We start from the raw sequence: 144,179 nt of genomic DNA on the forward strand, positions 1-144,179 counted from the left end.
AACGTGGTGGAAGTAAATAAGTTACAATTATGCCAAGACTAAAAATTAAACTGTGCTTGAACAACCAGAAACAGATCTTTTGAAAACATGTGTCTCTATGGTCACACAGCAAAAGTGTCCATTTTCAGTGATAATATCCGACACAGGAAGATCGACATTGTGATACATGACTGCACCATAGGCCTTTTTCACAGCAGACATTTTTAATGAGGGCTGAATTGCATTTAACAGGGTTCCCATGGCCAAGAAACTCCTGGAAAAGTTAATGAAATTAGAAAAAACTGTTCTTGAGGCCTGGAAATGGTTTGGAATTCACAAAATGTTTTGGAAAGGCTTCAAATTACAAGATATGCATAGACCAGACCAGCATCTCTTCAATGTCGAGGCCACGCCCACTTTTGGGGGGAAGAAACACGCTGTCACAGCAGCAGAAAAACAGGAAAATACAGAAAAGCTGTTGCATAGTAGGTTAACCAAGGTTTTCACATCAACATATAAAGCACATTAGATATGTGAAAAGTGTGCAATAAATCCTGCAATGATGCTAGTAATAGTTGCTACTGATAGATAGCCAACGTTAGCTTGCGTGGGAAGCTAGCTCAGTACAGTCATACTGTAGAGCAGCATCGTACTGTCGTCTCCGACTAAATGTCAGCCTCGATCCTGGAAATCCATCGGTAAAAAAAAAAAAAAAAAAATTTTTTTCGCAGAATCTGTCTTGAGAGATTAGCCTCGATCAAACAGTTGGCTAATAATAGGTTGGTTATTTACAGACAACACTTAACGATACCTCAGCTAACTGACGGCGAGAATGTCTAATTAGCGAGTAAAGTAAGCAAGCACTAGCAGTTTGCTTTTTCGCAAATGCCTGGGAAGTGCGTGCGTAATAGTGTATGGCTGTGCCATTATATAGGTCTACCCATTTTAAACTACATAAATAAAGTCATGGAAATGGGGTAACATATTATCGAAGAGTTTAGAAAATTCTGTGGTTAAAATGTGTGGGAACCCTGATTGGTTTCAGGCTCACTGTCACAAACTCATGGCGTACTGGGACACTTGAATACAACAGAGCCATCATCAATGTTATTAGTGACACCTAAGCTTCTCCCACTATGACAAGTCAACATGTTTATTGAGAAAAAGGCCTGTTGTCATACACTGGATTTGAGCACTGAAGAAGGACCGCCTATGAATATACTTGTGATTTAAGATAAACAATACATGGCTGATCCTGAGATGACATCAATGCAGTCAAGTGTCTGAGAGCAGAGGACACAGTGTTAATGAACTGTATATTTCAGTGACATGGAGGTGAGTGGGAGATGTTGCTAATAAAACAGCATGGTAATAATAAAGATACACTTATTTTGTAAGAGGTAGGTTTAAAGAAATAACACATGAGAAAACATGGATATTTATGACTTTTATCTGCTGCCTGACTCAGAAAGTGTTCTCCAGAAATGGTGTAACCTTATCAGCTTCGTCACAGCATAAACACTCAGAGGGAGATGAAAAATTATGAAAACATGATGAACAAGAATGTGATTTTTTGTCCTGGAAGGACAACTCCCTAAAAGTCACAGTGAAACATGTATATTAAAGGTTTAGTTTGCAGTTTTGGAGAAAGATAGTTGATTGTTGAGTTTCATTCCCAGCTCATCAAATACCAATGACCTTGAACTGGCTTGTCAGCAAAAAAGTTTGCACGTTTCCAATCTAGCGTAGTTAGCTTATTTTCAATATTACATAACGTCCCACTGAGCCCTGCTAAAACTTTAAGATTTCATATGGGAAAAAAGAAACATTGAATATTCGTATTAAATGGCTGAATCTGAATCTGATTTGACTGACATACAGTAATTCTGAGTCGGTAATAAATGAGGACCTGCTTCCTGTGTAGATATAAACAGCTCATTCTAAGGTAAGGAAAATACAACAGTTCTTAAACTGAAAAGATCTGTACTTCCTCCACCTTTAAATTAGCTTAAACTCGTGTGAAGAGTCCCTAATTAAACTTGGGGCCTGTCCCATTTCTACCCCTTAAATCTTCCACTTGGTAATGAGTGCCCTTGTTTGCGAGATAACCCTTGATCAGAGAAGTGAGAAATATTAGGGTAGAGATCTTTCCCTAAGAAATGGGACACCACTTCATGCAAATTGGAGTGGCCGACGTGCAGGCATACGTCAAGCATAGTAGCCATGCAAGACACTGGTAGTCATTCAGGTTTGAAAATGCCGGCTCCAGCGCTTGTGTTGTGTTGTGTTGTATGCAATGTTTATTCTTCTCTGTCTTCTAGTTCTGATCGATTTTGTTCGGGTAAGTCCATTTGTTTAAATATTTTGATGCTGTGTTCAACCGAGTTGCTGATGAGTTTACATTAGTCCAACCATCTGTTGTTTGTAAAGCCTACATTATGATCGTACAGTAACAAATTATTTTCCAAAACTTGCCAAAGTTGCTGACTTCGCAAGGTGTTCTGGGAAATTTCATCTTCCACTTAGGTGAAAGTGTGGGTCAGGGCTCCCTTGGAATCTAGGGCAGGTTTTAAGTGTTGGAAACCACTTCCACTACCTCAATTCTGTTTTGGGACACCACTAGCCTAAACGTGAATGCGCACAACCAAGTGCAAGTGGGTGTTTCTAGGGGAAATGTGGGTATTGGGACAGGCCCTTGGTTCCTTACCTGAAGAGCCACGACTTGCTAGGCAACATCTGTTTGGCCATTGTCTTCATAATGACGGGATTGTGGGTCATTTAGCTCGGGATGTTTGTCAACCTCAACAACGAGTCTCTCATCATCCCTCCTTCATCACACACGAGACACAGCAACAGTTACAGAGATCTCTTTTTATAGTAATGGTGAGGAGAGGAGTCGAGCTGGCATAGGAGCTGAGAAAAAGAGCTACTACGGGAGCCGATATGGACAAGCAGAGAGTGATTGGGGGAAAAATACATTTAATTTGGGGGCGACGAGGCCGGAGAAAAGACAGTGGCATGAAGTGCGGTGGGGTGGCACATCCAAGAGCACTGACTCACATCTAGCCGCTGCCAGTTGGGGGTTGTACATTAAAAATGATAATGGAGGGTGTATTTTTTGACACGCAACGCTTTATTATCCGGTGGTTACAGACTAAAGAAAACATACCTATTATATTTTACTTAAGTTCTGCTAATACATCCTTCTAAATCCTGCACACTGGACCTTTAAAGAAGCAGAAATAGCATTGTGCCAAGGTGCCAACCAGCCCCGGTCTCCCCTATGCTGATGTATCCTGAATTTGGCTCAGCACATCTTTCTAATCACAGATTTGCATTAGCTTAAAAATCATGTGTGGAGAGCTCCTGATAAAACTTGATTTCTTACCTGAAGAGCCGATCTCCACGCTGTGACTCACCTGGCATAACTGTTTGGCCATTGTCTTCACAATGACGGGATTGTGGGTCATTTAGCTCAGGATTTTTGTCACCCTCAACAACGAGTCTCTCATGATCCATCCTTCATCACACGAGACACAGCAACAGCTGCCGAGTTCTCTTTATACATCCATGGTGAGGAGAGGAGTCGAGCTGCCATAGGAGCTGAGAAAAAGAGCTGCTGCAAGAGCTGATACGTACAAGCTGAGAGCATCTAGCCGCTGCCAATGTGGGGGTGTGCATTAAAAATGTTAATGGGGGTGTCTTTTTTGACACCCAGCGCTTTATTTTCAGGTGGTTATCAATCTGGAAATCCATCAGTAAAAAAAACAAAACAAAAGAAAACAAAACAAAAAAAAATTTCTTCTTTCTTCAAGCCAGAAATCTTGGTATAGTTCTGGACTCAGACCTAAATTTCAATAGTCAAATTAAGACAATTACTAAATCAGCCTACTACCACCTTAAAAACATAGCAAGAATAAAAGAATTTCTGTCTAAACAAGATACAGAAAAACTTGTTCATGCTTTCATTTTCAGCAGGCTGGACTATTGTAACGGTGTCTTCACAGGCCTGAATAAAAAATCAATCAGACAACTGCAGCTCGTCCAGAACGCTGCTGCCAGAGTCCTCACCAACACCAAGAGAGTGGAGCACATCACACCAGTGTTTAAATCACTGCACTGGCTTCCTGTGTGTCAAAGGATAGACTTTAAAATCTTGTTACTTGTCTATAAAGCACTAAATGGTCTCGGGCCTAAATACATCTCAGGTATACTTGTACGTTATGAAGCATCCAGACCCCTTAGATCATCTGGAACAGGTTTACTCAGTGTTCCCAGGATCAAAACCAAACAAGGTGAAGCAGCCTTTAGTTTCTATGCTCCCCGCCTGTGGAACAAACTTCCAGAATATCTGAGGTCGGCTGAAACTGTCAACTCATTTAAATCAGGGCTTAAAACATTACTATTTACTGCAGCTTACCAGTGAACTAGATATGTAACTTATTGTTAGGATAATCTGTAGCTATTGTTTTTATATTTGTCTGCTGTTGCTTTTGCTTTATGTTTGCTTTTTAAATGCATTTTCTGCACTGTTTTTCTTGCTTTTAGCTTTTGTTTTTAATGATCTATTGTTCCTTTAATGTTTTATCTTAACGTATTTCTCTTGTAAAGCACATTGAATTGCCTTGTGTATGAATGGTGCTATATAAATAAAATTGCCTTGCCTTGCCTTGCCTTCCTTTACCTCTGGAGGCAACTGGCGACTAACGGAAGTGCAGGGGTCTCGGGGATCGCTTACCCCCTTCACTTCCAGCGGTGCCCCCAAAGTTACACTCCTACCTGCAACTCGAACCAAACGGCGGTAAACAACATGGATCTTTCAGAAGAGCAGTTCGACAACATTTTCGCGGAAGTTGCAGCTCTACATAAAGTTGCAAATTTAAAACCTCTGCAGCGCCTTTGTTTAAGGTATTTATTAGAGGAACGCAATGTTTTGGCATGTCTGCCAACTGGCTTTGGGAAAAGCTTGATTTATCAATCTTGGCCAACTGCATGCTCGCTGTTAGCAAATATTTACCCTGAAAAATGGCCCGAGAACGCTATTGTTTTGGTCAACATAACGTTAAATTTAATGTTAACGGGATAACGTTAGAGTTGGGTAACGTTATAACATGAATTACCACTAACCAACGATGAAGTTAACTTAAGTGTTAAGACTAAACCTTACCATTTCGAACTGCAGACATGTCTTGACAGGACTTCTTTCAGAGTATAAAAACGTTGCCGCTAATGCCCTTTTTTTCCTGTCATGAGGAGTGGAAGGTGTGCTGGTGGATACACAACGCTTGTATTATTGTGCTGTTGTCCATGTTTTTCACGTTGACGAGACGGCGTTTTGGGTGGAGCAGTCGCCATGGACGCGGAGCTTGCTCTGTCTATAGGTACACATTTCCTGGGGACACCGGCACGTCTCAGCCCCGCCCCCGCCATTGTGATTGGCTAAAGCGCAGCATGTTCAACCCCAAAGCCCCCCCCCCTTTTGTAGTTGTCTTTCACACAGGGCTGCCACAGATTCTACAATGTAAATTGCAGAATCTGTCTTGAGAGATAAGGTGGTTATAGACAAAAGATTTATTGAATCTCTGCTAATATACCCCCCTAAATCCTGCACTTGTAACCTTTAAAGAAGCAGAAATAGCAGTGTGACAAGGTGCCAACCAGCCCCGGTCTCCCCTATGCTGATGTGTCCTGAATTTGGCTCTGCACATGTCTATCTAATCACAGCTGAAGCCTCCCTGTTGGACACTCACACATGCTGATGACGACCACCACGATGATAACACTGTTGATTTTGACGGCCTTGATAGTTTCAAACTCTCCTCTAGTGCTCTCCCCAATAAGGCGGCAGCCAATAGGTGCGAGGGGCGGACAGCACCCACTAGGGGAGTTGTCTACCTCCAAGTCATCCGATTGGGCTGCCTTCAAAAAGGGCAAACACACTCCTTCTCTTCTACTTTGAACCTCCGCCTCCCTCCTCCACCAGAAATAGAAAGCTTTGGCAGAGAGGGCGCTTCTAGTAGTGAGCGTGAGGACACATCAGCAAAATACATCTGTCACAGTCTCAGCCAGGCTCCACGCTCCGTGTCTGAGTGGTTATCATTAGCCGCAGCAAATCTTCGTTGGCTCAGCATCAGCAGCGTCTGAAACCCTCAAAGAGGATATCGCTTAGAGATAACCAGCTTGGCTCGACACCAAGCCGGAGTTTGTAAATTGCCAAGTTCAGGGAAAACTCCGGAACATCTCTAACAAAGTACCCAACTAAAAGGGCTTGTGACGTTCAATTTAGCCACCGAGCTAGCTTGACAAATTTCAACCGTTAGAGTCGCGAGGGAATGGCATTGGACTTCGCCGCGGGCTGCGTAGGAGGTAAGTCGTTAGCCGGGATTGATATTAGCTAGCAGCAGCGTTGGCCAGGTTAACAAGTTGGAGCTAGCATTAGCATTAGCCAGCTTTCCGTTTTTTTCCCCATCGTCTGGCAGCGCGTGGACAGCTATGGCTGTAAAGGTAGTGATTTGTCCACAGCTGCCACGTCTGAGAAACATGTAAACAAACTGCAACGACAAATCAGAGACTTAAAATCACAACTTTACTTTATATTAAGGTTAGTTTTTGGCTAAATGTATGGGGAAATCCCGGATGTACGTTGGTGAAGCTGCATTCCATACCTGTCTGACGCATAGGGAGTGGTAATTATATTCTGTGCATTATGGAGCATCATCACCATTTAAAAACACTTTAATGTGATTTAAACTTGCCCAGCTAAACCTAAAATGATAAAGGGGAAGGTTTTATCTATAGTGGCATCATATTTCCTCATGATTCTTTATCATCAGATATGAATCATCGTGAGTTAACCCCTATCATTCCTCCTGAGGGAGTAACCTTAAGTTAAGGGAGTTCATGCCCTCCTGTCTGGAGATAGCTCACAATCGCCTCAACCCAAACCCTTGGGAATCTGTCAGCTGTTTTGTCTCAGCTCAAGGCCAGATCTTACCAAACTTTAACACATCAAGGACTCCAGATAGTTCCAGAGGTCCCTGGGGGTGATTAAACATGCCCAGAGAGCCTGCTGCAAGAGTTTTAGTATATATGTCCACATAATAGTCAGTCATATTTGCCTAAAGCTACTCTGGATTCAACACTATACTATTTAGTTATCCCTTTGCTGATTCATGCATAGCAAAGTCTGTCCCAATGCAAGCTACCACACGATATGTTTAACCAGAGGTTATGCAACCATAAGCTCAAAACAAGTGCATTAGAATTGCAACACACTTTTATAAACATCCATGCAGTAATGCCACACCACAACACTTAATAAATAATCAACATTGCTGTATCAGTAATGATGTGTGCGTAAGTTGCAAGGTCATGGACAATGAGGTGTCAGTGTGTTACATTTGACGATTAGATGCTTTTGATGATGGATTGGCTCACAGGTCCTAATATGACACGGTCAGAAGTTAACCGTTGTATAATGGATTTTTGGCTCGGTCAAGGACAGGACATGACAAGGCACTGTCAAGCTTTCGTCACAGGGTACAGTGCAGTGACCAGCTGATTATTTTACTCCATCTCAGGGGGGGCGGGCTGTTTGATATGGAGAGATCGCCGCTTGATTATAAGCAAATGATTTGTTTTATCATCATAAATCGTATGTGATTTTAAGTCCTGTCTCTTGTTTTTCAGGTGCTGCTGGTGTTTTGGTCGGACATCCATTCGACACCGTGAAGGTGGGTGCATCTGTTCCATCCTCCTCACTGTTTACTCACGTTAGGCAATGGCATGATCCAGGACGTTGTGCTTTAGCGAGTCAGACCACTCTGTTGAATTTGAACCCAGGTAATCTAAAGTTGCACAGTCAGCCTACACTAGGAATGAGGTAACTGAGCAAGAGGAATGGGATATTGATTACTGTAGGGATATTACTGTATTGAAGACATGTGAATTTGTTTTGACTTGTTTTACATGTGTATTTCTCTAATTCTAAACAGCTCACTTACTCACATGCCATTCCTATAAATGTCAGTATTCATCAGCAACCAAGTACTAAATATAAGCTGCTGTTCTTAACTTCAGTAAAGTTACTTCCCTTTGGATTTAAATAAAATTGTCATTTTATTTTAGGCTATTGCTACTGCCATTTTCCTGAATAACTCTTGCACTCCCTAATAGAAATAGCAGAAGTATCGTGGGCACTAAAGTTAGTAGACGTGTTTATGTAGTAGTCCTTTGGCTTGTAGCTTCTTGTTAGTTAAAGTAAAACAAAGATTTTCCTCAATACGTGTTTGATTATCTGACGTCGCATTTTATGATTTCTGTGAATTAATTAACCATAGTTTGCTGTCATTAATCATTCACTTGATTTATTTGAAAAGACGAGGCAAGGAAGTTTTAGCTATAGCACAAAACTGTTTAAAACTGCAGCATCCACTTAGGAGGCGCGCAGAGATGATGAGTGGTTTGGTTGTAGCTCTTTTATACCCTGCTTTTATTGTCATGTCTCCCTGAGCTGAGGGGGAGGCTGTCTTTTTAACAGCAACAGTGTCACTGTGTTGTAGATGAGAGGGAGAAATAAACAACCTCTCCATGGGAATGTGACCTAGTAAGTATGGTCAAGGTCTTTATTTTTTTTCCTCCTCTCACCCAATGTCTTGTCTTGAGTTATAGAAATATAAAGCACAGAAGACATTTTGTTTTTTATACATTCTCGGTAAATCTTTTTTCTCCCTCATGTTGCACCCCTTAGCATTTTTGTTTTTACCCCTGAAAGAACCATTTCAAAGCTCTGTTGCCTGCTTGTTCCCCCTTCAACCTGTATATAATACAATATGTGGTTTGTATTATCTGTGGTCCTGTTGTTGATCACATGACTTAAACATGAGGGCTGTCATCCACAGGTGAGGCTTCAAGTTCAAAATGTGGACAAACCTCTGTACCGTGGGACGTTTCACTGCTTCCAGTCAATCATACGCCAGGAGTCGGTGAGTTTGTGACCAGTGCCTCTTAATGTTTTACTTGTTTATTGTCTTTCGAAGGCTGCAGCTTAACATATCATGGCTGTGAAGTAGCATGCGTAACTGTCACCATGTGCGACTATGCCAAAGTTGAGAATGCTCACCGCGCTGATTAAAGTGTCCGATTACAGTCCCATCTCTAAACGCAGGCATCAGCCATGTTCCTAACATGGGGTGTTGGGGGTGAAAGGGGGCGGAGGTGTGTCTCTTAGCCAGGGTCAGTGAGTACCTTATTCCTGCATGCGCTAAATTAAGCTGCAGACGTGGTGCCATTTGAGCGGAGTATGCTTGGTCTCAGTCAATTCCTCGTGGCTGTTTCACATGGAGGTATTGGATTGTGTTCCTCACGCTGTACAATATGAAAATGTTAAGTAGTTTTCAGCTTGATTTAGACGTTTAAATCCTGCTGTTTTTATTTAGCCGTTACATGACGGGTGTCAGTATTGCCACATTTTATTTGTAAGGGCTGAAAGGAATCAGCAGGCTTGAAGAATATTTGATTCTGCAATAGGGGTGCAAATTACAAGTTTAAACACAATACAATGTCATATAGATTATTTGGACAACAGTACAATATTTGCTGATATCACAAAATCTGCCACAGTATGATTTGGAATTGATTGATGTGAGTTGATGTCAGTGAATATCCTCATTGTCTTTTTCTTGGCTGCTAAACGTTATCTGCCTGGCACAAGGCTGTTTGTGCTGTATGAATGTTTAGGAAGGAGGTGTGCTTGGCTTGGACATGATGACACAGACATGCCATGGGACTTTCAAAATAAAAGCTTGTCTGTCTTAAAAATGACAATATGTATTGATGTTTTGATTGAGCCAAACCAGTGTATTGGTCTGGATTAATTCCTGGGAATTGATAACTAAATTGTGCGCACAAATGAATGTAGATGCCCTTTAACATCTGCACATCTTCGTTATCGTCAGATAAAGGCTTTAAAATGAAATATTAGCATCAGCCAGAAATCCACTTTTTTTTTTGTCTACATTTGCCGGTGGGCCATTACAAAAGGAGCAGGCATAATAATATGTTTATTCAACCACAGGAGAGGCTTAAATGTCTCTGCATTAGGTGGAAAGAAATATGTGCAGATTTCAGAATCGGCAATTGGCCTAAATGAGCTGGAAAATATCTGCAAATCAGCAAAAGTCCAGTCTCGTGCATCCCTGCAAATGATCTAAAAGTTTTCTACCTGCTGGGCTCTGTAAAGTTCTTAATGCATCACAATGGTGTTCCCTCACTGGTCCCAGTAATCTGTCTTTGTGTCTGCAGATGCTCGGTCTGTACAAAGGCATCGGCTCTCCAATGATGGGCCTGACCTTCATCAATGCCATAGTTTTTGGCGTCCAAGGCAACGCCATGCGCAAGCTTGGCCGCGACACACCTCTCAACCAGTTCCTGGCTGGGGCCTCTGCCGGAGCCATCCAGTGTGTGATTTGCTGCCCAATGGAGCTGGCCAAGACACGCATGCAGATGCAGGGGACTGGAGAGAAGAAGTCAAAGAGGAAGCTGTATAAGAACTCCCTGGACTGCCTGGTGAGAATCTACAAAAAGGAGGGAATCCGAGGTATCAATCGTGGCATGGTGACCACTCTGGTGCGCGAGACACCTGGTTTCGGTGTGTACTTTCTCGCTTACGACATGTGGACACGTTCCCTTGGCTGCGAGCCAGAGGATCCTTACATGATCCCCAAGCTGTTGTTTGCTGGTGGAATGTCTGGCATTGCTTCTTGGATCTCCACTTATCCTGTGGATGTGATCAAATCGCGTCTCCAGGCGGACGGGGTGGGCGGTGTGAACCAGTACAGCGGCATCATGGACTGTGTCAGACAGAGTCTAAAGAAAGAGGGGTGGCGGGTGTTCACACGTGGACTCACGTCCACTCTGCTCCGCGCATTTCCAGTGAACGCCACCACGTTCGCCACAGTGACTCTATTTTTAATGTACATGCGTGAAGGAGAAGAGTGCAGCATTCAGGACTCTGAGCCGCAGTCTGTGCAGCTGCAGCCGCTGCAGCCACAGACGCAGCCAACCAGCATGTGAGCCATCATGCAGCGGAGTGAGCATTACTACAGTCATCAGCAAATCTATATACAGTAGTATAGATGAAATTTGCAGCTTCATGCAGGTCTATGATCTGTTAACAGGTGTCCATAATCAGAGAGGTAAGCCCTTGGAGCTTCAGCCAAGTGACCACATGTATTATTTAAATAATATATATTTTAAGATAAAGGCTGCACTTGTAAATATTATGGTTTTTAAAAGTCCTTGGGTTTTTTTGTACACACTTTCTTGACTTTTAAGTAATTAAGGAAACTTACTGTAATGTGCAGTGACAGTTACAGATGTCCCTACAACTTATAGTAAAAGAAACACTTAATATTTAATGCTGCGTTCGGGTCATCATGGAGTATACATGGAATTCATGTTGACAGCCATTGGAGTATTCAAACCTTGGCATGTTAATGAATATGAATGCATTTTTTTTACTGTCCCTTTTCGCAAACGTCAATCACTGAAGTACATGTGAGGATTTTATTAATTTTATATATTATATTCTCTCTGTGGTGCCAGGTCAAATCATCCCCTCATTATTTACCTCCACATAGTGTGAACACAGCACTTCAGCATCTTATCGCAACAGTTACAAACACAAAGAAAGCCTTACATGTGTACATTGATGTAGATATTGTTTGATTCTTTTCCTGAGGTTGAAACTGTTTATGTACCTTAACGTTCCTATGAGAAGTCATGGGGATTTGACTCAAGGTGTGGATGCTGTCTTCCGTTTTAATTGGTGAAAAATGTTACAGGCCCATTGCAGTATGACATAAACATGGTTTTGATACAGTCGGACACGAGATAATCGCGTGAAACAATTTAATTTAAAATATTTAATTATACGACACAATCATCATCTAAAACCAAATCTGATACTGTTTTTGATCTTCTTGTCCTGGATATCGTACGGTGTCCAAAGAAAGCACCTTATAGTATACTAATGAGCACATGTACGGTTAAAAAAATGTCCCACTAACGCGAGATTCTGTCTCGGTGTCAAACGAAACTGATGGCATGTTTAAGATGAGCTTTTTAAAATCCAAAATGTGTTTTTAAACCTCGCACTTCTTGTCAATAGATAGGAGCATAATATTTAGCGGGCTTCACAGCCTCTAAAGGAGTTGTGTCATTGTCAGACCAGTTCTGTACACTAACGTGAGCCGCCTAGAGGCAGAGGAAGGAATAGCTCCTGTTACGTTAACACTTCGAGCTGCAGATTTCGTCTGTGTTTGATAAAGCTGCTATTTGTGTGTTTACAAAAGCGCATTTCTACATTTCTTTATGTTTACGCACCTGTAACAATGCTTACCATCACACAAATGTTGAAATACAAGCCACTGATTCAGTTGTCTTTAAATCTGACCCTCAAGGTTTTGTCACTAATCTCTAGACAAACAAAATCTGCATAGGACCCCTCTGTTTCTCTTTCAGTGTCAACCCGGCCAGTCATTATTTGACAGAGGGCACACGCTGTGTCACCTGAAGCAACATGACCTCTGTGAACTTGAACAGCTGTTAACTGGTGCTTTCAAATCTGCAGGTTTAAACCACAAACTGTGCCACGTCAAACACTGAAGCTGCAGTCACGCACTAAAATGCCTTTGTCAACCCACCTCCAGGAGACACAAAGTTTAAACATTGCTGGAGCTGTTACTTCCCTTGCGTGTAGACGGCACACATGTCCACGTCTCTAAACTGCTGCTGCTGTTTTTCTCTTTAATGAGTGGCAGATGTTAAACTGGTCTGAAACAGCTTTGGGGTTGTCCAAAGATGTAATGTACATACTGTGAATTTTTTGTTTTTCATGTCCTCCTTTATAAGTTTAAAGGTGTGAAATCTCTCTAGGGGTTAGATTTTCCTTAATTACAATCCAGTATTTTTCTGTTTCAAGACTTAAGTTGTGTATTTCGTCGAGGTTTGTGTGGTGGAGGATGCATGATTGTTGATATCTTTGTAGAGAGGCTGCTTTAAGTGATGTTGCCTTCGTGTTCTGTGCTCGTTTCTGTACATTATATTGCACCAAAGCAGCATGCACGCTATGTAGTGATTTGAGAGAATGGTGGAATAAAAATCTTTTTTTCCCCTCAAGTTTTCTGGAAGAGACAGTTCTTGGTAAACTAATGAGAATGGATGAATGGGTGAGTTCTGTTAAATGAAAGACTGACCTCCAGTGGTCAAAGATGGGTATCGCAGGTTATACTTATATTGGGGCTTGAAGCAGAATCATTCGAATCTCTCAGGGAACACACACATACTTTGTGACACTCATGTATAAAAATAGCAGTTTATTAAAGAAATATTGTCCATATTTACGTCTTTGACAGTAGCTTTGTAAACAAGTGTTCATTATTTCAACAAAAAATAAGTTATTCAAGTGTCAAGTTCTTATGATCCCAGTGTTGCCTTCACATCGTCTGACAGGATTCGTGCCTATACATGAGTCCTAAGGAAACAGCTGTGGTATTATATAACATAAATTGAATTTAGTGATGTTCCCCTTCAAATATTGTGCAAGAAGGTTGAACCACGATCCTCGCATTGAGATACAACTTAAGAAAGAGCAGTTACTATACATAGCATAGTAACTGTAGTCCTCTGGTCCCTGGTGAGACTGAAATGAAGCAAAGAAAGTAGTGGAGACATAAAGGAGGAGTAGATTTCAGTTTGTGGTTTTCCTACAGTGTTTCTCTCCCACGCTGCTAGCTAGTGTTTCCTGCTTTTGATGTGTTCACAAAGAAGGAGTCACACGAGTAGCGCAGGAAGCGGTAGATCTCCTCTGCTCTGGATCGGCTCATGCAGCCTCCCTTCTGTATGGCTTCAATGGGGCTGCAGGAGGAACAAAAGAAGATGAGAGTAGGGGGAATAAGGCTCGTCTGTTCTTGTTGTGCCACAACATACACACACACTCTTGCCTTACCTGTTTATGAGTTGGGCGATTGACCTGAAGTTGTGGCTCATGCTGAGGGCATGGACGTAGTTGATCGAAGGCAGGCTCAAGTAGAGCTGCAGGGCCTGCTCCCTGTGCTGCCCTTTGACCTCCAGCGGTACACTGATGCCCTGACCTTTACGCTGCTCCAGCTGTGCCAGGTCTGCCAGCAAGCCAGCACTCTCCTCAGCACCTTTGCTCCACAGCAGGCGCACCCCGGTACGCACCAGTGCAGTCAGAGTGCTGTCAAAGTAACGTGTTCGCTGAAACGGACGCGACACCTCACCTGTGATGGTTGTCATAAAAAACAGATTAAAAATTTGCTGTGAACAAAATAAACAGTACAAGACCCATATTTAACATAAGTTGGCTCAATGTGAGGTCATCAAATCAACCTCACCTGGCTTGGTTCGGTCCTTCTCCACTATCAGACAAACACGCTCAAACAACCCCTGCAAGCTGTTCACTCTCTCAACCAATCGTTTCCGGTTCTGCATTGCGGCTAAATCCGATTGGCTGTGCCTCTCCACAGCCGTACGGTTGCTGACAATGAAGTAGCTGCCGTCTAATGAGCAGACGTGGATGGTGACTGCGTGGCGCTGACGGAGGCTGGTCATCAGCTCCACTCCACTACTGATGCAACGACTGTCCACCAAGATGCAAACAGGCCCTGATGGTGCAGGGGGCTCATTGACTGGTGGATCCTGTGCTGTGGACGTCTGTGGAACTGAGGAGGTGGCGGGAGGTGTCTGGACCTGGAGGAAAACCTCAGTGTAGTTAATTTAAAGTCTTAGTGGATTAAATGCATGTTTAGGTGATCATGTGTTTGGTTTAAAGGGTATTTTTGAGTGTAGATCCCCTTTTGTTTTTCTGTCTAAGTGACTAATGGAGACAACAATTCTCAAAAGTGGTCCAGTGTTGAGTGAGACGGCTGCGGTCTCCAGCATGTCCACTACAGGTGTTTGTTTTTAAGCACTAAGTGTCTGACATTATAGAAAGGATTCCTACAGAGATAGACCTTTTTGTAAGAGTAAGACTTTTTGTTTAACCTGAAACGTCCCCATAATGTCTATCGTCTATATGTCTGTATGATATCAAAAATTGGATGTTGCTAAATTTTCCACAGCTCAATTCTAATAAAACAGAAACCTTGTAATCAGGTCACAACATATCACGAAACAAATACTGCCATCTACTGGTCACACATAAAACCTGTTGCAAGAACTCTTGGTGTCATGTTTTGAACAACTGTTGTACATGCTTTTATCTCTTTGCACCTTGATTATTGCAATAGTCTTTACTCCTGTCTTAATCAAAAAACCTAGCAACGACTTCAGACTGTTCAGAACTCAGCCGCAAGACTTAACCAAAAACACCAGTTCTAGCCTCTTTGCATGGCTCCCTGTTTGTTTTAGGATTGACTTTAAAATCGCATTGGTTACTTTTCAGTCTCTTCATGGCTCCAGACTACATTTCAGACCTGTTAGTCCCTTATGAACCTTTACGTAGTTTGAAATCCTCGGGCAGAGGTCTTCTGCTTGTCCTAGAGTCCAGGCTGAAGACCAAAGGGGACAGAGCTTTTGCCACCAGGGCCCCGAACTCTGGAATGACCTGCCCAAGGATATAAGGCTGTCTGAGTCACTGGCTATAAGTCTCTACTAAAAACGTATTTCTATAGGAAAGCATATATAGGACCACTGATTTAATGCCCATTTATTATCTTGATTTTGACTCATTTTATCTTTTAATTAGAGGACATGTTAGCGGCTGCCTGCTGCGGTCCCCTCACTCTACACTGGACAAATTTCAAAAGCAGTTGTCCACGTTAGTCACTTAGGCACAAAAAAAACACGGGAAGAGGGTCCATGAACATCTCAGTGTCTTACTCTGACTGTATAGGTGTGTGTATGTGTGTTGTCTTTGCTTGTACCTGTGGTTGTTTCTTGGAGCATGAAGGCAACTCAGACTCTACAAAGTCTAGTTCATCAGAAAGCAGGTGCTGAATCTCTAACCTCTGGCGGCACCTGCGGGAGAGAGAAAATGATGCTCTATTGGCAGATGGATGTTTGTGTGTGTGTGTGTGTGTGTGTGTGTGTGTGTGTGTGTGTGTGTGTGTGTGTGTGCTACCATATGAGAAATTCTTTACCTCTCCTTTTGCTGATTCTCTGTCACTGAGCCCCTCTGTGCCTTGCTCAGCAATGAGACCTTGGAGGCTATAGTTGAAGATGAGGAGGAGATAGGTTTCTGCTGCTGCTGAGGCCTGCTGGGCTCCTGCTGTACCGCCTTTGGCCACAAGGTGTCAGCAACACCCCTTTCTGTTGTGAGACTTCTTTTCTCACCAGCCTCCTCTGTCTCCTCCTCACTAGAATCATTGATGCATATGACACGGGTGCGCTTGGTTTTCACCCCGGCTCTCTGCACTGGTGGAGATCCAGCTGTCCTCTTAGCGCCGGCCCCGGCTCGGGCTTTGTGCAGGAAAACACGCCGTCTGGTGGCATACTGCCGCCGCCCCTCCACGTACGAGTCCTCGGGCATAAGTTCAATGTCTTCATCCTCCTCCTCGCTGCTCTCCACCTCCTCCACCTCACTTCCCACCACAAAGCTGTCCTCTGCGTACGTTTCATCCATTTCAGGCACCTGAGAACCAACATTAGGAACATGGACTGGGGTCAATAATTCGACTAAATGTTAATTAAACTACTTTGTATTTGGTTTCTTTTTAATGAGTTTTTTTATTTAAATTAAATAAAGAAAAGCCTGAGTATACCTGAGAAAATATGTCCATGTTGTGGTGATTTCTATAAGACATCTTGAACTTTCCCTGGACTGCAGGGCTTCTCACCGACTTCAAATAAACACAGTGCATCTCTGAGTCTGTCATTGAGGGGAACAAACAGGAAGTAAAGTTGTACATGTACATGTTCAGTAAATTCAATTTGAAATAAAACCCACTAAAGGTTAATTTCTTGTAATAACCATGTTGTTGTACCATTCAGTCCCTGTGAGACGTGCATGTTATCAACTACAAAGCCTTCAAGGTCCTGGTCTGCTTCATCCTCTTCATCAGACGACACATCTGCCCCCTCCTCCGACAGCTCTGCCTCTTCATCCAGGAACTGACGCCCTTTTCGGCGTGTGGGATGCTGAGGAAGAAGACATGGAAAATGTCAGGGCTGACAGATGCTGAAGGTGTCTGTGACAGATATTTATAGACTTGACATTTTTGTTTCGGGAGGAGGGTGTCGTTTTTTGGGCAAAAACTGGTCTGAGACACGTTGTGATTGATTTTTTTTAATGCAGCTACATAATTGATATTTTTAATATAACTGTATCAAATTGAGATGTGACAGTGTGAAAGGGGTTGTTTGGTAGAGCTGTTTTCAGAGAAAAAGCTCTTAAAACCCTCTGTACACTCACTACCTGCTGAGTACCAAATGGCAGACAGACACAGTAACTACCTGGTGAACAAAGTGAAGCATTTTACAGCTAAAGGGTCAGATTTTGCACTCAGATGTTGGTAGAGACCAAAACCAGAGCTAAAGCAGAGTGATTATTGTACTTAACGTTCATCAGGTGGACACAAATATCCAAATGAATGACACCAGATGAATGATATGTTGGTTCGTAACTGCTGTATGTGTAAATAAGTTCGCCATATCCATTTTAAAGGTGATAATATGTCAATGTTATAAGGTATGTGGTTGTAACTTGTTTCCGCTTCCCCCGCATGGCCAAAAAACAAACTAGACATACAGGCATAGAGATCTGTTAACATCGCTCTAGTTCCCTTGACAATTGGATTTGGATCGAGTGGAAAAACAGTGTTTATGATACTTTTGTTCAGCAGGATAATCTTCACAAATAAACACTACTTCTATGATTTTTGAAGCGTATATGTAATTGCCAGAAGTAAAACGCTAACGTTAGGCTATTAACAAACTACACTCTGGTCACATGGCTTCAACGTCACCTCCGAAATGAGGCTGTAAAGCTGTGATCATCGTGATAATGTTCTGTAGTCTCATTTAGCCACGTTAGCTTAAGCAGAGTAAATATTGGACTGCTTAAGCTAACGTGGCTAAATGAGACTACAGAACATTATCATGTTAGCCATGTTAGCTTAAGCAGTCCAATATTTGCTCTGCTTAAGCTAACGTGGCTAAATGAGACTACACTACAATGAGAATACATTTAGCCACTGTAAAGCTGTGATCATCGTGATAATGTTCTGTAGTCTCATTTAGCCACGTTAGCTTAAGCAGAGCAAATATTGGACTTACATTCATCAGGTGGACACAAACATCCAAATGAATATGTTGCTCCATAGCTGCTGTGTATGTAAATAAGTTCGCCATATCAATTTTAAAGGTGATAATATGTCAATGTTGTAACAAATGTTGTTCGTAACTTGTTTCCGCTGCCCCCAAGTGGCCAAAAAACAAACAAGGCAGTGCTGGAGGAATGGAATTTACCTAACGTTGCTCTGGTTCCCTTGACAATTGGATATGGATGAAGTGGCAGAATGACGTAAATGACGTATTTGAAGCATAAATGCAATCGCCAGAAGTAAAACGCTAATGTTAGGCTATGAATAAACTACACTGTGGTCACATGACTTTGACGTCACCTCCAAAACGAGGCTGTAAAGTCACATTCGCGTGAATGGTTTTCGCAATCGACACCTCCTCCAGAAAGCTGCAACTATTTTAGCTTCTTCTGGACGTGTTCTTGCAGGCGAATGTTCTCTGTTGCCGTCAGGGCGTCGTTACGCCTTACCTGCATGTAACACTAACCTGTATTTAAAATATTTTATTCCCTCTGCTATTCGTCTTTTAAATTCTCTGTAATTTTTGTTTTAATTGTTTTCTTTTTTATTTAATCTCTTTCATAGTGTCATATAGTGTCTACAAGCTATTGTATGATATGTTATGTAGTATGTGTGCAAGGCAAGCTGTTGAAACAAATTGCCCGTGGTGGGATTAATAAAGTTGTCTGAATCTCAATCTGAATTCATTGTGATGACGAGCTGTAGTCTCATTTAGCCACGTTCGCAACTGCCTTTTTTAAGACACATAAAAACTACAAAATTCACGAGTGGGGTATTTACTGATGTACTTGTGTCGTATAAATGACAGCTTGAGTTAACCACAAACCAAAAACCAATTTAAAAAAACCATTGACTTTGAACGAGGTATTTTAGGACTCATTCTTGCATGACTCAATAAAGATCGAATGTAGAATAGAGCTTACATTTACAAATTACACCCATACACTTAAATATATATACAGAGCATTCAAGGTTCCACACTAGCAGCTCTGTAGTGATGACAAAAAGTAACACACATCCTCATCACTCCAACCAACAACACCTGGAGCTGTGTTTGTATCGACACAGGTGCCAGGTGCCACATGAGACATAAATGCTATGATTCAGATCAGAGCGTTCTGCAGAGCCACCTGCTGTCACACACACCTTGGCTTTGCCCTGTTGGACTCGTTCCCTCTCTGCTCCAGGTGCTGTGGGTCTGCGTGTGAACACGGACTCATTCTGGAAATCATCATCAGAGACAGCTTCGCCCTCCGTGACATCAGACTGGAGACCAATGAGGAGAAATTAGTCAGATACTGTGCACTGTTAATAGTTTATGAAGCTGCATATTATCAAACCATTAGGACTGGAGGAAATCAGTATCAGTAATGTGTGGAGCCAGAGTATTCTAATCAAACAGGCTGTGTGGAGCAGGCTGATCCAAGTGGTGTCATTTACCACTAATGAAGGAAATCTTACAGTATTAAGTGCAGTCGTGCGTTTCCTCCTCACAACCAGCGGGGAGTCCACATCACTGGAGATCTTTGACTGGCAGACACAACACACGTCACAGTTAACATACACACATGTGCATTCTGTATCTGTGCACAGTTTGGCAGTGTGATGTGGTTTTCACATATATGATCAGGATTTTTTTTTTGTGTTGGAGCCACAAATGCTTCTTCACTGCATGCAAGCCGGTTGCCATGACAACTGCAGGTACCTTGGCGGTGATGGACAGAGGCAGCCTGAGCCGTCTGAATCAGATATCTCCTGTCTCGGTTGTTGTTTTTGAACCACAGCACAGAGGTTAACTCGTGATTTCTATCTACTCCGTGTTTGTGATGTAAACACAATGATTATCATTTGAATTAGCATCTTTTTGTTTCCATCTCATTCGTCGTATGACAGGAAAAAAGGGAAAATGTATGTAAACAGGAGGTACAATGATTAGAGATCAACTGGCAGCAGTTTTGAGAACTAATTGACTGTGTATGTATTTATTTTTTGCATACATGGGTTGCAGGTTTTTAAAGGTGGAATCTGTGATTTGAACTAAACACCAAAACAAATACACCCGTCCTGTCAGTGCTCCTTCAGAGGCTCCGCTATTATTTCCTGTTTTATTTATGTTATATTACCATTTAAGCCCCGTTTCCATCAAACACTTTCAGTATGGTACCTTTGGAAGCAAAAGTAACCCTTCAGACGTCTTACCTAGACTTTAGCGTTTCCACTGCAGTACTCTTAAATGTGGGTGGGGTTGTTGTCACCCACTGCTCCGTCAAGCACTCACTGTATTTCCTCAATACTGGTGACACAGATAGTAGTCTGCGCCTTGTTCATCGTCAACAGAACGAGGTTGCACACTGACATTTTCAGAAAAAAATAAACCAGGCTGCAGTGAGAGTCTCTCTCCATGGGATATTTAAAAATGGCGGGTTTGTGCATTTAGTCCTTCTCAGGCAACCTCGGGGGTTTAGTGCTGCCGGAGCCCACAGGAAGACAGTGTTTGCATGCTCTGGACTCTGTGTACCATGGTGCATTGAGATTTATTACCAACTATGAGCCACTTACTCATCACTGTATCCTGTATGTTCAGGGTGGCTGCCTCTCTTTACAATTTCATGGACTTTTCATTGGCATTCTCTTGTTTGCAAAGCTATTCTTAGCCTACTTCCAGCATACTTAGATGAAAATGGCTATGCTCTCCGTTCTCAGAACATGTTTTATTGTCTGTACCGAGGGTACGTACAGAGTTTGGCAAGCGAGCATTTATGTATGCAGCTCCTTGTATGTGGACTCTTCTGCAAAAGGACTTAAAGTTGCACTTTGGTTCCTCTCAGGTGTTTTGAAGCACTGTTGCAGGATTTTTGTACACAATCTTCTATATGCTGATGTCACGGTGTGTCTTAGCTGGTCTTTGTAATCATGTGTAGTTGCCCTTGTTCACTTCTAATATACATTGACATACTTTGTGGCTTTTCTTTGTAGTAATCTTATTTTGTGTTTTATATTGCGTGTTTTAGAGCTGTTTTGTTCTATGTTGTCTGTCTGTAACTCATGCTACTGCCTGTCTTGGCCAGGATACTCTTGAAAAAGAGATTTTTTAATCTCAAGAGGTTTTTCTGGTAAAATAAAGGTTAAATAAAAATAAATAAATAAAAGCACAAGCTATTTGGTGACATGCGTGGCTTGTGTTGCATTTCAAATTACGTATTTTCACCATCTTATCCTTCAACAGTTCTAGGACAAACTGTGAATTCTTTGACTAGCAACATTATCTTTTAATCTGACAAATATATCTGTAATTTATGACACAATTCAAACAGGATCAAAAAATGATTTGTCTCGTGTGTGAATATTTTCATCTGTGATAGTAAACTGATAATCTTTGGGTTTTGGACTGTAAGCGACATTTAAAAACCTCACCATAGCCTCTGGTGAGAGGCTTCTTTCACATTTTTTCTTTCAACCAAATGATTAAGAGAGAGAAACAATCAGCAGAGTAATAAAATAATAAAAATAGTCAATCATTAGACATTAGTTGCGGCTCTGACATCGACAGGCCTTGCTCACCATTTCTGGGGATGACAAGGGATTGACCTTGTTCTGAGGTCTTCTTTTATGAACCACAATGTCATCGTCACTGTCGTTGTTGCACTCTAAGAAAGAAAGTGAGTCAGACAGAAAAATGCTTTAGCAGGTTCAAAATGGAGCAGAGTATATGATTAAAAGTAAACACACCTGCATGAGGGAGAGAGTCCTCCTCCAGCTGTCTCCGTTTTAAGCTGGTGACTAAAGACAGGCTGTGAGGCCTGCTGCGGTCAGGTATGAGCATCCGCCTTGCCCCTGGTGATGCGATTGGAGATGGGAGTGCCCCACCTTTAGACACCAAAGGCGAAGCCAGAAGAGAGGGCATTTCTCTCTTTCTATGCTCTGACAGCATTTGTGGTGTAGACATCTTGGACTCACTGGACTGCAGAGGCATTCTCTGTACATGGGAGCTGTTGTAGGGGGTGGAAGAGTTAGAGACGGCCGGCAGAGATGCTGCGGAGTCTGCCTGCTTTGGAGAGGTCGGCATACAGGGAGCAGGTGCGACCTCTTCTTCTGCTTCGTCGGAGTCCTCAAATGAATAGCCGAGGTCAAAGTTGACAGAGAAGTAGTCATGGGAGCTTTCGAAAGACTTGGAATCTTGTGGGATTGTAGATTTACAATGAGCTGAGTCTGTCATTGAACTGTCTGTTACAGGTTTACTTGGTGCTGCTGTGTGTTTTGTCTCTGTAGTGCTATAGGTTATCAGCTCTCTATGTGTGCTTTCAGCTGTGGGTGTATGTGTGTGTGAAGACATGTTCTCAGCACTAGGGGATGTCCTGGGTGTGACACCAGGAGTGGAGATGTCCGGGATGGTCATCTGCAGGAAGGCCTCGTCATCCCCAAACAGATCAATGCTCTCATCTATCCGACAGTCCCCGTCATCTCTCACACCGCCATGTGTCAAGTCTGACAGTTCCTCGTTCGTCACATCATCCCAAAGACCCTCCTCCTCCTCTCTTATGCCGTCATTCTTACTTTTTACTTCATTGTACTTCTCAGTTTCCTCACCAACCTGTTCCACCTTGCTGTCATCTTTTACATCATGATCATCATCCACTTCTTCTTCTTCTTCTTCTTCTTCTTCCTCTTCCCCGAAAACCTCATCCCAGGTTGGACTGTTTGCTGCCACGCTCTGCTGCTCCTCGCCAGGCCAATCATGATGCATTTCACCGTCCTCTTCATCAACGGGAAGCTTGTATGAGTCCACCCTCAGGGGGGCAACGTCTGCATCACTCATCATCACCTCATCGTCGTCGTCGTCGTCGTCGTCGTCGTCCACATCCAGGGTAAAGCTGACCTTAAATGGCTGAGGAGGCGGCTGAGGAGAGGGAGGAAGTGACGGAGCAGCCATGTCGATGTCTAAATCTTCACTCGGCGGTGGCGGCGGAGATCGGGACAGGAGCCCCGCCACGTTGGCTAGGATGACCTTCAGACTCTGATCCCTCTTTGGGAGGAGTTTACCAATGGAGGGAGGAGGTGATGAATCCCATTTGGGGAGGTAGAACATGGCCTGAAGTTCAACATCTTCGTCTTCGTCAACTTTTGTAATCAATTGTGGAATTCTGTCAAAATTTACAGGCTCACCACCTGTGCGCTCTGAGTTTATGACATCATTATTGACAATGGCACAGTCATCGTCCAGGTCAGATTCTGGACAGCTGTTTTTTGTGGGGGGAGGACAAATTGCCTCAGGTCCTGGGTAATCTGTGATGTCATCACAAGGCACCTCAGTATCATGTTCAACGGGAAGTTTTGTCACAGCGAATGTGGAAATTAAACTCTTTCCTCGAATATTCCCACTCTCCTCGTCATCGTCGGACAACGTCAAGTGAGACCGTTTGGCTTTGTTGTTGGCGATTTTAGTGCGGGTCTTTGAAGTCTTCGGTTTCTTTTGTCCTTTCTTTACGTGTCCAACAGCATCCCTTTCTTGGAGGTAAGGAAGAAGCTCCTGTTCGTAACGACACTCCCCCTGGACACAAACACACATGGAAGAGTTGTGTAAGAAACATCTCTCTGCAGGAGGGCCAAGGTCAGGAAGCTGTAATCAGCCTCTGGACTCGCCAACCATTTTACAACACTCAGGGCAGCGAGTTCACCAATCAAAGAGCTTCTCAGGTCATGCTCATACAGTCATACAGTAATCTAATCAGGAAGTGTCCTATGAAGAGTTGTCACATGGAGCACATACAGACATCTGATATAACATCTGTTTTTTGTTTGTTTTTCTATAACACCAAGACAGACAACATCTTCCTCGATGTCAATGTCCTTCCTGTCACAATTAGACGTTATTCACCGGCTCAATACAAAATCTGCCCAGAATAAAAACACGTTCCCATCTCCACCATCTCTTTCTTGTTTTATCTTATGCACAAGCATGCACACACATCCTAATCATCCAGCACCTGTCATCTGTGCGAGCCATATGACCTGGAAGTGATTCATCTAGAGTGGTATCCTGCTTGGGCTGACGGGGTGCCATCGAACCTGTGACCAGCAGGAGGAAGATGCTCAATGAAGAGAAAAGAACAAAATGTCTTATGTGGAGGGAGAAAAGGAGCATGAGCGGAAACTGAAATACTGGTTTTGCCTATAAAGGAGGCGATAAAACTGGATGAGTGGAGACCTTATGTATCTGTATTAAATAAAGCTTCACTCAATAGAGGGGAAACGACTGAGGAACAAATGGCGTTATGCGTTGTTAAAGATGGGAAACTGTGTTTAAAAGACCATCCTATGGTGGGGAAATTGGTTTCAGAGAACATAAATGGTTCCTCCTTTATTCTGTTATGAAACTGCATTAGTGCAGGTGACTAAGCTTTATGAATGCCCCTCAGACAGGTAGCAGTTTAGATCCAGATTGAGTAAGACCCTGCTGTGTCGTTACACCAACAGGTCACTAAAGTGCAGAAGTACTGTATTGTGTCACCTGCACAACGTGATTTTGCCAAGTAGGACAGACTCCTGGATCAACATCCCACATCACGTTCCAGAACAAACATTGCAACAACGAATCAGAGCCGTCTAACATCATCAATGTGCTGCTCCTACGCATCTTTCAAAATCAACCTTAGGCTAAGCACCGCCCCTTTGTTATGGTCCGACAAGCTGTCGCAGTAAGCATGGAGCCCACACTGTGACTAACTGCACTCCCTGAAGAAATATTATATTTTTGGAAAACTGAAAGAGTGATTCCAGAGAGAAGCAGACAGAGGGGTCTACAGTCTGTGTTTGAAGGATATATCCAGGATGTCAAACTGACTCAGCATCAACAACAGGTTAAAAAGACAAAGAGAGTTAGAAGCTAAAGCCGAACTATAGGCCACAGATCACAGTGTAAAAGTGAACCACCACATCACTGCTGATCGCCACACAAGACAATGAATATAAAGGGAAACTTTGCTGATATTGAACCAGCTGTGTGGCATCGTAGTGTGTGCAGATGAACAGTGTTTGGCTTCCCTGCTTCCCTTCACTGGTTCCTGTACAGCAGGGTTGGTCTTTATTTCACTGTTATAATTAGGGCTGGGTGATATGACCAAAATGTCATATCACGATATAGGTAATTTCATATCCCGATAACGATACATATCACGATATAGCACATTTTAATCCAATGAATAAAAAGTCCCCCCCACCCCTCGCTGCTTGTCTGCACTTTCTCAGCGCTTTGGGGCTGAGCCAGCGCAGCAGAGACAGACAGCGGTGGAGTTATATAAACTTGTTATGTTACTGTAAGTGCCGTAAAAGCTTTGCGAATTAAAAAGTCAAGAAGAGTAATTTATCAACGTGATCCGTGCAAAAGATGGACGGACTCCAAATGATGAAAAATATTGCCGTAAAAAGTGTAATTTGCGTCACAACGATATAAACGATAGAGCAAAATATGAAACGATAGACATTTTCTCTCGTCACACGATATATATCGTCATATCGCACAGCCCTAGTTATAATCATTAAAAAGCAAAAGCAGCATGTGTATACATTCAGTAGGCTATATCTTCAGTAGCTAGCTAGCTAACCCTACACTTTTCAGGGTTTGATTTTGGTTTTGGAACAGGGAAGAAACATATATCTTTTTCCAACCTCCCCAGGTAACGAGTATCATTAATACACGACGTGCCCCAGGCACAACAACATTTAGCTCCAAATCCACAAAACCAGCCTGAAAATGAAGGAAATCTGAAACGATTGCATTAGAGCACAATGGAGCACAGTTGTGTTGCTGTCGGACCCTGGTCTGAGCCGGCCCAGTGCTACACTATGATTGGCCAGTCTGCATCTGGGGCCGGGACTTAGCGAAGGGTCAATTCCTTTGTGCTTCTTCAGAACTAAGATAACTTTCCAAATTGAAGTTCGCACAATAAAACAAAATCCTCAGTAACGCTGAACAAAAACCGTATAAGCTACTGCAGGGTTAGCAAGTTAGCTTGCTAACTAGGTAGGCTATGCTAACAAGTAAGCTAGCCAATAGCCTAAAATATTGTTCATTAACATTAACTTAATTCTGCTGTCTAATCCTAAAGTTGTCCTTTTATACTATGATGATAGAATAAAGTTGTTGTTGTTGTTTTTTATTGGGAGCAGCTACAGTGCTGCGAGTCTTTTTCTTTCTTCCTGAACAACACTGGTGACCACATAAAGAATTGTTTTGGGAAAGCTGTCCATGTACCAACTTTACAAATAGGAATTATGCTGGATGCGCATCGAACAGAGCACGCCAAACAATCTGACTCGGCTGTTGGTTGTGGGCCTGATACAGAGGAAGAGTCACCGCACATGAGGGAGAACGCTCGAAATTCTGCCAGCAGCAATTTTTGTTGCAGTGCCAGTATGCCATTATACAGAGGGGTTTGTATTGGCACTGACTTGGCAGTAACTCAGTTACTGTAGTCATTGCAATGTTTACTGTGAAAACCAAATAAAAAAGAACAATGAACAATTATTTCCTCATATTTGTTCTACCTCCCATAACCCTTTATTTAGACAAACAAGCCTGGAGGCAAACACTGGGCAGCTTGCAGGTGTCACACGCTGTATAGCCGAAGCATGAGGGCTGTAATTAACACATCAACACTCAGCAGTTTTCAATGAGGACTGAACATGTTCAACAGGCGAGGCTTGTCACTGGAAAAATGTCACCTATGTCTGAACTGAACAATATGTAAGTATTTATCGATGGTGTTTCCCTGCTGAAAATAAATCAACAGGAGCTGACAGGGCTGTGGTAAAGGTAAAAACTGACACACGCTATAGGAAATTTGAGATTGAAAAATGAGATTTCTAACTGACATTTTCATATAATAATAATATCTCTGTACATGAAGGGACAGAGAGATAGCAATAGTAAAAATTTAGTAAAAAAAAAAAGAAAAAGAAAATATATATTAAAAAAAATATAATAATTATAATAAATACAAATAGAAAAATTAAAAAGAGAAATTATAGAAAATAAAGTAAAATAAGAATACAATTTACAGTAAAAAAATAAAAATAAATATTAAAAAATTAACAATTTTATACTTTTTCTAAATGGAAGGGTATAGATTTGTAAATATATACCAGAATCTGTAAATTATAAAGCTGGAGACAAACTATGTCTCACTTACAATATTTTATATTTTGTTCTTTGTTTTTACATTTTTAGTTTTTGAGGGGAAAAATTAATGATTGTATGGAATTTATTTATTTTTATTTGTTTTACAAATTAATAAAATTATATACATTTTTAAAGTCCCAGTCTGTATATTTTGATACTTTTGTTACTTATTGAGACACATATCAAACAGAAAAGTTAGAATTTAAAAGAAAATAAAAGAATTCTCCGTTGTTGTTTTTGTATGCTAGTTCACACCTGTGTTTAAATTTTACTAAGCCATTAAAAATGTACATTTTTACTAATAATTTAATTTTTTTCTTTACAATATTATGTCACAATCTTTATTTTCTGACCATATAAACTGACACATTCAAACCGCACATTAAAGCAGGATATTGAATTTTCCTGAGATGATCATTATTATTATATTGACATTATATGCATATAACTTAGTGGTTATCAAGAATCAGTTAGTGTAATATAACACCTGTGAATCAGTTTGAAGAGATAGAAATTTCAGCATTTTATGTATTTATAGACAGTGATGGTGGAGAGAGTAAGGAAATGTGGGGAAATAGAGTAGGCCAGCTAGGAATCAAACTAAGGACTTGCTGCTTCAGGCATTTGCGCCCATGTGGTATGCATCCTAGATATTTTTCTACCAGGTCGCCCAGGTATTCTGAATTTTTCAGGTGGGGCTGCCCTTTTGATCAACTTTACATCACAAATTGCACCTTCAAAACAGAATTTATTTGTCCATTTAATGATCATTTATTGTTTTCTAATAGTTATTAATTACTTTTTTAGAGAAAAATAAATAAATTATTGATTTTAATTCAACAACTGACATGCCACAGCAGAAAAACAGGTGTAAATAATATAATCAATGATGGCTGAATTCTGTTTAGCTGCTTCCGTTTCAGGGTCCTGGTACTGTGCATGCTGCCTCACTGTCACGACTTACTGGGACACTTCAATACAGCACAGCCATCGTTAATGTTACAAGTAACACCTGTGTTTTTTCACCTGTGTATCGAGCCAAAATGTCAATCAGACAAATTGCTCTTAATTGGCAACAGAACGGTTGAAACACCCTGCTGTCAATCTGTCCACAGATCATCAAACTGAACGAGGAGAGTTTTGAAGGCTCGGAAAGTTTCCACCGCAGGCTATTTTGTATGTTCTCATAGGATGTTTGTGTTGGTCCTTTCATCCTGCGTGTTTCTGATTAGTTTTGGTTAGTTAGATATTTTGACAAAAACATCTACACAGAACATCTTTCATGGAGCTGCACAAATCATCGTTATGATAAGCAGAACAGGTCTCTACAGTATTACCCTGAAACTGAGAAATAAATCACAGTTTTTAAGGGTAATCCATCTTATACAAATCCTCAAAACTCCCTCAGACACAGCTTTGCTCATACACAGCCGCAGGACGTCCTTTAAACATCACAAACCTCATGAAAAATGGAGCAAAGGGCTTTTCGGTATTCAAGGATTTAGCCACACTGGACACTGAGGGAATAAATTATCACGTTCCTCCCTTGAAGATGCATCTTAATATCTTATTTCTAGTGAGTTTTGACACCCCTTCTCGACACTTTTTCAGGGAAAATAATGACCAGAACTGGATTCACACGGGATTAACCTTAACCCCTGACACACAATTAATTAACGATCAGATTAAGTCTCTGGATGGAGAGATGTTGCAGACCAAAATAAACTTGATGACGAGGACAGCGAGGCTCAGATCAGAGGGTTCATGTTGTTTCGAACTGAATGATGAAGGAAGCAGCAAAGTGGAAACTCCTCTCTGTTGATTATCTCATTGCACAACAATAATCATACAAATGTGATGCTCATGAACACGCACAAAGAATGCATCGTGCGTATTAATCAGTCTGCATGACTTTATTTCCCAAACTTGCTACGGCTCAGAACGAGAGTTCCTGGAGTTTCTCTGTCCTGAAGTTAATAGATGCTCATTGACCGACAACGCGAGCTGCCCTAATTCAAATGACGCTCTACTGTAATACTGAATACAGAACAAATCCAGGGTAAAAGGATGATGTAGAGGCAAAGGAAGACTTTTAAAAAACTACTTCTGATGTCAGCTGGTGAAATTCGATGTATGGCAATGTCGAGCTCAAACTAGGGCTGAGTGGCATATCAGCTTTTTAAGGTAGATCGAGATATGTTCAAACAAGATATAGGATAAGACAATACCGCACATATTGATATTGTTTGATGTTGCGTTAAATAATCAGTTTCCTCCATTAAGTGGTGCCACACAAGTTCTCCTGCAACATGGAGGGAGATACAGCACTGGTACACCATTTTAATCAGTCTGTAATTGCAATTGAAAACAACCAAAGGAGTATTCTCAGAGACAGGCTTTTTAAAAAATTAAATATATGTATTACAATAAAGCCAAAGCTTCTGTCTTTATAACATTAAAAGTTCTGTATACTACATCAAGAGCATTAATATAGCAGCGGAGTCATGGCAGCATGAGCAGAAAATGAGGTCACACTCCCCCTGTGTGTGTGTGTGTGTGTGTGTGTGTGTGTGTGTGTGTGTGTTGTAACCTGAGCTTCTCTGTGGTTTGTTGTGGTAAGCCAGACCAGCTGTGTGTGAATCCTAAAGCTGGGTGATACGGAGAAAATGAAATATGAACAACTATGAACCAACTATTAGCTAATTAACTACTAGCTAACTATTAACAAACGGATAACTAGTTATGAACTATTACTAAATTTTTTAAATAACTATGAATTAATTAACTTTTTGAAATTGGTTGGGGCTCCCCAAATAAGAAACTATGGACTAACTTTTGACCAACTGTTAACTATATGCTAACGATTAACTATAAAATACGTAACTATCAACTAACCAGCTATGGACTAATTACCTATTGACTACCTCTGAACCAACTATTAACTGATTAACAACTAAGTAACTATTAACTAACTGTTAACTATTAACTACAAACCAAAATATTAAATAACTAACTATAAACTAATTAAATCACTTTTGACTATTAACTAACTGTTAATTCTGAACTAACCATAAACTAATTAACTAACTTTTAATTATTGACTATGAACAAATCAACTTTAAACTTACTGTTAACTACCTGTTAATTATTGAAAAGTGCTATACAAATAAACTTATTATTACTATTATGACCTAATTAACTTTGAACTATCAACTATGAGCTATCAGCTATTACCTAACTAATAACTATTCTACATGTTTTAGCTTTCTGTAATATGTACGTACATGTGTCATGGTAGTTTCTCTTTCCTGTGCAACAAAGATACAAACATTGCATCCAAAAAACTGCTTAAACGTTAAAGAAAGGTACAAATGACTGAGCAAATGGATTCAGAAGAAACTGAAGTCAATTAGGTTTTTGTAGGCTGCCAGAAAAATACAAAAACCACAGCTGCCTCTGAATGCATCACATGTGAAACGTTCAAAAATTATTTCACATGATCATTTCATATGATTTACATGTGAAATGCTGTTTGCAAGTGATAAGTCACATGTGCTGTTTTGTAAGCAACAGAGTTTTCTTTACATGTCGAGGAGAAAATCAAATACCGTGATATTTTTGACCAAATACCTTGATATCAATGTTGTAGAGTTGACTATTGGTGCTCTCACAAAATATTTACACGAGATTTTTGATAAATAATCATCAGTAGTGTAGATATAATGAGTAAGTAGGTGACGATATCAAAACAATATCAATATATCTCCAAGCCCTAGCGTATCCCACTGGCTAGCTCATCGCAGCCACTTTGTACTGCACTCATATTACTGTTGATACTGGGACAGTGTTGTTGAAGAAGCTAGCACCCACCCCCGGTTAACACCGTTAGCTCAGTCAGCACTGTTGCCATTGTTTAGCACTGTTTATGGAGTTAGTACTATTAGCTGTTAGCAGCTAGCTCAGCCATCTCCATGGTGAGAACTGTGTCCACATATCAAATATGCGCTGAATTTCCCAGAGAGACCCCAAACACTGTTTTGTTTTACCTGCATTACCATTGTATGTTTAGTGAGATGATATTTAAAGCCTGATTTGATTTGATGCAAAATGGTTAATTAAATGTTGTATAAAAGCAAACAAGTACTTAAAGCCATGGTATGTTGTGAGATATTGGAAGTGTCTTGCACTTTAAACAACTCAAGCACAGTCAAACTTTACCTACATGAAATATCTACCATATGTGCTAATAATCAATAATACGTGAATAATACATTTGTAAATGTAAAGTCTATAATTTCGTGTCACTGTTTTCTATTTGTCTCCTTTTATCTTGTTTTGGCATCCTTTTTTCCATCTCCCGCTCTCCCCTCCTCAGCCCAGTGCGCTATACATGTAGGTCACAACTGCCCGACCTACTTCCAGCTTCCTGGCTTTATGTAACAGTTCAGAGAAGCGTTACATAATCACAGGAGAAGAGGCCTGCCTGCCTGCCTGCCTGTCCCATGTCTCCTCATCATAGGGAAAAAGAGGCAGCACAGTGAAAAACACAGCCTGGTTTTGAACTCACCCAGACAGAAAATGGCCTCAAATTAGATTAATGGCTTCTGGTGTGCGAGGCTGTTAAGAGGAGGAGGATGTGTGTGGGCAAGATTTGTAAGAAAAACATAAAGTTTGGACTTTCATTTAGGTGCTATATTTTTTCTGTGGAAGGGTCAGAAGGCCTTTCTGCAAATTCAGGCCGAGCAAGTAAGCCGTGGCAAATGTCATGGAGTAAAAAGGAACATAGCTGGAGGAGAGGCAGCTTCATTGAGTTTTATTAAGGACAAGTCCATCTGCAAAAAGTCTGGATGTCTACTGTGGGACTTCTGTACTATTTGGGACTAGAAAAAAGTATTACTCTATACATTACAATAGAGTAATACTTTTTTCTAGTCCCTCTTTTGGACACACAGAAGACACACTTAAATCTGGTGTATTCGTCATCACTAAATGGAGGGTAAATGATTATCAAACCATGTGAAAAAATTAGTAAAACTGTCACATTAGAGGAAGACAAACCCATTTCAAGTAATAAAAAGCGCATTTGTGGGTTGAGAAAGAATGAAACAAACAAAATGACACAGAAAGAACCAGACTTGCTTGTGTAACATGGCACAAAAAGAAAGACCATCTTTCCCTGGAACTTCTTTCGAGGAAGTTTTGTTTTCTGTCCCATTTTTATCTCAGAAAACAGATTTTAATTTAATGTAATGGAAAGTTATGCTGTGGAGTCTTTTTGCAGCACTCGCTTGAATGAAAGGTATCCAATGATTATTTATGCATAACTTGATGCAGATCCAGATTACACATTTCTAAACATTTACTATGATTAAAAAAACAGATTTAGACGATGTGCAGCTTTAGTGGATGTGACCAAGTACACTGTACTTAAGTACTTGTACTCAACTGTGTTTTATATTTGTATTTTTGACTTTTCTGCTGCTTTGTATTTCTGTCACTACATCTCAGATGCAAATATTGTACTTTTTACTGCACTGTATTAATTTGACAGCTGTAGTTACTTTTCAGATTATGATTTCCACATAAAAATACTGATTAATTTATAAAGGATTAAACTACCTGACAGTATAAAAGTAACAATTAACCTACTCTGAACTGGCCATTAACTATGAACTATTTACAAGCTTTGAAATATTTACTAACTCTGAACTAGCTTTTACATACCTACCTGTCTACCTAACTAACAAACTAACGAACTAACTAACTAACTGTTGTTTTGTTCGTTAACTGTTAATGAACTAAATAGCTATTAATTAGCTTTTAACTTGCTATTAACTAAAAATTAACACCTAACGAGCCAATTATTAACTTCCTTTCCACTACCATTAAGTTACTATTAACTAACATTGAACTGCCCATTAACTATAAACTAACTATTTACATTTAACTAACTAACTAACTAACTAACTAACTAACTCACTCACTGTTAACTAACTCTGAACTAGGTTTTATTACTTACTAACTAACTAGCTAACTAACAACCATTTTGTTAAGTTACTGTTAATGAACTAAATAGCTATTAATTAGCTCCTTACTTGCTATTAACTAAGATTTAACAACTAACTAACCAATGATAACTATTAACTCACTGTTAACTAACTCTGAATTAGCCTTTATTACTAACTAACTAACTGACTGACTGACTGACTGACTGACTGTTACAAACTAAATAACTATTAACTAGCTCTTCATTTACTATTACCTAACATTTAACCACTTGCTAACTAATCATTAACTTCTGTTTAACTACTATTAAGTTACTGTTAATTAACTATTAACTATGATTAAACCATCAACTAGCTATGAACTGATTAACTATGAACCAACTATTAGCTGATTAACTACCAGGTAACTATTAACTATCAGTCAGCTATTTACTAAAAATAACCAAACTTTTAAATAACTATGAACTAAATAACTTTTTAAATATCACTATTTTTTGGCTTTTTGCCTTTATTTTGATAGGACAGCTTCAGAGTGAAAGGGAAAGCGGTGATATGCAGCAAAGCACTGCAGGTTGGAATCGAACTCACAGCCAGAGCAGCAAGGGCACAGCATTAGTACATGGGACACCCATTCTACCAGGTGAGCAAGTGGGTGCCCTAAGTAATTAACTATGAACTAATTTTTGACTAAGTATGACATAATTAACTATCAACTAACCAGCTATATAATAATCAACTATTAACAAACTATTAAGCAACTATTAACTGTTAACTATTAACTATCTACAAACTAAAATATTACAGAACTATGAACTAATTAACTATTAACTTGCTAACTATAAACTAATGAATTAACTCTTGACTATTTTCTAACTGGTAACTTTGAACTAATCATGAACTACTTGTTTAACTTTTAGCTATTAATTATGAACAAATGAACTATAAACTTACTGTTAAACAACTGTTAACTATGAACTATAAACTAATTAACTAACTAATAACGAACTATTTTGCATGTTTTAGCTTACTGTATTATGCATTAACAGGTGTCATGGTAGTTTATTTTTCCTGTGCAACAAAGACACAAACATTCAGTATCTGCCAGTGCATTTCAAAAACTGCTCAAAGGTTAAAGCCGTGGCCAACTGACTGAAGAAATGGATTTAGAGGGATTTGAGTCTAATAAATTTTCTCACAGACTGCCAGTAACATACGAAAACCACAGATGCCTCTGAATGCATCACATGTTTAACATCCAAAAACCACATTATTTCCCATGATTATTTCATATGTTTTATCACATGTGAAATGCTGTTTCACAAATGATATGTCACATGTGACTTTTTGCACAGTAACAGAGTATTCTTACATTTCAGAATTGCTACTTCTACTTAAGTAAGACCTGAATACTTCCTCAATCACTGCTTAGTGAGGGTACAGCTTGTCCTTTCTCAGTGCTGCTGGTGCTTTAACGGCTGTAATCAAATTGAATGCCATGAGAAAAAAAAAACAGTTTAGATGTGAGGCATGATTTATGATGGAGCACACCTCGCCAAACAGAGAATACAAACCAATCAGACCTGCTTACTGAACAGTTCACTGGATATTTTATGACCTGAAATCATCCACTGAGGCATGTTAGCTGCCATCTCACCCTGTAATCCAGTTTAGTTTGTACAGGTGGGCTAATTCTCTCCTTCCCAAGTATGGTGAAAATCCCCGGTGGGAAAAAAAGGTAATAAGAGCTCACTTGTTAGTTCAGCCAACTCAGTTTTACCATAATCCCTGACCTAATTTCAAGGATTTGGATAAATTCAGGGGTGTTATCGATGGCACAATTTTGTGAAATAGCAGATGGTGAGACGAGGAGGACTGGAGCATTCTTAAACTCGATAGAGGTGATGAGGTGCGTAATGGGAAGACATTGGTACACGAGGTCTGGGAGAGCATAATGGCGGCTAGATTACCAAATGATACTGGCATTGCTTACAAAACCAAACAATAACACAGTGAACTTTTTGATTTTGCCAAACATGTTTCCTGTTTATTTGTAGATCCAGCATGGTAACAACTGCTGTGTGACTACTTCTAGTAGATCTGATGATATAACTGATCCATTCAAACTACTGGAGAAACAACATTTCTTTCAACCGGCAGCCAAGACCATGAACCGAGCTACCATTAGGTCAGCAGATGAGGTGAAATAAACACCCAGCGTTGCTCTTTTAGCAGCTTTAACAGGGAGAAAAACTTGTTGACATGTATATAATAATGCTTTTGGCACTCCCTAGCATTTCCTAGTATTATTTCAAAATGGGCATGTCATTTCTTTGAACTGTTTTTTGGTTAAATCTAATTCAAGAGAAGGAGGACAAGAGGAGGAGCAGCTCGGGAACACCCGGATGAATATAAATGTTTGTTTTTAAAAAAAAGAAAACTACAATTACACCATGGATCTTATTTATCATGCCAGGAATTTGCCCTCCAGCTCAAAACGATAAATGTAGTGACGCAACACAAACCACAATAACATGCTCTCATGAAACTCAGCTGACTCCTTTCAGCCTGGTGAGTTTATGAAGTTTGGTCTCCCTTTCATAATCGCAGACTGCTGTCTTTTTTTTTTATTAAACTAAGCAAAATGTTTGCAAGATGTTTAAGGAAGTTGTTGGCTAACACCAGGACCTTCGCTTGAGCTGTTGACACCCAAGTTTAGTTATGTCCCTTCATGCCACTGGGTAGAATTGCATTTGCTCCCATCAGAATATCAATACACAGCCATATTATCATACATTAACTTGTTCCTGTTCTTACCTCATTCTCCTCTCTCATGCTGTCTATGAGCTCCATCACCTTTGTGAAGTGGTGGCAGCGAAGGGAATGATCAACGACATGGGTAGGGAGCGCTTTGTGCTGCCAGTGCCTCCACTCCCACAGAGACAATTCTCTGGACTGTGGTCCGCTTTTGGAAACTTCCTCCTTTGGGACATGAAATGACATCATAAAGGTCTTAGTAAAATATTAGTTATTAGTAATATATTCAAGCCCTTAATAAAAGACGGGAAGAACACCACTAAGTTCTGGCACATATTACATTTCAAAATCAATGCCTTTGATACACATACCCTTCCAACATGAGGTTATGATTTATCCACCTGAAAATCACAGCAAATAAGGTAGCTGCCACCGTGCACTGCCAAAAATTGGAACCAATTCAAATTTGCACACAGATGCAGCACCGTTAATGGCTCCAAACAAAATAAAAATCTCTACAGATCCATTTAAAATATCTAAATTTGAGTCTCTTTTTTCTATGACATGTCACGGTCTCTATTCAATGTCACTACTTCCAGTGTGTTTTAATGGCTATATGAAAGGAATTACAATTTATATACTTGACTGACAGAAGTACCAGTCAATCACTCCAGTAAATTCAAAGATGGCAGCAAGCTTTAACATCACATCTAGGCCAAACATCCCTTGAGTTTTGTGTGTTTTGTACAGGGGTCGGCAACCTTTACTATCAAAAGAGACATTTTTTTAACCAAAAAAATCTGTCTGGTGGGCTATTTATGAACAATTGGTAAGGGTTGGCGGTGAAAGCAAATGAATCTGTCCACCCATTATTAATGTCTCTATTTTACTTCGAGACTTTTACAGTTTTGGATTTAGAGTCCATAGCTAGCCTCACTAGAGATTCAAGGCTAGTCACTAATACTGAGGTTCATTTAGACATGACCCGAGTAACATTTAGTGTTCATTCATTCATCCATTTTCCAGAACCGCTTATCCTGTTAGGGGTAGCGGAGGGCTGGCGCCTATCCCAGCTGACACTGGGTGAGAGGCGGGGTACACCCTGGACAGGTCACCAGACTATCACAGGGCTGACACATAGAGACAGACAACCATTCACACTCACATTCACACCTACGGACAATTTAGAGTCACCAACTAAGCTGCATGTCTTTGGACTGTGGGAGGAAGCTGAAGTACCCGGAGAAAACCCACGCTGACACGGGGAGAACATGCAAACTCCGCACAGAAGGGCTCCCCCACCCTGGGTTCGAACCAGGAGCCCTCTTGTTGTGAGGTGACAATGCTAACTACTGTACCACCACGCCACCGTCGATTCATTTTCATATGATTTTATTTTTTAAAGCCACAGGCAGCCACTGGAGAGGGGCTAAAGAGCCACAAGTTGCCTTCCCTGGTTTTGTATGTAGAGTACACTGTGAAGACACTGTCTTTGTAAACTACACCCAAAAGCTTTGTTTTTGTCATTTTTCAGTTGATTGTTTCATTTTTAAAGAGTCTTACAAAAAGCACATATAGCCCTTTTCCATACACGTGCTGGCTTTGCTTGACTCGGCACATCAGCCAAGTGCAGCACAGATTTGCATCTCCAAACAACAGTGCAACCCTTAAACTTAAACTTGTCTTAAACTGAAGCAGCAGCCTCTTTAGCACCACTACTGCACTGTGTAACTGTTGTTGGTATCCAGCTATATGGATTGTCAGGCTTTCGTCTGGATTTTGCTTGGCATCTATTGCTTATTGCAGAGATTCTCAAAGTTTTGATGAGTGAGTGACAATTTAGGGAGTCAGCATATGATTGACAGCCACACAGGAAGTTGTAGGATTTGTGACTGGTCTCATAATGGCGTTTAACATTAAATTCCTTGAGCACTGAATTCATTTGTTTGCAAATCACTTTATCCATCCCCCAAGATGTGAGGAATGAATCCATTTTTCCTGGAACCTCTTTTTCTCCTCAACCAAAAAGCTTGTTTCTGTGGTGGCTATTCATTAAACTGCCAAGTTGTCTACCATAATCGCTAACTTTAGCTGGCAGTGCTAATCCCAGCGAGGTGCCACTAGTTGTCATGACACCAGTAGCTCTTTAAAATTTTGATAACAGTTGAGTTTTGTGTTAAAAGTGAGCTATTAAGGGTTTAAGTGCTGAAATGGACTGCAGATGATTGAAATACAATGCAGGCTTTTCATGTCATGTTCAGGGGATGCACAAAGTGTCTCTGAGGGCTGCCACTGGCCTGTGGGCTGCACTTTGAGCAACTATTAATCATTGCTTGATAAATGGAGACAGGGTGATGAAATGGATTGTAAATTGTCCCTGTATGATTGCAAAGCCAATCTGATGTCAGCTTGAAGGCGGTGGGGGCGCAGTTTCTCCTGACTGCTGAGATAGTCCATTTTGGATGCAACTTTAAACTGCATTTAAACTGGAATAAAAGCATGGTTTGACTCCTGGCCAGTGGAAAAGTCCTAATACTGTATGTAGGTTTCAGGGCATGGATGGGTTAATTATCAGTCTTTATTGTCTAGTACTTTTCAGACATGAACAAGAAAGACAGACACAAATAAAGTGAAAAGAAAGAAACAAACCTGAGGAGGTACATCACTGGGTAGGGACACGAAATGTGATTGTTTCAGGGTTGGATGAGCTTCATCTTCCTCCAGCCTCATGGTGGACGCCCAGAGGGAATATTCAGCGCTGCTCAGAAACCCATCTGACGTCGCACTGCCCTGCCGAACTACCACATTAGACACACACAAACTCAGAAACAGTCCAGTGTTCCTCCATCTCAATTTTATATGACCTAATTTCCCATCCACTTTATCACTCACTCAGGTTTTGAGGGTGGATGAGTGAGGCCCGCCCCTCAGAGTGGGACCGCCGACCCCTGACCGACCGCCTGCTGTTCTCCCGATGGTCAAACTGGCCACAGGTAATGTGCATCTTGTGCAGGGTGGGGTTGACCCCCTCAGGCAGCATGCGGGGACTGCTGGGGTACATGTGGAACCCGTTTTTGTTGCCGATAATGGACTTGTCCACGCTGCGCTTGTTGCTCTGGCTCTGGTTGTACGTCTGAGTAAAAAGGGTTAAAAGTTTGATGAAGCTGCTGTGTGGGGTTATGTGTATTTGGTTTTAATTTGAGGGCCCACAGCTCATTTTGTCTTGCTTTGTAGATGCAACTCAAACACTCACCTTCTCCTCGCGTCCCTCAGCCAGGATGACGACAATTCGTCCCTGCCGCTTACGTCCAGTGCGTCCCATTCGCTGCACCAGGCGGATGGGATTCTTCTGAGCATCGAAGCAAACAATGAGGTCCACCTCTCCGATATCCAGCCCCTCCTCCCCAACGCAGGTCGACACCAGTGTGTTGAAGCCTCCCTGGCGGAACCTGCACACCACCTACAACACATGTGGACGAAGCTTTGCTATTTTTATCTTTCCACTGTGTTGTCATCCTACACTCATGTGTCTACCCATTGGTGTGGTCACGTAGTAATGTTTTCTGTCAGATTATATGTATACTATAAAGCAACTGTCAGTGACTCTTCTCTCCTCCTCTCCTTTAGTGCTCGCCAGTGAAAGAGAAAGCCGACACAAATGAATGTCGGAGTAATCAAGCATCAAGATCTGTCCTTTAGTGTGCGGATGACTTTGTTATTGTAAGCCGTCTTCATGGATCAGAATATGATCATAGCCCAGTACTGGATGAATTTTTCTATTGGTGTGACCTGTCTTTTCTCCACATTAATGTGTCTAAGACCAGTGAGATGTTTATTGATTTTCGGAGGAGGCCCTGCCTTCCTGCTTCTTGTGTGATCAATGGGGAGCCGGTGGCAGCATTGCAGGAGCACAAGTATCAGGGCACTGTCGTAGATGACAAGTTGAATTTTGATGTGAACACTGACGGCATCTGTAAGAAGGCAAACCAATGTCTATTCCTAGGAAGCTGAGGAGTTTCGATGTAGACAGGGCTATCATGAAATTGTTCTATTCCGCCTTTATTGAGTCTGTCGTCTGTTGGTTTGGTAATCTGAGCCTTAAAAACAAGAGCAAGTTGGAAAAAGTGGTCAGGTTGTGCTGTAAGATAACCGGTGTCTCAGTTATCATCCCCTCCATGTTGAGTTTCAGATGCTTCCATCAGGGCGGAGAATTGGCCTCCCTAAATGTAGCACTAAGTGTTACAGATCGTCCTTTGTCCCGTTGCTTATCTTAACCAGCAGTGACCACTAACTGTCCATGACTTACCCCTGACAGTGTGTGATACTGGACTCTGTGTGTTATGTACTTATCTATTTTGTTGAACTCATGACTACTGTCTGTATCTCAAATTACCCCTCTGGGACATTTAAGTTTAACCTTACCTCACCTTACCAGATTCACTCTTGTTTCTAAACAAGCTTTGTCGGCTTGGCATTTCGCCTCGCTATATTTGCATTTTTTGTACACTGTGCCTGTGTTTTTCATAGCTTGCATTTGGATGTGTGCTGCTACTACCTGGTTGCTACCTTTTCAAAAAGTCCCAACTAGAGGTCGACCAATTTAGTGGTTTGGCTGATTAATCAGTGCTCACAGGATGTTTTGGAAACTTTCGTTATCGGCAGAACTACACCAGTCACACCCTGACGTAGCCTACGTCAATGACTGATGCTGAAAGGGGAGGGCTGTGGTAAATGGAGCAAAAAGGAGCTTGATCAGTAGGCAACCAGCAGTGAAGTTAATGCAACAGCAGTCATGTTTGTTTTGCCACAGATGTTCACAGCCACATATTTAGCTTGGTGTAGGATTTAATAAGTTTTAAATTTTACCACCATATCATGTTTTTATGTTTCTTAATTTACTATATATGCCACTCCTTACTGTAAATCTGCCCCTGATTTAAAAAAAGAAAAGTCACTCTACCTCCAGTTGTTCCTTTTGAGTGAAGCCTTTGACTCCCTTCCCTGCTGACGCTTGCCCCATGAAGGTCATGACCCTTATCAGCGGAGCATGGCGGTTCAACATTGCTGCGATCTCCTGTACGCTTTCACGGAACGATGAAAAGATCATCACGCGCGTGTTTACTTCCTCAGGACCTGGGCGTCAGTGAGACAGAAGAGAAACAAGCCGATTAAAAATTCCTTCAGTAACCATGAGCCAATTTCATACGCCTGTTTGATTCAGATGCTGGAATGCTTTGTTCTGTGATCCTCTCCATGTTTAATATGCCAAGTGCAAACATTCGCTCTTCTAAAATTATTTGGGTTGAATTAAGCTGCAGTAAATATTATCTTACTATGTAATGACGAAAACTCTGTCTGTGGGTGTGTCTGTGTGTCTGTTCCACGTTTATCTCCTCACTGACTCGGTCAATCCATGTGAAATTTGGCACAGTGGTAGAGGGTCATGGGAGGATGCGAATTAAACAATATTACATCAATTGGCCAAAGGGGGGCGCTATAGCAACCAACTGCAAACTTTGAATGGGCATATCTCATGCCCCGTAAGTCTTAGAGACATGAAACTTTGCACAGAGATGCCTCTCCTCAGGAGGAACAAATTTGCCTCAAGAACCCATAACTTCCGGTTATATACATTTTCCGCCATTGTGAATTTTGAACACTTAAAATCGATCTCTTCCTAGGAAGTTTGACTGATCTGCATGAAACTCGGTGAACATAATCTAGGGACCAATATCTAAAGTTCCCTCTTGGCAAAAGTTGGAAAACTTACTAAAACTGAGCTTCTATAAGGCAATGAATATTGCGGAGGGCGTGGCTCATCACANACTATCAAATTCACAAAAACTCTGTCTGAATACATTGCTCTTCTTAATGGGTTCAGTTGATTATTTAATCTGCAATTTCCTATGACCTGTATCCCAAACACACACCATGTGAAACTGTACATGGGTAACTGTGCACTCAATGGGTATGGACTAGTACTATTAATTTACTGTAAACATCACACTGTTGCATCTTTAAAGTGGGAACAGACTACTTTTTTAACTCCCACCTGGGTTTCAATTTCTGTTGCGCCACTGTCACAAAGACAATAGATTGCATTCCATTTACCTCAGAGCCTTGCAGCTACCAACAACACAGGACACGCAGCATGTTCACAGTTACCCTGGTTGTTCCATCGTCCACCATTTCCACTACTGCGCATAGTGATTGTGAACGGCAGCATGTAGCTTCACTCCTTCCCATCTTACCTTTCACAATAAAAGTCGTAGACATAGACCTCAAAGACGAGACTTAATATGAGACGTGTTTAACTTGAATATTATCATTTACTCCAGTTCTTCCGTACTGTGCATAGTTGTGTTTGGTACCAGCAATTGATGCCTTTGAAATATGGCCAATGGCGAAGGAACTCGATAAACTTTTCATGTGGAAATTTTACTATGTTTTCCTATGTTTGCGAACAATATAAAATGTAACAAGTAGAAGTGTAATTTTTCATAGTTCCGCTGTTATTATTTTGTTTCTTTCTTTCTTTCTTTTGTCCTTATTTGTGATCCAACTTATGAAAGAGTGACTTTGAGACTGTAAAAGACAAGTAAAGACAAAAAGATTGCCTCAAATAATAGAGATGTCTGTCTTGATGATGAATCTAATAGCAATTGACTTGAGCCTGTTTTTTTTTTTTGTTGGCCTGTTCCCCTTCAGCACTTGCATTTATTATGATATATGTGTCAAAACAGGTGTAAAGTATCTGTTGTAGTCTTTTGTAAATTCTCTGGCTGCCAATTGAAGGCATAACAATAAATAATAAAATCCATAAACATGTACACAGAATCACTGCTTACCAGAGAGAACAAAAACTACTCAGAGCATTTTGCTAAGAGGTAACTCAACAAAAGCCTTAACCCTTCATTTTCCCAGGAGGTATTAACCAGTGGCAGAGAAATTGCCAGTGAAAGCAAGGCTATAAGGAACCAATCTAAACACTGACGGTGTCATTATTCTATAACCATTACACTGTGCAATCATTTACTTCATATCCTCACGATTTAAGCATGGCAACAAAATTCAACAGCTTTAACCTTGAGCTAGCTGCTCTCTCTTTGCTGTAGTTAGGATGACAAGAGAATTATAGATTTCAGCTCAGAACAGTTATTGCACGTATGAGTCACAGTATAAGTCACCCTTATTTTCCGCTGAGCTCTCAGCCCATCGTCTGAAGTGCTGCAGCACCACCTCCTCCAGTTTCTCCAGTTTGGGGTGACTGTAAACAAACGGCTCATCTGGACCTAGAGGTGTTAATCATAGCGGATGTTAGTCAGATAGACACTGTGTGTTTCTTGCTATATTTAAAGTACCTGCTGCACAAACCATATCAAGAACATTCAAATGAATCATGGAACCACATAATATTAAACTGCATTGAACTGTAATTACCATGCTAAAAGATGTGCAATTGATTGACTGATTGATAAGAAAAGCTCATAAATATGACAGTTATGGTATGTATGAGTGCCCAGGTACCAGCAGACGGCTTCACAAACATTGCCTCCATCTCATGGTAAAGGTCCATCAAAGTAGGAGTCCTCTGCAGCTCACTTTTGGCCCTGGACATCTCTAAAGCAAACAAAACACGGACACACACAGGGGCACGGATCAAACCGGGGTATGAACTCTTGTTGTGTCTGTGGATAAAGTGCCTGGAGGTAAGGTGACTGACCTCTGGATCCGTCCATGATCCCCTGGATGTAGAAGAAAAGCGACCGGAGCCCCATCTGCATCAGCAGCTCGTAGCCGTGGTACAGGCTGATGCAAAGGGCAAAGATGCCCTCCAGCATTCCCTGCTGAGGTCCCTGCAGAGAGCAGGAGTGAGTGCATGAAATCATTGTGAGACACTGGTTAGAGTGTGATTTAAAAAGCCTTGAAAATGATTACATTGCTTTTATTTTATTTTTTTCAAAATGATTGTAATTTGCAGTGTAGACCCTGTATTTATCTTGATTCTAAAACATGCTCTAACACTTTGATGCTTATCCCGAATATCTAAACTTGGACAGAAAATCCATCGATTTCATTCAAGTACATAAAGTACAGCACAAATCTAATATTTATAAACCGTCTAGACCTCATTGTGTGATTGATTTCCTACAGTCTTGGGCACATAATGACTAAATTTTATCAATAAATTATATTAGCTAGTGCGTACAGAAACCACATACCATTTTCAGTTTTCTTCCCTACATTGCAGTTTTCCTCATGCTTATTTGATAACGAGATATGTGTGTTGGACTAGTTGAAAAGCCTATTCCCCTGATTAAACATTGCACTCCTGAAACATTATTATCTCTTGTTTTCATCAAGGACCATGACTTTTTTCTACAAACTGATTGGAGGTTAAAGGCACACTATCTGGGATTTATCTGCACAGACTCTGCACTCTGCCTGTATTTTCTTATTTTATGTTGTGTTCTGGACGTTCCTAAGCACAGCACACAGTTAAGGTCAAAAATTGCGGACACAGTGCCAAAAAACCCCAACACAAATACCTTTAAGGAAAAGTATAAAGCATTAAGTTTTTTCACACCTTTTTAATTACTTAACTAACAATATTATTTACTGATATTTGCATTAAATCTGGAACTCTCTCCCCCACGACATTCGCAATATTGGCTCCCTTTCCACTTTTAAATCCCGCCTGAAAACACACCTTTTCAAGCTGGCATATTTGGTCGGATTTAAAGGTGACACACATATATTGAGCACCGATGATGATTTCATACCTAATATTTCTAATTATGATTTTTGTCTAGTCATTTTATTAACTTTTATTGTATACTATGGAATATTTATTTTTTATTTTATGATCTATGGATACATTGCTGCTTGTTTTTCTTGTGTCAAGGTGTCCTTGAGCGTTTTGAAAGGCGCCTATAAATAAAATGCATTATTATTATCATTCATTATTATTATTGACTTGTCTGACAACCTCTTTAGAGCTGCAACAGTTATTAATTACTCAATATGTCAATCAATAGAAAATTAATTGACAACTATTTTGATTATTTGACTATTCTTGGCCTGGGCTGGAATTGAACCAGGGTCACTGTGGCAAGGACTCAGCCCTAAAACATGGAGCACCCACTCTACCAGGTGAGCTACAGGGGTGCCCCATTTTTGTGATTTGTTAATAGAGAAAAACATTTGCTGGTTTTATGCTTCTTAAATGTGAGAAATTGATGCTTTTCTTTGTCATAATGAAAATAAACTGACTAGCTTTGATTTTTCTACTGTTGATCACATGAAACATACCGTTTAAAGAAGCCACCTTGAGCTCTAGGAAATTACATGACATGTTTCACTATTTTCTGACATTTAAATTACTAAAGGGATAATCCATAATAAAAAAAATCGTCAGTTGCAGCCCAAAACCTCTTATTACATTTTGTCAGTTTCAGGGCTCCATGCATCTTACAAAGTTGTACCTGTAATTCTGAAAGACTGCGTATCATTTCATGTAAAACTGTATCCTATAGCACACAGTATATGATGTAATAGCACTAAAAGATTCATAGAGCAGAGTACGTGCCGTGATGCACGGTGGTGGGTTCTTGCGGAACTGATCCCTGGCGAGGATAATCTGGTATTTGCTGAGAGTCCGCAAGTCTTTGTGTGCCATCACCCGATTCTGGACCAGACGAGACATGAATTTCTCCAGCACCTGGCAGGGAGAATAACATATGTCGTTCATGGATAATAGACCATTTTCTGTGTTCAGGGGTAACGCATCAGACTGACTAGCAAGCACCCCGCTGACACACAGCTGAAAAGTGCATAGACACACAAATGCCCTCTATGACCACTTTGAGACATACAGGTGTGACCTCTATGGGTAAACAGACTTCCTACTTCAACAAGAAACACATAATAACACTAAAATGTTTTGGATTCATTCTTCCTCCTGCCCTCATTTTTTTATAATGGGAGGGGAGATGGAAGCAGTTTGTCAGACAGACAGTTTTAACAATATCCATTCATCCTCACGGCTGCAGATAATGGGAGGCTGGGTCATTACAATTTCAATTTCAGCTTTGTGGAACGGCTGCTCTAGAAACCGAACAGGATAAAAGGTTTCTCTGAAAGGAGGAGTGGGCTGCCCTTCAGAATCAATTGGTAAAAAAAGAGAGATTTTGTAACAGATGACAAGCAATTTAGTTGTTTTGATTAGTAAATGGTACTTGTGTTGTGAAGGGGAAACAAAGCTTAATTACAACATGAGCATATATAACACGTGTAGGTAGGCCAGATGATGTAAGGAAGCCTGCATTCATAGAAATGAATGAAAAATTACCGATAGTTTTGTAATAATATAGGTTATATTTTAAAAGTACCATATATATTATGTGTACTAAACTGTATATTTTAGTACATGTGGGGCCCTGTATTGCATCCGACACAAGGTGGCATACGACCCAGGAGAAGTGTCATTGCTAGTTTCTGATGCAGTTGTCATTTTCATAGCCAGTGCCCATGTCCGGTGAGTCACAAATGTAATTGCGCCCATCTGTGCCCCCATGGGTGTGTAGGTCTTGAAATAAGGTGTAGTCAGGTGCATTGTGGGCGTATTGCTATTTTGAGGCAGCAGAAAGCAATTGCGCCATTTACCAACGAAAATGAATTATTCAGGTAGTAAATTGCACCTACGTAAGCAGGTTCACAACATACATACACTCTTCTTGTTACACACACAGGGGTGTTATGGGTGGGTGAAACAATTCATCATTAATGAGGAAAATATTAATTACATTTTCTAAAATGTGAACGTAGCAGAGAGCAGAGCAGAGCTGCTGTACGATAGACTATTAATAGAGACCTGTGCATTTACACACGAGGAGCAGCGTAACTTCATTGATATTTCAGAGGCTAAAAGTTGAGCTCTGTTTTCTTTGTCAAGTTTAGAACTACAGTTTCTAATTTGCTGCTTAAATGTCCCAAGATATTTGCTGCTCTTAGTGTGTTACTCTCAGCTTCTTCGGTTTGCCAATGCACCAGGTGCAGGCCCACGTGGCTTTCAAAGGCAATGAGAGATGACTCACCTATGATTAACAACGGGATTGAATACAATCTCTTTGCCCCATGCACCTGACTCTGCGGCCAGATTATACGCCATTTAACTCGCAGAACTGGAGTTGGACAAGCACTAAATGCATTTGCACCATGCACTATAGATTGTTGAAATAGGGCTCATTGACTCATATATTCTATACGTCATATGATATTTAAAAACACCTTGACAGTCACCACTTGGACAACAAAGGATCATAATTTAACATAATAGAACAGAGAGCACAGTATACTTTAACATGCACAAATATATTACATATTAAATTATTAAAAAACAACAACAACCTTGACATATATTTTTTCTTATTAAATGGTTGATTCATTTTGTTGGGCAATCATTGCAATCCACAAAATAGAAACAACCCAAAACCTTCACAACTGCATGTGACGTAAAAAGTAAGAAATAAACTAAGAAAATCAAAGTAATAAAAAGCCAGTCACTCTGGTCCGTAAGAGGTTTAAGAGAGCGGAATGTGATTCCAGCTTATATCAGAGAACGAAACACTTAGGGCGCATCACACCAGGATGGTCCAGGGGACTCGGTTTGGGCCGGGGAATGCCCAAAAAATTCCACACCTTCATTTGGTTCGATTCACTTTCACACTGCACTTTTTAAAGCGGACCAAACTGCCTGGACAACGTCACGCAGTTACAACAGCTGCTCGTTTGGGGGCAATATTGCCCGAAATGACCACTGACCAGGAAGAAAAAAAGCACAAGGAAGAAGAAAACCCTGCTCATTGATTGGCCAGGACCGAAAACAGAAATCCATCTCCTTCAGCCGGCTTGGTCACCAAGCGAACCGCACCAGGGTTCACTTGCAAGTGAGCCGAGACCCCCAGTTTTCAAGGGGACCAGAGTCGGAATGATCGTTCACACCACTCTTAACGAACCAAACTAACCATGGAAGCGGACCAGGGTTCGTTTGAAACGGACCGAATAGCGCCAGTGTGAATGCGCCCTTACAGATCTTTCAGTAATCAATTAAAACAATTGATGAATTACACATACACGTGTAGGCGCTAAACTCTTTTCTCCTGCTGCTAATAATAATATGTCCTGATAGTGTTGCAATGTTGCTCTATAAGGAAATATGTCACTGCTGCCTCTAGTGGTTTTAAAAGTTGTATGTCCCTTTATATTGCATCAACTTCGCCTCATGTTTTAGCACTGAATCACACTTTTGATGATCATTGTTGATGTGTTCAAAGAAGTCTTTTAAACTGTATGGTAAATGGTAAATGGATCTGCACTTGTATAGCGCCTTCTAGTCATCTGACCACTCACTCATTCACACAAACATTCACACTCACACACCGATGTAACAGCCATCGGGAGCAATCTGGGGTTCAAGGATACTTCGACATGCAGACTAAACTAAACTAAACTAAACTAAACTAGAAATAAATGGATTACTCGCGGAAAAAGTCTTTTATGGTTACTATTCCATCTCCCCATGAGCCAGCAGTGGTAGAAGTAGCTGCATTTACGCTAACAACATATTCTATTATATGTTCATACCCCCAGAGTCACACAGAAAAACCAAGTAACACAGTAAACATCAAACAGAGCAGAATAGACAACCTACTTTCCCTGTTATGTGAAAACATTCTTAAATTAAGCTTTCCTTTTGAAGTGGAAACGGAGCCATTCACCATTTCTGCTGAACCTCAACCGGCTTCTCTAAGGTGAAACAGGAGTGTGCACTACGGAGCTTATATGAAGACAAAAGCAAAGGGTTAAATAACAACCCTTAATTCCCCTGACCTTTCAGAAAACATCAACAGCTATATCACCTAGACCTAAACAAGAAAGCATAAGGAGGTCGGCCCATCTGGTCAGGATTGTGCTTCATCACATATGATATGGTCCAAACTTGAAAACAGATCACATAACGGGCGATCGCTAAAGACTTTTTGTTAAGAGAATGAAGAACCAACTAAAGCCTGGTCAAAAAACAAACCCAAATTACCTATAATGATACAATGTCAGTAAGTAATACGAAGATTTTATGGATGTACTGTAAGTTTCTTTATCGGTGAAGCTGTTTGTTTACAAGATGATTCAATCATAGTTGCATAGTTGACGAGATGAAGGAAGTCTGATTGCACAATTCAGGTCTAATGTAGCAGCGGGTATAGGAAAAAGATAGACCAGATGGGATGGGAAATACTGTAGGCTTTTCTATGGATGGTGACGTAAGAGGATCAGAAAAAGGAGAGAAACTCCAGTTAAATCAGACCATAGGTAATAAGGCTAGCAGCCTACCCCAAACTTATCTGTAACCATCAACAACAGATGCTGCTAGCGAGGAATGACCAGATTTTAAGATTGTGGCAACATAGCTTTGTAAGATTCTGCCATGACCTAAAAGTCTGCACGGAAGGGTTTACATGTCATGTGAACTGAGAAATGCCTTCTTCTTTACGTCGACTATTTTAGTGTCTTGAAAGTGTCTGAAATAAAATCTGCGTTCAAATGGAATGTGTGAGCTTGTGTTTATGACATGGGAAGTTGTGAACACAAACTCATGAACTCAAAGCCCTCAGACAGTTTCAACTTTCGAGGTCATGAATACCACAGCAGGGTGGTATTCATATGGACTCTACTCGTGAACTGGGTAAACACAACCCCATTTGAATGCAACAAAGATGTGTTAAGGCCGTTACCTACGCCGCAAGAACAGAGAAGTTTGTTCTCTCTCACAGGGCTGCAAGAAAACAATGACGTCATTCTTTTCTTGCAGCCCTGGTTTGGGAGTTCTTGCAGCTTGTTCTCAACACATCATTTGGGCAGAACTTTTTTCTTGTGTGGTGTCTGAGAACAATTGTGTGATTGGTCAGACATTTGAAGTGGGCGTGGTTAATTCAGAAAAGCGCCTGTGAGGTATGTGGCAGTGGGAGGGGCCTATGAGGACTTCCCAAGAGTTCTGCACTTGAGTTTCTTATGAAGTATGAAATGTCCTGGCCAGAGAGAACTTTGTGCTTGTTCTTGCCACCTCGAGAAAAAGAACAAATGGGGCGTCGGTAGCGAAGTGGATGGTGCCGGCGCCCCACGTGTAGAGGTGATGCCTCGCTGCAGCGGTTGCGAGTTAGCATGTTATCATCTTGACGAAATATAGCTTAGACTGATGGCTGTACTCAAAACTGCCTACATATTATTATCATTATATATTTTAAAGGGACCATGCGCAGTTCAAAACACAAATGTTACCATTGATGCACCATATCAAATTATAGCTTTGAGCTAATTTGCATCTGCGGTCCCTCGGCAGGTCAGAAAAATTCGAAAAATGTGTATTCTAAAGCCTGACCAGGGACAAAGACTGCAAATTAGCTGAAGCTAGACGTCTTATATGCATCACATTTTCCCATGTTTTTGTGGCAATGTTGTATGTATCGTCCCTGTTAAATAAACATTAAAATAAAAATAAATACACCATCAATATATGCAGTATGCAGTACCAACTACATAATGCGTTCATCTGTAATATGCAGTATAAAGCTGTTAAATTGATTTCTTTTGGCTAGGGCTGAGCCAAACACTCAGGTGAAACGAGTATCCGGTACAATCCTAATTTGAGTAGCTGTGTTTGATCCCTCACTCTTGTGATCAAAACTGCTCAATCCTGAGATTGTTCTGTAAATAGTTTTCTCTATATAAATATAGCAACTTCTAAAGAATTTCGGGCTTAAAATACTTAAAACAACTTCTGGTCCGGTCCCACCCATTTCCAGTTTAAGCCACACCCATTTCTGTCTAAAACCCCACCTATTCTGAGTACAGATACTGATAACGATAATTTGGTTGGTTGAACAGACACAGATACAGATACAGATAATGGTGTACACTCTCATCCCTACCTTTTGCAGTATGCTAGGCTCAGCCTGCTTCTGGTTTTGGAAAGCGGAAGTAAACAACAGCACAGCTAAAAGCAAACCATTGCTACTGTAAAGCGTAAGTTTGTAAGTGTGCCAGCTGTGTCTTGCCCCTGCTCCGTCCTTAATAACAAAAAATATAGCTTAATGTTAGATTTATATTCTATCATGTGGTTTTCTTGGTGACAGCTCACTATGGTTGCTGATATTTAACATTAGCTTAGCAAGCTCCATCCAACACTTTTATTTTCTGTTGTACTGTATAATAATTAGTCTTTAGTCGTCCTGTTAATGTATCTATGAGTTAAAGAAACTGACTTTAATTTTGAATCAATGAGTAGTATGAGGTCTTCTGCAGTGTCTACTGTATATGTACGTATGTGTGTGGTGTTGCTTGTCAGAGAGAGGCAGACAGCTTTGAGAAACAAGCCCACAAGCTGTTTACAATCCCCAACTCTCCCCGTCTCACTCTCTCTCTAGTTAATTGACAGGTGGAGCTCAATGAGGCAATGTGTACGCAGCGGTCAGGTCCAGATTATGAGATTACTCAGCACCAGATTAGTGAGGTCGCTGTGTTTGTCTGGGTGGAATGTGGAGTGAAATGACAGAAAGTGCACAAAGAAAAATTGTTCAGCTGCAACGTCACTGTAACTGGAGCTTGTTGCCTGCACTCTGATACTTTAAGATAAAGCTGCAACTAAGGATTAAATTATTATTATATTCTCCATTATATGACATGACTGTTTTGTCTATAAAATATCAGATAATAGTGATAAAATGTGCTCATCACACTATCGTAAAGCAGTGGTTCCTAGCTGGTCCAGCCACGGGGTCCAGATTTCACCTTAGACGTTAGTTGGAGGTCCCACAGTTTAATATATTCAGCATCACGCTAGTTTGCTGTCTCTGTCAAGTAGCTGTCTGTTATTCTAGTTTGCTGTCTCTGTCAAGTAGCTGTCTGTTATTCACTCACTCTACAGCAGGAAACAGCACTAAACTAATGTGTCATGTTTTTTACAAACATGACACATTAGTCACTTGCAGTCCATTCAGAATTGACCCCATAAAGTTAGAAACATCTGAAAAGCTTGAATCATTAAGTGTTTGGCATTTTTGCTTGAAAATGTACTTAAATTATTAATCTATCATCAAAATAGATGCTAATTATTTTTCTCCGCTATCCTTCACCTTGCATGATGTTGGGGCTTACCCCAATTTGCTTATATACTCATCAACATAAACCACCGCACACTGAACTGAATTACTGGGATTTTATTAAGAGCGAACAACGCGTTTCGCTCGTGGCTTCTTCAGGTTCGCTCAACAGAATCACATGAGCACTCACATGTCTGCTAAATAAAATCAAAAATAAAATAAAACCACAGTAATTCAGTTCAGTGTGCGGTAGTTTATATTGATGATTTTAAAGATTTTTTTTTTTTTGGGCATGTTTTGCCTTTAATCGATAGGACAGTTGAGCGTGAAAGCGGGAGAGAGAGAGGGAGTGACATGCAGCAAAGGGCCACAGGCTGGAGTCGAACCTGGGCTGCTGCGCCAACAGCCTTGTATATGGGGCGCCTGCTCTACCTCTAAGCCACCGACGCCCCTATATTGATGATTTTATCTGAGATGTTCCCGCGACTGAGTTATGGATCAGCTTTGCAAACTATTAAAGTTCTCTATTAAAGTTTACATCTCATTTAGTGTTGGATGGGAGTGAATCTGCCTGAGTGACATGACAAACAAGATATTTGGATAAAAAAAACGTGGATAAATAATTCATAATGGGAGAGGAAAGTCAGAGAGAGGAAACAGAAGAGGAATGAGATTATTCTTTAAATGAAAATGACTCAATTACCACCTTCTTGCTAGGTCTTGTATGTAATTGGGACGAAAGGATAATTGGTGACAAAACTATGTATTTTAAACTTACTTTTATCTTCCCATCATACCTGGCATTGTACTGTATATAGTATAGAAGTCAGATTTAGTGAAAAATGGATGAATGAATGACTGAAAGACTTAATTTTGAACCAAAAATAGAGAAAAACATAATAAAAAAACAAACAAGACAAAGATTACAGAATCCGAAAAGGGGTAGGTAGAAGTAAAACTTATATGTCCCTACCCCTTTCTTACATTTATTCTTTTAACTCATATTATTTCAACACATTCCCACAATTATTTTCAACTAATACACAACTATCCCCAGTCTGTTTACCACCCAACACCCAGATAGATTGATAGGAAGCAGAGAAGAGTGTTGCTTTAATGAACAAACCAGGAAAACCATCACTGCTGTTTTCCTGGAGATAAAGAGAAAGAGTTTAGGTAGGTGAAAGGAGGAGGTGAAGGAAATGAAAGGCAAAAGAAAACCACCAACAAAACCACAAAATGAGGGTCTGACATTTCATTTTGGCCGTGATCACGTGCTAATACTAACAACAGTGGTGTTTTACAATTGAAAAGATGAACATACATTACATTTTAAATAGCTTAATGTCACATTGATGAGGTCAGGCAGGCTGGAATAAATGAATCCAGTGTAAAGGTCTCGTAGAAATAGTAAAACAAACATGAGGTCAATGTTAGATTTGGATTATTCCCAAGGCCAGTAAGATTATTAAAAAGAGAAGAGGAGAGGATGGAGAGGAGAGGACGTGTGCCAAATGACAACATCGTTGATAGCAGCCTCACGGAGCATGCTCAGCAGGGGCCAACAGATGATTGGTTCAAGGACATGGAGCTAAGTGACGTGGTGAATCGCTGAAAAAGCCAGTCTGTAGGCAGCTATTAATAACAAAACCTACACTAAGCTGAATTTTCACCCCCGCATGTCAGCAATGGGAGGGACTTAATGGAATGTATGTGTGTGTGTGTGTGTGTGTTTGTGTAGGAGGGTGTGTGTCTGGTGTACATGGTAGTCTTCAGTTAGTCAGGACCAATTAGTAGAGCACTGTAGGGTGTGTGTGTGTGTGTGTGTGTCTGCATGCGTGTGTTTACATGGAGACTCCCCCACAGACTATGGAGGAGAGGATTACATAATGTGCTCTCTACGTGCCTGTCGAAGGGTGCAACATGGTGGTTGGCTGTTGCAGCGACACAGATCAGAGGAAATCCCGCTTAGTCTGTCCCCGAGTTCAAGTTTGTTTATTAACCCCACAGGAGGACGTTTTTGTTTACCATCTGCCACAATAAAAGACACATTATTTAAATAATGCAACATGAAAAAAAAGATTTAAAATGCTTTATCAACCATCTTTTTCTGCCGCCTGATGCTTGTATCCACCACAGCGTGTTGTATATGTTGCCATGGTTCTGCATTTCCTCTCCTGTCACATTTAAGAGGACAATCAAGGCTGTCAGGCGGCCACGTGTGTACACGCACACACACACTCTCACTCTCTGCTGCCCTCTCCCACCAGGTGTCCCGCTGTTAAGACGTTCATCAATTTCTTAAAGGGTCAGGATGCAAATAATCACGTGTGCGTGCAAGCAGGTGTCACTGCTACAAACAGGATGTTACATATAAATGAGCTAAAGCTGCCACTGTGACCCAAACAGGGCCAAACACCTTTCATTGAGTACACAGTGGCAAGTAGCAGTTAATTACTTTTATTAAGTGTGTAGTCATAGATTTATGTCATATATTGATGTAATGCAACATAAAGTTTAAATAAATTTTTGTTTTATAAAAAGCCCTACTTCAAAATGTTATATACGCTACTATATATCACACTAGAAAAGGCAATGCAGCTTTCTTTGTATAGCACATTTCATACACCAAGGCCACTCAAAGTGCTTTACATTGCAATAAAATATATAACATAATATATATGACATATATAACATAATAATACAGATACAGATTTACAATAAAAGAGAAGATATCAAAGGTAAAATCAATTACTAAATTGGTTTTTTTTTTAATTAAAAATCACCAAAAAAATAGCAAATATGCAGACAAGAGGTGCAAATATAAAAAATATATTTAAAATTATTTAAAATCGAGTGCAAAAATGAGCTTGTGGTCCCATAAAAATCCATCCAATACCATACTAGATCAGAGACACAGCCTCCAGTACTAAAACAAGAACTGTATTTTGATTTGTCTTATTTGTCAAGAACAAATGCAAATCATACTCTGAGGTCCTCAGGCAGACGTCTTTTGTCTGTTTCAGAGCAGGTCAGGTCAGGGCCCCGAGGCTCTGGAACAATCTGCCCAAGGAAATCAGGTCAGTCGAGGAAGTGATCTCTTTTAAGTCCCTTCTTTAAACATACTTTGATCTGATATTATTTGAGTTTTAATTTCATTTAAACTGTCTTTTATTTCCTCTGTTTTATACACTAAAGTGTAACATGTAAAGCACTTTGTGACTCTTTGGCGAGACAAAAAAAAAAGTCTTTTAAAGTTGCTACCTTGCGTTCAGAGGGAAGTGATAGACATTTTGACTTATTTTTAATATTTTATAATTTTTTTGATTAATCAATTAATCAAGAAAATAATCTTAAACCAAAACTGAATGAAGATGTGTTGGTATATAACAATAAATTAGAAAACAATGGTCACATAAATTATAATGTAGATGACTGAATAATTAAAAAATAAATAATTAATTAAAAAATAATTATTTGATTAATCAAATAAGGAAATAATCTACAGTATAAATGAAAATGTGCTGGCATATAATGATAAATCAGGAAATAATAATCACAAAATGCAAACTACTTATATTATAAATCCTGCTTCTCAAATACGCTAATTTTCAGCTTTTATCTGTTTATAATTACGTACTGAATATCTTTAGGTTATGGTCTGACAAAAAAAAATGTTTTTTGAGGTTGCCACCTTGTGTTTTGGGGGACGTGATGAACATTTGTCACTATTTTCTGATGATTCATTAATTAATAAAAAAAATAATCTACAGATAAAATAAAAATGTGCTGGCATATTACAAAAAAAATCCAGAAATACTAATCACAAAATGCACTTGGAAACTACTGCTGTTATTGCTGGCCCCTTTATAAATAAGGATTATTATTAGTATTATTATTATTATTATTATTAGAAATCCATCTTCTAAAATATGGTAATATTCAGCTGTTTATCTGTTTATAATTGCATATTGAATATCTTTGGGTTTTGGTCAGACAAAAAAAAATATTTTTAAGGTTGCCACCTTGCATTTCAGGGCGACATCATGGACATTTTAATTATTTTCTTATATTTTATAATTTAGATAATTAACTAGTTCAGAAAATAATCTACAGATGAAATAAAAATGAACTGGCATATGTGAATAAATTAGGAAATAATAATCTACTGCTGCTGATGCTGTTAAAGCCTTTGTTACTGCTGGCCCCTCCTGTGATGACTGTTGGCTGACACGTCTGTACCCGGGTGGGGGTCTCGGCTTTTTATCATGTCGGGCAGGAGCCGGGGAGGAGCCGGGGAGTAGGAGGAGGGGTCTGTGTGCGCCCGCAGCGTCACGTGGTCCGCCCTCATCTCCTGTAAACAGCGCATTCACCTCCGGCTACGGCGAGAGGGGAGCGTCAGTCTGCTCCGCGAAAGCGAGAGAGGCGGCTTCTTTCTCGGTGTTTAGCGAACACAAAGTGAGCACCGCGACGGAATATGGCTCGTTTAAGTTAGATATAAGACTGCAAATATCCATATGAGTAGCTGTGTCGAGGAAAGCGTCGCAGCGCCTGGTTTGTGGACCAGAAAGTAACGGCTGTACTACTCTGCTCGAGCAACTCGACGAGGTCCGAGGAAAAAAAAAAGAAGCTTGAATTCAGCCGCGGTTTTTAAGTTAGTTTCGCTTTTTTGGTTGTCGGTTAATCCTTCGAGGCATTTTTAATCAGTAGGTGCGAGTCTTAACTGAAGAAATGGACCGAGGTGGCTGCCAAATGAGCGGCGGTGGCGGCGGTGGCGGTGACCGCAGCGGGCCCGAGGAGTCCGGGATGATCACACTGGAGGACCTGGAGTCGTTCTCGGAAGACCAACTGTCAGACTCGGGCAACGGCAGCCTCGAGGAGGAGGCAGAGACCATGGAGGACGACGAGCAGTCAGACCGGCTGCTGCAATACTGGCAGGACGTGGCGAGGGGACACCAAGTGGAAGTTGCTCAAGGTAAATAATAAAATAAACAAAAACAATAAACAACACGAGGGCTACAATTGAGAACGCTTTTTGTCTACTTAACCAGAGCTAGCCAAAACAAATGTCTGCTTTAGTGCAATCTGTCATCTTTTTTTTGCACAACTTTCATAGACAAGTATAAAGACAACTTGTTAGTTTGGCTCAACCTCCTCAAGGCACAGGCTACCTACCACCATGTGCACTGACCTATTTTCCAGTGAGGCAGATCGACAAACCAGTTCCACCCAGGACTTTACTTTCCCTGTCCCTCAGGCAAACATGTGTTTCAACTACAGACCTGTACAGTTATTATAAAAGTGAATGCATTAAAACCCAAGGACAAACTTTGGAGCACGCAGACAAATAAGTTCAACTTTTGCATGGAGATGGGTTGTTTTTAAATGATCAAACTGCTGCACAAGTGTGATCATGAGAACTGTAGGATCTCTGTTGAACCCCAGAAAGATGAGAAGCAGCTACATGTCACCATTATTATCAACACACTGCAGACAGCTACTGTGGTTCCTGTTTAATAGTCCCACAATTCTACTAAAAAAAGAAGTATCATGGATTGTATGGAAATGTGGATATCCTCAAATTAATTTCACACTGTTGCACTGAAAGCAATAGATCACAAGTAAACTGAGGTGTTAGGGATCATTTACATGCAAGCGAGCATTTCTTATGTGAGGAAAATAGTGTCGATCATGGACGATTATGTTGTTATCAGGCACGTAACAGAAAATACCTGTGTCCTCTTGTGGGTTTAAACATTGTTTTAGGGCCGTATAATCTTTCAGACATCACAACAACATGCTGTGTTTCCTCAAGTGTGATCATGATCATCTCTGTTGGATCCCAGAAAGACGAGAAGTAGCTACATATCACCATTATTATGAATGCATTGCAGACTGTTACTGTAGTTTTTTTTGTTTCATAGTTTCATAATCCTACAAAAAAGAAAATAATTTTCGAGGTCTGCTATAAAATGCACGGATATTTGAAGATCCTCTTAGTGAAAACAGTTGCTAAAAGTCCTCTGTTAACGCTGTTGCACAGATAATTCACGTGATTGTGTTGTTTTTAGGCACATAATAGAAAATACCTGTTTCCTCTTGTGGGTTTAAACATTGTTTTAGGACAGTGTAATCTTTCAGACATCACAACAACGAGCTGTGTTTCCTCAGGTGTGATCACAGGACCTCTAGGATCTCTGTTGGATCCCAGAAAAATGAGAAGCAGCTACATATCACCATTATTTTAGTGGCTAGAAGTCTGCAAAATCAGGAAACACACTGCACACAGATACTGTGTTTTTGTTAAATCTTTCCATAATTCAACACAAAAAAAAATCTTAGGGTCGATTATGAATTGCACGGAAATTTGGAGACCCTCTTACCGCTGTTTCACAGACAGCAAGGGATCACAAGTACAGTGAGGTGTTAGGAAGAATTTACAGCAAGCAAGCATTTCTTTTGTGAGGAAAATAGTGTCTGTAAGGCTCAGCTTTCGCTCAGATACAGTCCACAAAAATCATGGCTGACTGTGTTGTTATCGGGCATATAAAAGAAAATACCTGCTTCCTCTTGTGGGTTTAAATATTCTATTAGGACAGCATAATCTACAGATATTACAAAAATACTACAGTAGTATTACTGTAGGAGTATGATCTAATATCAAAGCAGTGCTAGTAAGGTTTTGTCGTGCCTAGCACATTATAAGCTCAATAGAAAATAAATGGTTACATTAAAATAATTTACATTTGTCTGGCTTTTTGTTTAAAGTGCTCGGTTGTCAAAGAAAATGAAAACACACCATTTTTGCCAGGGCTATAGTCTATAGAAGTGTCACTGGTTCTTGCATATTTACTGGAATATGAAATCTCTGTAATTCAGCATTGGCTTTAGAGTGTATTGAATGGTTATATTATTTCAACCTCAAATTGAAATAAGCAAAAGTGGGGGAAAAAATCACATCATCGCAGTAAACACACTGCTCAAAGCTGCATCCAATAAAGGGCTGCCATGTTCTGCTGGAAATGGTGAAGGATAATCAAACAAAAATAGGATATGAGAAATACTTTTAGCCTCTGTGTATGCAAATCGAGAGCAACAATAAACCAGGGTCAAATTCCTTGTATGTTTACACGCACTTGGCCTATAAAGCCGAAGACACAATAGTTACTCAATGGGGTAAAAAAAGCAATTAAATTAAATGTATTCTCAACTGTGTGAACGCTTTTATGTCGCCACTTTTGAGCTCACCACACAATAACACCACTGGCTGGAATTTGTAAAGTAAAACTAAATAAAAGATTGTTACTGTTATCATCTTTCCACAGTGACAGGCTCTGTTTACAATCGTAATGTTTTCTTTGCTCGTGCTATTCACCGATTCAGAGGCAGAATGGGGCTAGAGTTTTTTCTTGTTTTTAATTGAGTGGAGTTGCAACTTCAGGTCAAAGGTAGCCATGTTGAACACTACAACCAACCACAAGCAGTGTGTGAAATCAGAGTGGAAAAACAAAAGAAAGGGAAAGCAGTCTTATCTCTTTGCTTGATCCACTCACTCAGATGGATCTGTCCTCACCCCTGTGTCACAGTTGTGGAGTGTGGGCCCACAAACTCATGATCTATTTGCAAGCTGTCTGGAATGTGGTCCTCAAGGTTGAACCGCCTTGCAACCCCCGAGACTGAAAAGATGGCCCCCAACAGGCCGATACAGGGTCTGACTTGAGCCTGCAGCAGTTGAGCTGTCCCTCAGGCAGTGCTGTCACAGCACAAAAAGCACTAAGACGTATGGTCCAAATTGGAATTTCGTGTCAAGTTTGCCAGATGCAGTTGTTGTATTTAGTTTGAAGTGGTAGCATAGCTATTGAAGGAATTTATTTGATGGTTACAGCTCCTTTTTTGTAAGTGTTTGTTGTGAAATCACATAAACAAAAGGGAGGGGGGTAACTGATTCTAGTCACTGACATTTCCACATTATCTTGAGAAAATTTTAGTTTTTCTGTGCCTTCAATCATTGTTTTTGTAGATTTGTAGCTCAAGAGTCTGACTTTGCTGTACAAGTAGGGCTGCGCAGTTCATCGAAATATCAAAATCACAATATGGCCAAGTGCAAAATCCAAATCATAAGAGCTGCAATTGCTTGATAAAGGTAAAATGTGTCATTACATGCAATTATAAATGAAGCATTGTGATGCTACAGTGAGGCCCTGGCCAACAAATCACATTCAAGAGGTAAGGGAACATGCTCATTAGGCACAAATTTTCATATTTTTTTCAGTGAAAAGGAAATGCAAAAAACTATTCCCACTAAAATCGCAACTCATATCGCAATATATGTCAAAATAATATTGCACAGCCCGACATAAAAGTCCAGACGTGCTCAGCTGGATACAACAGCAACAGTTGTTTTCAATTCTAGAACCTTCCAAGCCACCGCTAATCACAGATCTTGGATACACAGACCAGAACAATGGACCCATTGAGATGATCTCAACTTCATCAGTTAAATTCCCACTTCACGGCAATAAAGTGCTATTTTCAGAACACACTTTCGATGTCTTACTTGGCCTTGTAGGGCACAGTAAATTGAAGTGATCATCAAAGCCTTCCTTAATAGTAAATGTGTGTATGGTAAATACGTGCTAGTCAAGGTCATGGGTTCCCAACCGTTTTGGCATGTGATTTGGCGTAGCACCATCTATGTGACTGCTCATCACCAGTTTAATGTGCCCATAAGGCAGTCGTAGTTTAGCGTAATTGTGGTTAAAATAATATCTAGGAAGGGTGATTGAAAGGCGAATAATAAACAAAGTAAATAAGACTTACTTGCGAAAAGTCAGAAAAAATGAACACAGTTTTGTGTGGAATACATTTTTTCGAGTGTCTTATATCCCTTTAAGGAGTCCTGACTTCAAGCTGGGAGCCACCCCAGTTTGGCTATTTGTCATCAAACTGGTTGCCCACTAAGAATCCAGTAACAAAGTAGGGCATGTTCTCCGCCCTCTGCTCTGAGACCACAGCACTAATTGAGGACTTAGTACCAAACCACTTGCTGGGGCTTTCTGACTCAGGGGGGATTAGCTACCTTGCCTGCGCTGGTACTGAGGTTGACGCTGCTAAGTCCTGGACTACAGCACAGTTGCTAAGGACACAGGCCAAGGCTGCAGTAAATTCCTTTACTCTAATTGGGATGGAGTCGGGGGGACAGGGGTGACGTGGGAGCTCTGCTGCGCTTGCAGTTTGGAGTTATTTGATTGGCTAATGTTAGCTAATACAGCTTTAATTCCACTGTAGCCACCAACTAGTTGTTTTTACGTTCTGAAATGCCACACCTATATTGTTTAAATGGTATCCATGGCAACATGTGTAACTGCATAGGCGGCTGTGGACACAAATCCAGGGTGCTTAAGGCCTTTATGGACTGTATGATTTTCACGCCGTCTCAGTCAAGCTCCTTACTGCACACAAAGATGATATTATTCGCAATGGTTTTCACAATGGCTCATTTCAAAGTAAAAGGAGGTCAGAGGAGCAGAAATCATCAACTGATCTGGATGCACGAAAGACTTCCAGCTCGTAAACAAGACGGAATTTATTTCTCCAAAGAATGAGGCCAAGAGCGCTCTCAAATGGCCACTGCTGTGTGTGTTTTTTAATCTCCCATCAGTCAACAGCAATTGAAAAGTTAATGACAAAATTGACCTTGTCTCTCTCGGTAAATATTGACAATAATAAGGGCCTTAGCACATCCATGAAACGAATAACAAATTAAACAGCAGCGTTCTTCTGCCAAGTAACACAAACCCTACTTTGTTTAATCTTTTTAGCACACTAATACGTTGTGACAATGCTGACATTTTTTCCATTTTGTAAGTGTGTTTGCAAAAGTTTGAGCTTGTTTCTGTGGTCTGTTCAATGTGCGCTGCCACTGTAAGCAAGTGTTAATAATTCATGCACAGTCAAAACATGAAACGTTACCTGCAGTGGCTGCCAGAAGTTTACGATGACATGCAAAAAGTGCATTCACCCCACATTACCTCAGTTAACTGCAAATGTGAAACCATGGTCAACCTCAGTCTGGACACATCTGAAACATTTCACATGTCTACACCTGTCTAACTATTGTGCATTATATTGCATCGTGTTACGTAATGTTACACATAAGGAAAGCCACAAATAGACTGCACATTGACCACTTACTACAGGGAGGGACTCTAACCCTGCGCCTGTGTATGTCACTGTTCTACTAGCGCTCTGCTGCACTGTGCACTGTACGTTTTTGCAGATAAAGCTTTTTTCCGTCAACCTGTCTACAATGATTACATCAGGGTATACTGATCAAACTCTGCACTAAATTCACGTCTACGACTGCTGGTACAATTTAAACACTTATGTGTAGGCTTCTGACATAGGTGCAATGTAAAAAACATTCATTTTGTATGTTAAACGTATGGTTTGGATTGACGAAAATGCAATGAACAGCCTGTTTGGAAAGTGGTGTTACTGTAGAGTATGATGGTCTTTAAAGAAAAGTCTGAACCTCATGGGAAACGTAGTTGTTAAAAGCAGATTCTGAACAAAATTCCTCACAATTATGTGTCAGTTTGGAAGATGAAAAATTAACATCACCGAGCAGAGGTTAGTGGAACAGAGGCCAGGCTGAAAGTGACGTGGCTAACAGCCCTGTGTTGATTAGAGTGCTCAGGTACAAAAACAAGTGCGCGTTGACTGTTCAACGCTGAACACCTCTAAAAGGTGCTGCCATAGAAACTGATGAGTTTGCTAGCTTGGCCGTGCGTACATTACGTGCTTGAGTGTGTGGATAGCCACGCAGCGGTTTAAGCTGTGATGTGTTTTCTTCCCCTCCTTGTCTCCCTTACTGGACACACACACACACACACACACACACATAAACTAACAGGTAATATTTTACTGTCAAACACACACAGTCATTATCCACGCTGAGGCACTCCTCCTGTAACCTTGATTTCATGAGATCCTGATAAATGACTTTTGTGCCACTGCTCCACTCTCCCTCTCTCTCTGTGTCACACACACACACACACACACACACACACACACGCAGAGCTTTGTTGGTCGTCAAAGGATTGATCACCTAAATACCACAGATCCCTCTGACCCAGTTGTCCTCCATGATATTGACTGACAAAATGTGATTGAATTGGGTTCACCTTAACTGACTTGTATTTGACAGGTCAACATTTGAACTAAGGGACAACTTTATGGAGGAGTTGCGTCTCATATTCATAATATAATGCAGTATGGTCCACACTTTAATCCGTTTAAGCATGTGTGACTAAATTATATCTGTTGCATATGAGTAGTAAAATAACCTATAGCAAGTTTGAATTCCTACAGTTACATAAAAGATGAAAAATCTGAGTTTCAGAGACTTTGTTTCCTGCATTCAGGTGACTTTTAAAGACTTAAAAAAATATGAGTACACTGCAACAGCATTTTTTTGTGTTAAATACTTTAAATTTTACTTTAAATTCCAAAGTAAGACTACAAAATAATTAGTCTGGCATGGATCTCTAGCATTAACTAATACTCATCAGTTTTCATTCATTCATTTTCTCATGCCGCTTGCCCTGGTGTTGAGAGAAAAACTGTTGCAGCAGATTTGATAATGCATGCCCCCATTCCTTTCCTTAGCAAACGGGAATTCTTCTGTCAAGGACATCTAAAATTCTGAAGTATTTCTGTCTCTTAGTACTCTCCATTTCTATCTCTCTTTCATCTCTTACTCACTAAGAAGGACAAGGTGTGAGCAGGTCTTTCTGTGTCACATGCATGCCAAGGAACGACATCAGGTGTAGCTTTTTGAGTTGCAGCAGGGCTTATACTGGCTGTACACAACACCAGAAACAGGTAGTGATAGTGAAAAGGAAAAAAAAGGGGCTGAAAATTTGTCATGAATTGTGAACCCCAGGTGGAAACCAGGAAGGAGCAATTAAAAAGGAAAATCTCCTGGTTGGCAATTATGGGGTAAACTACATTATTTGTTTTTTGTTGTTGCTGTTGTTTTTTACATTATTTGTTCATAAAATGCAGTTAAGCTTCATGAAAGTTTTGGTAATAGGTGAAACATGCTCTAGTGTTTCAAAAGCACTGCCTATTGCTGTAGTCCCTCTCTGTTAATACTAGTCTATATCTGGCCTTGGGCAGCTTTAGTCAGTGTTCCCTCCATCAGCTCCAATAAACATTACTCTCTGCGACATCCTGGCACAGCGCTCTGCCCATCTGGCAGCCTTTTCTCACACAAACTACCATCTCTGCCTGCCAGTAGATTACTGGAAGTGAGGATGATTTATACAGATTAAAGACAGGAGACTGCAACTGTTGGTATAATGTGAGTGGGGGAAAAAGGTGTATGGAATTGGGCTGGACAGTATATTGCTTTTTTATTGTCACTCTGATGCAATAAACACGTTGCAAAAGGGATTTTTTTTGAAGAGGCTGAAAGGGCCTCAGTTTAAATCTACATTGTGCCATTTGTGTTTATTGTTCAGTGTATTCAATAACAAAATGTTGGTAATAATTTTCTTTAATATTTTTATGCAACAATTTGTTTTATTTTAGCAGTACACTGAAAAGCAGCAGAAAATAAGTTTGTGCTTTTGCTCTTATGGAAACGGTTTCACCTATGTAAACAATACTGTATTTCTGCACCACTATTTAAACTGACCATGCACTGTTTGTTTGTCTGTTAACAGATATGGCAGAGCCCATTAATCAACTAACCAGCAACAACAGTGGACGAAGTACCAGAGAACACATCCCCTTCACCCTCCTCTCACGCAAAGAGAAGGTACTTATCTGACTACGACAGATGTACACACTTTTATCTCTCTATACATTTTCATGTTCTATATAAATTGGTTCACCCTTCTGTGTGAGTATGGGTCAGCTATTTATTTTTGACAAGATGATCGTGTCACTCAATACAATAAGCCATTTAAACTCCTTAGGGGACTTATAAATAAAGAGTGCTAATTGGTTTAACTTGAGTTAATTAGTTCATTAAAACTTGGCTGGAGACTACGGTTAAACAAAGGACAATCATGGCACCCTATTCTTAGAGCAGGTTTCAGCGCAGGACAGCACGTTGACGGCAAGCAGACTTCAGTGGGTTATACACCTGAGCTGCAGTGGTGACTGTGCATAGGCAGTGTTTGATTAGGGCCAACAATCAATTAAGGATCAAGGAAGTATATTTAAATTAAATTCCTGTTGTTTACGAGCTTCTTTTTAACTCTGAACACAGATTTTGTCCCGTTGATGTCAGATTTCCAATAAAACCACTAAAAGAAAGTGAAAAGTAGATGCCTCAGAGAGTCGCTCTCCTCTTTCCCTCTCACTCAGTGCAAACAACAGCAGATTCCATTTTCTATCAGTGAGGTGCGCTGACGCCCAAGTACTTGTCATTACTCACTGAAGTCCAATGATCACCTGTGACAGTAACGTCCTTTGCTTGCTCACGCATGATCATACTCTGTGCCCTCTCGCCTTCATCAAAGTGTGTATTCCTGACACGATGGTTCCTCTCCAGGGCAAATTATAATTTCTCTCAGTGTGTCGTCTTTACTGCTTAGCCACAATGTCAGTTGCCTTCTCACTTACAGGGTTTGATATTCGCCCACAAATACAACACTGATGTATTGTAGATTGGTGAAGCCCTGTAGTTTTGGTTGGGTGTTTTGTTTTGACGTAATATGTCAAAGACAGATTACTTCTGTGGTAAATAAACTGGGCAGGATGGTACCGTTTGGTGGTGTTCTGTCAGTTGGTGCTACCCACTCTGGATGAGCTACCAGTAGTGATAGGAGTGGATCGGAATGGACCACTACCAATATTAATGTAGTTGAGAGAGTCAGAGTGGACTATTACCTTTATAAATGTAGTTAAAAGTATGGGTGAGTCCTCTGGAACATTTTTCCCTGCATCCAAAACGCACTACACATGCAGCACATCCTGTTGGTAGGTCATTTTTATCCTTCAGCGATCAGACTGTTGAACTATTGAACTGTAGCACACCTCAACATAGATTTCATTTCCCTACCAGTTATCTTTGTAGTTGACAACTGTAAAATACTGGTCCTCATCATATAGAACAACCAAAATCAGATAGAGGTCCCTGAAGCAAAATCTTGTATGTGTGTATGAATTTAGGGGTCACTGACACTACAAAGGTTAATAACCACTGCTCTGTGTGTCAGGACAATGGCACACGTTGTCAGCCGCAACAGGGAGTTAACAAAATGCAGCTGCATTAATTGCGTTAATGTTTTGTTACATATTAAATACAAGGGGTGGGAAGCACCAGAGAATCCACGATACGATATTATCACGATACAATATTATTGTGATTTTAAATATGTTGCGATATGCTGAGTATTGCGATAAAGCATACTGTGATATATTGCGATTTATTACCTTTTTCCAACTGTAAATTTTGTCCCCAAGGGAAAACTTTGTCAACATCTGTTTTATGTAATAATAATAAGTCTGTTCATCTTACAAAAAATCGATACTTGGCACTGTGTGACAATACGATATTGCCACACAAAAATATCGTGATACTATGCTGTATCGATTTTTTTCCCTCACCACTATTAAATACTTAAGCTTACAGGTAAAAAGTTACAAAAGCAAATGTTACAGAACACAGTTTTATAAGGATACTTAATTCAATTTAGCCCAGAATCCAGGAGCACCGACAGTTTTAACTTAGTCTCGTCTTGTCTTTCTTCATCTGTTCCTTTCCAGTGCGGGGAGCTGCTGTATGAGAAACGCCACTATGAAAAAGGCCACTGGGCTTGTATAACAATGCGTGAGGACACTTACGAACAGAGCATCTGCTATGGTTTCATGAAGATAATGAGATACATCTGCCAGCAGAACTCCTTGGGTAAGTCCACACGCAAGGGACCGTTTACCACATGCAATCAGGTTCTGGCCTTTTCAGTTCCCAGTCTCATTGTCGTTTGATGGTAATAATCCCCAAGCCAGTAAATTTTCAAGCCTGCCTGACAGGTAATAATGACCCTTTTCTTTTACATCTCTAGGTGAATACCTGGGCATGACGCTGCCTATCATCACAGTGGTGCGCACAAACGAGAACCATTCTGTGATCTCCAACGACGTCACTGTGGCGTATTTCCTACCTGCTGAGCATCAGGCCCAGCCCCCACAACCTCAAGACAATGACATCGTCATAGAGATCTGGCCCGCCACTACTGTATTCACAAGGTCAGTAGAGAATCAAAGTAAAATTACACTTGTAATTGTAATTAGCTGCGGTTACATGGACAATAGTCATGAATCCAATTGAAATGCCTTTTTTAGCGATTCCAACTTAACTGTTTACATGGACACTAAATAAAGTGACCCAATAAGAGGTGCGTTTACATACTACATTACTACAATCCATCAGAACATAAATTTTTGCCTACAGTAAAGTGGTTCGGCCTGCTGTGAACCATCTAACGTGTCAGAAATATAACAGAAGGTTATTTTCCAACTTCACTGAGAAAATTCAATTCATTCAATACATAAAGTTGTAGAAGAAGACAAGGGGTTCGACCTGTTATTACAATTTAGTAAAAAGCAACATAGATGTAGCTCAGTTTACTTTGTGTAGCTACAATTTACAGATGACCCCCTCATACCTCACATACAATTTACTGTTTGTCCCTAAATGTCTGCTGGTTACTTGCAGCCATAGACAATTGTTATGTCAAGCGTCCTAACAATTCAGCCTGTAGCAACACTACATAAGGCCACTTTTAAAATGAAAGCCTTCATTTATTAATCAGAACACTCACATGAGAAAGCAGCTCTAGCAGAGGGCTGAATATTTTTTAATTTTATGAATGATTCTCTGTTAAAATCAGCAGATGGAGGTGCGTAGGAACAACTGTTGCAGCCCCTACGTCACCTAATGTTACCCCAACATAGGGGCAAACATGCGCAGACAGAACATATTTATTCCAACTAGCTGCTAATTTGTATTTAACCTTTATTTAACCAGGAAGTCCCATTGAGATTGAAAACCTCTTTTACAAGAGAGACTTGGCCGAGGTAGCAGCCAATCAAAACACATCTATCCAAAAATAGTGGCCTCTCAAGAAAAACAAGCGCATGTCTCTGTCACCACATTCTTTACGATGCCATGTAAACGCACCTTATGACTTTTTACACTGAGTGATCAATAGTGCTACATTCAATGCTTGGTCTGTTTTCTTTGCACATGGAAATTTGATGCCTCCTACTCAAACACCTCTCCTTTCTTCCTCCAGGCCCTTTAGTGGTCCCACCAATGAAGTGACCATCATTAACCAGATCAGCGCCATGGCTGAGCAGCTAGACTCCCCCGGTTTGTGCATCAACGACTCGTTCATCGTGGCCGGCTACACCAACCCTGCCCACAGCAACCGTCAGAATGAGATCTGGTTCCTAGAGCGACGCTGAGGGACTAGGAGATAACGCATCATCTTATCTGTGACCCTTGAGCCTCATAAAGACTCCCTTTACACTGCCACAGCTCAGCTACAGCCTCAAGTGCAACCCAGACTTAAGCCACCACCTCTACCTGAAATGACCACCAGCCCAGCAGACTCCAGATCAGTTGGAGCCTGAAAAAAAAAACCTCACTCTACCCTCAGTGAATTTTCATCCATGTTCATTTATATAGATCCTTATTTTGTCCATAAGAACTGAACCAAACCACTGCCATACTCTCATAGACACAACCCAGATGCTAAGATAAAGCATAGCATTTAACTTCTGCTTTTACATGAGGTGATAAAAAAACACTTTCCTCAGCACAGTGCCCTTTAGTTAAAAAAATAGTTTGAACTCTTAGTGCTCTGTGGTGACCGTCGATTACTGTCAGAAACATGCAACAACCTGTCTGTCCACAGCAAGGAGCAGGTTCCCAGTGCACATGCAGCCTTATCGTTCTCCCTCTCTGTTTGTTGCACAGCTAGTGTCTTGTCATGTGGGGTAAAGGTCAATGCACAACAACAACAACAACAAAAAAGTTTCTCTGTCATTCTTTAGCTTGCTGAGGTGATTTCAGCTGTGTCACTGTTGATCTGCTGTTTCTTTATCTCTGGATTACGTGATCCACTGCAGGTTACAATGCAATGCCAGTCACACCGTACTGGAAACTGTTAAAGTAAGTACAATGTTAACCAACAATCAACAGGCCAGTTATTACAGTTGCTGGGCCACTAACCTAACCCAATCAAAGGGTACGTTCAGCAGTTGGTATTGCAGGTTGGGGAAGGGATGGCGCCATTCACAACTAAGCTCGCCCTTTTCACATGCTCAAGCTCCTAAGCTACTTAGTCTGCAAGGTTTTGTTCTAGTTCAGCCTTTTTGTGAAGACCCAATGTATGTACATGAGACAGGGAAAACTTGAACGAGGTTTAATTAAGATTACAATACAGCAGGTGACTCTCATCTAACTTACACCAACGTCTTACATGTTCTCACACAATATTACACAGTCAACAACTTGTTGTGATCAAACCTGTGCAGCATCATGTTGTACAAAACCTTTTTTGGCTATGCGCACTAAGGCCCCGTCTACACATATACGGGTATTTTTGAAAGCTGATATTTTCTCCCTCCATTTTAAATATAATTTAGTCCTTGTACCTTCACTGTACAAAAGTCTACCTCGTAGCAAAGGTAGCAAAGTGTACAAGCTAACGTTAATTTTTTTTAAAAACACCTACTGGAGATCTCGTCACCGTAAAGTCCTGTTCAACGTAAGGATGAAGGAGCTAACTCAAACATATGAGTGATGCTAACATGTTCTCACACAATATCTTATTGCGATCAAACCTATGGAGACTTATCGTCCTAGTACCATGTTGTGCAGAACCTTTTTTGGCTATGCACACTAAGGCCCTGTCTACACGTGTACAGATATTTTTGAAAGCTGATATTTTTCCCATTCCATTTTAACCTTCATTTTACAAAAGTCTACCTCGTCACAAAGGTAGCAACGTTACTTTTGTCAAAAACACCTACTGGAGATCTCGTCACCATAAATTCCTGCTCAATTAAAGAATGAAGGCACACCCTCAAACATACAACTGATGCACTGCATATGCAAAAGTTTTCCTTCCTTTCCTCATCGACAACAATCCGACTCTTGAAAGCCTCCCACTATCAGCTGATTCGACCTGGGCTGATCTAAAACTGTTGTTTCTGCCGGACTTTAGACCGCAGACACCGAGGTTGAGCTTTAATTTTGGGTGCAGCAGATGCCTCCGTTCGTCTAAGTGCAATGCAGCACTACGAAGTTAAGTGCAAAGTAGTCATTAGATTGAGCAGTGCTGACAACATGTAAACAATCTGGTCGTCGAATTGAGAAGATTATGTCATTGTTTTCCAAAGGCTCCACTTTACACGTCAACACAAATCAACAGTAACCATAGCTTTTGAAAAATCTGCACCCTAGAAGGCATTTTCAGTGATATTAAAGTCAGTTTGCGTGTGAACGAGAGGCCAAATTGTGGAGGAAAATAATTGTTTATGTGTATACAGGGCCTAAACTGCCTTACGGCACCATAACTGCAGTAACACCTCTATTGTAGCACAAAGATAATAGTAAATACCAATGCCATACCAACACAAACCAAATATACGTGCTTAAATGCCTCTCAAACAACAGGTGACACTAAGCTAGAAAACACACTCGAACAGGACATGTTCATGTGTGTTTGTGTATGAATGTACAGCTGCAGGGAGGGTAAACACAAAGTGACACTTCAACAAACCAAACACAGAAAAGTTCACTGATTTCACAGCTGAATGACAATCACAAAGTACTTATATATTATATACACCCTTTTCTCTTAAGAAAGTCAAGGCATTCCTCGTTTCAGATCTACTCACACACGGGAATAGTCGCATACAGACCTCCTTCTCACGCTCTTTTTACCTGCTGCTTTGTGTCAATGTTAGCGATTATGCATTCACTGCTGACGTGCAAACACCGCTGCTGCTGAGTAGAGACAATGCAACCGGGAAAAGATGTAGAGTACACTACTGTGATTATACTCTTTTTGTTAAATAGGAGCTAAACTGTTTTAGTTAAAGCTGTTTTTAATGTTCTATCACCAATGTAAAGAGAGTCTATAAAGTCAGGGTGAAAGAAGTGTGTACGTTTATCTTTATATTTTTAATTAAAAATAACTCGTGCAATTCAACAACAAAAAAAGAGTGATACACATCAAACCAGCTACACCGAGAGATCAGTGATGTAGGAATGTTTCTGCTTAGGAAATTTACATTTACAAGTTGTCTGCAGGTGACATAAAACAGGAACTAGCCAAATCATCACTGTGTGAGGATTTTAAACAGGACAGGGGCGTCCTATGAAATGCGTAAGCAGTCAGGTATTGAGGCCTGTTATAAAGGTGGTAGTAAGCTCGAATTGTGAGGACCCTTCATCTTCTTTAATCTATATGAGAAGAAATAAGCAGGTCAGACAGTTAGTATTGGGTTGGGAAGGTTGCCCAGTGTGAAAGTCAGTTTGGTTGACATCCAAATCCAAAGAATTTATGTTGCATTAAATGATTGTACAGACGCTCTATGACAACTGTAAACACTTGCAAAGCCATGATACATGTGGGGTTGGTTTTCCCTTTAAGAGCCTGGTTATATGGGAACATCAAGTGTGAGGATTTTCATTTTTTTTTTCCTTTCTTCTCGCTTATTGTTCGCTTATAGTGTTTTTTTGCAAAAGTGTGCTGTACTGTGAAAATTCAAGTGCAACAGCAAGAGCTACTGTGGTTTTTCTCTGTTTAATAAAAACGTGCTCGTCTCCTGTCTTGAAATGTACAGTGATGCTGAGTTTTAATGGGTTCGTATATACAAAACACATGTTCCGCACGGTTCTGGGAGAATTACTGCAGAAGTGTGTGTTTTAATAATAAATGATTAGTGACGAGAATGACGAGTATTCACTCTCATCTGTTGCCAAGTGCAATCTGAATTATTAAGAAAGAGCAAAATTAAAATCTCTTCACAGGCTCTTAATGATATCCCTCTACTTTTGATGTGAACGTCACCGTGATCGATTTATATTCTTGCTTCATACTTGTACATACATACTAACCGACAGCTGTATCCTAGAATATCCCTAAAGGTTATTCCTTTCTTTTTGGGGGCTCAAGTGTTGCAAACAAAAGGGGTCACACCCTGCTTTGTTCTCACACATATAGCATAACCAATTTAACAAGAAGAACTGGTGCTTAGTTACTGTAGCATAGTAACATGATGAGTTAGGGTCACACACATGCTATAGTGTGTCAGAGTGCACACCTATAGAGTGCACAGTAAAGTACACAGTAGCCTGCAGTGCTGTTTATCAAGCTAGATTGTTGTGGTGTGACTTGTACACTCACCGGCCACTTTATTAGGTACACCTTACTAGTACCAGGTGGAACCCCTTTGTCCTCACAGCTGCCTTAATTCTTGGTGGTATAGATTCAACAAGGTGCTGGAAACATTCCTCAGAGATCTTGGTCCATATTGACATGATAGCATCACACAGTTGCAGCAGATTTGTCGGCTACACATCCATGATGTGAATCTCCTGTTCCACCACATCCCAAAGGTGCTCTATTGGATTGAGATCTGGTGACTGTGGAGGCCATTGGAGTACAGTGAACTCATTGTCATGTTCAAGAAACCAGTTTGAGATGATCTGAGCTTTGTGACATGGTGCGTTATCCTGCTGGAAGTAGACATCAGCAGATGGGTACACTGTGGTCATAAAGGGATGGACACGGTCAGCAACAATACTCAGGTAGGCTGTGGTGTTTAAACCATGCTCAGTTGGTACTAAGGGGCCCAAAGTGTACCAAGAAAATATCCCCACACCATTACACCACCAGCACCAGCCTGAGCCGTAGATACAAGGCAGGATGGATCCATGCTTTCATGTTGTTTACACCAAATTCTGACCCTACCATCTGAATGTGGCAGCAGAAACTGAGAGTGTGGATTTCACAGTTCTGAAAAAAGGGAGATGCACTGTGGTGCTGAAGGCAGCGGGCTACCAATCTGCTCTGCACCACCGATGAGACTGAAGAAGCCTCTCGGATGAAAGGTGAAACGTCTTCAAGAAACTCAAGCAAGCCCAGTTGCCTATGATACAGAACTAAAGATCACCATGACCTGGATGACTGAGAATCTTCACTGATATTTTTGCATCAATTACTTAAAATTTATGTGGAACATGCCACTAAAACAAGTCCTAACTTACACCATTTACCATTACAACACAGGGTGTAAAACTTTATGACAGATGATATCTCAGCTCTGGCTCGGACACGGTGGCCTAGATTTTCACTGACATTACAAGCTCTGTCTGTAAAACCAACCACACACACTCTGTCACAATCACAATGCTGCTGAGACATGACAAAACAGAAGGCTGCCTCAGCGGTTACAAGGACAAATACTGGCCTCCATCTAAAGTCTGAAGGAAAATAACACAACGGAGCCCCCAAAAAACCCGTCTGCATGACTGGTTCATTTTTCTGATTTGCCCAACAATCATTAAATTCTGCCTGAACGACTGCAGCGATGTTCATTTTACACCTGAGTGCGGTGTTGTCTCTGTTTTGGGTGCTGTCTGGTCAAATTAAGGGAGGGCAGTGGGAAATGGGGGTTACCAAGCAGGGTGCAGACGCCATCCAGTCAGGGGGTAACATGAAGAGAAGGTGAAAATGAGAGTCAAAGTAATTATAGAACAAGCGAGAAAAACTCTTACACCAAAAGGGACGTGCACGATGGTCGATTAAATGATTAAACGCTGCTACTCTCGCTAGATGGCACCAGAAGTATAAGCCTACTTTCAGACGAGTCAACTAGTCTAAGTTCAGCTAAATTAGTCATTAGTGAACATCCCTAATTACAAACACTCCAAAAAGAATCAGAGAGGAGCGGAGAAAGGACACGACGAAGACCTGACACAGCTACTGTACAACAGGTCTGAAATCTCAAATGCAGATGTCACATTCCAGCTGTCCAGCCGCTTGAGACAGATGAAGTGTAGCTGCACATTTACAGTACAGTACACACAGACAGTGAGCCAACCCGTGACGAGGAGTGAGAGAAAGAGCCTGCAGGGTCCCTTGATAATCGAGAACCATTACATCCACCAGTTCTCAAAGCCAGACCACCGAGTGTGACAGGAAGTTGCTTTCAAGACAAATCAATCAGTGTAATATTAACTGAGTCAGCAGAACCACACAGGCAGAGTAAAGACATGTGATGCTGAGACAAAGATTACAGTTGAGGATCTTTTTCCTAACAGAAGCAGACAGTGGCCACAAGGTGGCAGCAAAGCACCAGAAATAAACAAAAGCTCTGTGATGATGAAATCAAAACAAACATGACTGATGGGAATATAAAACCAACTTGTGTCTAAGTTTAAATGTGTTTGTCTGTTTTCTGATGTGAATCAGACAGTGAAAACATAACAGACAAAAGATTATGATGCTTATAGATCCCCGTTCAATAGTTTTAACTCTTAGCACTCTGTGAACAGTGTCGTGATGAGTGTCAGAAACATGCAACAGCCTGTCTTTCCACAACAGAAGGTAATTGCTCGTGCCTACCTCAAGGTAGCGCGCCTGGTAAGCAGACAGGACCTCTCCCACAGGAACCACCACCTTCTCCACGCTGCGCTGGTGGGAATGGGCCCGGATGTCTGGGCTCTCCTCTGAACGCAGCTCAATGTGGGCGATGAGCAAATTAGAGATCACCGCCTGCACCGCCTGCAGGGACGGAGTAAGAAGAGATAATTTAATTGAGAATTTTTATTATTAGGTCAGAGAGAGAGAATAATTATTAATAAACACAGATATGGTGTATTGTTCTTACCTTTGCATCTCCTCCTGGAGTTGCACTAAGGGCCAGGACGCGGAACTGAAGAGTCTGGCTGCCGAGCTGTCGGATCACCTGAGCAACAGAGAGAGGAGGAGAGAGTGTGGGACATTAGAGCTTATATCTGACAAACTCAAAGTCCAAGAATGTGAACCTAAAGAGGCAACCCCACCTTGGAAACAGAAGTGAGCGATTAAAATCCTCTACTACGGTGTATTGAATTTAATTTCACAACGTGTATCTAAATTATTATCCAGTACATTTTCTGTAAAATAACTGTTTGTGGGTAAACTACCCAGAGGGAAGTGTTCATTTTTAGCCAGTCCAATTGATTTAAACGACTTCCTGAAAATTCCTTCATGACATTAAAGCAAACATCCTCTAAAACTGCTCTGAGCAGCCCTGCTCATTGATTTCCAACATTGCCCACAGTGGTTGTAGCGCACTCATACATATTATAGGGATAATTCCCTTGGTATACAGCAATTTGTCACCCAATATTACTAGGAAATAAAAGTAAATGAAGTTTCACACTGCCAACTCAAAGATGCTTTGACTGTTTCTGTATTTCCATAACCGCTTATCCTGTTAGGGGTCATCAGCTGACACATAGAGACAGACAATCATTCACTGTCACATTCATACCTACGGGCCTTTTAGGGTACCAATTAACCTGCATGTCTTTGGACGGTGGGAGGAAGCTGGAGCACCCAGAGAAAACCCACGCTGACATGTGGAGAACATGCACACATAGAAGGGCTCCCCCATCGTGGATTTGACTGTTCCAAATCATAATATAGTTCTACCTACAGTGTGTGAACATCCAGTGATGCACAAAGTTGGTCTCTAAGTATAACAAGGGTGTCTAAAGGTATCAGACACTTAAATCTAATGATTTTTAAGACATTTTAAAGGCATTTTTAACCAAATTCAAGACTGATTTTTGGACTTATTTTCCAAAATTAAAGCATTGCAGGTAAATATAAACGCTAGTATACATGTGGTTATTAGAGTAAGGTGAATCTACACTTTGCCTACAGGTAAGAGCAAATACACAATAAAAACACAGCATTAGGTTCAGAGTTAGGTGTAAAGACTTCTAACATCAGAAATGTGAGCTTTCACACAGGAAATCTTGGCTTGTTTTTACGCCAATGATAATGTTTGTGGCAATTAAAACCTCACATATTCAAATTTAAGACCGTTTAATGAATATTTAGGCTAAATATATATAAAATTGAATTCAAGACTTTTTTAAGGACCTGCAGCAGACACCGATAACCACAGCCTCTGTTTTCTGCAGCAGACTTCTTGTAACCACCTTTCAAGTTTATAAGAGTGAGTGTTACTTAGTGAGGAAATCTTTTGGTTGGATTATCAGAATTTAACTTGGCAAGTAGCATGTAAATACTGTCAGCAGCATTCCTGAGTGAAATAAATTGAATGGCAGAAGCTGTGATCATTAGTGACAGGTTGGTGTACCTGACAATAGGCATGGTTGCCCAGCGCCTTGTGGGCTTCATCGATCACCACACACTTGACCTGCTGGGCAGGGCAGGTGTCTCTGGACAGATCGTTCACCATGACCTGGGGGGTGAGGAAGAAGACGCGCTTGGTCCTCCATATCTCCTGTCTCTGCTTTGCTGCTGTGGTGCCTGTGGAAAAGGAGACTCGTTAATAGAGGCTAAAAGACAAAAGATGGGTGTCAGGGGGTTTTGTGTCATGACTGTTACCTGTCAGCTCGGCCATGTGTGCCTGTGGGATCCCCATCACTTTATAGCAGGCCTCGATCTGTTGTGCCACCAGAGGTTTGGTGGGAGCCATGAATACAATCTTCCCCGATGGATACCAGCGGTAGAAGTTGTACATCACCACAGAGGCTATGAAAGTCTTCCCCAGGCCAGTGGGAAGACACACCAGTGTGTTTTGAAACAGGGCAGCCTCTGATATCTTCAGCTGGTACTCCCTGATGGGATAGTTCGTGGGGTAAATCCATACCTTAGCAGAGGAGCTGTCAAAGCCAGGGAAGTCTGGGTATGATTGCCCACCTGACGGGACGGGAGAGAGGGCAGTGCTCTCTGTTGCTACAGGGTTGTCAATTTGGAAAGAGTTCGCATCACCAAGTTGCAGGTTCTGTTCGGCTTCATAGACAGCAACTATCATCAAATCATCGTCATCATCTTCATCTTCATACGCAGGCTCCTCTGTCCTCACCGAGCTCTCTGTTGTGGATGTGGACCCCTGACCTACCTGAGCCCACAGAGGATTTTGAGGAGGGTGTGCTGTAACGTTAGCTAACGTTACCTGTGCGGCGTTGCTCGGGGTTGTTTTGCGCCGTCCAGCGGCTTTCTTGCCATCTTTTTTCGGTTGTGCGACTTTGCTTTGAGAGACGGGTGCTCCCCAAGTCTGAAACAAAGTCCTCTGATTAGTGCCACTACTCATTTTCACTCGCTGTGGGGGAAAACTTTGAGAAAAAGTGTCGTGTGACGAGCAGCAACATTGCAAACTGAGCACCCCGGAATACAAATACGGGGTCACTTCCGTTCACGCCTTACCAAAATAAAACCATATACATAACAACGGTTTTACTCAAGAGTAATTTCTGTCATTAAAATACATTTTCAAGTAAAACAAAAAATCAGCTTGTTGTTGGCGTAAATATATCAAACTTAAAACTAACCGAGCACACGTACGTTGGCTACATTTAACACGGATGCTTTTACTTTGTTAGCGTGACACCGGAACAACATCAAAAGTTTGAGTTCCTCTCCCGCTCTACGAGACGACGCAGTCATGTTACCATAGCAATGGACAGAAGCAAATGGGAGCATATACTCACCTGTTTTCAGGTAATTACGTTAAGTAATTAGCCTACTCTCAAACTGTAAAGCACCAACTTGCGCTTTTATACCTACAATGATTCATTCGTGCTGTTAGCTGCTTTTGCTAACTTCCGGTAAACGGCTACTAACCCTAGCTACCGGTGTTAGCATAAAGCTAGCTTGTAGCTCTAGATAGATAGATACATAGATAACGTTACATAGGTAGATATATACTTTATTACACTTAGGGATAGACAATTTAAGAATAAAAACATAAGAATAAAACCACAGTAGTGAAATGATAGTCTACTCCCATGACTACTACAGTAGATATGCTTATAATGGTAGTGCACGTTTAGCTGGTTGTCACTTTCCATACATCTATGGACTCCTCTCGTCTGCAGGCTTCTGCACGTGGATACCTGGTGAGAAACGAAATCCGTCGTGCACGAAAAGACTTTGAGGACATCGTGACAGAGATTGATGGAGGCTTGACCCATGTAGAGTGGAGGCAGGGGGTTATTCCCATCCCTCGCTTCACAGACACTGTAAGTAACTGAAACTACTGTGAGAGTGAGTTCATCAGCTTCTTCTCATGCTTTTTGCTCATGCATCCTCAGGAAGGCCCATTTCTACGACTCAGCAGCTCTGCCAGCAAACCTCCAAACCCACGACTGGATGTCAGTGCCAGCCACCACAGTCCATCATCATCATCCTCAGCACCCTTATCAGAGAACAGAGGAGATTATCCTGTCCTGTTGGAGAGGACAGAAGCAGAGAGAGATGATTCACAAACCAAAGGTCAGGACTTTCTTTCTCAGGACTGTTTCCACAGCAGCAGTGTTAGAGGGGATGGAGAGGGACAGAGAGAAAGCACAGTGGAGGAGAGAGATGGAGACTCTACTACCGTCTGGAGCAGTTTGGAGCTGGACGTGAGCTATGGTCACTCTCACAAAGGTGAGACTTGTCCACGTAACAGTAGTTGTTCCCTGCACATTTTTGGTATTGAATGAGATGAGAGATTGAAGAGATTACTTATTGTGCATGTCTCCTCCATATATCCTTTGGGTTGCAGACAGTACAAGACATCTGAGAAAGTCATGTTGGGCTTTAGGAAACACTGATGGACATTTTTCACCATTTTTAGACATTTTATAGACAGACAACGAATCGATTAATCAAGAAAATAATCAACAGATTTATCAGCAGTGAAAATAATTGCTAGTTGCAGCTCTCAGCTCTCACCATCTCAGTTTACAGGAGCTCAAGTAGCTGCTGTCAATTACTTTTTTGTTTTTAATTTTCAGGTTTTCTTTTTTGAATTTGCAATTTTCAACAATATGATACTGAAGAGCAGAATCAAAGTAGCTGGAAATAGCAAATGTTTTGGCACTTTTCCTTGAGAACTGACTTAATTATTAATCAATTAACAATATTGGTAAAAAAAAAAATAGATTCATTGTTGAGGCACTTATCTTGTTGTGGAAGCACTGCAAACGGCTGTGGTTTGTTTAAAATAGAATTAAAAGTCAATGGGTCGACATTATAATTAGTTTTAGTTATTTAAAACAGTGACCTGCTTCAACGTTTTAATATAACTTCAAGAAAATTGTCTAAATGGGAGCGATATCATTGCATACAAGTTGATTCATCTCACCACATTTGAAGGTTTTTCACTTAAAAATAAGCAAAAGAAAATAAAAATCTGACAATGGTGTAAAACACATGTCGCACCTGTGTGGTTGCCTCTTGTAGTGTATATGCCTTATCTATCATTTTGAATTTGTCATCCCTCCTGTAGGTCCTCAGCAGTACGGCTTGGCTCAGGAGGTGCCCTGTACCCCAGAGGCCTTGCGTCGCCATAGAAACACCCTGACCATGGAGCTGGTTTGGCTCCAGCAGGCCATTGAAAGCAGGAAGAAGGTGAGGCAGAGGAAGGGAGAGATGTAGTGTTTCCCTGCATTTATTTAGCTTTGGCAGTCTCCCACTGGAAGAAAATTGCCTCTGCTGCAAGACTGAATTTATTGAGTGACCTCAAGAATAAGCCAGTACAGTGAGTTCATGCTACAGCAGTTCTGGAAAGAAATACCTACATTGTAAGTATCCGTACCTGAATAATAACTATAGTGCATTTGCAGCAGCTACTTATTAAAGACAATCACCATGTCCTGAAAGCAGCACAGATACTGAAGCTATGCACATGATTCAGCCTGTTTTTTTCCTACAATCTTACGTGCGTTATTAAGTGCACACATCTGTAATGCTACTTACAGTATTTAACTGCCTGCACCCTTCGCACTCAGACTGTGCACCAATTGAATCCCGTAAATTATCTTTAACAACATGAATGTCGTCATGAGGCCCACATCACAGTTTCCATGAAGCACTCTGCAGCTCCACAGGGTGCCAAGGTGCCAAGATGTGCACAGAGAACACTTAATGGTAACAGCAACTGAACTCAGAGCAAGGTTATTAAACTTAACTGAAATGAAACTAAAAAGTAAAAAATATATTAGTTAACTGAAATAGAATAAATGTACATTAATCAAAAACTGTATTGTGTACATAGAAAGCTAACTAAAGTAAAATATAAATATACAGGAGATGTATCAAATTCATCAACACAACAAGCAGGGGGAGGCATTGGTGCATATTGAGACTGGGATGTCTACATGACTGTGTGTTATTTGCCTTCACAAGGTGTTGTGTTTGTATGTAATACCTATTTTTAACTTCTTAAATCTTGTCAAATACCCCCATATAATTAAAAAAAATGACTGAAACCAAGAAAAACTAAACTAAAATTTAACATTTAAAATGAGCAAACCCACTCTGGAAACTAACTAAAACTAAACTGAACTGAAAACAAAAATTAAAAAGGAAATAGAAACTAATAGAAAATACAAAACTACAGTAACTCTGACTCAGAGGAAGCCGAATTTACTCATGCATGTGACTTAAGCTCACCTAATGTATAACTAGGCAGAAAATTAACTTTAAACTGTTGTTTTCCCTTCTGTCTCCTCCTCCGCAGTACTTGTCACTGAAGGACAGGCTGAGTGTTTCCTGACAGCAGACGTAATCTGAACTGGACCAGACAACTGAAGTCACTCAAGTAGCGTCTTAATATTTTATACAGAAACACGGTAAATAAATTGATGTCTGTGGTTTTGATCACGTGTTGGATGAAATATGTACATTGTGTATTTAAAATAAATGAATTTTATTTTTATAAAAAGTCTTCTCTCTGCTTTTGTTGCTGCTTTTCTTTTCTCGCTGACACAGGCATCATGACACAAATTGTATTTGGCACAGGTAGTTACTGTCGTGTAGGAAGAAGGTTCATTCAGAGAGATGAAGTGAAGGGTCCTTGGCTCTAAACAAGTTTGTATTGTGACTCATAGAAGCTCAAATTTCCCATTTGGATCACAATGAATGAGCTCTCACTCATCACATCCTACAATTCACATGACTGTCTCCTGTTAAGCTGCTGTTGTCTTTTAATGTCATTAAAGAACACCCACAGAAAAGTTTTTAAAGCCAAAAAATAAATGTGTTTAAAGGTCACTTTTGAGAAATTTCAGTACTGGTTTTATTACCTACTGGTTCCTGCACTTGCCAGGTAATGTTAATATAAATGACATATTTGGCAATTATTTTTTGGGTGAAAATACAGACAACTGGGTGCAGAGGTTATCTTATTGATTCAGCCTACAACACAGTGACCCAGCCCATTCTCTCCTCCTCTGTCTGTCCCTTTTGTTGTGGTTGCTGCCGATGGTTTGGCCCACAAAGCCAGTCATTGCTGGCCACGCTGCCATAGCAACTAGGAAATACTCACCGCCGTCAGTGGAGTAGTGTGTGAATGTGTGTGTTAAGGGGGGATAGAGAGAGCAGAACGTGGTGAGTGGGAGTCCAGACAGACCACAACAACAGAAGGGACCGATTTTTCACCTTTGCCTTCAGTTCTACGATTTCCTCGCTTCGTCTTCCAGCAGCCGTGTGAGTGACTCAACAGTCTGTGTGTATCATAGATTTGTATTTGTGTTTGGCTGTTGAAGAAGTGTGAATGTATCTGGTGTGTTAAGATGGTCTGTAAATGCTACTCTAGGTTTAGAGAGTGTTATATGTGGACTCAAAAATACTTGGCTTTTTAAAAATGTGTCTGTGACAGCAACAGCTGGCTCAGAGATGGCTGCCAGCACCACAGCCACAACTCTCCTGCCTCCAGTGAAGAGCGTGGTGGTGTATAGGAATGGAGACCCTTTCTACAATGGACGGAGGTTCGTGGTCAACCAGCGACAGGTCGCCACCATGGAGGCCTTTCTGACTGAGGTGACCCTGAGCATCGGGGCTCCGCTCGCCGTCAGGACTCTGTACACCCCGAGGCAGGGCCACAGGGTCACAGACCTGCAGGACCTTCAGACAGGAGCCCAGTATGTTGCTGCTGGCTTTGAAAGGTTCAAGAAGCTGGAGTGAGTACAAAACACATTCACTGTGCTGATACTGGGGATCATGTTAATGATTTAATAGGTGGTTTTCTGTATCTAACTTGAAAGTAAATGAATCCTGACAGGTTTTGATGCTTGGAAAAGAGATGTTGATACTGGAGGATTTGTCTTTATCATATCTGTTGTAGTTACCTGAACGCAAGAACAAAAAAGCAGCCTGCTGCCCGTGAAGAAACCCAGGTAGGCTTTTATTTTGTCATGTGGACAGCTTGTTTTTAAAGGTCCCGTGTGTAAGATTTAGAGAGATTTAGTGACATCTAGTGGTGAGGATGGCAGATTGCAACCAGCTGAAACTACTCCCGCTTAGATTTCTTTCACTTTTCATAGTTCAGGAGGTTTTTAGTGGGAGCCGAATTCTCCACAGAGGTCTCTTCCTCTCCAAAATAAATGGACCAGGTGATTGTAAACTGTGAAAACATTAAATAAAGTAGTTTCACGTTAAAATCAGTGTTTCTCCGATGATGTCCTGCATGTCGTAGATGGCACACGAGCCCAGCGTCTGCTAATGCAACCCGGTCTGACTCCTTACTCGTCTAAGTTCGGCGCTTGGTCAGTGACTTGCATCGTCAGACAATGATAAAAAAAGCTGTCCTTTAATGTTGGCATGATATGTAGCCGGTCACCGTTATACTTAAGCGGCGCTCAGCAGCGTCAGGGAAACGCGACGGGACAAGAACGAAAGTTAAAGCGGTGAGTCCAAGTAGGGCAGGTGGCAAAGGCGCTGGATGGGTCCGACAAACACTGACTTTCACCCGGGAGAGCGGTATTTGCAGCCCATAAGATTCTAAAGCTAAACCATGTTCTGTTTTTTGCTAAACCTAACCACGTGCGTTAGTTGTTGGGGGGAAAAAAGGTCAATTCGCGGTGTTGTACTGACGTAGTGCGTTTATTTTGAAAGAGACTGTATGTAAACGGTAAATTTCCTGTGAAAACAGAAGTGTATTTTGAAAGAAGACAATGTATGTAACAGGCAGAACATCCCAGAACCTCCACAACCAACACACACAGGGTACCTTTCACATCGTGTCTGGACATGGAAGGTCTGTGACCAAACGTTGATATGTGACAAGGGCGGAACGAGAATGTGTTGGCTAATGTATGCTCACTGTTAACTTAAGCTTAACTTAAGCTCCAGACGTTCAGGAGGTTTTTACAAGGAGCCAAATTATCCACAGGGGTCTCTTCCTCAAACTGAAACAAACAACACAAACTGACCTGGTGATTTAAACCGGTAAAAACACTGAATAAACCAGTTTCACGTTAAAAAAAATCTGTGTTTTTCTGTCACTGCTCATCATGGAGGGGCTACAAAAACACAAATGGCCCCATATACATCCAGTTTTAGGTTTGTCTGTTTTGGGCCACTGTAGAAACATGGTGGTGCAACATGGTGATCTCTATGGTCGAGGACCCTCTCCCCATGTAGATATAATAAAGGTTTTTTCAGGTGATTATACACAAAAGAAAACATACTTATTAAATTCAATGTCTGCCTTTATATCCACCTAAATCCTCCACACTGGACCTTTAAGGCCAACAGCACAGTCCATCACTGATTAATCCCAGTCTAACCAGGAGGAATGCACCACCTGGCTGCACTCTACTCATATCAACTTGATCCATTTGAACTCCTGCCAAATCAAATATGAAAATGACCACAGGATTTTCCATTACCTGGACAAGCTCATATTTGCCTATAAGTGTGACAACACACTGTTATGCGCATTAGTTAGATTAGGGTCACGCTTTGTGATTTCCTTCTCATTGATGTCACTGGTTGTCATGTAAATTACCACAAACAATGGGCTAATGATTGTGCTGTCTGTTGAACAGTCACTGCGGCCTTGCGGGGCGCCCTTTCAAGGGTCTCGTGTGACATTAGATTCAGTAGTTACAGCTGGATATCACCAGAGATCAGAACTTCCTTAAAATTCTCTGAATGAATCTTTCCTCTTGAGCTTGTTTGCAGGGTAGTGATGATGATGGTGGTAGTATTACACAGGTAGAATCTCTCTTAACATTCACACGACAGTTATTTCAAACACACACACAGAGCTACTCATGCTTACAAGTGCTGGCTTTGTATCTAAACCAGCTGGCAGGGATGACTGCTTGGTTTTTCAGACGCAGAGTGTGCTCTCAGTCTTAAGCCATCAGTGTTACTTCTCTGAAAAACATAAAAGGAGCGGAGAGTGATTGTGTGTGCCTTGGGTGTCTGCCATTTGGAAAGCACAGGTCTTTGGTTTTAAAGTCTTACATGCCTGTGTTGTGGTTGCTGAGGAGCAATGCAGGAAGTGTGTCCCTGTGTGAGTTGTGTTTGATCCCGCTGCTAAAACAAAGAGTTATGCTTCCACGCAGTGCTATCAGGGCTTTGTGCATGTCTCAACAGGCCCTAATGCCCATATTCACCGCTCCACGCCTCCCTCTCTGCTCAGACACACTGTAAATGCATTAAACGTCCGACACTTCAAAGTAAAAACAATAAGGGAAGATTATCAATGTCTGGTTTCTTCTGAGTTGATTGATTCAGTCCAGCTACGTTATCAGAGGCAGACACGGATATTGGCTCCAGATTTCATTGATATGGGACGACGTGGGCTTCGAGAGGAGCCCGCAGATTGGACTCTTGGAGTGACGTTTGTTTCCTTGGCTGCGGCACTTGAGCTGACATGAGCAGCATAGTTAGTCGGTCATTACACAGTAAGGATAACTGTTCTCTCTGTGATGGATGGGCAGTGTAATTGATGTGCAGGACATGGGTGACGTAAAACTGATTTTCAATATCGCTGAGAAAATGACAGCATTATGATGTTTTGCTGTACCACGCATCTGATTTTCTGAGTGTCTTTTGCAGGTCAAAGTGACCCAGAGGCCAAATGTCTCAGCCAAGTGGAGGAAGTTTATACCTGTGCCGTGCATTATACAGTGAGTTGGACAAACTACAAACACACACACACACACGATTATCCTTAGCTCATATTTTATCTATGATGACGCTCTTTCAAGGAAATGGGTATCTTCTAAATTTATGGTGGTTTTAGTGTAACTACCCCTTTCTGGCTATGATGGCTGCACGGATCTGGGAATGGCAGTATCAGCTGGTGGACTTGAGATGGAATATGGTATTCAAAGCCCTCAGAGGATGAATGGTTCTGACTTTGGTGATCCCCTCACTCCTCCTGTAGCACTTCCAGCAGGTTCAAAGCTTTCACATATCCTGTTTAACATCTCATCCATACTACAGACGGGTGACAAATTCAAAGAAAAACCAACATTAAGTGTCTTAGGATGTTTTCACACTTGGTCTTTTTCAGCCCTCTAAACGGACTCAGAGCAGTGACTAAGCATTTAACCTGTGCCTTGTGAACACAAAGCGCTCCAGGTTCGCTTTGCTCTTTGCCATTGTATTTAGCCTTCTAGATCACATGCTGTTGCACTGGGGTGCTTGAAAAAAACAGACAAAACCATGTCAGCCTGTAATGCTTGCAAGGACGCAGGACGAGGAGTAGTTTGGTCCACGGAAGGTACTGCACATCTCCAGATGTGGAATGTAGAATACATCAAACGGCAACAGTCTACAGCACAGAAACACTAAGGTTTTCCTCCAATTTAAAGTTCATCTGAGAGTGAGGGGCTTCATAACCACACTGCAGTGCCATGTCAAAGTAAAAATAAAACTATGTCAATATATATTATATATTGGCTACAGTGTGAACAGAAAGAAGACTGAGGCCCCATCAGAGCTGAAGTTGACCAGAAAGAGAACTGAGCCCTTTTCTGGTAGTCCACTTTTGGTCCACTTTAAGAGGACTGAGTTCGGTTCATTTAAAAGAACCATATGTGAAAACACCCTTAGTAAGGTGTTGAGCCACAACATGCTGCCAGAACAGCTTCAACAGGCCTTGGCACAGTATCCACAACTCTCTGGAACTCTGGATGATGGTCGTGAAGCGCTGTCTATGTCGGTCTAAGGTGTATATTGGGTTGAGATCTGGTGACAAAGGTCAAAGGCCATAGCATAGGATTCACACCCTGTCATACTCATTAAACCATTCAGTGACCCCTCAAGACCCCTATAGATCGATTTGCATACATTTTGGTAGGAAATGCAGGATGAATCGTAATGACTGTGGTGATCTGACATTTCCTCTATATTGCTGCCATGAAGTTTACTTTTGTGGTTTAAATGAAATGGATTGCTATGACTTTTGGTACACACATTCATGTTCCCCTCAGGATGAATTTTATTAATGCTGGTGAATCTCTGACTTTCAGCCTCACAACATCAGATCAAAGTTTTTATTTGTCCAGGGAAACAAAAAGGGGCTATTGTAAGAAAAAACTATCTTTTGGAAGATACCCTCTTGATTTGTCTAGTCTTGCAGCTTTGGCTGAATTTTACAGTTTTAATACAGAACAAGATGTTCTTTGGATTTTGTTCCCATACACTGGAATAACATTAGAAAAGGATCTCCCCATGGTCAGTATAGACAGGAGGAACAATGACTGTGTCAGTGCACATATGAGCATGTATCATTAAGTATAATTTAAAAGAGAATTACAAAAAAATTTAAATGTGAAACTATCCTGTTTTGATTATTCTATTGTGTCAAGAAAAATCAAAAAAAAAAAATTATTATTTAAATTGTAAAATTATGTACATTAACAGATTTAAAACAGATAATATAAAAACTATAGGATTGTACTTAGAGATTTGAAAAATCTCAACAAAAAAAATCAGCAAATCAAAAAGAGGAATGAAAAATGTTCAAAACAACATAAAATAAATAATTTAATTAAATAAAAATCGGCAAAGATAACATAAATGTGCACATACTGAATAAAAGAGACATTAAATAGATCTAAATCTAAGAACAGGAACATAACTCAAGTAAGGCAGTCTAGAAACACTGATTTTCTGTAACCATCCTTCCTCTTCAGCGTTTTCCGTAACGGAGATCTCCTGTGTCCGCCATTCCGATTCATCATTCCTCGGAGCATGCAGCAGGACCTGGAGCAGATCCTGAGTCTGGTCACAGAGAAGGTCAGCTTACGAACAGGAGCTGTGCGCAGGTCAGTGACAGTGACACACTCAGTGGAATACAAACAGAGGAAGGAGAGATCCGGTAAATACCCCCCCCCCCCGACCCCTGTGCTTCATCAGGTTGTGCTCTTTGGAAGGAGTGCCTGTGTCTTCAGCTGTGGAGCTGGAGACCGGCCGCTGCTATGTTGCCGTGGGAACCGAGAGGTTCAAGAAACTTCCATATGTGGAGCTGTTGGTTTCAAAAGCTGCTGAGAGGTATTGTTATGCAAGGTCCTCTGTGAGTGTAAAGATGTGCGTTTGTTTGCATCTGTGCTGGCTGTTCTGCTCTCTTAGATAAAATGATGATTGTCAGACAAAACAAAACTGTGCACGTCATCTCCTACATCACAGTGCTTTTCTTTATCTTGTAGATATTACCCAGGAAAGAGAAGGCTGATGAGGAGAAATGAGGTACCTCCAGTTAATACTGTAATTCATTCACCCTAATTTAATGTCTTTAGTCTCAGAATTGTTACTCTGCAGCCTACGGTTCATTTGCAGCATGAGGTGTGAGTGAAAGCTGTCTGGTATGTGTTTCTCTCAGAACAGGAAAGCAGGAAGTGGTCCAGAGGACCAGTGCAGTGACTCAGCCCTCCTCGACTCTCCAGAGGTAAAAAACAATCCCCCACTGTCTTCACACCACAAGAGCTATATTGGGACTGTTAATTTGTTTGGTGTATACTGATTAACACATCCAATGCACAAGGGAGACAGACTGTGCAGGGGGTATTTTTTGCCTATAAATGAAATTATATTGCATCCTGTGAACCTTCAGTCAGATGGTCGGCGGGTGAAGTCGACAGGAGATGAATCGGCAGCTCCACAAGCCGCGCAGCAGAGGGGCAGGAGAGGGGGAGGAGATGAGACCTCCGTGTTCTTCGCCAGGCCGGTTAAGATTCGCAACAACAGAGGACGACCAAGACCGCCACTCAGCAATGGATCTGGTTAGATACCCCAGACTTTATACATCTAATTTTAAATCTAACTTCCTCATATTCACCATGATTCACCACCACTGCCAGTTAAATATACAAATAACATTAACAAACAAACAATAAAAAAGATTCTAACTATACTTAGCATTCTGATAAATCTACTGGTCACCAATTTTGGTACAGAATCATCTAAAGCTGGATTTTTAATTCTGCGTCGAATTTATGCCGAACCCTGTGCGGTAACCTGCGTGCACCTTCCCAGAAATGTAACTACACATCACGGCGATGCAGACCTCCTGCCTGTTGTAAGCTGAAACCATTTCTCTCAATGGAAACAAAGCTTTTATTTACATTTATTTCATAGATAAGAAATAATAACTTGAGACAATAAAGCCTCCACAAAATAGCATTTTAAGCCTTGTGTGTGATTTATCCTGGCTTCATATGAGCAGAGGAAATCTCAGCTATTCGCGAGGCTAATTTATACAATGTAAAATAACAGTTGTTTTGTCGGCGAACCTTGTGAGCTGTGATGGAACCGAATTTAAAACGTTACCTTTGTTAAATGTTGCTGTTGTCCCTGGCTTCATATGAGTAGAGGAAGAGTCCGCTAGCCACTAGGATAACTTATACAACGTAAAATACCATAGGGTTGTGCTAAAAACATTAGCATGTTGTATTTGTTGGGAAAATGTGTCCAGATAAAGACAAGTGTTTGTATACATGCCAGGCCAGTAGTTGGCGGTGTGACGCTTACGCTTCCTTCTACAGAGCGGCGATGTATAAACAAACAAAATGGCAACCGCACGAACGTTTGTCTGGATGGATAACGAAGTGGAATTGCTACAGTAAATCTACACTATGATGGGGAAGTATTGATAAATTCAATAGGGTGAGCAGCACAAGCAGAGCTCGGGTGTCCGCCATTGTTGTTGTTGTGGTGGTCGACTGCCTCACGCATGCCTAGTGACTGGAAGCGTAACGCGTATGTGCGAAAAGTCTCCGTTTTCAGAGGAACTGCATATTGCGAGTTTACATGACAACAGAGACGGTGCCATTTCCAGAAAATTGCACTCTGGAACCCGTTTTCAAAACGTTGTGTTTTCAGGCACCCAAAACGCTGTTGTCGTGTAAATGATCAGCCAAAACGCAACTAAAGTTTACCGTTTTCAGTCGAAATCGTTGTCGTATAAACAGGACCTAAATGCTCACAACGGCGTAGGCCACCTGCATAGGCTACGCACTCTGCATAGAGCTGATGCACAAGTATAAATCCTGCTTAAGTCTGTGTCTAACTGGAGCTCAAACAGCTTTTTCACTGGTCAATTTAGCTCTCGCGGCAGTGGTGGGCAGGGCAGAGGCCAGATCCAGAATTTCTCAATAAGGGGGAAAGAGCAGATGTGCTTGCGGCGCCTTTTTAGAGCTTCTCTTAACGCGTTATGTGGGAAAGCCATGATAGACAAAATATTAATCACAGCAGAGTATGTATTACTTCCTAAAATGTGTCTGGAGGGGGTCTTTAAAATTGGATTTTAATCATTTTCACAGCAGCAGCTTTTTGATTTCTGTTTATCACAGTCCAGCCCAGCGTGTTTAAAAGAGCAGCACGGAAGAGAAGAGAAGAAGTACGAGGGGCCGAGGAGGTGCACGAGGATGAAAACACAGCTATAGAGCTTCCTGTTGACCAGGTTAGTGTTACCCAGTGTCCTTTCAGCCTTATAACCACATACTTCTATTCTGTAATTACATATCACTTAAGGAGGTAAATGAATTGCTAAAAATACATGTTGAAAGCAGTGAAATCTGTCTCTTGTTTTCTATCCAGAGAGCTGCAGAAATAGTGGAGGATGAGGAATTAGACAACCAAAACGGCTCTCTGCACAACTCACAGCAGGTGGGCAGAAATCAAACAATTGTTTCATGTTCCATGTGAATCTGTTTGCTTCATAATGAGCAGAGCAATGAAGAAAACCTGTCTTTCATTTTAATTCACTCTCAAATACAGGGCAGGGCTATTATTCTACATGGTGCACAAAAACTGAATGTATAATTCATTCAAAAAAAGACGAATCCATTTTGGTCTGGATGAGAAATTGATGTATTCATGCATTGTGGTGTTTGATTATAGTCTACGCAATGAACAGTTTAAATATGAGTGATGAATATGTGATGCATATGATACTATATTCCGCATGTGGAAAAATCCTTATCTGTTTTTCTCAAGAGACATGCACAAATTATAGAGAGTGAGCAGCACAATGGGAGACACCCACACAAACGCAATGGAAAGCAGGTACAGTATATATGTGAGTGGGTGGTTACGTTTATATAATCATAACACAGGTGACTTAATATAAAAAGGTTCAATTTTTCTGTGTAAATGGATTCAGAATATGATATTTGTGTCCTGTAACAGGCTCTGTATTCTGAAGAAGATGGTGTGAAACAGACAGAGGGATCTGCCAGGACTAAGTCTGCTGCTGAGATACAGGTACAACACACACACACACACACACACACACACACACACACACACACACACTACCAGCTGGTTATATGCAGTAGTACATGGACACAAAAATGTAGCCAGAATTCACTGTCTCTCATTTCAAAAGGAGCCTGAGCTGAGGCAGACAGCTTCAAAGTCGAGGCCTTCGTCATCCACCTCGCAGGGAAAGAACAGGGAAGAAAAGGCAAGTTTACCCACCTCTCAGTGTGTGACAGCCCTTATTCACCACAACCAGGCCTAATGAAAACGTGCTTCTTTTTTTACACTGTTTTAATAACGTGCTCCAACAGGACAGCCCACAGGATGGCCCGTCAATTACAGCAGAACAGAACCATCATCAGGAGGACTGCTGAATGACGAGCACAGATTCATCAAAGTGGTTTTAATACAGCCACAGGCACAGCAGATGACCCAGCCACTGCTTCTACAATGACCTACTGTATGTGGCTAAATGAATGTTTGATTAAAAGGTAGTCATGGATGGATTAATGGACGGGCCTATCAGGCACAGACCCAGGGGCCCCCTGGCCTTCACATGCAAAATGTCACCCAAATTAACACGTGCCAACCAGTAAGAGACACAAAATGACCACAAAGAGACATAAAATGATGGCAAAGAAACATAAAATGACCACAAAATGACCGCAGAGACACAAAACAACTTTAAAGAGATGCAAAGTGTCTACAAACAGCCCAAAAATGACTACAAAGACACTCAAAATGACTATAAAGAGACACACACAATGACCACAGAGACTGAAAATGACTACAGAGAGCCCATAAATGACTACAAAGAGACTGAAAATGACTACAAAGAGACTCAAAAGGACCACGGAGAGACTCAGTGACTACAAAGAAACCCAAAATGACAACAAAGTGACTCAAAAAGACCACGCAGAGACTCAAAGGTACTACAAAGAAAATCAAAATGACCTCAAAGAGACTCAAAATGACCATAAAGAGACCCAAAGTTACCACAAAGAAACGGAGAGACCACAGAGACTCAAAATAACCATAAAGAGACATAAAATGACCACAAAGAGACACAAAACGACCACAAAGAGACATAAAATGACTACGAAGAGACACAAAATGACCACAAAGACACATAAAATGACTACGAAGAGACACAAAATGACCACAGAGTCATAAAATGACCACAAAGAGACACAAAACGACCACAAAGAGACACAAAATGACTACGAAGAGACACAAAATGACCAGTCATAAAATGACCACAGAGACACAAAACGACCACAGAGACATAAAATGACTACGAAGACACAAAATGACCACAAAGAGTCATAAAATGACCACAAAGAGACACAAAACGACCACATAGTCATAAAATGACCACAAAAAGACACAAAACGACCACAGAGACATAAAATGACTACGAAGACACAAAATGACCACAGAGTCATAAAATGACCACAAAGAGACACAAAACGACCACAAAGAGTCATAAAATGACCACAAAGAGACACAAAACGACCACAAAGAGACATAAAATGACTACAAAGAGACACAAAATGACCACAAAGAGTCATAAAATGACCACAAAGAGACTGAAAATGACTATGAAGAGACTCAGAGAGGGGTAAAACAACCACAGAAACACAAAAAAACTGCAAGGAGACAAAACAGACCACAGAGACAAAACGACTACAACGAGATGTAAAACAGCTGCAAAGGGACAAAAAAGAGACACACAACGACTATGAATAGGGGCAAAGCAACTACAAAGAGACTCAGAATGACTACAAAGAGACTTAACAACAACAAGAGGCTAAACTACAGAGTCTGTGTAACTCATGTAGGACCGGTGGTGGGGCCTTCTGCATGTCTGTGCCCAGGGGCCCATTGCTTCCTAATCCGCCCATGTTGGTAGTACTTTAACTGTGGTGATGAGCCAAGTAACAGCATCTGTTTATGTTGTTTCTTTTAGAAAACTGTCAACAATGTGAAGATGCTCAGACTAAATATGAACACACACTACAGGAGATGGACACACTATCATAAAAATACAACACACTACAAACCTGAACAGTTTGACACTATTCGCTTCCCAAAGTTAGCGTTGTTTTGTGCAGCTGTTTGTGATAGTGTGCCCAGCCTGTGTTACAGGGATAATTCTGATGCAGATTATGTGTAGATGTTTAATGATGCAATTTACTCCATATACAATATGTACATAAGAAACAATATTTTTGGGACAATTTAAAATGTGATTTGTGACAGAGATCGTGACACGAGGAGTCATGTTTTGCCAACAGTTTATTGATATCAGCCGAATAGATGCAAAATTAAAAAGTCATCTGTACAGTGTTTTGTGTCAATTAAATACTGTGACAATAAAAATATATATTACTATGTACATTAATGTTAGTTATGAAATCTGTGCAGATCTGGTCAGACTTCACACTTCTTTTTTTTTTTTTTTAACCTGGACCCTATTTTCCATGTTTTTGTGTCTAACTAATGGGAACAACGATTTTTGGAACTGGTCCAGTATTAAATGAAAGGGCTGCAGCTGAATGATATGGAATAATATAATCAACTGCCTTTTCAGTCCACCAGACACATTTTGCTGCTGCAAAAAATGGTTTAAGTGAGATGAACGGACTGAAAACTTTATCTTACCAGATAGAATAGGCGTTGACAAAGTTTTCCTTTGGAGACTTTATTTGGGGATGAAAAAAGGGAATAAATCACAATATATTTTATCGCAATACTCAGCATATCGCAACATCTTTAAGATCATAATAACATTGTATAATGACTTAAGTATATATATATATTTTTCTCTCTGTAATATAATTTCAAAATACAATTATAAGAATTATGAATGCATATTTCTGGGGCATTTTTTCCGAGATTCATGATCATTTTCTCAAAATTTTCCCACTCTCTTTCTTTACTTTTGAGTTTATTTTTCTTGTCATGTTTAACTGTTTTCTTGCAACTTGCAGGACACTTCTTGCCAAGCTGCTCATCGCCTTTTTAGCACGTCTTTGAAAGAGACCAAACTAATTTGCTCAGGTTTCAATGGTTTAAATGCTCGTGAAAAGTGTCTAAAAGGGTTAAACAAAAGGATCTTACATTTTAGAAGAAAGGTCAGCCTCTGTAGGGATCCTTTCCATAATGTTGTCAGGCGCTTAAAATAACAATCCGAGCCAGTCAGTGGCAAAAACAAGCACTTTGACTGAACGTACATTGACGGTATATAGTTGTCCATTAACATTAGATTGCAGCCTGTTTCGCCGCTGTCAGCTGCAGCCCTCACTCTCAGTACTGGACTATTAAAAAATTGTTGTTCACATTTGTCAAACATGGCAAAATAAAGTCCAGGTTGAAAAAATACTAAAGTTCCTATTTAAGAAAGTAGCAGTGGTGTATCTACCTCAGTAATATATCATGTGTACAAGGCAGCGGGGAAAACAAGTAAATGAAAAACAGCTTTATCCTCGAGCTAAACAGCCATTTGTCCTCTCCTCTCCTCTGTTCTGCTCTTCCCCAAACACACCACAGTGGACAGAAGGCAGCCGCAGTAAAATGTCCCTGTAAAACCAGGAGGTTAGATCTAGCCGGTCCATTTCAAACGCCAGCCTTATTTGTATGTGGTCTCTATAGCCTTTATGCAGATGCCAGTCACATGGTGGGGCAGCAGGACGCTTAAAAGAAAAAGTTAACAACCACCAACTTCTATTCAAGCGCCATAAATCTAGTCTAGCCTTGAGGTGAACCCTAGATGAACCCACTTCCCCTTCAACTTGGTGTAAGAGTTTCTGGACAGGTCTTTTGAAGCTCGCATTGATTTAGGCACAATTCTCCCACCAGAAACATTGCTCTAAGGAGCCGCTGTCTGAATCTAAATTGCCCCCTCTGGTCCTTCCTTCCTCCCCTGCTAAGGAATCACTTGGAGGTACAGGAGAATTTGTTTCATTCTTCATCTCTGTGCAGTCTGGGTCATATTCTGCGTCCCAGTGTCTTCGCCATCAATGGAGCTTATAACACACAGAGTGATGCCAGCCATGGTGAGGAACATTCCTGCGACAGCCTCTGCACAGAGTGAGGAGTGTGGGGGAAGGTGTGAGAGAAAATGAAGGTTTAAAAAAAGCACATCTTAAAAAAGACACAACACAACCAGTACAGTATTTTTCAAGGAGAGGAGGAACGCAGAGGAGGGATTTAACTGCTCAACACAGACGTGGCGTTCCAGTCAAGTAATGTCGAGCAAAAATGACTTGTGTCTTGCTTATGTAACACTGCTGAATCAGTCCTTGAAACGTGTTCTGCACGACAATCTTCTGATCCTAAAGCTTTCAGTATCTCAGATTTGTCCTTGTGCGGCTGCCCTGGTGCTGAGAAGCAAGCTAGTGTAGGAAAAACAGTGACTTACGTTTGCCTCCGAACTCCTCACCCAGAAACTTGCCAGTGAGCAGGGTCCAGAGGAAGGTGAGAGAGTTGGCCACAGGAACAGCAAGCGATAACTCTGGATAAGAGAAGTGGTGAAAATGTGATACAATATTTTGCTGCCAAATGAACATGCAAACCCTCTGGTCGAAGTCCTGTCAGCGCGCTTTCCTCATAGAACTAACCGTCCCTTGGGAGGATGCCATGGAGGAGGCGTTTGAACGCAAGAGGAAGGATCTGGCCAGTGCGGCTGAGAGGTGCAGTCACTGGCTATGGCTGAAGAGAAAGGATCCCGTCTGGGCCCCTAGGTGACCACGGAGGAGCCAACCTTTTGACACACACCCAGGCCTGATCAGCCTGTGGTGGGCCTGCCTCAACGGAGGGTGAGGTGCACAACTGATGATGTGTCGGGGGTCACTCTGCTATGCTCTGACCCAAAGTGTGGTGAAAATCCAGGGAGTGTAGCACCAAATCCTAAATGATGAATCTCTATGAAAAGCTGCACATGTTCCCACAAGCAGGATCATGTCTTACATGGTGGTGTGGGGTCAGTGTAGAGCTCAAAGAACTGGTCGATTAGTCGATCAACAGAGCTATTTTGATAATTAATTTATCATTCAAGTTATATTTCAGGCAAAAATGGTAAATATTTGCATGCACCAGATCCTCAATGTAAAGATTTGCCACTTTTTCTTGTCTTACATTATAGTAAACTGAAAATCTTTGGGTTTTATGCTGTTGTTTGGACTAAAAAGCACTTTAAAAACACAAATTTTCACTATTTTCTGACACTTAAAGGATTAAAAGAGTCATAACCTGCAGATTAATCAATAATAAAAAAGGACTATTAGTTGCAGTCCTGCAGTATTTCACCTTTCATGTCATGTGCTCAATTTATTTTCCTAGAGGAGTGGGGCTGTACAGAATGTCTCTTTTTTTTAGATTTAAAGCTTCTATTGAGGTTTTTAAATGAAGCTTCGAATGCCAGTCATCGTATTTGATGATGTCATCACCCCAAGAGAAAGAAATAAAAAATTCACAAACAAAATTCTGCAGAATTGTTGTAGCAGAATATTTCGTTAGATAAAAGCATGTTGTGATTTTGTTGTGGGAAGTAATTGCCTTTTCTCAAATAAATTTGGACTTTTAGTCTTTACAACCCTCTGTAGTTATTGGAAATATCGAAGAAAACACAGAGAAAAGCTGCACAGCCTTCAAATTTTGATTTAGATTTCAAATGTCAATGTAATGAACGTAGCTTCAAAGCTCTGGTGTATTTGCTACAGCCCTCCTTTACTTAACTCGATTACATTTAGCTGTCAAACACACAGCTTAAGTCTGAACAGTTCACTTCAACCATAGGTCTTTTTCAGCGAGACATTTTGGCATGACGTAGCAGGAAAAGCAGAGGTGTAAATAATGAAATAATGCTGGCTGAGTTCCATTTAGCTGCTTTAGTTTCAGGTATTGGTATCGTGTATGCTGACTCACTGTCACACAGTCATGGCTCAGTGGGACAATATCAAAGAACTAAGCCTTTGTTAATGTCACTAGTAACGCTTGTGCTTACCCGCTATGACAAATAATGTCATGCACATGAAGAGGTGTGATGCAGAATGGTTCCCTCTGACTTTAACATTAATGATATATTTTAGAGCAGTGGATCCCAACTGGTCCAGGGTCCAAATTTGTCCTTAGTTATTAGTTCAAGGTCCACAAGGTTTAATATATTCAACGTCATACTTGGGTTTGCCCATGTTGTCAAGCTAGTTTGCTGTCTCTGTTAAACAGCTGTCCCTTACTCACTCACTCTACAGCATAAAACAGCACTTCAAAATAAAAGCTTGTCCCAGAAATTCACTGTACTTCAAAAGAAAGTGTTTAACATGTTCACGAGTCACTTGCTGTGACTCTACCAGATGGAAACCACAGTTTTAGGGAGTTATGCAGCAGGTAGAGGTGACGTGTTAGTACTAGTTTATGAACACGTTTCTTAGTTTATCTCAGCAAGATGGGACTTTCTAAAAATGCATCTCTGTCTGTCTGTAGCAGGAAAAGCACAGGTGTAATTAATAACATCAATGATGGCTGCGTGATGACTGAATTATGATGAACGCATTACATTCATGGTAGCCACTTCCAGACTCACTGGGACTATCTACGTAATGGAACCACTGAGCTATCATTACTGTTATCAGCCACACCTGTGCTCTTTATGACATACCAAGGTGAAAAGGTCATTCTCATCTATGAACGCCACCCTCAAAGAGTGTGTGAAGGTGTTAGTTTGAAAGTGTGTGCCTCACCTGTGGTGGAAAGTGTGTAATAGTACACCAAACAGCCACTCTGGTTCAGGAGAAATGGGACCAGGTACTGTGGAGCAACACAAGGAAGAAGGTGCAATACAACTTAAAGGCAAAAGTTATATGGAAACGTGCACATTTGCAAACAAAGAACGTATCTCGGGGATTACCTTGAGGTTTAGAAACAGAAACTTGACCTCAGCCAGCACTTGTGAGACTCTGTTGCTGTGTTGCACATTTTCTATCCCCTCTGCGCCTCTCTTGAGGAAAGGGTTGGTGCACCCCCACAGCACTGACACCAACAGGAGGCTCAGCAGCTCCACTGCAACACAGCACAACCACACACCATCACCCTGTCACTTCATATCTACGCGTAGATATGCTACTACTATTGCTAAACAGCTCATGTGTTTAACAATGAGCGAGCCACGGCCTGATAAAGACTGTTAAAGAGTGCAGTTAGCACCTGAGCTACAAACACCGGTGTTCATATTTAGCTAGCTTACTTCCTTAGCATTAGCGCTAACATGTCAGCTATATTTAGGCTAGTTCTGTTTTATTTACGGCTAAAAAGGGAAGCGGATACTTAGAATTATATTCGGGTATACAGTCGGTCACAACATACAAACAACACTCGGAAAATGACATGATTTTAGAGGGTAAATTAGCTTGTTAGCTTGTTAGCCACTCACCTACAGTCACCATCGTAACATAAACAGTCACCGTCAAGTCGCGTTCAAGACTGCTCTTCAGCTCCGTTGTTGATGAACGTTATTTAAATGGCCGTAACAGTATCAAACCTATTTAGTGATGTAAGTTTCCACAGCACCACACATGAATTAATAAGCACCACAATACGGTCTTGTTAGTTAACTGCAATATTTTGCAACAATTTTTTGTCATCTTGAATACAGCTTTGGGATTTGTCAGTGTAGTAGTAACAAAAGGTGCTAGCAGAGGGCGCTATAACTAACAACAACTCAACACCATGTGGAGGATCGTCACTGTGTGTGTGTGTGTGTGTGTGTGTGTGTGTGTGTGTGTGTGTGTGTGTGTGTGTGTGTGTTCTTTAAAAACTTAAGTAGGGAGACTGGGGTAAATTGAGCATAGGGGCAAGTTGAGCCACCCCTTGTTGCTAGGAAACCGTAAATAAAATTGAGCATGTGACCAAATATTTAGGAGGAAGGCATCATTTCATGGAGTCTGTGAAGGTAAGAACTACATGGGTTAAGTGGTTAGAGATTTATGTCCAAAAAAGCATTTTTCACTCATGAAAGTGAACTTAGTCTATCATAAGTTTAATGGGGATCGTGTTTAGACCAAAATAGAGCATTTTTAATTTGTTTTATAGATCAATTGTGGTATCTATTAACTACAAAATTAGGTAGTACAGCTAGCATGAAAGTGCACCATTTTAGCTGTGGGGGCTAATAAAGTCAATAGGGTAGCTATGGGGTAAGTTGAGCAATTTGAACAGGGGTAAGTTGAGCCACCGGCTCACAGAGTTGGTGGCACAGCAAGGAAGTCCCAGCAGTTTGTAATCCCCTGCAACCTGGACAGGTGGAATATTGAATAAAGGGGCAGGTGGGATATGGATGGAAGGAGGGAGGGGGGTGGATGGAACGAGAGTAAGATGGAGGGAGGAGTTTAGAGAGGATGAAGGAGGACATATAGAGGAAGGATGATGAGAGAATGAGAGTTTCGGTTCAGTATGCTCAAATGTGTTAATAAACAAGTTCAAATTATTATAATACCTTAATTTCCACAATTGGCCCTCCTGTTAGCAAGGACACCAAACTAGGATTCACGTCTACGGATTTAGTTCAGTGTTTTCTTTCCAAAAACACAGCTGTTAAGGTTCTCTTGCTAAGCGCACTTTAAGGCATTCTCAGGCCTATGTTAAAATGTTTTGAAGTTGTTATATGCAATAATAATTTAAAAAAAGATTTGTACCTGTTGAATTGTGTATTATAAATAAAAATACACATGGATTTGAAGAAGCGTCTTATTTAATTCAGTACAGACATGTACGTATAACTGGAATATCTTAACCCAGGGAGGGAGGGAGAGAGGGGGAGGAGAGAAGGTGAGGTGGGGGGAAGGGGGGAAGAGGGGTAGGAGGGAGGGAGATGGCTCAACTTACCCCAGACACGGGGTAAGTTGTGCCACGAGACCACTTTTTTTGAACATGCTATATTATCAAAACAGTTATGTTTACACTCATTCTGTTTGTTTGTAGGGATGCACAACATCCTGAAATATATGCACATATATTAGTTAGCAACAAAACTATAATATCCTTGATGTAGTGATCCTGAATATGAAAAGTGGCTCATCTTACCCCGGTCTCCCCTACATTTAATATCATAAAATTACTTTTGATACCTAAGTACAGTAAATATCAGATACTTAAAGACTTTTATCCATCCATCCATTTTCATGCGCTTATCCAGGGCCGGGTCGCAGGGACAGCAGGCCGAGTAAAGCACTCCAGACATCCCTCTCCCCAGCAACGCTTTACAGCTCCTCCTGGAGGACCCCAAGGTGTTCCCAGGCCAGATGAGGTATGTAATCCCTCCAGCACGTTCTGGGTCTGCCTCTGGGCCTCCTACCAGTGGGATGTGCAGCAGCAGGAGGCACCCAGGAGGCATCCTGATCAGATGCCCGAACCACCTCAACTGACCCCTTTTGACACGAAGGAGCAGCGGCTCTACTCCGAGCTCCCTCTAGATGTCCGAGCTCCTCACCCTATCTCTAAGGTTGAGCCCAGCCACCCCACAGAGGAAACTAATTTCGGCCACTTGTATCTGCGATCTCATTCTTTTGGTCACTACCCAGAGTGCATGACCATAGGTGAGGCTTGGGATGTAGATGGACCAGTAAATAGAAAGCTTCGCCTTCCAGCTCAGCTCTCTCTTCACCACGACAGACCAAACTGCCGATCCATCTCACACTCCATTTGACCCTTACTCATGAACAAGACTCCGAGATACTTGAACTCTTTTCCTTGAGGCAGTACCTCACTCCCAACCTGGAGGGGGCAATCCACCGTTTTCCGGCAGAAACCATGGCCTCAGATTTGGAACCACATCATCTGCGAAAAAGCAGACGTGCAATTCTGAGGTTCCCAAACCAAGACTTTTACTCAAGTAATATTCTAATAGGTCACTTCTTTCACCACTGTCTATAATTAGTTTTTAAATCCTTGATGTGAAAGGAAACAGGCAACTAAAGCTGTCAGACAAATGTAGTGGAGTGAAAGGTGCGATATATGTCTCTGAGATGTACTGGAGTGGAAGTAGAAAGTAGCTTAAAATGGAAATACTCAAGTACAAGTAGTACGTTCCACCACTGATGATCTGGCAACATTCAGCAATCTTTTCTTTTTGGTTTCATATGATTGCCATATCATTTTGTCCTTTGTACAAATGAAACAAACCAATCAGCCACAATTAGAAATATTAAATTTAATTTTCTCATTTTATTACAAGAACCACAAACAATAAAATACCGGGAGCGACAAAAATAAAGTGCAAAATCCTTTGGCGTCACACTAGAAAGGATTCACATCAGTGTGTTACACTGACACACAGACGCGTCACAGAATATCTCTGTGGTCTCTTCGTTATACAAGGTAGAAAAAAAATACATTTCATACTTAAAAATTAATGTGTGATCAGAAGACAAAGACAGTATAATGTTATATTAAGCATATTTAGTAAGTTATATTGTTGCTGTATTAAAATAAATCTGCAATATCTACACATTTTCTGTCTGTTAGCTTCTCTTATACTGTCCTTGTCTTCGTGGACGTTCATACTAATCCTACATTTACTCCTGACCCTATGTGGTCCTCTTACATACAGAAATGTACACACGTAGAGCAACATCGTCAAACCGTTACAGTCTTTACTACACACTTTCTTCATTGTATTAGTGATCTGCAAAAAGTACAAACAGTAAGAACCTTGTGGCATCTATACTCTGAACACTGACTGTAGCCAAGAATCAATTCTTCTCCTGAAAAGTCTCCTGTCATGAAACATCCTTCATGCGATCCATTGTGTCTGCTTTACGATTTTGTTCATGTATATTTTTGCACACCAAAGGAGGATGTCCTGTGACGGTCGTGGTCACCAGCAGTGGCTCGGTTGGTGGACATCGACAACACTGACGTCACAGATTGAGTTTCCACAGGATTCAGTCAGCACGCAGTGTGTGGTTGCGCATGAAGACGACACATCAGTCAGTGCCTGTTGTTGTGAGACTACACCATAGTCTTGTCGCTATGTGTTTTCTACTGATGGAGCAGAGTGTATGGTGATGGCTGTGGAGTCGCTGGTGGTGCTGGACTGCTCTATGAGGTTTGCCTCCGAGCTGGTGAGCTCCGCTCTGGGCAGCTGGAAGCCGTTCTCCGAGGCCGGGTTTGAATTGGAGATGCTGCCCGACACGGAGTTGATTCCCATGGTGCTCAGCGGCATGCTGCTCTGAACCGTGGATTGGGACATCTTCGGCCGAGGTTTGGAGCCTCCGCTGGCTCCCAGGACTCTGGCTGCATGTGTCCGCCTAGAAACAAAACAAAGTTGTTACTTCACTCACATAACACGGAGTGGGCTATCATTTAGCAAACTGGCACATGATGTTCACTGACTGTTTCTCCATGAGGTGTGATCAACAGTTACATAAAAATATGGCAGATAATCCCTCTGACCTTCTCATCTGTTTTACTGATAGCCCTTTAACAGACACAGTAGTCATACAAAATGGCGATAGAAGACAAATAAGAGTGAGAACAATCTGCATTTTATAGTCTAAACTGTCAATAAAATAACCCACACTTCACTTCTGAGTCGCGACCTTTTCGGCTTTTGTGCCCCTGAACTCTCACATCAAGTTCAATATGTCTATTGGTCATGAGAAGTTTATCCAAAGTCATTTTTCCCTTCTTGAATTGTTTCTTTTGAATAACTTTAAAGGCTAACTTTTACTTCTTTTTTTTATTAGGGATAGATAAATAACAACAATAGAGAATTACGAAGGAAAGGTAGATAAATAGAATAATAGATATCTAATAAAAAATAGTAAATAATAAACTCAAAAGAAATGAAACGAAAATGAAACACTCTTATCTCTGTAGGGATCCTTTCCACAACAATGTCAGACACTTAAAACAATCTGAGCCTGTCAGTGGCAAAAGTCCCCCTAGTGGTTACATTGCAGCCTGTATCTGGGCTGCCAGCTGAAATACTGGACCAGTTTCAAAAACGGTTGTTCCCATTAGTCACTCCGACATAAAAACATGTTAAAATAGGGTTCGGGGTCCAGATAAAAATGGATCATTTTATTGCTATACTTGGGGTATCATTTGAACAACTCCCAATTAACCCCTCACAGTCAGAAATATTAGCCTTTAATTCCCTTTGGTGAGACGTTGCATTTTACTCCTGTGGATCTCTCCTAAACCCCCATCATATGGCTGTGGCTTAATTATTATTTTTTTTAGTTTTATATACTTTATTAATCCCCCTGAGGAGAAATTCAATTTTTTCTCTCCGTTGTCATTAACACACAGGTCCGAAAGACACAAACAGGACCTATACATGCACAAAGTGGAGAGATGTCAGAGTGAGGGGGCTGCCTTGGTCAGGCGCCCCGAGCGGTTTGGGGGTTCGGTGCCTTGCTCAAGGGCACCTCGGCAGTGCCCAGGAGGTGAACTGGCACCTCTCCAGCTACCAGTCCACGCTCCATATTTGGTCCGGACGGGGACTCGAACAGGCGACTCGAACAGGCGACCCTCCAGTTCCCAACCCAAGTCCCTATGGACTGAGCTACTACTGCTGCTATGAGGATGTTATCCTCATATTATATTGTCCAGCACCCAATATTTAGCATTTTTGGATGTGTCTTCAGCTTGACACTGGATAACATCAACATGCCTATTACCCAACAATAATCACTGAATATCTGTATGTGACAACAAATACCAAAAAAAATAAGAATTAATAATTAAACAACTTGAATAGTTAATTATATTTTATTTGTAATATGCAGATTTTTCAAGGGCATATATAGCAAATGGCACTGTGTTAACATAAAGAGAGTTCGCCTTTGAACATATTTCCAAGTTGGCAATCACTCATAATATAGTGACCCGCTCAGCAAATATGACAAAAACAAGCAATTACTTGACTTGAAATTGAGAGTTAACAATGTAACTAAGATACTATGAATTCTGAGTGTCCACCAGTTACATCACCTGAAAAGGTACCATACCATAACCACACCATTATTTTCACATGTCACAAGGCACACTGTATTGCTTTGTTGAGGTAGTTAAAGCATGTTGGAAAGTTAAATGTTTACATTTAGAGGTTACTCAGTATATTATTTTAAACGCAGCCATGTTTGCACAGTTATGTGTAACAGTTATTCTCTTTTATGTTAAATAAACTATTTTCTAAAATGTACCCAGGCTTCAGTCATTTCTTTGCTATATTGTCCAGCCTTACTTAGGATTCAAAAGGGGTCATTTTGATGTGAGTTTACCCCCAAAGTGCACATATACATTCAGGCACGTTCAGAAGCAGAGATAAGCACTTGTTAGTGTGATGCTGTGACACAAATGCCCTAAATTTGACCCCTGAATTTACCTTGATCCACAAGATGGCGCCCCCAGTGCGGACGCCTGTTACAGCAGCTCCTGCTCACCGCTGAGTTTTTTTCAATGGGGCAGCAGTGTCTCGGCTGCAGATAGGAAGAGACTGGACAAGCTGATCAAGAAGGCCAGCTCTGTCGTGGGATGGTCTCTGGACTCGGTGCAGGTGGTGGGAGAAAGGAGGATGACAGCCAAGCTGTCATCCCTGAAGACTAATGACTCCCACCCCCTGCAGGAGGAGATAAAAGCTCTGGAGAGCTCCTTCAGCGATAGACTGATTCACCCAAAGTGTGTGAAGGAACGCTATCGCAGGTCCTTCCTGCCTGCTGCTGTCAGGCTACATAACCAGCACTGCTCACAGTAGACTGCACCATGGACACTTTATTGACACTTTATTGACACTATGGACACTTTATGGACACCACAGCTGTCTGCTGTTTTGCACATACAATCACTTGCACTAGATGTGCTCCCTTTATCCACTGCTCATTTTCATTCACTGCTGCTCATTATTATCCACTTCCTATTATTTTCATTATTATTATTATTGTTATTGTTATTTATCGCCGACTCTTGGATTTTTGTACTTATTTGCATGCCTAGTTATTTAAGTTTTTTAAGTCTAATTTTGAAATCTTTAATCTGACTCTTTTTCCTTGACTGCTGTAACACTGGAATTTCTCAATTATGGGATCAATAAAGGTGTATCTTATCTTATCTTATCTTAAGTATATTTTGGGTGTCTTTAAGGATCACAGAAAACCTTGAATGATTACTATTGCAATTTCCCCTGGGTCAAACCACGCACTGACTGGACTTGTATTTCAGAGGGAAATATTTTAGATATTGTGCAATGTCAGATAGTTTTACCTCCTCAGGCCTCTAAAAAGGTTCAAATAATCTAAGGGAACATCATTCAGGAGGGAAACTACAGGCCGTATGGGACCTGTGACACGTAACTGTGAGTAGGTGCTGCACTGCTTAAAGTGTCACAAGCTCAAAAGGCTGTGAACTGTAAGATTATGTTGATTATTTTTACAGTCTATGGTTGATATACATGAGTGTTTTTATTAGCCTGATGAAAAGATTAGAAACAGCAGCAGAGGATAAAAATAGCACGACTGTTTCTTTGGTAGCATTCACGATGCAGAATTCATCCTGTCACACAGGAATGCGGCCCTACCTGTTGTACGTCTTCAGGATGATGAGGAGAATGGCGAGAATGATGATGAGACCTATGACGATGACAGCGATCATTGCCCCAGAACCTGAGAGACAGAGAGCGATTAACATGTTGAAAGCTTGTTTTCCTGTCACTGCGTCTACCTCTAAAAATTTGCATTTCACATCTGACACATTCTCTCTGCTCCGCGCCGTGCGACGTTATTCTGTGCGTGTCCTCCACAAGTAGTGTGTTGTATCTTAGCAACGGCATTGCTCACAGGCAAACAGAACACGGCAAATATTTCCTATTAAATGCTTGGGTGCCACTCCCATACGAGGCGTCTAGATTAGGGCTGCGTGACGCAACAGGTTGTTATTTATGAGGCTTGTCTTATCGTAGAGTTTTTCAATTTACTTTAATCTCTGCCATAGGGGACGTCTGAGATCTGATGGTGTCCACAACAAATAGAAGGGTGTGTTTTATCAATATCTAATTTACGAGGAAAAGGAGGCAATGCACACACACACAAACACACACACACACACACACACACACACACACACACACACAGATCCTTACTCTGGATGAGTATTTGTTCTTTTGTCTTTGTGACGGCGGTTGTGTTTGAAGGTACTGTCGTGTTGGTCACAGGTGAGACAGTTGTAGATTGCATCTTCAGCAATAACCTGCAACAAACAAACAAACAAACAAACACTTCAGTCAATGAATGTTCTCCAAAACAATGACTAAACACCGCTACATGTGTGTGAGGGCAATATTCTTCTAGTCTGCTGCAGTCTTACTACAGATGAAGTGTGGAGACATAAATAGAACAAAGAATGGGATTCGAAGATTAAAATATCCGTGTGATATATTTTTATAAACAGCAGACAGGTGGCACAGTAGAGGGAGTGCACAAATGAATGGGTGTTTTATAGAAACCACAGAAATGAGGTTCCTCGCCAGAACATTATGTATGAAAGTACAATCAGTGCCGACTTTACAACCGCAGAGCTCATGACGTGTTGGCCATTAAGATCTTTTCGAACACAGCACATGCCGTACACTTTGTCACCAAACCTCCATCTGTACGACTGACATGAAACAGATTGGAAAGACGTGATTGTGTTTGCTCTTATCAGCTGGCTTTAGGGTGACACAGCGGGTTCATATATCACTGTCATGTCTGCTTAAGCTTTATGAAAACATCTGCAGTTTTAGATGTGTATCTTCAGACAGACTGATGCAAGACGGAACAGACCCGGAAACAATATTCAGACATGTGGGACAAGTATGTTACAGTGTCACAACTCACTTGAAAAGACCAAAACCAACAATGAACTGATTCTACTGACTAGTATTGTCTGCATAGCCAAGGCCTGATACATTCCCCAGTGCCATAACCACTTGTTACAACCAAGGTCTGCAGAAGACCATCTCTGTACCAACAACACGTCGAACCTTGAAGCAGATGGGCTACAGCAGCAGCAGACCACACCTGGTGCCACTCCTGTCAGCTAACAACAGGAAACTGAGGCTACAGTTCACACAGGCTCACCAAAACTGGACAATAGAAGATGGAAAAATGTTGTCTGGTCTGATGAGTCTGGATTTCTGCTGCAACATTCAGATGGTAGGGTCAGAATTTGGTGTAAACAACATGAAAGCATGGATCCATCCTGCCTTGTATCAACGGTTCAGGCTGGTGGTGGTGGTGTAATGGTGTGAGGATATTTTCTTGGCACACTTTGGGCCCCTTAGTACCAACTGAGCATGGTTTAAACACCACAGCCTACCTGAGTATTGTTGCTGACCGGGTCCATCCCTTTATGACCACAGTGTACCCATCTTCTGATGGCTACTTCCAGCAGGATAATGCACCATGTCACAAAGCTCAAATCATCTTAAACTGGTTTCTTGAACATGACAGTGAGTTCACTGTACTCCAATGGCCTCCACAGTCACCAGATCTCAGACCAATAGAGCACCTTTGGGATGTGGTGGAACGGGAGATTCACATCATGGACTGTGTGATGCTATCATGTCAGTCTGGACCAAAATCTCTGAGGAATGTTTCCAGCACTTTGTTGAATCTATGCCACGAAGAATTAAGGCAGTTCTGAAGGCAAAAGTTGTCCAACCTGGTACTAACTAGGTGTACCTAATTTTTTATAAGCAGCAGCTCTGTTCCCTGTGCTGAATGCACCATATTAGGACTACACCAGCAGTGCACAATAGAGTTGTGCAGGAATGAGTCCTTAAACCTGGAAATGAGTTAGCATTTTTGCACTCCCAGGTTTTTCGTCTCAAAGTCAGTGGGTTTTTGTTGGATGCGTAAATAAGGTCTGTGGTTAACACAAGCTAAAGAGATTTTCAGGATTTGTTTGACAACAAAAAATGTGTCAGTAAATGCCCCGCTCATGAATTCTGAAGCTTTTGTTTAAATAAAAAGTGGTTGCTAACAAATGGCTAAATGAGCCTGTAGAACATCATCACTCTGAACACGGCTTCACAGCCTTGGTGTGGTGGCCACGTTGAAGTCATGCAACGGTGGTGTAATTTGTTGATAGCCTAACTTTAGCTTTTACTTCTGGCGATTGCATTCAGGCCTCACAAAAAAAAACAAAAAAAGTGATTTGTGAAGATCATCTTGCTGAAGGAAACATTTGAGTATCATCAGCTGTTGTTTGCCACAGAGCTTATTTTCTCCAACAATCCAAAATGGGGCCGAAACCTGGGCTACATCAGCTTCCGGGCTGGCCTACAAAAAGAACGTCATCCCTGCAGCACTCTGAGAGTCCAGTCAGGAGGAGCTGACGTAACCTTCTTACTTAAGCTAAAGTTAACAATGACAACAACAGGGCTGTGTGGGTGTATTCTTTGTATTGACAGCATCAGAAAACCTTAGACCAGACACTTTCTGCACAGCTGCATTCTTCATCATTCAACCAGGTGTTTAGATGAGATAAAATCCCATGTGAAACACGTTTGACAAAAATGACAGTGATTTTGTTTTGGCTGGACTAGATTGACTCAAATGTTCAATATAATATGATGTCTAAAGAAAGATTAAAATGTCAACTATTTTAATTCACTATATATTATTTATATTAACGGTTTTCTTTTATTAAGATGAGACTAAAATGCCCAGACTGTTAGTTGACTAAAACTTTACTACGAGGAAAAAAACAGGATGACGTTGACTAAATGTGATAAAAACTAACTAGGAAAAGTAGCTGACAAATGAACACTGCTCAACTACTGTCAAAAAACAATTAAAAACACATCAGTGAGCCACACGTTTGCACTGAGTGACATGTTCTTTCCTTAAGTTTATTTTGAGTCAGTCCCACACATATCATCCTGCAGCTGTAGAGCATCAAACATGGCTGAAAGTAGTCTCCAACACGTGCACTATTTACCTCTGTTTGGGTAATGTTTGCTATGAACTACAGTGGCCAGCTGTTTTAGGAAATGACTGAGCCTTTTCTTCACCTTCAGGACGAACAGATGGACTTAGCGCTGAATGCTGGAAAGTATTGCAAGACGAACACACAATTGATTTGGTCTTTTCAAGGGATTTGTTGACCATTGTGATCAGCCGTATTCTTTATGAATGTCCTCCTGTAGATCCACGTGTAACCCTAATACTGTGCCTTGGCACTTTCTTACAATATATCTAAATCGTCACACTCTTCAAATTATACCCATAATTATCACAATGAATTTGTCTTAATATAAAGATGCACTCATGTGATTTGCGCTCACCGAATCGTGACTCGTTTGATCACACAATATCATCAACAACGCATATTCTCAGATGTTACATAGCTTCAGGCAGACTGTCAGGGCAGCTTCATTACGTTTTCATTGATCTTAACACACTGTAATCTCCATCTAATCTACTCTGCTGCATCTGTGACGTAACACGCGGAGCTCCTCTGTCACTTAGGATTCCTAAACAGTCCGCACACAGCTGTAGGTCAGGGCTGTCCCTGTGACAGATACTTCCCCGAGTCGGGATGGAAACCTGCAATCAATTTGTTTATAAGTTCCATAAAGTAGACGAAGAAGAACCTATGATTACATGTAGGTTAATTGTAATTTCCACTGAGGCTTTGTCACTCCTACTTCAGTTTCCACTTCTGCTACACTTATCGCCTGAGCGTCATCATGGGAGTTCCTCACTGTCATTTCAGGCAGATGATGAGGTCAGTGAGTCATTAACGCGTGACTCTGAGACATGGTCATTATTATTTACACCATCATCTTGAACTATATCGCCTGATTTGTTGTGCAAAAGCGTCTTTCTTTGTGTTTGTGCAGCCGTCTTTTTGTGCTCGAGTGAATAAATTCATCCACGTGTGTTAACGTATCATTATTTCGTTAAACTGTCAGAGACATGTCAGGCTGTACGACCGTGTTGGGCGTCTCATTTTGGAGCAAAACGTTTTAATTATAGTAGACAGATGAAAGACGAGGCATAGCATGAAAACAGTGTTACAATGAAGACATGAGTGACGTCGCATTGTGTCAGCTGGGAGTGAAGCACAGCAGCACAATCAGAGCAGGTGCTTCAAGCGGACGAAATTTGCATCAGCTATAAAAAGCTGGAAACCCTGGCACAAGGAAGAGCGGCTCCTGACACACACACACACTGTCTCTATTCTCTTAGTTAGATTAACTGCTCTGTGATTACATTCAAATTCACAACAAAGTATGCAAAACCCTTACTTCTATATTTACCTCGCTGCCTGGGAAGATCCCACTGAACATGATTACGTTTATGAACCACTGGTTGACTTAATGAGAGGTTGTTGACAGACACCAGACTGCTGTCACTCTCAAAACCACGAACTGGAGTCACTAAGAAACCACAATATTCACTAGAAAAACAAATGATAGACACAGTTACACTGCATCACACACAAAACACAGGTAATAAAAATGACAGACGTCACTTTTACACACACATGTAGCTGCTGCTGTTACAAAGAACCTGGTTTTATACTGGAAAAGGTGGGAGGTTCAGTAGCTTTCTAATGAACACCTGGCTGCTGAAAGATTAGCTGACACACTTTCTCTTTACTTCTCTTTCACATGCATACACACACACACACACCCACACACACACTTACAGTAGCCTAATTACTTTCTGCCACAGACACTGCCACCATTCAGGGAACAGTTGGAGGACATTTTGGAGAATACACGTATTCACTTTCTTAAAAGAGTTAGATGAGAAAGTCGATACCATCTCCATGTCAGTACGGTAAATATGACGCTACAGCTAGTTATCTTAGCTTAGCATAAAGACTTGAAGCAGGGCTCTGTCCGAAGGTAACAAAATCTGCCCACCAGCACCTTTAAAGTTTGCTGATTAATGTATTAAATGACAGTCGCATAAAAATGAGAATTTGCTGCTTTTCTTGGCTGGGAGCGGTAACTTCTTGGAGTCTCCGCTGGTTGCCTGGTAACTGCTTCAGGCAAATGGTAAGGGCCAGTGTCCACACTGAGTTTTTTTTTGTCAGTGCCGGCGTGCTTTTTCAATTGTTCCCAATGAGGAGAGAGCAACACATTCTCACTCATGGACTTTCCATGTCCAGATAAGATGTGAAAGGTACCCTGGGTGTGTTGATTGTTGGTTGTTCTGGGACGCCGTGTCAAGTTCTGCCTGTCACATGCACTGTCTTCTTTCAAAATACACTTCAGTTTTCACAGGAAATTTACAGTTTACATACAGTCTATTTCAAAATAAAAGCACTACGTCAGTAAAACAACACAAATTGAGTTTTTTTTCCTCCAACAACTAACTCACGTGGTTAGGTTTAGGAAAAACAAACAGGGTTTGGCTTTATAATCTCACAGTTTGCGAACACCGCTCTCCCAGATGAAGGTCGGCGTTTCTTGCTGCCATAACTTTCATTCTTGTCCCACCCTGTTTCTTCCTGATGCAGCTGAGCGCTGTTAAATATAACGGCGACCAGCTGTGTATCATGCCAATGTTAAAGGACAGCTTTTTTAGTCACTGTCTGACGCCGCAAGTCACTACCCAAGCACCAAAATTTCGACAAATTCAGGGTGAGACGGGGATGGAGAGAGCGTATGTGGCCGCATACAGCTGCCCAGAAAAAAAGGCTGTACCCAGCTTTTTTTTCAGAATGATGCCACCCATTTTTGTGCGGCCACTTCAAGTGCTTCTGGTAGAAAATCTCAAAATTTTTCAGAAAAGCACCGGTGCCACTGCCACTTCCACTTCAACTAGAAGCACTGGACCAAAAAAAGATGGAGGGCTCAGAAAAAAGGCGCTGAGCAAGGCTCCTTTTCTCTAGGTGACGGCATGCAGCAACACATCCTCTCTACTTATTAGGAACAATTAGAGAAAGACAGTGACACTGGGAGAAACTTGCTTTGTGGACACAGGCCATAACATGTTAATAAGTGAGTTTAAAAACTGCTGGTAGCTAGATTAAGTTACCTTTGGATGGGGCAAGGCTAGCCATTTCCCTTTGTGTCCAGTCTTTATGATAAGCTAGCTAACCAGCTGCTAGCTCCAGCTACATATTTACTGCACAGTGGTATTTATCCTTTTATCTTATTCTCTAAAAGAATGTGAATATAGGTTTTTATTTATATATTATATATATTTATATATTCTCTTTCACTCATAGAGGTCATGAGATTCATTTCTTGGCTCCTTTTTTGCATGACGTCTAACAACTTACAGTGTTTATGCAATGTATGGACAAATACAGTGGCCTGTGTACACAGCTTTAACCATTAATGGAGCGTAAAAGTTTACATTCCACCTCCGAGCTGTGCACATCCTGGAAGCATTGTGAAAGGACCAATTACAACACCATACATATGACACTCATCAGAGAAAGACAGTACAACACCTTTCGGTAACAGAGTTGAGATTTGTAAAAAAAAAAAAAATCCACAAACTAGAATTCTGACACTTTCTCATCGAGATATGATGAGAAACCGAATCTTAATTACGGGCTGACGACGGAGACTTGATACTCATGTGTACTGTACGTCTTATCCAGCTTCCTGCTCAACGGCAAACATTGCACAATCAACTCTCTCAGTGTTGACACACTATAGAGATTAGTAATGACATATATCATGTTTGCTGTTTGCAGAGGTGACAGCTTCTGATAAGTGGGTGACCGATCATATGTCGTGGCGTAAAGTGCTTTGGCAACACGGTGGAGAAATCTGACATCACAAATTTGCCTGGCAGGGCTTTGCACAGTACTCCGGCATTAACGTGATGTATATTTATTTCTGCCTCTGTTTACAGTTATCAGCCTTTTTCGTGAATTAAAAGTTCCAATCAGTTGTTTACTATAATGTACAGTAAATATAAATATATAGAAAGACTGGCTATTAGGTTAATTGAAGTAATTCAAACATAAAATCCAAACCAACTCAGAGAAACAAGCAAACAAAAACCATGACAAGACATCAATTTACTCCATAAAGGGCACCTGCTTCACTTGTGTACAGAGAGGACAGACTTTGTACCCTTGTGCTGATAAATTCACCAGCCTTTAAAGGGCAGTTTTGATTGGATCCATTAGGGCTAATTGGAGTTTGGGCTGCACGTCTCATGTGTTTTTGTGCTGGGTTATAGCCGCAGTGCTGCCTCTGCAGAGGGCATCGCAGCTCGTGTACAGTGTGTAGAGATATTAATTAGCGCTGCCAGCTGCAGCCCTGGCACGTGCCGGCGTTTCATCAGCAGTCATTCAATTCTATTTGTCACATGTAACCATATAGGGTACAGTTATAGTGAAATGTAATCCTATTTGTGCATTAAAAAGTGTGATTGGAGGGGGGGTAAGCTCTTCCTGAGCCTCTCAGTATATCTGATACCTCCTTCTCAACCTTAACAGGGAGAAAAGGTCATTACCTTTAATGATTCCCTTAGCAGTGGGTGGGTGTGTTAACTCTATCAGCCAACTGACTGCAGGCTAGGTTTAGGTGGTGTGTTAGAGATCACGCAAGGAACAGGAGAGCCCTCAGCCGAGGAGACACCTACAGTTAACATGATCTGAAATGAAACTGAATTGCACTGCTCACCATTACTCAGCACCTCATGACTTTACCGGACCTCCTGGAATACAAACAACTTTTGCTCAGCACTGCCTAAATAGCAAACACCATAATAGCCACGAACGGTACACATCGCCAAAACTGTTTCACATGACCATCAGCTAATTAATACATGCTTGTTAAGCAAGCAGTGAAAAGAGAACACATTTTGACACACACAATGTTTCCACTGCATTGTGTCATCTCGCCGCATTTACATAAGCTAAGTTGAAAAGATGAGCAGAAAGAGTTGCTGACTGGTTTTGCTCTTCACATTCATTCATCCACCCTCAGTTCAACCATTTCCAAATCCAGTGTCATCTCCCCATCCAGGACATGCTCACATTCACTCTAGCTTTAAAACTGAGCCCGCCACAGCGTCTATCTGGCTCCCCACCTTCGTCACACTTTATTTGGCCAAAAATGTGTCCATTGCTCTCTGCTCCTTTCATTTTCTTGTTCTCTTTGTACCCCTTGCTTCTCTTTTTCGAGCCCCTGATATTTGTTAAGACATTACGACTTAGCCAGTGACTGCACTGTGAAAAAAGGGTGCGGTGTAAAGAAAAGTAAACTGTTGTACTTGATCCCATTTCACGGTCAAGCATAAGCCTTTGCATGGGCCCCCCTTTGGCCTTGGGTCCATGTCATCTGTCTGACAAGAATACTGGCCATCTACAAAAATGGCTCCTTGTCCGCCATGTTCCTGAAAATAATAAGAGATGTCTTCTGCTCTATACACGTACGTGCAGCCTTGTATCATCGTCTTATTTTGTTGAGCTTTAAAGCAGTTGGCATCCGTAACTTTTGCTTTACCATCATCTGTTGGACTGCCCCATCTACTCCAGCATTGCCATGGCATGTGTAAAAAGTCAAAGTCACAGTGCCTGAAAGGTTATCCCTGTAATTTACTGGGAACTATGAGTGAAAGAGGATTGTCTCTCCACCAGAAAGCTAACAAGCATGTTTCCCAAAATTTCGAGCTATTCCTTAAACCACAAAGCACCGGATCACATCAGCTGCTACAGAACTAGGTCAACTGATCAACTTGGTTAGTGTCAGAGGGGAAATGCCATAAACAATGAATATACATCCTTTACTGTCACAAAAACAGAAGGGAAATTCAAATGTGAGTGCCAGTAAAGGACAACGGAAGTCAATACGTTTCAATGTAAGAACAAAATTGTTCAAATCAGAGCTTGACAGTGACGGTTGCCACGTTGTCACTAGCAGCCATTTTGAGAAACTGGCCAATTCTTGCCTTTGATAACCATAAGTGGCATCTACTTCTTAACATACACAAAATAGGGGCAGTAAAAAGAAAATGTGCAAGCCAACGTAAATACTTTTTTAATATTAGTTGCATTAGCGATATTTAAATATTCCTGTTATAGTCAGAACCGGAAACAGACAATGCTGCACCTACATTGGTTTAGAGACGTTAGCAAAGCGAATTAAGTTCCACTTGAGATTTTAATAATGTTAAGTATCAGATAAAACACTGGCTACAAAGATTTTTGTGTGGTTGAAAGATCGTTAACATTCCTTTATGTCACATTTTCATATTAAGCTCACGTATAGGTGCATAATTACTCAAAAAAATAGGGTAGCTTAAAATGGTAACTACATTTTCAGTTTTGGCAACTAAAATCTGATGCCTGGTTGCCAGCCGGGAATCATTTTTAAAAGTTGGTGTTGAGCCAAAAATCCACAATGCAACTTTGAAAAAAACAAACAATTCAGGATCTTCCTCTTGTCATGAACAGTGCTGACTACTGGCGTGCATCTGCTAACCACAAAGCCAAAGATATCATCAATAACTCAAAGCACAAAAGACTTAAAGGACAGTTTTAATGTTTTTAGGCAAAGGAATTTGTGACCACAACTGATCAGATCACTTTGACGTCAGTATCTTCCCCTGCAGCTGCCTGTCTTCTCTCTGCCGCAATAATAGTTTGTTTGTTGTTCCACAAATTGCAGGTATTCACTACCACGGAAGATTCAATATCCTCTCTTCCACCCTCAGTAAACACATCATTTATTGCTTTTTCAGAGCGCTGACTCTCAATGCAAAACAGGAACAATTTAATGTAGTTTCCTCTTTTTTATACTAGGAAAAAAAAAAGCTGTTGACCAGCTCAACTTTTTCCCCTTCTGCACATTGTGTAAAAGACAGGCTCCTCCACACGCATTCATAAACACGTTCAAAGTATGACCTTCATCAAATGACGGTTGGAGTCAATATTTGAGCAGTCAATTGGACGCAGGTTAATAAGACACAGGTGGAGCTATTAGTCCAGCGAGCATGCATACTGCGCTCACAGCAGAGAGGTCACCTGCGTCACGTCAGATGTAAATGTCCCATACGATTTGTTTTCCAGATGTCACGCTAAAGAGGGATTTAACTATGACTTTTATCGACCTCAATTCGTCCCCGGGGGATTTGCAACAGCACTGACAGGTCCCTGGCACAGCGCACAGCCGCCTGCTATTGACATAAACCATGACGTGACATCAGAGATGTAAAAACTGTCTAATTAAAACAGATGTATGTTGTAAAGAGGTGATATATCAAGGCTGTTTTTCAGCTTATGGTGTGAGAGTGGGTGGTGACGGCCAGAACTCACAGCCCTCACTGTCAAAACTTAAAGTAGAAATGCCAAAAGAATAATCTAAAATAAAGAGGAAGTATTGTAGAGCCATTGGGCTCTGTAGTCGTGACAGTACAGGCTCCATTGCCCCTGAAATATCCACAAATCATGATGGAACAATTGACTAAAATATCAGCTAATATCTCTGTACCAAACTGGGTTAGAGAAAGTATGATTTAAGGAATGAACCAGCACCAAATATTCTTATGACGAAACACACAACAGGGTTAGGATGGAAAAAGAAAGCTACTTTGTCAATGAGGGTACAGTAGGTTTGCACAACAGCTTCTCAGCTTACAAGGTATTGTCCGCGCGGTTACGAAAACCATGACAAATGGGTATTTATAGAAAGGCAGCAAAAATCCTGTCAACACTTCTTAAAAAAGGGCTTTAAAATGATCCATTGATAGAGTCTGAAACAGACTGACGAGGCACAAACAGCTGGAATAAAGTGGAAGGTGTTCACTGATATATGTGGGTACTAAATCACTTTATTACAGGTCACATTCACATCACTGAGAGTCCAGCTGAATGTTAACAAGCAAACAGTATCTAGTGTTCAGTTTTACTTTCTTTGAAATTTTCTGAAGTTTTCTGGGTTTATTTACTTTGTTCAGAGTCTTATTTGTGCTTCAGAATCAATCAGCCAGTCAATGACATCTATATGAGTCAGCCACTGACTAGCTATTGTTACCACTGTGTCATGAGAACACTCTGAACTGACGTTAATCTCCTTTAATATAGATATTACCATGACAGAAACCTGCTCAAACGATCTGGGTTTTGAAGTCCCATTTAGGGTATTCTGAGTTCCCACAAGCATTACAACCTCATAATATGACTTCATTAGATTACAAACGTCATCTTAGCTGGGTTTCCTTTTGAGTTGCTGTTCCCATTGTAATAAATTTTACACCTCAGTGTGTGTCAGTGTGCCCTGATTCAAACCCCCATCTTACAATTAACATGTAATAAAGAGGATGTTGGGGCGTCGGTGGCTTAGTGGTAGAGCAGGCGCCCCATGGACAAGGCTGTTGCCGCAGCGGCCCGGGTTCGAGTCCAGCCTGTGGCCCTTTGCTGCATGTCTCTCCCTCTCTCTCTTTCCCCCTTTCACACTTCACTGTACTGTCAATTAAAGGCAAAACATGCCCTAAAAATATCTTTAAAAAAATAAATAAAGAGGATGTCTGCTGCTCACAATAATACTTTTTATTTAGAGTTAGCATCCTGAAAACTGCTAACAGGGTTCCCACACATTTGTACTGGTGACTTTTCAAAACTTTTCCATAACTTTTCTATAATATTTGACCCCATTTACATGACTTCAAGTAGTTTAAAATAGCCTGGACATCTCTCTAACGACAAGTCATTTGAAGCGTGACCAGTGTGTGTCATGTCATAGTAATCATCTTTCAACAATCATGCAGCAAATCAGTAATACAGACATGTTTTAGGATTTTTATCAACATATTTTAAATAATAGCTGAAACAATCAAAACTTTTTCAAAACTCTTTCACGACTGTGGGAACCCTGAGCTCAAATCAATAAAGATGTGATCTGAAACTTTGCTCGCTGGTATGTCTAGTATGCTTTCTTAGTCTGGCTACTGAAGCATATTTTGACACAATGCTTATCGGAGTTGAAAATGATAACAAAACAAAGTAGGCTACTTACAGAAGCACTGCGCTTATCATCTACAGAGTCAGACAGAAGATAATTTTATTTTTGATGTGAAAATCACTTCAACTTCTTAGGTTGACCTAGTTACAGCGTTGTTATAACTGTGTACATATATTTATTATTTCATTATTAAAATCAGTTGATATCATCATGGGCATAGGTTTCAGGGTGGACACAGGGACCCTTAATATTTAGAATATGTGCATTTGTTCCTCCCTAAATAAAAACTAAAGTAGCAGATGACTTTTATTTTGAAGAAATTAAATTAATGTAGAAAAGGCAGAAATTTGTGCATAAAATTCACTTGAATGCAGGAAATTAAGTGTTTAATGCCCCCAAATGTTCAATAAAAAAAAACAAACCTACAGCCTTGGATATCATATTGTGGAATATGGAAGGAGGTAAAAACTAGTGGTGGAAAAAAAAAATCGATACAGCATAGTATCATGATATTTTTGTGTGGCAATATCGTATCATCACACAGTGCCAAGTGTCGATTTTTTTATTATATAGCCTAAATTATTAATATTACAGATAGAAATTAAACTTCAGGTAGCCTACTAGAACACTATAATCAATTGCTTTTTCAGTCTACTAGATACATTTCGCTGCTGCAAAAAATGGCTGAAGTGAGACGAACAGACTGAAAACTTATCTTATTAGATAAAACAGAAACAGAAAAACAAAAGTTTTCCTTTAGGGACGTGATTTACAGTTTAAAAAAGGTAATTAATCGCTATATATCACAATATATATACGTAAGTATCGTGATAATATTGCATCGTGACTCAAGTATCGTGATGATTTTGCATCGTGACTTAAGTATCGTGATAGTATTGTATCGTGGATCCTCTGGTCTCTGGATATTCCCACCCCTAGTAATAAATAAAATAGCCTGTTGGTTTTATTTTGAACGCTGATTCACCTTTTATGTTCTTTAGGCTTTTTATGCTTTATAAAAGGTTAAATTTATGCCAAAATGACGCTTCAAAGTGATCCAAACTTTAACCTAATGAGCCTCACTCAAACTGGTTAGGTGCAGCTGGTATGCGATCACAGTCATTAGCCTTCACAGGAATGACTGTAGCTGTATTAATGAGTGAAGAGACGTAGCAACACAATAGAAGAAAAGGTATGCTTTCTATTCTTAGCACCACACAGACAACTCCCCTGGTCAAACAACTACAAGTGGTGGTTTGGAATAAACTACAACAAGACTAAAATGATAATCATGCCTGTCACATTACTGTGAAACTACCTGCTTTGATAAACGCAGCAGGACTGTACAAGCAGCGGTCATATTTTCCTACAACGTAGTGGTAACTGATGAGATGATAAGCAGGGGTATTCCACCACACAGCCGCTTGTCAATGAGAGATGCACAGACAGATAGTGCTGGGAACTGAAGTGTAATCTCCATATATGTATATCTGCGTTGTTTCACTGACCTAAGACTAAATCTGAGAGCTCCCTGGAATGTGAGCTATTCCCTTTCACCTGACTCACCTGCTATTTCGGCATATTATCTGGGAAAGCCCCCGTTGTACACACACAGAAACTCATTGAAAAGTTACTCTCAGCCTCACGAGACAAAGTTAAGAGGAAAACAAATCCTAATAGAAGGAGTCAAAAGCAGAGACTTACCGAACCGTCTCCTCTTTGATTTCAGCCCAAGCCTTCTCCAGATGGGAACCTGAGCAGCGCAGAGCCCCCTCCCTCAGCTGATTGAGGGGGGCATAGTCCACCGGTGGAGGGCTGACGGTCACGGCAGGTCTGAGGAGGGAGGCACGAGGGAGCAGAGGAGTGTGTGAGGAAATAAATCCCAGGTGCTCCTACAGTGACAGTCCCACAGGTGCACACAGGACGGGTGAGACACAAACAAAGGACAAAAGAGTTTTAAAAACAGAGCTGAGATGCCTCTGAGTGTGTGCTTTCTTTGGGGATCAGAGTGTTTATGTGAAGAGGAGGAGGAGGAGAATTAAGAAGAGGAGGAGGCTCCACGCTCACTCACTTGTTGCTCCAGAGCCGAGAGTAATAATCTCAGGCAGCTGGTTTTTCAGGTCCTTCCGCCTGGCCCTTAGGCGTGCCGTGGCTACTGATCAAAAAGCGAGGCTCCTCTGCGGGGCTGTCTGCTCGGCTCAGCTCTCACCATGACGACTGCCTCTCAAAATCAGACTGGTTGCATCTTGCTGGAGCTGCAGAGGGTGGGGCTGTGTGCAAATTTGTGAAGAAAGATGGAAAAACATCAAAAAATAACATCTCATGTAGCAAAATCCAGAGTGTGTGTTGTGCAATCAAATCATTACCTCAAACAAAGTGGACAAAGTATGTGGTTTCAGTTATCACAAACCCATTCATCTCTGCACGTACACGTTTTATGTATGTAGTTGAAAATTAACTGAATTACAATACTTGTCCAAAGGGTACAGGGTGTGTATGTACAGCACAGAAGATACATCAGCCTTCTCTTTTATCACAGGACAATGAGCTCCTTTCAAACACTTGGCAACATTTGTGTGAAAGTCGTCCACTGAACAGGAAAAATGTTTTCACTGGCAACCATCTTCCCAAGTGTCCTTCTATCTGTCTCGCTCTTATTGAGGCAAACAAGCTCCTGTAACACGCCCGGCCGTGGTAGTCTTTTCCCAAACAGTGCCAACAAGTCGTCAGGATCTCGCCTCGTGTTACCTCCAGGGGCTAGGTGGTGCCCGCGACTATAAAGCAAGGCAGTGTTGAGCCTTTGTGAGAAAGTGTAACTCAGCTTCATTTGGGCAGACACGCATTGTTCTGCTTCTCATGATGGCCTGCATACCTCCATGACCATTACACAGGTATGAGAGCTCAGGTTTCATAGAGAAGGGTGCATCTTTCAGTAATGGCATCCCCACATTGTGTCGGTTTCAGTCAGGCACAATACCCTGTGTCTTAAATTAGTTTAATTTTACAGAAGGTGAAAAGAGCAGTGGATTTTCTTTTGTAAATAACTAAGTTTGTTTTTTAGTGCCAGACTTTTTATTACGTTTCTCCTGAGTTGGCTGTGTTCTTTAACTAATTGTCTAATTAATGCATCGTCTGTTCCATCACATTCGCCTATCTTTGGGATCCTTGGTATAGATCAAAAGATAATACTGCCATGCACAAAGGTGTAAATATAGACAGTGCAGGCAGTTGCACTGGGGCCTGTGGGGTGGAGTTGCCCTATTGCCACCTGGAAATACACCTGTGGTTGAAGCAGAACTCACATTAAATAAAAAATGGTGTGATTTTCTATATATCCTCCTGAGACCTAAACTTTTGTTTGGTATGCATTTTTACTTTCTACTAACTATTTGGGATTAGTAGGACCTGATAAGTATAAAAAACTAAAAATGTCAATGATAATTAAGTCCCAGTGTCCTCATACGGGACGATGATAAAGTCCCAATGTCCTGATACAGGACGATGATAAAGTCCCAATGTCCTCATACGGGACGATGATAAAGTCCCAATGTCCTCATACGGGACGATGATAAAGTCCCAATGCCCTCATACAAGACGATGATAAAGTCCTTATGTCCTCATATGGGATGGTGATAAAGTCCCAATGTCCTCATACGGGACAATAATAAAATACCAATGTCCTTCAAAAAGCTGATAACTTCCCAATGTCTTCACATGAGTACTTTCTAATTAACAGCGTCTTAGCTTTTTACTGTTGCTAACATTGGTCAGAATTGTATGGCCTATGAAACTACAAACATTATTAATCATAAATAAACAAGTTTCAACCATAAAATGTGATCAGGTTTTGGACCTTGTCCACTTTTGTGTGAGTTCTGAGATGGCTGCCAACTTGGTTTTACACAGATTAGTGTGTGGTCTTACTACCACTAGGTGGCACAAAAAAGTGTCCACAGACTAGGACAACAGGTCTGAGTTAAGCAGAATGAAGTACAAGGTCAAGTAAACCCAAAATGTAATGTCCTCATATGAGGACACAGGGTCTCAGGAGGATATGCCCTCAAAAAGGCAAACCCATTACGGTTTTCTGTTTTTGTTAAATAGTATCAATCTATAACAAAATGATACACTTGTTCTACATAAACTATACAAAAAAACTATAACTTAACTATAAAAACTATTTAGTTAAACCTAACCTATTTTCTTCTGTAGTTTTTGACACATACACTGGTAAACGCTGGGTAATATGATGTTGTCCAATACCAAGTCTCTGTTTAATCATCAAAAATCTCTCAACACTGAAAAGTGGATATAACATAAAAGCGGCAGTAAGAAACACTGTTAGTAAAATATATATACGCCTAAAACTATGTGTGTGTGTGTGTGGTTCATAACTAGTAACTAGGGCGCAGTAGGGCCCATCACATTAGCATGCACTGAGGCCCATTGTAACTACTGTTCGCAACTGCCCTGTATATGTCTGTAATAGGCACTCATCATTTGGCAAATGTCTGTCAATACATAACTCTTATGTTGCTTAACTGTCCTGTTGCTTGACTTATTAGTGCTACTGTCTTCCTGTTCCTCATATTTCTTTGCTTGCATGTCTGTCTGGCAAAGCTATTTTGTAATTGTTTGTTTAGCTTTGCTTATTTACACTGCTAATATTGCTGCTCATATCTGTGATCTGCATGTGTCTGTCTGTGTTTTACATTTAGCATAATGCTTTACATTAGAATTATGTTTTTAACTTTTTGGATTTTAGGCTTTTTTTAAGTTGCAAACTTCACATCTGACCAGATGAAAACTAGCCTCCTGGCTAATTCTGGCATATTTACAGTAATTTTATTCATATACACTGTCCCTGAGAAATATACTGAATAGATAGCAATGTATGCTTTGACAATTTCCCACAAAAGACAGTATTAGCATTTTTATATGTCTGAATGGAAATCTTAATATCCTTTTATTGAGTACATACAAGCTCTAGTCTTTGTAGCTTTTCAGTTTTCTCATTATGTCAAATTTTAATGTAAAAATAATGGGTTAATGATATTTTGAAAATACTTTAAGGGGCATGAGGTTTGGGTCCACCAGAAGTACTCAATTATTGCATACAGCTTGTGGAGTGATGACTAAATTTATAATTCTTACCCTTTGAGTATACAAGCTTCAAGAAAATTGCTTTCAAAAAGACTAGCTAGCATCTCTGTGAGGCCAAGTGCTAATGTTAGCGTGCTAACAGCATGCTAATGCTTCACTATTAAAATGTATGTGCTAACCACATCCATGATGCTAACATGGTCACAATGATGTTAACATGCTGACGCTGAGCAGGATGGAACTTAAAGAGCGGGACAAACTGACTAACATCATTTAACATTGGGGAAAAAGTCATGAGTGAAAGTTTTTTGCTCACCACACTTTGCTTTATTCCTCAAAAATCACTTCCTGAAAATGGTCTCATTGGAATTGTAGTCTTTTTTTGAAGGCAATAAGCAAACAGGGTTTATTTTGAGTGTTTCATAAAGGCTTACAGTTCTTGTAGGGTGAAGTCAGGTAATTTGGGACATGTTTGCCACAATATTCTGTGCAGTTTTTCAACTGTGCAACATTCTTCAGTGTACTAATCTATTCTCACCAACACCTCTTGAATGTATATTATTCAACATACAGTATAATGCACATCACTGTGCGTATTTCTTATGTTTATTCTTATTCTTGTTTTTATTCTATTCATGTATCTATTGCAGTGAACATTAAAGCATAATACATATTTTATATTTCTGAATGTAACATACCAGTTTATACAGTGTAAGGTAGCACAGTGCACATATTTGTGTATTTTTACACACTTACTGACTCAATGCAGTGAACATTTTTTTATTCTTAATATCTTAAGAACTAGTGTTAAACATTGGGCATAATGCACATTTTTTTTGTTATTTTACTACTTTATATTTACATACTTCTGTTTCATACTCTTATTCTTACTTGTTATGATTCTCTATTCTTTGTATTTTTCTGGTTCTGATTGTAGTAGATTATTAAGAAAACCACCTAAAACTCTGAAGGCTACTTGAAGTGTTACTTTTATGACTTCTTATGGTTCTCTGCTATATTTATATAGAGAAAATATGTTGCAAGTAAAATAGGGGCCTACTTTAAAAACTTTGGACAATCAAAAACATCAAGTACCCTGACCTCACTCAGATGACATGTTCAGGTAAAAAAAACATTTTTGTTGTAATGCCCTTATTGTTTTAGCTGCAGCACTCTTATTACCAGAAAGAGAAAGTCAACATGCCGCATGGCTTTCCTTGCATGTTAGAGACCAGTGATTTTTTTTAACTCTTGACACTGCACATACTGGTTGTCTAAGACCAATTAAAATGATTGTTTCTGGGGTGCCCACTGGCTCAGTGGGTAGTGCAGGCATCACATGTATAAAGTCAATGTCCTTGCTGCAGCGGCCATGTGTCCAATTCCAGCCCACGGCCCTTGGATGTATGTCATCCCCTCTCTCTCGCCCCCCTTTCACCCTTAATACTGTCCTGTCTTATAAAGGCAAAAGCCATAAAAATATTCTTTAAAAAACATTGTTTCATATAAAGGACATTTATAAAACAATACAATTATATGTTTGGTGACTGGCTGCTAATATTTAAAGAGCCCAAGATGTAAAGCCTTATTTGTCCCATTATACCTGATGTCTCAAATTTCACTGTTCACCCTAAAGTTAATTACTTTGCACTGACGACATGGTAAAATCAAGCATACAGTATGTACCAAAAAAGGTCAGTAAGTATTTTTTATTGTGCATTATTCTGTGTTTAGGTGATGAAGAAGACTCCAATCTTTAATTTAAGCCATTTGTTATATTAATATTTGACACATCTTAAAGAAAATATGAGGAAGTAATCCATAGGGACAGAAAATGTTGCTGCATAACAGGAATGACTTGTGAACTTACCAAACTTTAATGCAGATCCATTTGAGTGTTTTCAGCCTGGCTCAAAGTCGTCAAACAGCTGGCAGACCAGCCAACGTTGTGGTATCCTTCCAGTCATGCTGCTAAAACATGCCTAAAAATGTACCAAGAAATGTCATAATTTCCTAGAAACCCCAAACATTAAATTGCCTTTGTAATCTGTTGATAATCTGTTTTAATTACCAACTGATTTTATTATCAGCACAGATAAGGAAAGTTGTTTTATGTGCACTTTTCCTGACTATAAAACAGCAGGTCTTACAGGGGGCAGCCAATCTTTACTCTCTCCTCCTGAGGGAGATAAAAGTGTTTACGCTCACTGTACTTATCACTTCATTGCATTAGGGGACTTTGATTTAAAAGCTGAGGTAAATGTTTGAATCCAGTCAGAGTAAACCCATTACACTCCACTATGTGTACTTTTAAGGAACCACTTAACTAAAAACATTGTATATTCTCGTCAACTCATGACTAATGCATCACTTAAGATTCCTGCATGAGCAACTGAGACGTGCCCGCTGTGTAATCCTGGAGAGTACCTTTAAAGGAATCTGGAGGCACTGGCCCCATTAACACCCACAGGGGCCACGTTAACCTGATCTGTTCGCACACGCATCTTCACGTTCAACAGTGAGGGGCATTGTGAGGAGGAATTCCCCATGAAGAGAGGGCTTTTTGTGTCATGGAGAGGAAGATACAGGGCAGCAGAGTAAGCCTCGTCTCACAGCTGTTGTTCAGTCCTGTTTTCACCTTTAGACCATTAAGTACGTCAGCAATGACACAGCTAACCTTCTGCATCTGTTTTTTAGCATTGTGTACACTTCAGGAAGCACAAATCTTTCCACTAAAACAGTGAGCTTACATCAACAAAAACTATCTTTTCATCCCACCTGTAGTTGCAAAACATACTTTTTTGTCAAACCATGGTTGACAGTGTGCTTCCTTCCTGGTTTTGTTGTTTCTACTCCCCTCACGTAATAATGAAGTGCGGTTTGTCGGGGGGGAAATGGATGAGAGAAATCTATTGTTACTGGATTCATCAGCAGTCATTTGTCTTCATGGCTGTCAGGGGGAAACTGCAGCTGTGAAATTCAATCGGATGCTGAACTGCAGGTCATGGCTGCATTGCCACACCTTGCCTTTCGTGTTATAAATTTCATGTCCAGTGTTGTTTACTGTAAGAATCATTAACTCAACCTTGATGTCGGTGTCTTTACAATACAGACAAGGCCCTGAACCAAACAGAATATTAACTGTTGTTATGTCCTTGGGGGAAATATGAGGTGCAAAGTGCAAGTGACAGTAACTCTGTTGTATTATTCTAGCATGATTTTAAAACATGCAATAAAGGCTTTTCTGTGTATTTTATAGCCTTGTGTGAAGGACGGGTTAATACCGAACCAATTCACCTTCATTAATTGTGTAACATTTCGAAAACAGCAGAGAAGTGGAGAATTACAGAGGTAGTAGTTATATAATATATATACTATAACTAGTTATAGTAGTTATAGTAATAGTTTTATCTATTTACATCTGCATGGGCTGATGCATAGCCCAGCTTTGTGTCTCTAATGTATTATTTATCATCACATTTGAGTCATAGAGCCAAGCATTTGTCTTTCTGAAAGCTCTTTAAACAATAGCTATGTTAGCAGCTCTGTAAGGTTGCTTTGAGCTAAATGCTAATGTCAGCGTGCTAATATGCTCACAGTGACAATGCTAGCATGCTGCTGTCAGGCAGGTATAATGTTTAACATGTCACCATCTCAGTTTAGCCTAAACACAAACTAAAGACATATTGCTAGGCTAAAAACCAAGAAGGTTTACTAGTTACTTACAGCTTTGGTGATATTTCCACTTGTAAACTTGTCACATTTGAGTTATAGAGCCAAGCATCTGTCTTTCTGAGTGCTCATTAAACAATGCTAGGAGTCTACAGCTATGCTAGCAGCTCAGTGAGGCTACTTTAAGCTAAATGCTTATGGTGCTATGACACTATACCTGCTAACATGTTTAGCAGGTATAGTGTCTAACATGTCACCATCTCAGCCTAGCCTGTTAGCATAAATAGCATTAGGTAATTAGCGCTGTAACACTTAAAGCTTTGGTGATATGTCCACTAGTTAACTTGTCACATTTGAGTTGTAGAGCCATGTGTCTGTCTTTTAAATGCTATTTAAACAATGCTAACAGTCAATAGCCGTGCTGGCAGCTCCAAATGCTAACGTCAGCGTGATAACATGCTAACAACGATAATGCTAACACACCGACATTAGGCAGGTATGTATACCATGTTCACGATTTTAGCATGTTAGCATGCATTAGCATTAGGCAGTTAGCACTAAACACAAACTAAATACATATTGCTAGGCTAAAAACCTAGCGGGTTAATCATTACACTTACAGTTTTGGTGATATTTCCACTTGTAATCTTGTCACATTTGAGTTGTAGAGCCAATCATCTGTCTTTCTGAACGCTCTTTACACAATGCTAACAGTCAACAGCTGTGCTGGCAGCTACAAATGCTAACATCAATGTGCTAACATGATAACAATGAAAATGCTAACATACTGACATATGTTTGCCATGTCCACGATTTTAGTTTAGCAGGTTAGCATGCATTAGCATTTGGTAATTAGCGCTAAGGACAAACTAGCATTAGCACTAGTACTAGTGCTAGTATAGCTATGCTATCATTACTCATGGCTATAGACCAAGAAAGTTGATTAGTAATACATAACACTCCATTTGAGTCTGGATTAAAGAATATTAGGCTTAATAAAAATATGTTAGTTGCTTAAAAAAAAGATCTTTAAACCTCCAGCTACCATCTTGGATTAGGAAATATAGCCACTACTTACTGACCTAATTTATTATCTTTTTTTAATAATGTAGCAGAAATAATGTTTTATAATGCAAATGAAAAATCTTCAGAAAGTGCCTTTAAAACAGCCATAAAGGTCCAGTGTGTAGGACTTAGGAGGATATATTGGCAGAAATGGAATATAATATTCATAACTATGTTTTCATTAATATATAATCAACTGAAACTAAGACTTATTGTGTTTTTGTTACCTTTTGAATGAGGCATTATATTTACATACGGAGCAGGTCCTCGTCCGCAAAGTCCGCCATGTTGTTTCAACAGTAGTCCAGAATGGTAAACCGAACTTTGGCTCTAGATAGGTGTGTTGCCACCGTAGTTCTTTGGTTGCAATCTGCAGCCTCACCACTAGATGCCACTAAATCCTACATACTAGACCTTTAACTGTCATTAACTTTCTGAATTTCCTTTGAGGACCTTTATGAATTTACCTCTCAGAAAAACAGATGCTTAGCTCTGTGAACTGAATGCAGTGATAATGAATGACATGCACAAACTAGTGCTAATGCTAAAAGTGAGTTGCTGGTATTTTCAGATGAATATAACTCATGCAATGTGAACGTGATTTGTAATAAATCTAAGAAATGCCTGTACTGGAAATTTTGCTTGAGATTCTGTTTCTATACCGGCATCTGCATCCCAAGTTTGTAACCTCTAAGTTAAAGAAACCCCTAAAATAAACAACACTAAACATGGCTTTTAAGAATAAGTCTTTATGTATTTCTCTATGTGAAACAAATGGCTATTATACTACACAAATAGAAGCGGATACTGTAAGAGACAGAGACCATCTCTGAGAAATAATTACAGAACATGAAAATACACATACCGGTATTATAGAACTGTAAATTATTGCTTGTTTTGCTACTTTGTTTTCTGGATTCCTACGATACAAGACACAATATTCATATTTCAACAGAAACAGTACAACAGTGACAAACGGTATTATTGACCTTTTTAGTAGACGTTCCCCAGAAATAAAAGAAACATTCAAACAGAGTCCATGTTGAACACAACACAATGACAGTTGGTTTTTGATCGAGCATCTTCAGGACTTATTGTTACACATTTTTGTATGTTTTTTTTTTTTTTTTTTCCATTACAACATTGCCAAGAGAAGCCGTAACAAACTGCACACTGGGACTGGCCTCAGCAACAAAAGAAAAAAAACACTTGGCATATGTACATAAATATACAATTTCATTTCAACCGTGACCAAAATGCACCCGGTTTTAAACACCATGACCACAGAGAGTAAAAAAATCATCACGAGTGTCTTCCTCCTGCTCTGCTGCTTCCTCATTATCACAATGTACCTCAGCGGTTCCACCAATCTGCTGTCTGCTTAGATAACCGCGACAGCTTTACCATAGCGCCAATAAAACTGTACTCTGCCAACATTTCAAAGAACCGTTTAACTTCCTCAGCAAAGATGAATGTTTCTCGCGGACAAACACGTAAAACAAAGACATTGATTTTGCTCTGCGGTGTCATCCTGCCTCATTTAAAACCTACATCTGTACTGCATGTCTACACCTTTACAGTGGTACACTCCCATTGATCCAAAAAAGGCCTGAAATTCTCCAAGGTTCACACTAGCAAAAAGGAAGTGGAGTGTTTCACTCACTGCAATATGCTGGTGAAAAGGCTAACCAGGTGTTCAGCTTGAGATAAAAGAAAACAAAAAACACAAGAAAGAAACAGAGAAGAAATGCAATGTGCTTCCTACTTTGTCTCAAGAAGGACTATTTTATGTGATGGAAACAAACAAAACACTGACGATAAAGTGCTCACATGCAGACGGACTTTTCTTTTGCTTACTTATATTGTAATATAGCAAAAAAAGTTTTTAGATTCCATGCCACCAAATGACAAATAAGGTTTAGACTCACCGCTGACACCCAAAAGCCCTGTTAGGAACATTTGTTCATGTTGCTTTGAAAGCACTGAAATGCCGTTAAATGAGGAATTGGAACACTGATATGATTCGGGACTGTGGGGAGACTTAACCAAAAGGAAAAATATTTATGATTTTTAGTGATTGTTCAACTCCCCACTAAACTAGATACTGCAAAAATAAAATAATGCTGTGTTGGGAAAATATGATTTCTTTCAATTTAACAATATACATCAGTGTCTCTGAGTAAGAAAAATTACATAATCATGACAACATGGGGTGAGTTTATGCTTTGGTTGATATCTCATGAGGCTACCTAATTTTCCCTTTTCTCAGCGAAATGCTTTCGGGTAAACTACAAAATCTAAAAGACTATTTTTCCACAAATCTACCGCTCAGCTATTTACAGCAAGAAAGCAGCGCAGTATTCTGGTGCGCAGCAGGAGACGGTCGAAAGCCCCGCAACTGCTTCGAGATATCAAGAGATAACTCAGTGCAAAACAAGCAGTAGTAGGTTTCAGAAGAAAACCTGACACATAGAAAGTGGGTTTGATCAAACAACATAACCAAGACATTAAAGACGTGAGTTACAACAAACAGAATCAGAAGAAAGAAAGAAAAAAAATCCACATCCCAAAAACCCCTTGAAGAGAATGAAGGGGATGAACTGTCTCTTATCCATCAAATCACAACAAAAGCGACAAATGCAAATTTGCCATCAAGTTGCAGACTGAGCTGTCAATCTTACAAAAGAAACAAAACCATTCAGCTTTATCTTCCCCCCCTAAGACGTCACTTTATACTCTGCGTGGGGATATGCACTTGTGTCAAAAGCGTCACACTGTTTCCCTGTCATCACAAACAACAATTAAAAAAAAAACACCTCAGCTCCTCATCTACAGAAGTAACTAAGCATGCAAAAAGTGTCGGGGTATCAAATACATAGTAAGAATACACATCTAGTAGTTTAGCAAAAAACAACACCTCTCCAAATAAAAAAAGACAAAAAGCGAAAACGAGCCAAAGTAAATCATAAAAGTCAAACAGCCACCACAACTTTGTTAGTCACATATGACGCTTCGTGCTGTGTGTGATGTTAAATAGGTTCCTTTTTCTTGATATATCTTGTTAGTATTTGTGTTTCTGTACGTATTTTTTTTTTTTGTATTACAGTATATACATGCAGACAAGAGCGGGAACATCACACACTCAATCTTGATGCAAGCTGAAGCGACAAACCAGCAGATATGAAAATGGATGAAAAAGAAGAAAAAAATAGACATGTATATATTTATATATATAATATGAAAACACAATTTATTGTAAAAAAAAAAAAAAAAAAAAAGAAGAAGAAGAAGAAGAAATGTCTTTGTTTAACCAAAGATTATTGAACACACGACACATGTGAGAGGGAGAGGTACAAGCTAACAAGCTAACTGACTAGCAAGCTACGGAGCAGGACTAGCAATGAGAGCTGAGTGTGTGTGATAAGTGACAGGTGCCTGCGTTGGGACAGGTATTTCCACCCCTCTTGCTGAAAACAAGGGGAAGGTTTGTGGGGTGGAGGCAAGCGTGCCCACCGCTCCCCACGCTGTCCGCAGAATGTGATGAGTGTGTGTGTGATTCTCATCCATCCCCTTCAAGCCGCCTCATTCCATCGCCACGCTCCCCACAAACACCGTCTTCGAGCAATGTTTGTTGGTTTGTTTTTGCTTGTAGTTGAACTGAAATGAGGGGCATCGACGCTCTCTGTGAGTGCAGAGACGAGAGAGAGAGGGCAGGTGTGTTTTGCGGGTTTAAGGGGCGGTCGGGGGCCGCACCGGTGCCGGGGGGGAGGCCTCTTTAGTTGAAGACTTTGGGGGGTCCGTCGGGACGTCTGGTCTGCACGATCTGCTGCTTTGGCCGCACCGCCTCGTCCTCCTCCGTCTCGCTCTCGCACACGTGGACGACCACGCTGGGGGTGGACTCTGTCCCTGCGTGGAGCTCGTACTTTTCACCTGAGAGAGGAGGGGAAGGAGTTGCATGAAAAATACTACATTAAATACTCTTTAACAGGTCATGATGCAACGTGTCTTCATAAACATATTTTAGTGCACAGTTTGGCTGTAATGCAAGAATTTGTGAACAGGAAGTGGGCACCATACCTTTCCTGTATTGTAAAGACAGAGGCTGAATATACTGAGATCAAACAGTAGAACTCAGGGTCAAAACGGACAAGCTCGCAGTACGTCACCCACCAGCAGGAATGTTTATTGGTCCGGTGCGGTGCAGTGCATTCTGGTAGTTGTAGGTTTTCTACCTTTTAGAGAAAAGCGAATGCCACAGCCCTTCTTCTCTGTTTTATCTGGTCATGCAGCACCAATTTTACAATAATTTGAGTCTTACTACAGCATAAATGGCTCAGTTTTATGAAAAGAACTTTTTTTAAAAAAAAAAATAAAAATACAGTTATGTGGTTCATTATTTATTTGTTGTCACTATTTTTTCACACTGAGGATATTTTTGCAGCCCAAGATAATCTACTGTTTGTCTATTGCACTTAAGATCAGGTCAGCACGTTGCCTCAAGAGGACATAAAGAGACTTTTTCTTGGAATGGTCCTGCCATTTGTCCAGATGCCAAACTCAGCGGACTCAGATTGAAAACACACACTTGCTAGATTGTATCACAGTTGCCATGGAGATGAGATCAGACAGCTGGCAGACAGGAGGAAATTGGTCTTGTGGCTCTTTTTTTCACCGTGGTGCCAAACAGAGAGACGGACAGTGAATAGAGTCCTGCTGTTACCGCAGGGAGTTGACAGAGGGAGTCAGTGCGCCGTGCTGCAGCCCGGCGCTAATCTGATTTCAGATGCCAGGATGTGAGGCGCAGAACAAAGCCATTTCCTGATTCCTCATGTTGCTATGGTAACAGCAGGACGTGTCAAAAAGTGATCCTCTGGGATGGACAGTGTTTGTGTGTGCGTGTGTGTGTTTGTGGGTATGTGGGAAGTTTAATCATGTTTTTGTTCGACTGAATTCAGCCCTGGAAGTAATGTTTTCCACTTCATCAGCATGCCCACATACACAAGCATGGACAGACGCTGTGGACGTGACACACCTTCTTATGTGTGTAAGGTGACATTTTATAAAGGTTGCCGCAATCTGAAGTCTTGTCGACAAGGCAGACAGAGTCGTCGTTATTTCTGAGCGGAGGAGCTGACTGGGGACGAGGCTGTTGGGAGAGGAATGTAACAGTGCAGAGCTGTGCTGCCTACACATTTCACACACCTGCTCAAACTGTGATAGGATGGGAACTTTGTGGTGACGGGAAACTGATACACACTGTGATCACAACATCAGTTTGCTGTGTCGTGTTTGTTCACGATTCAGATTTTTGAATTTCTGATTGTTGCCTTTTTCATAGGGATTGACTGTTTGCTTCATTCGGAGTTCAGTTGTGGTGAGTTTCTATGGTTACGCTGATGATCTACCTCTCTGGATTGGACATTTGAGAAAGGTCTCATTGCATTCAAATATGGTGTTCATGAGGATGAAGATTTTTCTACTGAGTTTAATTCAAAGTTGAAAAATGCTTCCATTAGCTCTACTGCGATTTTGGGTATGCAGTAGCTCAGCCCATAGTGACTTGTGTTTGAAACCGGAGGGTTGCCAGTTCAAGTCCCCATCTGGACCAAATTTGGTAGTTGGAGAGGTGCAAATTCACCTCCTGGGCACTGCTGAGGTACCCTTGAGCAATGCAACAAACACCCAACTGCTCGGGGCACCTGTCCATGGTAGCCCCCTCATTCTGACATCTCTCCATTTAATGTATGTACTGGTCCTGTGTGTGCATGTGTGTGTATTTCAGGCCTGTGTGTATGACAACAGAGTGAAAAAAAATTGACTTTTTAACAATATTAATCAAGTATATCTTCTTCTTCTTCTTCATCAATGGAAAAGAGGCACCGCCTGTCTTTTGACCTTGATGCAATGACGAAGGTGCAAAACCGAGCGGCAACCTCTGAGGCTGAAAAATGAAGCCAACACAAAGTGTGCCAAAAAATTGCAGTTCCTTGAATGGCCACTTGAGGCTGTCTCCAGACGTGAGTCAATCCCCATCGACTAAAATGCCTAACATTACAGCAGAAATAAACATGTTTACAGCCTGGTACAAAAATGGTTTTGGTCTCTGTAGCTAATTTCCCCCTTTATGACGTATGTATGGGGGTGAAATTTTATATCGCACACCTGTTAACATTTTATTAAGGCTTTAAATTAGGGTTAGGTTTTATTTTGGAAACAAGTCCTGTTTCTCCTTTGGGGCCAGAAAAAGATTGGCTGCTGCTACATTTTTACCGGTTCTGGATGATGGTGATTTGTTGTACATGAATGCATCTGCACATTGTTTGCACATGTTAGATACTGCATATCTTTGTTACAAATTGAAAACTCCTCACTCATTACTGTACACTTCATTCCAGGGCTGGTCGGCCATCTTTGACCTTTCGTAGGCTCAGTCACTGGTATTGTTCATTTTTAAAGCCATACTAGGTAAACTTGGTTTTGTTTGTTTGTTTCACCGACATTTGTACTTTGATTGAACAGAGATTTGACAGTAGCTGTAGTCTGAGATCTCAAGACTTAGTTTTGTTGTCTGTTCCTTGTGCATGGACTGAGCTGGGAAAGAAAGCTTTTATGTGCTCTGCTCCCCTCACTAGGAATAACCTTCAAAATGATTTGAAACTTCATGAACTGGTCTCTCTGCCTAATTTAAAGCTCTCATAAGCATAAGGATGAGTCGGTTGATTCTTGTCATCGTACACAACTGTCCTAATATTTCTACATGTTACTGTATATCTTGAATGTTTTTAATTGTGTTGTTTGGCTGTAACTTTTACAGAAGTCACACATATATTTAAAGGCCTAGCCGGTTAGGTGACCGGCTGTCTGTGAGGCGCCGCTACAGTCTCTGAGCCAGATTCACCCCTCGCTCCTCCACAGCTACACCCGCTCGTCCAAACATGGTCGCTTCTAACTCCAAAAATTAAGATTGCATTGTACAAAATGCCGAACTTGAGGCTCCAAAACAGGAGTCCACAAACCAATAGATGACGTCACGGTAACTATGGCCATTATTTTATACAGTCTATGAGCAAATCCCTAAATCCCTGGCAACACTTTTCATACCAAAATCTAAAAAAGACCCCAGTTACATGATAAAGTAACTAACGTAACATCTTCAAGCACATTGAAGTAACTTGCACACAAACACACAGACACACAGATATTCGCATTGATGCATATTTCCTGAGAAATATCAGAATGCAGCAACTGAAGGTGAAGCGTCTTTGACATTGACGGATAATTGCCAGCACTGTGGTTTTCATTTATGTGCTTCAAGCTGATATATTTTTTTTATATTGCTGCCTGACCAAGACCATGTGCACAGCAACACTTGAGCAGGAAATTCAACGTTAACAGCCATTTCACATAGAAATATCGATTCTAAAATGCCACTCAATTCATAATGAGATTACACGGACACATAATGGCGGTCTTACATACAAATGCATCTGTGATCAGGTAAATTAGGCCTAATGCTGTTTCGCAGACATTACCGAAAAGCCTGCAGGAACAGTCAAGAATAAAACACGGATGATTCAATAATGTCCACCCCAATTCCTTTTGTCAAATTGCTTCCTAGACAAATAACCTTTCTGTAACACCCTGCTGAGGAGCGTGAAATTACTTCCTGTTTTTACCTGGGTGACTCAAATTAGATTTTTTTATACCTTCATCATCACACACCATTTCCTGCGTGTTTCATCTGTGCATGTCAGTGTGTATTTAATGTATAAGCATTCTGAAATGCTTCATGAACTTAGTTACTGAGTACTGACCAGGTCCCAGCTTGGCTACTGCACACAGCAGGTCGTAGTTGATGACGGGTGTGGCGTCTTCGCTCTGGCTCCAGCCCACAGGTGGCGAGGCAGGGGGCGAGATCAGGAACTGTTTGACGGGCTGGGGAGGGGCCAGGTACGACTTGTCGATGTCCTCATCACCATTCTGGACCTATCAGAGAGGAGATGACAACAGATGAAGGCTGTAGCGCTTTCAATAGGAGCTCAAAGTCATATGAAGTGGGTGAAGCTCCTTTGGGAAGAATCCTAAAGTGACAGTAGAGAAAGTGACGATTCACAAAGAGGATTCAAATTGGGATAGTTGTCGAAGTTTCTGATACTTAACAGCAAGAAAAGCACATCAGTTTTGCAGTCACGGCTTCAGTCTTTTAGTCTCAAATTGCAGGCTCCTTCCCATGAGGGGATTTTGGCGTTTTGATAACAGCCAACTGCCATAATTACAATACCTACATGTGGCATCTGTCTGAGCGTTAAAATCCTTAATCCTCTTACATCAAAGTACCGAGGGGTGCAGCAGGGGTCATAACCAGTGATATATTTGTGATAAAATGGGCATCAATTATAAGCTGACTCATGGTTTCCCAGGAAGAAGGAATTTGGTGTTGTGAAGGCCAAGTGATTTTGTGGCATAAATAATTTTTAAAGACATCTAGCTTATATATAACAGTTGTTTTAACACAGCTTTGGGGACTACACTTCAGTGGGTTTGGGTCTGGACTTTCTACACATTGAAATACAGACATTTAAATGCTTAAATGTAATGAGCTACATGTCTAAACTTTAAAGCTTATTCCAAAACCTCCAAACATGACTTTATTATTGTAGCTATGATATATTCTCTTCTTATTTTGTGTTTGTACAAGACACAAACTTCACTTTGTTTTTCAGCCCCTGTCTCCCCTAAAGGCAACAGACAGACATGCACAGATACACAGTTATGATGGAGGAGAAATCAGCAATTCATGTGTTCATGTGTTCAGTCATATGACTGATGAGGTTTGACAGGAAGGTTGGTGGGTTGAGGAAACAGTCAGGTGTGGCTCAGAGAAGACACACACACACACGCACACACACACACACACACACACACACGCACACGCACACGCACACGCACACGCACACACACACACACACAAGAATGAAAAGGAAAGGAGGTGACTTGACAGAGTTTTTTGTCCCTGTTGTGTTTGTGCATGCTGCAGTGAATCATGCATTAAGGCATAACTTCCCATGTAAATAAGCACCGCTCTTCCTTAGATGGTCCATGTCCCAGGCCCCCTGCCTGCCCTTTCCCAGACCCCTTAACTGAAACTCACTTGGGCAAAGTAGAGTTTGAGCTTCTTGCCGTTGAACTCGGTCTCGTGCAGCTCGATGCGAGCGCGGGCAGCGGCCTCTGGGGTGCTGAAGTTGATCCGGACTCTCCGGAAGCTTTTGAACATCTGGAAAGACGTCTGCTCATCGTAGATCCTGAACAATGCCTCGAACCTTTCCTGTGGAGACAAAGACAGAAAGAATTTGGTAAGAGATGGATTTAAAGACATTTATGTTAAATGCTTGAGCAGGTTGATGTTTAGTGTCATTCCATGTATGTTGAAGATACTGTAGGACAGGCATACTGAACTTCTTTTGCCCAGAGGCAGACCCCTATTGGACGGTCCTCCCTTGACACTTTTTTTTTTTTTTTTTGGATAAACTCTGTTTTGATGCTTTTTTCATGCACCATGGCACCTTATTTATATTTAAAGTAAAAAAAAAAAAAAACTTGTATGAGTAAGTGTATTTTCATTGTGAATTAGAAAGCAGTTGGGGGGCCACCTGGCACACTACCGGTATCACTGCTAGAGGAGAAAATTCGCCTTATCTGGTAATTAATCTGGATAAAAAACATGAATAATAATGTGAAAGGGATTCAATAGTAAGCAGGTATGGTAACAAATAGGGCTGCAACTGACAGTTACATCCATTATTGAGCAATCTGTGTTTTAATTTTTGCAATTAATTCTTTATGCCCTCACAGAAAACAGTGAAAAATGTCTGATGCAATGCCCCAGAGCCTGGAGTGACATCTTCAGATCCCTTGCTTTGTCTGACAGTCTCTAAAGATACTCAATTTAAGCATTTATAGAACAGAGAAAAGAAAGAAATTCCCAGATTTGAGAAGCTGGGACTAGCAAATACCTTAAACAATCGCTTGGTTGTCAAAATTGTTGTTGATCGCCTAAATGATTAACTGACTAATTGTTTCAGCTCTAACAACACAGAGGAGTTGTTGCTTTCCGGTTAAAATGTCCTCTGGAGCAGCTCAGTCAATAACATGTTCTAGTTTTCTTGCTTTATTAAGAATATTTTGTGTTTATATCCAACACAAACAATGGCATCTCTGCACAATTTTTATATTTCTGGTGAAACATTAGACAAATTAGAAAGAGCTCAAATGTAGGGTTTAATTAAAGAAGTACTTCAATACTAATGAGATGGTTTATTCATAAAACTGGGCTGTAGAAAGACACAAATACTTGGGAAAAAGACCAGAGAAAATGGAGAAAAAGGGGCTGTGGCATTTGCTTTTGCTCAAGAGGTAGGAAACCTACAGCTACCAGAATGTGCTGCACCAGACTGGACCAGTAAAAGGTCCCACTGGTAGGTGACATAGTATGAGCTTGGCTGTTTTTCCACAGGTAACAATATGGCAGCTGGCTGGTAAGAGAAAATCTTAAATTACAGTTAAACATTAAGCTAAAATATGGCTCTGAAAACATTTTAGGTGAGAAATAGGTAATGCAGTTGTAGAATATTGTTTCATATTTTACCAGCACTGCTTAGTTTCACTGTTTGATCTATACAACACAGGAAACCGTATGGCACCCACTTCCTGTCCACAAATTCTCATATTACAGCCAAACAGTGCACTAAAACTGTTTCTTGAGACAATTTAGATGAGAATTAGGCAATACAGAAACAGAATCTTGGTTAATATTTGATCAGCGCTGCCTAGTTTTACAGTTTGATCAGAGTTCTGGGTCTTTCTCTCGATCTGCGTCTATACTCTTTGTGTCCTGTGGTGGCAGGCACACGAAAATGCAGACATACTATCTGCAGTTTGAGCAACAGCCCCAAGGACCAGTGAAAATCAAGTCATCTAGCGGATTTAAATGAAAAGATGAGCAGGGAGATGTGGGTGCTGGCAAGATGGAGATAAGTTTACCACAGTTCATTTACACATACCGCCCACATTGTTATGATACAAAGCTGGTTGAAAATTGGCAACGTATCCCTTTAAGTTATTCAGTGATAAATCTGTCTGAGTGTCAGACGTGACTTTAACTGCTCTGCACCCATTTCATTTTCTATCGAGTTAATGTGGAAATTAGATTTCCAACATCCCGTAATTTTCCAGCAATCTTCTCTGATGCTGTCTGTCTCACAGTCCTCTCCCTCACTCTCCCTTCTTCCTCATGCACCACACTTTGTCTTTATCTATACCCACATGATATATTCCCACATCTCCTATGTTTTATTATTCGATCCTCTCCATAGGCACCAAATTGGCCTCCTCAGGTGGAAACTCAATCAAGCAGCTCAGTAGGAGGGCGAAAGGAAAAGGAAAAAGGCCGCCGGGAGAACTGGTTTCTCAGTAATCAGTAGCGCTGTTCTTTGTCTCCTGGTCGACGGATGACTATGACGTTTCCTATCAGAAAATTAAGATGGATTATGGACTGAACGGTCTCATCACTTTGCACTAAAAGTTTGTGCAAAGACAAATTAACACATACCAAGCAAATAATCACTTGCCTTTCATGTGCCCAATGTCCTGAGAACCACGTGTGCAGTCAGTGGCATCAGTACCAACTGGTAAGTGTAGCCCCTTTCAAATCAGTCCATGATTGTGTTTTTGCATGCCGGTGCTTGTCTCAATATAGTCTCAGTGGGAAACACAGGACTGAAAAACTCTCACAACACTTCCCTCATTCGGCTGACACAGCACCTCTCACCAGGATGGAAAGGGTGCGTGTTAGCCGGAGGAACACAGGCAGCATGTCGACTGTGAGATCTGCCCCTGCACATTAGTGACAGCTTAGTGATGGCCGACACCAGGTATCTGTAAAATCAGCACGCTAAAATGAGCGCTCCCTTCTGTATGTGTGTCCTGTTAGTGTTAGTCCTGTGTCCTTCAGATGAATCCATAAAAATCTCTTACATCTAAATCTTATATTGTTTGACATTTTGACTCCAAAAATCTGATTATATCTGATAACAATTACTAGGATTTGATGAAACTACAGTAAAACACACTGCAAAGATGTGGGTGTCCTTATCACATGAAGCAAAGTGAAAGTCATGCTGTACTCTAATTTCCATATTCATCACAAAAATGCTGGAGGGAAGCTGCGCACCACTACGGGGCTGCAACTAACGATGATTATTTTCAGGATTACATAATCTGTCACTCTTTCTAGTTAATTCAATTAATTGTTTGGTCTTTAAAACATCTGGAAACAGTTAAACATGTCCATCAAAATCCGTCCGACTCATCTCTGAGTTGCTGTTATTTTAATAAGATATTAATTTTTACTGGAATGTGAGACAAGTGCTTTTATTTGAGAAGCTTTAACCATCAAATATTTGCTTGGACTTTGACTTTGGCTTCAGGACTGGAAATAACGTAAGCACTAAATGTAAAAATAATCATTAAAAGCTGCAATGTGAGAATGTATATTAACATAATACAGATTACCTAATGACATTCATCACTTTGTAACACCTAAAAATACATGCATTTTTAAAAAAATAAGTTGAGTGTCTTCATTGAATTTCATTACAGCCAAGTACTTCTTAGCAAATGTCAGTATGCTCCGAAATACAGGGTGTATCTCTGCGGAGAAATTACATCATCACCCTGTCTGACACATGCAGAGTTGTTAATGACTGAACAAGCTGTGAACCACAGTTATGCTGCAGTGTGGCGTACACTGTGGCAAGACAATTTGAATTTCAACAATAAGCAGATTAACGCTTTTTACTCATAATCCTCCCTCCTTTCCCTCCTTGTTTTATTTCCACCTCTTCTCCCCATGTAAGTGCATCTGGTCTTCCCTTTGCTAAACGCCTCGGGGTGGCTGGCTAAACTTCAGAGCTGACTTCACCTCCGGGCTCCGTGATACCATTTTTAGTCAGGTTTCTAGTTGGCCATACAAGGTGCATTCTGAAGAAGCAAGTAAAAGAGGTCAGGACAGGAATGTGTGAGTATCTTGACTCCTTTTATGCGTTTTAAAGAGAATTACCGGCTAACTCGGCAATTAGACTGCCACAATCCCCAAAAAGCCAGAGGAGAGGGAAGAGTGTGACTCACCACGATACGGGGACAGCCGAGTGTTAAATGTGCTCATTTAAAATTGATCCTCTCACCCCCACAGACGACATCGTCCGCTGCTAAATAGTAGTTAACCAAATAGCTTCCTCACTTTAATTGGGTATAAACAGCAGAGGGAACAACAAGTCAACATGTTGAATTAAAGAGGTTAAAGGGTCGGCCTCTGCAAATAAACACATTTCTGTTTTAATCAGTCTATTGTGAGACACTCAACTCCTTCTTATGTGTCTCGTTTGATCAGGTTTCCAATTGTTCTGAGCCTTCGTCAATGTCCGACACACGCTGTAGCAAAAGCATTTATAAATGGATTTCAAGTGGGCACAGCAAATTGTTAGTGACTTGATTTTTGTATTCTGTAAAATGGACAATTTTGCTGTTTAAATTTGCAGTAATTCATTTTTTGGCCACTTGGGGGCAGCACAGCAGGCTCCATTATCGTGTTAAAAGGTCAATATGGCTAATGTGTTAGCAAACAGTGGCTTATTTAAACGTCTAGCAGTTACCTCGCAATATCAGCATTAATTTGAAGTCATATTTTTTTGCCCCTGATGAAAGTCAGTCCAATTTGTAGCTCTGTTTTGCTCTCCATCAAGTCCTGACAAAAATATCTGGCTCTTAAGCTGCTAAATGCATCACGAATTGCTAACATTGTCCATCTGTTAGCTCTGGAAAGGTAGCATACAAGGGTTGGATACTGTTAACAATTGAAGTGATACGAACTTGGAGGTTGGTACTGGTGCCCAGTGGTACAGTTATTCTGTATATGATATTTGAACAAGCTGCAGGGGTGATTTAGTAGACTAAAATACAATTCTGTTCCTCTGCTCTTTTCTAATCACACATAAAGATAACCTTCTTTCTCTGTCTGTCTGCTGGTGTGTGTGTATGTGTGTGTGTGTGTCTGCTTGTCTAGCAGTGATACTAGGCTATTACTAAAATAATATATAAGAGAAAATAAACCACACTATCCTCAAAAACTATCACAACAGATCGGCACTGCAGCAATAGTTTTGTCTCACTGGGAAGCCACGAAGCAGAGTGGCCGATGAAGCAGAGCGGTTGATGGGGTGGCAGATGGAGTGGCCGATGGAGCTACATGGCCAGCTTCCCTGCATCATGGCGCTTCCACCTCCTGTCTACAGTTGAACCAATTTCGCAGGGCTATGTTGCCGGCCTTGAAGCTCTGTGATTGTCTTTGAGGCTTCAGGGTGCTTTGTTGCACTTCTACCTCTTGTCTAAATCTGGGGTCTAACCTAAATGCGCTAACAGGTACGGGCACCAATGGATTCAACATGAATCATTACTCGGTAGTACTGACGTAATTTGGTCAGTACCCTTAAAAGTACCTAGTTCGGTACCCAACCCTATAGCTTACAGGCGGCTTATTGGAGCGTAATCACTGAAAACAGTGTCTTGAACAGACGCGGGTGAGAACGGTGAGCGTGGACCAAAACAGCAACGTTAATGGCTGTAAAACCAAAACAATTAGCTTGAGAAATTCCTACAGGGCTCCATAGATTTGAGCAGTTTGTCACCTTCCATACAACACAAAGTATTTGTTCCATTACTAATATAAAAACATTGATTAGTGCAGCTTTAAAAAGTCTGTGTCTCTGCATGGGAGCATGGACGTTCCGTAGTACGATATTGGCCAAACGCTTTTTTGCCTTCTGAAATATAAAAACAAGATTTCTCAAAAAAGCACAGGCTCATATAACAGCACCACAATCTAACTCTCACTATGACCAGCTATTGTTTTGTTTGCAAACTCTTCTGATTCGGGTTTAGTTGTAACAAGCTTCAGAATGACAACAAAGCACTTGTTTGGCCTGTCTGCAGAGCCCACTTAAGCCCTTACTCAAACCGTGAATTTTCCATGAGCCTCAGCCAGCTACTATGACTCACATGCCATCAAACTCCATGTCTGATAACCGATAAGGTAGTCTTTCTCATGCATGCACACATAAACACACACACACACACACACACACACACACACACACACACACACACACACACACACACACACACACACACACGCTGCGGGTACCTCCTTAACCTAAATTGATGTTTTGGCATGAGGAGACATGTGGGAAAGCTCCGAGATCATGTTCCATAATAGCATGTTTGTTTTTAAACCCTGCATACTGACTGCTGATACACCCGCGGCCGATCAGAGTGTAACAAGTGAGTGTGCTCATCACAAATTTATGTGGTCTCTATGAACGGACATCCTGAGGGAATGAGAGGAGGAAGAGGAGGGGGAACGAGGAAGAGGAGAGGGGTGTTGAGTTACACTGGGTTGAAAAGTGGCCTGCTCATCTGCCAATGCAATGTTCCCTGCAGTGACCCACTCCCTTTGTCCTCTTTGTGCACGCATGTGTGTGTGTGTGAGACTGAGACATGAGTAAGCATGTGTGTGATGTGCACAATGTGTTCAGGATTCTTCACAGTGTTTCCATAATTAGTTAGATGGTATTTCTGTCCACATACACACACACAGGGCATGTGTGGTTAAGTAATGTGACAGGTACCATTAGTACCTAAGCACAACTCAAGGGCGTCTGTCCCTTTGTCAGCAGAGATAGACTGGGTTTAACACTCACACACACACAGCTTGATCTAACACCTGCTACTACTGTATTTGCAGTGACTGAGAGCTGTAGGACAACAGGTGAGCGAGGAGCAGAGAACAGCATGTTCCTGTATTTCATTCTCAACAAGGCGGATAACAACATCTACTGAAGAAGCTGGAGGAAAATATGATTTATCTCACATACAGTAGCTAGGTAACAGAAAACAAGAGAGAGCTGGGTGTACTCGGAGAAAAAAAAATAAGGACAAAAACAAACCTAACATCACCCTCATGGTTCTTTCTCACATTAAAGTCTGTGTTTTACTCGCAGCTTTTGTTTATCTAACAGGAGATGTCTGTCGTGTTTAGGGTGGAGACAGTTGAGAGGAGAAGGAGGCGTGAAGTCACAGCTCTCAAATAGCCGACTTGATTGAAACG

At 40.8% G+C, this 144,179-nt stretch overlaps 9 protein-coding genes across 13 annotated transcripts in view; 5 read left to right on the forward strand and 4 right to left on the reverse strand.

The window, feature by feature from the left end:
• The window catches only part of LOC126400486 (tryptophan--tRNA ligase, cytoplasmic), a 6,628-nt gene extending 6,557 nt beyond the window's left edge, over nt 1-71 (forward strand). The window contains exon 11 of the mRNA XM_050061206.1: nt 1-71. This exon is cut by the window's left edge and continues 619 nt beyond it. The gene's annotated coding sequence lies outside the window, so the exon portion shown is untranslated.
• A 5,872-nt stretch (nt 72-5,943) lies between these two features.
• Nucleotides 5,944-13,158, forward strand: LOC126400494 (mitochondrial basic amino acids transporter). Of its 2 annotated transcripts, XM_050061221.1 has the most exons (4): nt 5,944-6,345; nt 7,669-7,712; nt 8,880-8,963; nt 10,282-13,158. In XM_050061221.1, the coding sequence occupies exons 1-4, from the start codon at nt 6,312-6,314 to the stop codon at nt 11,050-11,052; spliced, it is 933 nt and encodes a 310-aa protein (XP_049917178.1). In that variant the 5' UTR covers nt 5,944-6,311; the 3' UTR covers nt 11,053-13,158. The 2 variants fall into 2 exon arrangements, with proteins under 2 accessions (XP_049917178.1, XP_049917179.1); XM_050061222.1 differs by lacking the exons at nt 5,944-6,345; nt 7,669-7,712 and adding an exon at nt 7,868-8,584.
• A 142-nt stretch (nt 13,159-13,300) lies between these two features.
• Nucleotides 13,301-77,868, reverse strand: fancm (FA complementation group M). The gene is made up of 24 exons (XM_050061199.1): nt 77,086-77,868; nt 76,835-77,007; nt 75,350-75,427; nt 75,085-75,243; nt 45,850-45,981; nt 43,984-44,116; nt 43,788-43,880; nt 43,448-43,552; nt 41,221-41,393; nt 39,514-39,720; nt 39,153-39,393; nt 38,910-39,058; nt 36,321-36,485; nt 22,053-23,871; nt 21,885-21,970; nt 19,785-19,853; nt 19,470-19,589; nt 16,986-17,139; nt 16,764-16,870; nt 16,143-16,633; nt 15,927-16,020; nt 14,392-14,751; nt 13,988-14,277; nt 13,301-13,896 (listed from the first exon to the last, which is right to left on the reverse strand). Exons 1-24 carry the CDS (start codon nt 77,792-77,794, stop codon nt 13,770-13,772), a joined length of 6,234 nt encoding a protein of 2,077 aa, XP_049917156.1. The 5' UTR covers nt 77,795-77,868; the 3' UTR covers nt 13,301-13,769.
• soul3 (heme-binding protein soul3) lies at nt 56,783-72,407 on the forward strand. The gene is made up of 5 exons (XM_050061228.1): nt 56,783-57,392; nt 65,149-65,243; nt 67,202-67,343; nt 67,501-67,684; nt 68,734-72,407. Exons 1-5 carry the CDS (start codon nt 57,149-57,151, stop codon nt 68,903-68,905), a joined length of 837 nt encoding a protein of 278 aa, XP_049917185.1. The 5' UTR covers nt 56,783-57,148; the 3' UTR covers nt 68,906-72,407.
• A 235-nt stretch (nt 77,869-78,103) lies between the features above and the next one.
• Nucleotides 78,104-81,403, forward strand: iqcc (IQ motif containing C). The gene is made up of 5 exons (XM_050061238.1): nt 78,104-78,201; nt 78,579-78,722; nt 78,795-79,131; nt 79,976-80,097; nt 81,209-81,403. The coding sequence occupies exons 1-5, from the start codon at nt 78,160-78,162 to the stop codon at nt 81,242-81,244; spliced, it is 681 nt and encodes a 226-aa protein (XP_049917195.1). The 5' UTR covers nt 78,104-78,159; the 3' UTR covers nt 81,245-81,403.
• A 555-nt stretch (nt 81,404-81,958) lies between these two features.
• On the forward strand, nt 81,959-92,409 carry dcdc2b (doublecortin domain containing 2B). 3 transcript variants are annotated; one of them, XM_050061208.1, is made up of 15 exons: nt 81,965-82,176; nt 82,355-82,649; nt 82,814-82,865; nt 85,540-85,610; nt 87,627-87,758; nt 87,850-87,984; nt 88,140-88,179; nt 88,313-88,378; nt 88,544-88,712; nt 90,282-90,391; nt 90,529-90,597; nt 90,928-90,996; nt 91,120-91,194; nt 91,319-91,396; nt 91,503-92,409. In XM_050061208.1, the coding sequence occupies exons 2-15, from the start codon at nt 82,366-82,368 to the stop codon at nt 91,563-91,565; spliced, it is 1,413 nt and encodes a 470-aa protein (XP_049917165.1). In that variant the 5' UTR covers nt 81,965-82,176; nt 82,355-82,365; the 3' UTR covers nt 91,566-92,409. The 3 variants fall into 3 exon arrangements, 2 of the variants coding, with proteins under 2 accessions (XP_049917165.1, XP_049917164.1); XM_050061207.1 differs by having other exon boundaries at nt 81,967-82,176; nt 82,349-82,649; XR_007570982.1 differs by lacking the exon at nt 91,503-92,409 and having other exon boundaries at nt 81,959-82,176; nt 82,349-82,649; nt 90,930-90,996; nt 91,319-91,380.
• Nucleotides 92,410-92,859: 450 nt separating this feature from the next.
• On the reverse strand, nt 92,860-98,833 carry tmem234 (transmembrane protein 234). Its single transcript, XM_050061240.1, has 5 exons — nt 98,624-98,833; nt 98,102-98,253; nt 97,935-98,001; nt 95,615-95,707; nt 92,860-95,274 (listed from the first exon to the last, which is right to left on the reverse strand). The coding sequence occupies exons 1-5, from the start codon at nt 98,634-98,636 to the stop codon at nt 95,162-95,164; spliced, it is 438 nt and encodes a 145-aa protein (XP_049917197.1). The 5' UTR covers nt 98,637-98,833; the 3' UTR covers nt 92,860-95,161.
• A 2,550-nt stretch (nt 98,834-101,383) lies between these two features.
• On the reverse strand, nt 101,384-120,132 carry ncmap (non-compact myelin associated protein). Its single transcript, XM_050061239.1, has 4 exons — nt 119,825-120,132; nt 106,331-106,437; nt 105,770-105,854; nt 101,384-102,497 (listed from the first exon to the last, which is right to left on the reverse strand). The coding sequence occupies exons 2-4, from the start codon at nt 106,422-106,424 to the stop codon at nt 102,218-102,220; spliced, it is 459 nt and encodes a 152-aa protein (XP_049917196.1). The 5' UTR covers nt 106,425-106,437; nt 119,825-120,132; the 3' UTR covers nt 101,384-102,217.
• Nucleotides 120,133-128,701: 8,569 nt separating this feature from the next.
• The window catches only part of rcan3 (regulator of calcineurin 3), a 61,911-nt gene continuing 46,433 nt past the window's right edge, over nt 128,702-144,179 (reverse strand). For both annotated transcript variants that reach the window (XM_050062615.1, XM_050062616.1), the window contains 3 exons: nt 137,112-137,285; nt 135,775-135,946; nt 128,702-131,890 (listed from right to left, as the gene is read on the reverse strand). In XM_050062615.1, the coding sequence (XP_049918572.1) occupies nt 131,736-131,890; nt 135,775-135,946; nt 137,112-137,285 (501 nt within the window). In that variant the 3' untranslated portion in view covers nt 128,702-131,735. The remainder of the gene's footprint in view (nt 131,891-135,774; nt 135,947-137,111; nt 137,286-144,179) is intronic.

The sequence above is a fragment of the Epinephelus moara genome, chromosome 14, assembly GCF_006386435.1.
Source record: "Epinephelus moara isolate mb chromosome 14, YSFRI_EMoa_1.0, whole genome shotgun sequence".
Lineage (NCBI taxonomy): Eukaryota > Metazoa > Chordata > Actinopteri > Perciformes > Serranidae > Epinephelus > Epinephelus moara.

Bases quoted from the DNA above. Each gene is read 5' to 3' on its own strand.
- ncmap (XM_050061239.1), bottom strand. From the start codon at position 106,424: ATGCAATCTACAACTGTCTCACCTGTGACCAACACGACAGTACCTTCA. The intron at 105,855-106,330 runs GTAAGGATCTGT...TCTGTCTCTCAG, and splicing joins AGAACAAATACTCATCCAGA to GTTCTGGGGCAATGATCGCT. The intron at 102,498-105,769 runs GTAGGGCCGCAT...TTTTGTTTCTAG, and splicing joins ATCCTGAAGACGTACAACAG to GCGGACACATGCAGCCAGAG.
- tmem234 (XM_050061240.1), bottom strand. The intron at 98,002-98,101 runs GTAATCCCCGAG...GTTGCTCCACAG, and splicing joins TTCTGTTTCTAAACCTCAAG to TACCTGGTCCCATTTCTCCT. The intron at 95,708-97,934 runs GTGAGGCACACA...TCTCTTATCCAG, and splicing joins TTACACACTTTCCACCACAG to AGTTATCGCTTGCTGTTCCT.
- iqcc (XM_050061238.1), top strand. From the start codon at position 78,160: ATGGACAGAAGCAAATGGGAGCATATACTCACCTGTTTTCAG. The intron at 78,723-78,794 runs GTAAGTAACTGA...ATGCATCCTCAG, and splicing joins TCCCTCGCTTCACAGACACT to GAAGGCCCATTTCTACGACT. The intron at 79,132-79,975 runs GTGAGACTTGTC...TCCCTCCTGTAG, and splicing joins CTATGGTCACTCTCACAAAG to GTCCTCAGCAGTACGGCTTG.
- dcdc2b (XM_050061208.1), top strand. From the start codon at position 82,366: ATGGCTGCCAGCACCACAGCCACAACTCTCCTGCCTCCAGTGAAGAGC. The intron at 88,180-88,312 runs GTACCTCCAGTT...TGTTTCTCTCAG, and splicing joins GGCTGATGAGGAGAAATGAG to AACAGGAAAGCAGGAAGTGG. The intron at 90,997-91,119 runs GTACAGTATATA...GTCCTGTAACAG, and splicing joins ACAAACGCAATGGAAAGCAG to GCTCTGTATTCTGAAGAAGA.
- soul3 (XM_050061228.1), top strand. From the start codon at position 57,149: ATGGACCGAGGTGGCTGCCAAATGAGCGGCGGTGGCGGCGGTGGCGGT. The intron at 57,393-65,148 runs GTAAATAATAAA...GTCTGTTAACAG, and splicing joins CCAAGTGGAAGTTGCTCAAG to ATATGGCAGAGCCCATTAAT. The intron at 65,244-67,201 runs GTACTTATCTGA...GTTCCTTTCCAG, and splicing joins TCCTCTCACGCAAAGAGAAG to TGCGGGGAGCTGCTGTATGA.
- LOC126400494 (XM_050061221.1), top strand. From the start codon at position 6,312: ATGGCATTGGACTTCGCCGCGGGCTGCGTAGGAG. The intron at 6,346-7,668 runs GTAAGTCGTTAG...CTTGTTTTTCAG, and splicing joins CGCCGCGGGCTGCGTAGGAG to GTGCTGCTGGTGTTTTGGTC. The intron at 7,713-8,879 runs GTGGGTGCATCT...TGTCATCCACAG, and splicing joins ATCCATTCGACACCGTGAAG to GTGAGGCTTCAAGTTCAAAA.
- fancm (XM_050061199.1), bottom strand. From the start codon at position 77,794: ATGAGTAGTGGCACTAATCAGAGGACTTTGTTTCAGACTTGGGGAGCA. The intron at 41,394-43,447 runs GTGACTTATACT...ACTGACGCCCAG, and splicing joins GAGCTCAGCGGAAAATAAGG to GTCCTGAGGAAGTAAACACG. The intron at 21,971-22,052 runs GTGTGTTTACTT...TTTCTTTCTTAG, and splicing joins GGACTCTCTCCCTCATGCAG to AGTGCAACAACGACAGTGAC.